Here is a 144,179-nt window from a genome sequence, read left to right on the forward strand (position 1 = left end):
AAATTAGTTTCACCTCAAGGATACTCTGAAAGGGTTTCAAAGACTACTTGGGTCTAAGGACCATACTTCAAGAATTGCTGCTTTAAATGACTAAGAAGGCCTCTCCAGCTTTAACCATTCTGTGATTCTGAAAGATTCTGTGATTCTGAAAGAACAATCATTTCTCTAGAGGAAAAAGGTCAAAATAGCTAATTATATACAAATCTTTTATTCATGCTTGTAGGTGCATAATAATTGGAATATTTTAAATAAGCAAAGGATAGAAAGGAACTCTGTGAGACTATATAAATCCCAAAGAAAGAGAGGTAATCTGTGTTTGTGGAGAGTTTCCTTGTTGGGAGTTTCCCACATTGCTGAAACACACACACACACACACACACACACACACACACACACACACGTGCACACATGATAACAATGACTTATGCCTTGAATTTCTAGAGCACTTGAAGGTTTACAAGTGCTTTCTTTCCATCAACTTTGCCAGATAGGCTTTAGAAGTATTTAGCCCATTTTGCATATAAGGAGACAAGGGGTTGAGAGAGGTTCAGACCTGCTTAAGACCATGTAGCTACTAGTCAGGATTCAAACTCAGTTCTTTCCTGACCCCCAATCCAGAGGTCACTGTATGACTCCACACTGCTAAGAATAGCTCTAGGGAAATATTATGGAATCCCTTGTCCCAGTGAGCTCTACTGGCCTTGACCTCAAGACATTCTACTTTCAGGCCTAAAATTTTATAATTTTCCAAAATAAATATCAGGATAGACATAAAATAATTTAGTTTGGACCAAAGAGTTTTAAAAGAGAATAATATACTGATGACAGAGAGGAATTTTGATCTAGTAGAAAAATGATTGGGCAGTAGAAATTAAAATTAGAAGCAAATTTCCTCTTGCTTAGGATTCTGGCCCTGCTATTTAATACCTATGTGACCTTCAGTAAATCACTTCAGTTGCTTCATCTATAAATTTAGGAGATTGAGCTAGATGACCTCTGAAGACTTTTCTAAATCTAAAACATATGATTCTATAATTGTTAATAATCACGCCTCCACCTGTTGACTTCCGTTTTTCACCATTGATTAAAAGAAAAGAAGCCTGTGATATTCTCATCAATAATTTAATACTCTATTGACAAGCATGGAAACTGTTCTTTGTTGCTGATGTGTGGGAATTTGACTATTATATTTTGGAGTGAGTTAAATATAAATTTCTATCAGTCAATGTCTCATGAATTCTGTTGAGTTTTACTTTGCCCTCTGTTTTCAATAAATCTGGGAAATTTTCTTGTCTGATTTCTGAAAATAGGGTTCCCAAACTCTTTGTCTCTTCATATTTTTGCAAGGAGACTAAATAGTTATTAAATTGTCTCATCAAGCTGTTTTACCTTAATTTACAGAGATTTTGAATCTTGAAATTGTGCTGTTCAAAAATTTTGCTTAGGTATATGTTGCAACTCCCTCCCCTTGCCCTTTAAGCAAATCCCCCAATTCAGTTTTGTCTTCCATCTGGACCATTCTCTTCCTCAGGGAATCTACCCATTTTATTAAAATTTTCTCATCAAATGTTCATAACTCTTGAGTCTTAAGTTCTTTTAAACAAATCTTCCTTTGGTGATTTTAATTCTTCTAAATCTTCTTTTATTTCTCTTATTGTGCATATTAACCACTGTCAAGATTTTTTCCGCCTAGATCTAATTTCACTTTTAGGGTGCATTGTTGTTGTCTTCTTTGTTTCTTCTTGTGGATGTTTGCTTTTTTCCTCCAGCCCGTAAAATAAATTTATTTTATTGGGACTTTTTATGGGTTATTTTTTTGGTTGTTATTGCTGTCGTTTGCTTGCTGATTTCTTTAGTAATTCTTTTCCTTTTCATTTAAGGTGATTTTCCACCTGATGATCTTTTGCCTCTCTTTTCATTATTTTTGCTTATTGTTCTTTTACTCTATATGGTGCATGTGTTGCTATGTTGAGGTGATCAAGGGAGATTAGACTCACAAATGCATCTTGGCAGAATTCCATTCTGCTTTGAAACCTTGGGACTTTCAATGGAATATTCCTTCCTCAGTTTGATTATTTCTGTGCTAGTTGTCAACAAGTTGAATGCTGTGAGAGAAATGATATGTATTCCTCATTTTCCTAGGAAGGCACAGGGTAAGCATGGTAAATATCATCAAATATTTGAAGTATTAACATGAACAGAGATTAAACTTTTCCTCTTTGGACTCAGAAAAAATAATTAGAATCAATGTATAAGGGACAAGGTATCATGCTCCCACAATCTAAGATAACCTTTGACATTTTACATCAGCAAAGAATATGGTAATAGCAAGTTACACTGTTTCAACAAGCTTGCAAAACCTTAAAAGGACAAACCAATGAGAAGGGCCCTAATCTTTTAATAGACCCCAAAGTTCTAGAGGGAAGAACCGGTTTTAACCAGCCTTAAGTAGGACAAAGGGCATGGGCTTCTGGAAAAGTACATGCTTAGTTAGCTGATGTAATATTAACTGACACGCCCCGAATAGAATTAGAGCCTCATTAACTGATCGTGGGAGGGACAAGGGGAAACATGGGATGGGCAGACCAGGAAGATTGTAACCTGGAAAGGAACAGACCAATCTGGGCCTGGAAGGGAGGGGTCGTGGTGTTCTCATAGTATAAAACTTTTTCTTGCTTTCGTATTCAGCTCACTCTTTTCTGGGAGGTGTGCCCAGTTCTTACAAGAACCATAATAAATGATTCTTCACTCACTCTGAGTTTAGTTTTGTTTTTGACTAGGAGGCTTGATTTCTCAGAATCATACAACTGAGGGGCAATTGGCTGCAGCAGCTCGCTAGGGCTTAAGCCTCAACTCTGCTCTGAGGGTCTCTAAGGCCTCATTTCTAATAAATGGGGATTTTTTAAGAGAGATTTAATACAAGGAATAACTTCCTAAGAATTAGAGGTGTCTGAAAGTAGAATAGTTTGCCTCAGGAGAGAAAATTTTTCATTAATGGAGGCCTTCAAAGTAGAGGCTTAATGACTGACTGTTTAGTTATCCAGGCATACTGAAGAGGGGATTTCTTCTTAGTTATGCGTATCACTGGATGATTGCTAAGGAAAGTTCTTTCTAATTCTGAGTTTCTGTAACCTTATGAGCAATGATAAACCTGAGTTATATATTAAGACAATATCTGCTTCTCTGATTGGCTAGGTGATCTCACTCTCTTCCCCAGGCACAATGGAAAGATGTTTGATTCTTTTCAAATAAAAAAGAGGAAGATAAGGAATTTGTGAGTTATCTGCAAACATGGAACAGTTTTAAAAAATCAAGTAAAAAATATCAAAAGCTTGAGCTTTTTAGAAGAGTTGGTACAGAGGAAAAATTATCAGTGGTTAGGTCCTTCCAAAAAGGAATTTTTCAGGAAATCTTATCTTCCTGAAGTGTAAAAATGATGGTAGACTCCAAATACATCAATGAAATCAAGAATCTTGGAGCTTTTGTAAATATAACATCAGGCTTTAACATCATATCCTGAATATCTCCATACCTCACAATCGATAAACATATTTATTCCTAAAAATATACCCCTCCTCAAACTAAAAGGGGAAAAAAAAACTTCTTCATATTGACTTTCCCAGGTATTTTTCTCCACAATCTATGAAAAGTTATTGTGTTCCCTTCCTGCCATCCCCTATAAAAAAAGATTTAAAGAGAAGCCTGCATTTTTGAACACCATGTCCAAATTCTTAAGGATGTAGTTCTTTCTCAAGAGCAGGACATGTTTTTTTGGGGGGAGCAAATCAAGAAAGGTTAATTCTTCATTTTCTCTCACAACCGCTTCCCTCTTTGGGAACCCTGGAATTCCATTTATAGTGTCTGAGAATGTTATGTGTGTGTGTGTGTGTGTGTGAGTAGTAGGAAAAGCAGGCCAAAGGGGTTAGCAAACTCAGGGACAATTGCTTCTAGACTGATTTCAGATATGGCTTTGTTCATGTAATCTAACACTACAGTTTATTTCCAAGGACAAGATGAAACTGCAAGACTACTCCATTTCAGCTGAAAAACAAATGCTTGCCTCATGAAATGCTTATGATTTCTTTTAAAAAAAAAATTCATGTGTGACTAACCTTGGCTGATCGAATGATTTGGACTCCTAGAAAAACAAACAAACAAATCTTTTGGGTATAGCTGGGTAGCGTAATAGATAGAGGTTTTCACTTGAAGTCAGAAAGTCCTAAGTTTAGGGGCAGCTAGTTGGCACAGTAGATAGAGCACTGGCCCTAGAGTCAAGAGGACTTGAGTTCAAATCCAGCCACAGACACATAACATTTATTAGCTGTGCGACCCTGGGCAAGTCACTTAACCCCATTGCCTAGCAAAAAAAAGAAAAGAAAAAAAGAAAGTCCTAAGTTCAAACCTTGCCTCAGATACTTGCCTGCTATGTGACCCAAGGCAAATCTCTTTGCCTCCATCTGCCCCAGTTTCCTCATCTGCAAAATGGAAATAATAACATCTAATTCCTAGGATTGTTATGAAGATAAAATTTTATATACATATTTAGGCAATTGGGGTTAGTGACTTGCCCAGGGTCACACAGCTGGTGTCAAGTGTTTGGTCTGAGACTAGATTTGAACTCAGGTCCTCCTGACTTCAGGGCTGGTACTCTATCCACTGCACCACCTAGCTGCCCCTAAAATGTGATATTTTTAAAAGGATTTTGTCAACCCTAAAGTGCTATATATAAATGCTCACTCATAATTTAATTACAATCTCACAATCAATTCTTTTTAATACATGTTATTAATTACACTTTTAGAGTATGTCATCTTTTTAAACTTAATCTATACAAACATTTAAATTCTAAATGCCTTCTTTGTAGTGGATAAAATTGAAATTTAACTACTTTAAAGTTTAGCTCTGGAATAAGCAATGCATATTTTATGTGGATATCAACAAATCTCTTATGAACAGATCAGTGCCTTTCTGTGTTCTCCCATCTCTTTGGTGTGAGTAGTCCCTTCACCAGTGCAAATAACAACCTTCTGTGATCATTTTCTTCTTGATGGATGGTCTTCATGAGTAGCTTTGGCTGAATAAGTCAACCCCTAGTTACTTCTGAGCTGTTGATCAAGACAAACAATTAGACTTTGAGCGCTATGCACCTGGAAATAGCCACTGAATGGGGTGGTGGTAATGGTGGTGGCCTACAGAGGGACAGGAGTGTGAGCACACGCCCAAACACACACACACACACACACACACACACACACAGAGTTAACCCAGGCTACAGAGCCATAAGCAAGGCTCCTCAACAAGTGTCCCCTTGGTCTAGCCAGGGATCAATGTCTTAAGCGCCCACCATCACTTTGGATCTTAACCCAAGGTTTTGGATAAGTTCTCTCTCTATTTGTGATGTTGATAAAAGTGCTAAATAGCACAGAGCTGGGGCACTTCACTCAACTCCACTGGAGACCTCCTTCCAAGAACAAAGAGTATGGTGCCTGGTACGTTTTTGTTGTTTTTTAGTTGTGTCTGACTCTTTGTGACTGCGTTCGCGGTTTCCTCAGCAAAGACAGTGCAGTAGTTTGTCACTTTCTTCTCCAGCTCCTTTTACAGATAAGGCACTGAGGTAAAGAGGGCAAAATGACTTCGCCATGCTCAGGCAGTTAGTAACCATCTGAGACTGGATTTGAAATCAGGTCAGGCTTGGTGTTGTACCCATTGTTCTACCTAGCTGCCCCTGCCTGGCACATAGCAGGCACTTCACAAATGTTTATTGGATTGGATTGGATCTCATGCCCCTTCTGTGAAAATGAGGAGTTTGGAGTGAGATACAAAGGCTGGTTTGTTCTCCAAGAGCAACTCAACAATACTTTATGCCTGACTAGTATTGTTCGATTTTACAAAGTTGCTTTAAAATTTTTAATCTGGGTTAATTGTTTTCAGCAGGGGGCAGACAACCTCCAACAATGAAAAGCAGCAAGAAAAAACAAAGGTTAACAGAGAAAACAAGAGCAAGGTTCAGGTAATTAGCCATTAAAGAACAATGAAAAATTACCACTAGGAAAGTATATAGGTAAAACTAGAGACATTTAAAATGCAAGCTCTGTTGACAAGAAATGGAAAGTTAAATACTTGGTCCATGCAGTGTGGGAGCACAAAAACAATATGAGAGACTCCTTTATCATCAGGGTGCTTAAAATGCTGAGGAGATACAATGAAAATATGTGAAGTATCCAGATGCCTACATAGGACAGTATGCGGTCAGTGACAAAGGCAAACAGATCTTCCAGAGCTGGAATCTTCCCTTGGACACTTTCTAGTTGTGTGACCCTGGGCAAGGCACCTCACCTCAATCTGCCTCAGTTTTTTCATTTGTAAAATGGGGATAATAATAGCACCTATATCATACAATTGTTATTAAGATCAAATGAAGTAATATTTCTAGAGTGCTTTGCAAACCTTCAAGTGCTATATCAATACCCACTTATATTATTATTTAACATTAACAATAAGAGCTGACATTTAGAGACCTCTTCAAAGCTTCCAGAGAGATTCATATACCTAGTGAGACTCAGTAAGGCAGGTATTATAGGTGTCATTACCCTCATTCACAAATGAGGAAACTGAGGCTTAGAGAGAGGTTGAATGGCTTCCTCCAGGTCACTTAACTAAGAGTAAGAAGTGGCAGGGCAGTTAGGTGCCATAGTGGATACAGCACCCACTCTGGAGTCAGGAGGACTTGAGTTCAAATCTGGCCTCAGATACTTCATATTTACTAGCTGTGTGACCCTGGACAAGTCACTTAACCCTGATAGCATCATCAAAAAAAAAATCAATGAAAAGAAGTGAGATTCTGGTCTTCCTGACCTCAAATCTAGGACTCTATCCACTCTGAGCTATTCTTCTTTTTGAGTTAGTTTCTCCAAATGTGCAAACTCATCATTAGGAGCAAGTAAAGTACTTCTGAAATCTGAATTTACTTTTAAAGTCTAATCATCTCCCATCTTATACCCATTATACCTGGAGTTCTATTCATGACTCTTTCTGGGCTTCTCCATACTGCTGTCCAGGACCATCAACCTCACCTCCCTTCCAAGGGAAACCTGAAGTCTGCCCTTGAATCCCCTAGCCCTGATGATATGTTTTTGCCTCATCTTGCTGGGCCCCAAGCCTCCTCAATACTTCTCCTCGGTCTGGTTAACATGGAGAACAACCTCCCAGCCCACTGTTTCCCAGCACTCCTTTATGGGCTGCCCCATTCCCCCCCCCCATTAGAATGTAAGCCCCTTGAAGGCTTGTGTTTGTGTCCTCTGTCCTTAGCGCACAATCAATTCTTGTTCAGCCTTGTTCTCATTCTCAGACAGGACCAATGACATCACCAACAGAACATCTTGACTTTTGCATCAGTTGGATCTGAGTGAGGCACAGAGTCTTCAGTCTCACTCTCTCCTCTAGCATCATCAGAGTCCAGTGGCAAGACGAAGGTCAAGATGACTAGTGATGGCCCAATCATAGCAACTTCAAAGCTCTTATTGATTGTGGCTCCTAGCTCCTTCTAACAGCTAAGTATGACAGTGATTGGAGCAAAGAACTTGGAAGTCAAAAAGACCTGGATTCAAATTCAGCCTCAGACACTTACCAGCTGTGTGACCCTGCTCAAGTTACTTGACCCTGTTTGCCTCAGGTTCTTCATTTGTAAAATGGGGATAATAATAGCAACTATTTCCCTGGGTGGTTGTGAGCATCAAATGAATTAATGTATGTAATGTATGTATGACCAGGGTCACACAGATTGGAAATACCTGAGGCTGGATTTTTACTCAGGTCTTCCTCACTCCAGGTCCAAAGTTCTATCTGCTTCAGATCTTTGAGATCCCTCACTTTCCTAAATCTTTAAAACCTTCTGTGAGCCTAAGACCACAACCCTGTAGTTGAAAGGAGTTGCCACTAGAGGATAATCTTTTCTTTTGGTATCACATGGGGTCCATTTAATCAACACATATTACATTGCATCCATGTGCAACATACTGAGCAAACAGCAGCAGTTTCGGCTTCTTCATATAAATGGAATATAGAAAAATCACAAAGACATCTACGAAAATTGTTTTATTAATAACAAGAAACATATAATAAGATAATATGATGTGGATCAATTAAAAAATAAACAATAACCTGTGTGTTTCAATGGGCTTCCTATCACTTCCATACATTGTCTTTCAATTATTCTCACACTAAAGCATGTATTGGTGTATTCTCAGGTCAAACACTGGACAACTAACTAGCTTTCATTTTTCCTCTCACATGAAGATCTTCTGGAATCCTATTATCCTGGAACATGCTTCTAGATGTGGCCCTGCTAGGTTTTTTTTGTTTGTTTGTGTTTTGTTTTTTGCAGGTCAAACTTTCCCTTCCAGCTTGTGGTTTGACATGTTAGAGGCAGTGTTCCTTTCCTAAAAAAAAATTGTAAATACTCTGATAAGAAAGAAAATAGGAAAATTGGCAATTCTAGCAATTTTAAATTAATTTATTTTGAATTACCATAGGAGAAAAAATATTATTTTATGGATCCAAATAGCTAATGATGAAGTTCTGGACAAAATATAAGACCAACTTAAACTTCAAATGTACAATGCAAAGAACTTAGTCACATAACTGGATATGGACTGAAGACTGAACTCATAGAAGAAGCATACATTGCCTTTTGTTTGGGCTCAACTTCTCTTGTCCACTCAAAAATACAGACTTCTGAAAAGGACTTCTTTGCCTTCCATTGGCTGGCTAAGACCCCTAGATTGGTCATGATTCCAAGTAGGGTACTTTTTTGACTGATTTTGTACTTTAAAGGAGTCAAGTCTTTCTTCCTTTTGAACAATTTGAAATGTCAATCATCATAAACCTATCACTTAAACTTCACACACTTTTTTTAGATTAACCACTGATTTAAAGCAACCAATTGACTTATGCACTTGGGGGTGTTGTGCTCCATGACCTTGAGCAATATAGTAATTTTTCAAATAAATTTTCAAATAAATGCAGTGAGATTCACAATGAAGGTACTCTTTAATTTGAATTTATATCTTATGACTTACCCTGGGATCTCTTTACAAATGTTATTGGAGGTATTACAATTACATTACATTTTTTGAAAGTGCGACACAGAGAATTAAAATGAGAGAGAGCAAGGGATAACACAGTAACTTTTACAATATTTTGGAAAGGCTTTTTGAAAGAGTGGGAAACGATGCTAAAACTCCTTGAGAGTTTGTGTTCTTATACTTTACTATCATGGCTCCAAGTAGTAAAAACTAGAATAAAGCTTTCTGGAAAAATTTTTCCTTTGAAACTATAAGTAAACATGCACATGTTCAAACCACATGAAATGGTCCCATTTCAATGGCTTTTATAAAACAACATTATTGAAAATTAGAACAGGACGTTTAGTAAATATTTACATAATAGTTTTAGTGAAATAGTTTGAAGAAAACTTGTTTAACATTACTATACATATACATGAATAATATTACATTGTTACAACAATACTGAGAGGACAAATCTTGGCATTGGCGTGATTTAATGTATCTACTTTCTCCACCTGAGCCTCTATGGTCACAATTAACACCGTGAAGGAATTGTTTCTCAGCATACCACTCATGTTTTTTAGGAAGAAAAAAATCCTAAAGGCACCCACTTCTACTGGGACTTATTTTTCTAACAAGTAAGGGCTGGGTTAGTTTGTAGACTCTGTTGCTTTGCAAACAACCATTGGTGTTTTGACATAGTCATTCTTCTTTCACCCGTGAATGTCAACCAGAAAACAATCCTTATGGTTATCATTTGCATGCAGTATTCAAGACAGGTTCATGACAAGCAGAGAAGCCAGTTTTTTTTTTCTGTTAAGTCTCCCACCCAATAAGGACTCAAAGTCTAAAGATAGCTCAGTACAAACTTAGAACCTTTTTGGAATCTTTTTGGAGCCTCTTAAGGAAGAGCTCATTGACTGACACAAATTCCAGCTTAAAGATTAAAGCTATATCATAACAAACAGTGACATGGTTACAAGAGGGAAAAAAGAAGGGGGACTCAGAAGGGAGTTTGCATTTTCTAGAAATTCCAGAAAAAGATTTTCCAGGGCAGGAAAAGTGCATGCTTGTATTTTAGCTTTCCAGACCCAAAATGGATTTCCTATTTTCCAGCAATAATGTATACATGGATAGAGTGTACCTCAGCTTAGAGCGATAGCTAAGCAGGTGGTAGGAATGGACTTGAATCCCTTCTGAATTTAGTCTGATCTCCAAATTCACTCCAGACTTTTATAATATCCCTTCTGTTTCCAGCGTAGTGATTTCTAAAAAGCCTCCTTTCTGTTTTACATAGCTTTAGGGGGAAACCATGTTCGGTTTTGGAACATTGGTTCAGGAACAATCTCATTAGCCCATTCCTATAGGTATTGGGTGATCTGAGGAAGTCATCTAATCCAATCAAATACAATGGGCATTTATTGTCTGCTATGGGCAAGGTGTTGTGGCCAGGGTCATGAAGAGAAAAAAAAATCTCTGACCTGGTCAACTTTCTACTGTGGAACATGTTCTTTGCAGACATACTGGGTGTGAAAGGGGTAGTATAACTTGTACATTTCATCTGTATAGATGAATACAAACATGAAAATTGGATGGAGGAGAGAGCAGTAACAACTAGGGAGGGGGGAAATCAGGGAAAGTGTCTAATGAAAGGTGACACATAAGCAGAGATCCAAGAATTCTAATGGAAAGGGGTGAGGAGGGAGCACTTTCCAAGCAGTCCACAGACTCTCATGATTGGAAGCATCCTCAGGGCCATTTATGGCTGAACAAGAATCACTTTGTTTGAGAGGCAGTGCAGTATAATGGAAAAGACTCCAGAGCAGGAATCAGGGAGAACTGAGTTCAAATCCCACTTCAAATCTTTACCAGCAATGTGACCTTGGCCAAATCATTCTCTCTGTGCCTCAGCTTCCTTATCTGTTAAATGAGTGCTGGACTTGATGGCTTCCAAAGTCCCTTCCACTTATGATCTCTCCATAACTCACCCCAACCGAATAGTCATTAGTTTAAGACCACTAGAAAAGGTCTGGAGTCAGAGCGCCTGTGTTTGAGAACTGACTCTGATACTCTGATTCTGTGGCTCAGTTTTCTCATTCTTAAAACAGAGGGTTTGGAGTCAATGACCTCTGACATACTTTCCAGTTCTAGATCTATGATCATATGGCCTCCAGAGAGATTATTCCCACTAGCCCCTGAGATAGAATACTTATTCCACATTGTGAGAGTTCCAATTATTAATCGGTTTTGCCAGACTTATCAATATTTAATTTATCTCTATGTGGTTTCTGCCTATTGCTCCTACTTGGAAAAGGAACCCCATAAGCACCATGAACGGAATAGATGGTCAGCAATCATCTAAAAACTAAATCTTTTCACCATCACAGAGCTAGGACACCATAGACAACTCATTTGACTCCCTTCTTCTATGAAGAGCTGTTTCCGGGAGATAAGAATTATGCCTGAAGCTGTGTATGAATTATCTGACTTAAACAGAAATCAAAATCATTTAAGAAAAGTCACTGACAGAAGTCAGGAGGAACCGAGCATTTGGTTCTTAGACCCTGGACAGCTCCTTAGCTTCCATTGCCCTCTTCCTCCCTTTTCCTGTAAGCTTTATTTAACAGCTGTATTTCTTCCTGATAGCCATCTCTCTCCAGATGTTGCTTTTGACTGTTTTGCCTGTGTGCCTCCACGGTGTCTGGAATGGATATATTGATGTCGCTGTCAGGATTGTTTGTGGGGATGAAGAGGGAGTAAGAAGCGGTCTCTCCCAAATCACAGGAAACGAACCGATTTTCTTTGCGGGAATAGCGTAGGGAAGGAGATCTGACTTGTGTCGAGGACTGACTGATGTTGCTGATGATGGACACGGTGTCCATGGCTTCCTCGTTGTCACAGATTTCCAACACTTCCAAGTGGATCTTGACGCTGGTGTCTGGGAAAGTGGTGGGCGAATCCTCCGGGTTTGGCTCGTGGCCCACGCTCTTCGATCGATAGACTTCGATTTTCTTGGCTGCCGGGGTAATTTTCTGCCCTTCTGCACTCACCTCATAGGTGGAGAGAGACAAAGTCTTCCCGGTTGGGGCGTGGAGAGACACAGTCCCTTGAAATGCACACAGAGGGATAGCGAGAGCACCCCCAGATCGCTGGAAAGAAACAAAAGGGATCGTTATTAATAGCTAAAGCTCACATAGCACTTCATGGTTTTCAAACAATTTACAAATCTTATCTCATTTGATCCTCACACTGACCCTGTGACCTGGGTGCTATTATTATCCCATTTCACAGATGAAGAAACTGAACCTAAAGTTTATGACTTGCCCAGCATCACATAACTACTAAGTGTCTAAGGCAGGATTTGAACTTAGGTCTTTCTTACTAATTAGAAGCTTATTTCTGGGGTACTCAGACTCACTTTAGAAGTACAAGGTTTTTGTTTTTGTTTTTCCTTTTGGAAAAGAACATGTCTTTATTTTCTAGCTTGGTTTCTGAGGACCATCTGATGACTATTGGAGGCAAATTCTGTCATTTGAGTTCCTAGCACGATTACTCATGGTCCAAAGGTTGTGCTCAGAATCAATCTTTCACTGCAAGGAAAGGGAACAATGCTGTACATTTAGGGACAGGAGCTGCTGTACTGATGAGAGAGTCCACAGATGTTTCCAAGGTTAGCAAAGTTTGGCCCTAAAAGCCAGTGCCCCCAGTAAGGTATTGGAGGAGTTTTCAATTAATACAGCCATTATGGAAAGCAATTTGGAATCATGCCAATAAAGTGGCTAAAATATCTATACCATGATTTAGAGATTTAACTGCTTATTAAATACCCCAAAGAGGTCATGGATAAAAAGAAAGTCCACATATGCATCAAAATATTTATAGTAGCACTTTTTGTAGAATCAAAAACCTAGCAGCAAAGTAAATGCCCATTGATTGGTACATGAATTCAATTAAAATAGTACTGTGCTGTAAGAAATGAATATGATGAACAGAGAAGTGTAGCAAGACTGACATGAGCTGATAAAAAATAAATAGGGCCAAGAAGACTATACATGATGATTACAACAATGTAAATGGGGGGAAACCTTCCACCACACAACAATTGAAAATGAATGTAAATGACAGAGAACATGCTTGGTCCCAAAGAAATGATCCTTTACAGAGGAAAAGTGTCCATGGGTGTGGAACATTGTACCTTCTGTCATATTTTTTTCAGTGTATTGACTAATTTTGCTGATTTTTTCCCTATTTTTCTTTTCCTTTAAAAAATCTTTATTGTATAGATGGGCTCTCCAGGTGAATGGAGGGATAACAATACAGGGGAAAATTTAGGCGATGTGAAAATTAAAGATAAAAAATAAAAATATGTTTTGAAAAAGCCAATACCAGGTCACAAACCGGCTTATTTATGCAAGTTGTCACCTTATTATTCTATTAAAATGCTATACAGGTGAGGGAAATGGGATTTAAGTGTTATTGAAATTCACCTTTTTCCCTCTGCTTAATATGCCCAGGAGGTTTACAGTCACAAAACTCTGACTCAGACATGGCACAAAAGATGCTTGAACTCTATGTTTTAGCATGAGAATCAAATGTCATTAAAGCAGCGCCCTTACCTTTCCACCAAGAAATCACTGCTGTTAAATGGAACCCAAAAATAGAGAACTCCCCCACAGCAGTGGGAAAAAAAACTGACATGAAAGTTTGAGCTTTTTGTATGGTAATTTAAATCACAGGTGTATTTTTCTAGAACTCAATTCACCCCTTAAGCAATGATGAGCCAATCTGTTAAGAGGAAGTATTTTAAAAGGCCTTTGTTTTCCATTGTGTTTATTCATTTAACTGAAGTTTTCTTTTTTATCAGGCTGCTTGCTAGCTTGAATTTTGATCCCAGAAAATCATATTCCTCATATAGAGATGGAAAAATCACTCCTCTGCTCAGAAGTGTTCAGTACCTACCTACTGTCCACTAAATAAAGTCAGACTCCTTATCGCCTGGTATTCAGCGCCTTCTATGAGTGGTGCTACTCTACCTTTTAAAATTTATCTCATAGTCTTTAATCAATGGATCATCCACAAACATTTTTTAAGGGTTTACCAAGTGCAAGGCACTGTGCTTCATCTGGGGGACGTAAAGGCAGAAGCAGAAATGTCTCTGCTTTCAAAAAAGTAACATTCTATTGGGGTAAACTTGTACTTATATTGGTGGTTGTCCTTCATTCTCTAACAGGACCAAAATGACATCACTGTATTGGGGTTAAGGTACAGTGTGCCCAACTGTGGCTGATCAGACCAACAAGAGCTTAGAATGCTCTACCACAGGTCGGGCACATTTGGGGCAGATTCTCTAAATTTGTGCATCTCCCATTTCTTTGGAACTACTTCAATTCTGCTTTGCTCATAGAGCACAGCACTTTCTCTGATGAGGGTATGCCATGCTGAGCAGTCCTGTGCCAGCATCTCTCACATCAGGTAATCAGTTCCAAAGTAGTTAAAAAGACACCTTGAGAGTGTCCTTGTATCACTTCTGACCACCATGTGAGCTCTTGCTCTGTGTGAGTTCTCCATAAAATAGTCTTTTAGGTGTTTGTCATTTGAACGCGGCAAGCCCATTGGAGTTACAATCTCTGCAGTAGAGTTAAATGCTTGCCAGTTTAGTTCAAGAAAGGACCTCACTGTCTGGTACCTTATACGACCAGGTGATCTTCAAAATCTTCTTAAGACAATTCAAATAGAAGTGATTTCCTGGCATAGTGTGGTATACTGCCCAGGTTTCACAGGCATAAAACAATGAAGTCAGCTCAATGGCTCTGTAGAATAATAGGGCAGGCAGGTGGTACAGCAGTGGATAGAGCCATGGGGCTGGAGTCAGGAAGGCCTGAGTTCAAATCTGACCTCAGATACTTACTAGGTGTGACCCTGGGCAAGTCACTTCATCCTGTTTGCCTCAATTTCCTCATCTGCAAAAAGAGCTGGAGAAGGAAATGGCCAACCACTCCAGTATCTTTGCCAAGAAAACCCCAAATGGGGTCACAGGGAGTCAGACGTGACAGAAAATCAACTCAACAAGATGGAAACAAAGTGATTTTGCTGGGAGGGCACTAGCTGCTGGAAGCATCAGGGAAGGCTTCGTATAAGAGGTCGCTTTTGAGCTAAGAGTTAGAGACTAGGGATTCTAAGAGGCCTAGAGTGAATTTTAGGTGTGGGGGACAGAGAGGGTAAAGGCAGAGACAGGAAATAGAGTGCCAGCTCCAGCAGACTGGTCTCCATTCCCATACTGTGTTCTGCGCCTTCCTGACAATCTTTCCTCATGTTGTTCTGTATGCTTGAAGTTGGCTCCCTCTCTCTTTTTGTGTGTTGAATTCCTAGCCATCCTTTGTAACCCCACTCAACTAATCGCAGACAGTTATTAAGCACCTACTATATGTCAGTGATAGTTCTAAGTCCTGGATGGTAATAGCTGACATTTCTATTGCTCTAGGGTTTACAAAATATTTTTACACATCTCATTTTCATCTCATGACAGTTCCATGGATAGGTGTTGTAAACATACTTATCCTTATTTTAAAGATGAGGAAACTGAGGCTAAAGCAGTTAAACAATTTGCCCATGGTCACAAAGTTTGTAAGTCCTGGAGGTGAGGTTCAAACCTGGGCCTCCTTGACTCCAAGTAAAGCAGTCCGTCTGCTGTACCATAACAGTACAAATGCTACCTCTTCCAGGCAGCTTTTTCAGACCTCTCATTTTGATACCTTGGAACTCATCCTTTTCTTTGCATATCGCTAATTCACTTGTCATGTAACATTTTTATTAAAGTTATTTCTATATATAAGCTCCATGAGGGCAGGGACTGTGTGTTATCTAAACTTTGCCTCTCCCTCTGTGCAGCAGCATGGTGCCTCTGTGTACAGCAAAGGTATCTTCAATGCTCCTTCTGAGTTGAACTAAACATTACCATAAGATCACTAGATTTAGAAGGAAAAGATGAAAGGAGTGGACACTTTTTGTCAAACTGGGTTGTCTTCACCTACTAGAATATAAATTCCTTGAGGGCAAGAACTGTCTTTTTACATTTGTATTCCTGTTGCTTAGCATACTACCTGGAACGTAGTAAGTGCTTAATGAATATCTTATTTTGTTAATTAATTTATTCACAGTGAAGGATCCTTTGAGAATCCTTTGGGCACTCTTTCCAGTCTAGGATACAACAACAGTCCATTCTCAGTCATTTCTATTAACAAAAGATTAATTAATAACTTAATTTATTAATAAATATATTAAGAAAAGATGATTTCAACATTGACAAACAATTAAAAACATTTTCATTTAGTTTTAGAATATATGCCTGTATTTAAAAATATGTAAGTAGATATTGATAATATTCTGGGAATTCGCTACAAATAAAGTAATGGTTTCAAACTGTGAAGATTTGATTTTGGAGGTCCTGGGATTGTGCTCCATTATTCTATTCAATCCATTCCTGTTAGATTCCTTCCAGGATCTCACTCCTGCAATGGAAGAGGACATTTGAGTTTGAGGATTTTAACTCTATCTGACCTGAATAAAAAAAAAAGCTGGAATGTCAACAAAGTAAGTTATTAAGATTTGCCAGGCACTGGGGATTGTAGAATATTGGACTGAATTTTGGGCTTGATGTATAGAAGTTCTTAATTCTAGTCCTACTTCCAACATTACTGCTGTATGACTATGGACCAGCTACTTAATCTACCTGTATATCAGCTTCACCATTTCTAAAATGAGGATAATAGCATATTTGCAAAGATTTGTTGTAAGGTTCAAAGGCAGCTAAGAGCACTGGACTGAAGTTAGAAGACTTGAATTCAAATCCTGCCTCAGACATTTAGTTGTGTGAACCTGGTCAAAGTCACTTAACCTCTGTCTCAGTTTCCTCAACTGTAAAATGAGGATAATAATAGCATTTGCCCCTCAGGGTTGTTGTGAGTATCAAATGAAACAATATATGTAAAGCATTTTGTGAATCTTAAAGGACTATGTAAATACTAGCTATTATTAATGTATGTGAAGCCCTTTGCTTCAAAATATTGTAAAATGTCATTCATTATGTATACATACTGGCAACCCCATATTCCAAAGGCCATCTCTGCTGGGATCCACTTACAGATTGTCAGGTTTAAACTGAGAAAAGAATTGGATATCTAGCTTGTAGTCTTGGATGTCTACTTCATTTTTATAATAATTTGATAGCATAAATTGAAAGTAATCCTTAGGTACTTAAATTATGGATGTAGGTGCTGTTACAACAAATGAGGTGAATTCCATCTCAAATAAAGGCACAAAATCTAAATTATAAAACATAACGTTCATAAATCATTCAGAGTCAAAGGTTAAATTTATGAGAGAGATTCGGCTGTTTCAATGAAAACCTTCAAAGACAATAAATCTTGGAGTCAGGAGAACCTGAGTTCAAATCCAGCCTCAGACACTTAACACTCACTAGCTGTGTGACTCTGGGTAAGTCACTTCACCCAAACTGCCTCACAAAAAAAGACAGTAACTAAATGGTATGGTTGAGTAGGTTGGGAAGATGGGGTGGGGAGGGTTTAAAAAAAAAAAAGCTCCAATATGAGAGTAAGGGAAATACACAAAACCAGAAATTATTCTGTCAATGCCAGCATAAAAACCTGGGTATAAATGACATCCTTTTGCAATCCGTCCATTTTCACCTGAGCACTTATAAATAATTTAGAACTAACCAAAGGCTGTAGGTGCCCAAGTTGTCAGCATTTGAAACTCCGCCTTTTCACTGTGTCTTCATTTTTTCTGTAACTAAGACATTAAAATCTCATGAAGATGAAGGGATGGCTATTAAACTCCCTTATTCTCTGGGTGGTACAGTGGATAGTGCACTGGGCTTGAAATCAGGAAAATTCATCTTCATGAGTTCAAATCCAGCCTCAGACACTTACTAGGTGTGTGACCCTGGGAAGTCACTTAACCCTGTTTGCCTCAGTTCCTAATCTGTAAAATGAGCTGGAGAAGGAAATAGCAAACACTAGAGGATCTTTGCTAAGAAAACCCCAAATGAAGTTATGAAGAGTCAGACAAAAATCAACAACAACATTCATTAGATTTTAGTAGCTACAATATAAGATATGGTATGCTTATTCAAATTCAATGGGAATTTTATATTTTGGTACAGTGGAAAATATATTGGATTTGAAGGACCTGGGTTCAAATCCTGGCTACCATGAAGGGAAACAAGTAACCCTTTGTGTCTCAGTATTTTCCTTTTTAACATGATAATAACAACCATTATTATTATAATCATAATGATAACATTAATATCTAGCATTTATATAGCACTTTAAACTTTGCATATAAGATTTCATTTGATCTTCACCACAAACCTGTAGGTAGGTAGGTGCTATTTTTATTCTCATTTTAGAAGTGAAGGAATGGAGGCAAAATTAAGACATTGAATTAGATGATGTCAAAAGTTCCTTCCACTTTTAAACCAATGATCCTATTACCTTATTCCTCAATAAGCATGAAATAATGTCAATTACTATAGTACTCAATATCCCATGACAGTTTTGATGTGTGATGAATAATTGTAGGTCCAGAAAATACAAGATTTTGTTCATATCCTATCACTGACAGCCAATTTTAAAGCCTTTAGCAAATACTGCCCAAAAGGATGCTAATATATTCTTTCTACACAGAAATGACTTAATGTCTGCTTTGTCTGAGAAGGGAAAGGAATCCATAAACTTCACAAATATTTAACTTATTGAGAAGAAGTGCTATAGGAAGCCCATTATTTCCGAGACTGTAGAAAACTGGTACAGACTCACTGACCTCGGACCTATTGCAGAGTATTTGCCCCTAAACACAAGCTCCTTAGTGTACTATAGGGTGGAGTTATGTGTGAAATCTGTTTTGTTTCTTTGCTGATATGGTGCGTTTATACAAGGTCAAAAATTGTGTCACTCTTAGAACTGAAGCCAGGAAAAGCATGCATATTCTCAATGGATTTAGAATTGGGATGGACCCAAGAGATCATTTTAGCTGAACTCTTTTATCTTATGGATGAGGAAAAATAGGCACTAAGCAGCTAAGTGACTTGGTTAAGGCTGTACAACTACTTAGTGAGAGATATAGCCTCCAAATTAAGTCTTTTGTATTCCAGCCTTCTTTCAATATGCCCTATGCCTTTTGAAAAGAGATTTGCATTAGCCAGGATTCAAACTTGAGTCTCCTGTGTGGGAGGTAAGTTATCACTACTGAAAAACCAATGACACTAGCTACTGACAACATGGTGGTATAAATAAGAGTAACTATTATGAGAAGTTTATGGGCCCCAGACAGAATAGTGTAGACACTTAAGAATTTAGATCAAGTGAAATTCCTGATAATTTCCTGGCAGGAAGTTCAGCATTCAGTCCAATAAATCACACCACCCATGATACTAAGATCCTCTCTGGGGTGAAGTAAAGACAGTAAAAGAGAACATAGATACTTATGGGAGCAGTTTTGTTAAAGAAACTTAAGCAATTCCACCTCCTCCCAGTTGATAGAGACTTATCCTGGAAGCAAGGGACACCTGGGTTCAAGATTTATTTCTGCAATATAATGGTTATGTGACCTGGGTGAAAGATTTGATCTCTAAATGCTTTAGTCAACTCTGTAAGACTGTAAGTTGCAGAAAAGGTACTGGCCAGCATTGGTAGACAAAGTTATATGATCTTGGAGTTCCCTATGCCAATAAAATCAAGGTCCAATTCCTATCCTTATCTCCATCAAAAAGTAGGAATCACTGAACAGTCAATTCTCACATTTTTCTTTTCTTTTCTTTTCTTTTCTTTTCTTTTCTTTTCTTTTCTTTTCTTTTCTTTTCTTTTCTTTTCTTTTCTTTTCTTTTCTTTTCTTTTCTTTCCTTTTCTTTTCTTTTCTTTTCTTTTTTTTTTTTTTGGTCTAGGCAATAAGGTTAAGTGACTTGGCCACGGTCACACAGCTAGTAAATGCTATGTGTTTGAGGCCAAATTTAAACCAAAGTCCTTCTGAATCTAAGGTGATGCTCTATCCACTGCACCACCTAGCTGCTTCAGTTCTCACATTTTTCATGAGATTAAGCTATGTCAATTCTTTGTCAGATTCCATACAATGGAGATGATACTGGATATTCTCCAATCAAAAACTAGATATTACCTAATCTAAATATTTGGGAGCTTCTAGAAGGATAACAGAAGGAATGTTTGTATCTTAATTCAACTTTTCTTCATTATCTCAATAAAGCAGGAAATGTTCCAGATAAAAGAGAACAAAAATAATTTTTAAAAGAAGGGAAGGAAAAAGAATTCTCACAAAGAAAATGCAACACAAAAACAGCAGGGATATGGGGTTGAGTACTACCTATGATGTATGCTGGCTAGGTGACCCTGAGAAGCCACTGAATCTCTCAGGGCCTCAAGCAAATCTGTAAGATTCTACAAAACCAAACCAAAACAAAAGTATTTGCCATCTGAATCAGTGGAGGGTATTTCTGAGATCACCAAGTGAAGTTGTGTGGAGGGTGTAAAGAAGAGGGGCCAGCACAGAACCATGTGGGACAATAATAGCATCTACCTCCAGGGGTTGCTGTAAGCATCAAATGAGCTAATGATTGTAAGATGCTTAGCACAGTGTATGGTACATAGTAAGCTCTATACAAATGTAAGCCATGATGATGATGATCTTGATGAAGATCCAGCAAATGAGACAGAGAATGAGTGATCAGATAGGTAGAGGGAGAACAAGGAAAGAGAAAAGAATATTAAGGAGGAAAGTGATTAATAGTGTCAAAGGCTTCTGAGAGATCAAGGAGAATGAAGATTGAGAAAAGGTCATTGGGTTTAACAACTATGAAATCATTAGTAACTCTGGAGAGAGTTGTTTCAGTGGAATGATAAGCTCAGAAGCAAGATTGTAAAGGATCACAAAGAGAGAGGGAAAAGAAAGTGGAGGCACCTGTTGTAGATGATCTTTTCAAGGTCTTTTTGCTTTGCCACAAAGGGCAAAGTAAAAGAAAGTGAATTGAATTCTTCAGATGATGGTGGAGGATAAGGAGGTACTACTTCTGTAATTACAACTAAACTCCAAAGAATTAATAAACAGAAGAATCACTAATGTGGTTGAGAAACTTAATATAAAATTTAGTGGAAGAAATAGGGATCACATTTAGAACTCTTCTAAAAAGACAAATAAGAGATTCAAGAGTTTAAAATAAAAGGTGGAATATTTTAATAAAACAGTAGAAACTGAAGGGGATGTCAGAAGCAGAATACAAAAATGAAGCGATTCAAAAAGAAATGTTAGAGCAAAGTCAACTGGCAGCAAGATTGGCAGAATGCTGAAGGTCTTTAAAAAAAAACAGTTGACCTTGGAAGCAGAACTGTGTAGGCTAATGCTAACTAGACTGGCTTTCCAGAAGACCATGGTGAAGCCAAGAGTCTGAATAACATATTTTATGAAATAGTATTTCCTGTAGCAAAAAATCAGCATGGCTTAAGTAGAGAGAACTGGCCTTGGAATTGGGAATATGTAGGTCTAAGTCCCAGTTCTGATATATACTAGGTATGTGACCCTGGGCAAGTCACTTAATCACCCACTTCTCTATGCAACACTCAAAGATTATGAATTGTAGAGAAGGTGCCCAACTTGCACTGATTGAAGAAGTTTCCTCATTTGGGAATTACTTTATCCAAATTAAAATCACAGGTCCAGTCCCTAACTCTGTACCTCCCTAGAAATAATGGAAATAGAGGACAAATGACAGAATGATAGAACCCACAAAATTCCATCAGAGAGAAAACCCAACTTCATTAACTCAGGAATGAAGTTACCAAGCTTTGTGCTTGGGACTGTGTATGAATGATGAGAAAATGAAAGAAAAGATTGGAATACGACATGGGGGGGGAAAAGGAAAATGATTTGTACCCAAGGATTACTTGTTCTACAGAGTGAGCTTAATCCTCAAGGAAAAATAAAATAGATTTATAAACAGAGTCAATGACTTTTAATCTTTCTTCTTGACAAAACCATAATGAGTAATTTGAAATTAAAATTTAATAGAAAAAGTAACCTTATAAAGGCAAACATGTCCATATAGTATGTTAATGCCAGATGCTGAGATAAGTGATTGTTTATATGTTGCAAACAAGTGACAATACTATTGTCCCTAAGAGTCTTGTATTGTATAATAGTTACTGGAACAATAAAAGAAGAACAATGATAAGCATGGAAAGAAAATGATTTATCATTCCTTGAAATAAAAGCACCATGGGGGAAGGTCATTCAAATTAACAATGTGGAGGAATAAGGCCAACTGAGGAACATATGAACCATACTCTTATATGGATCTGAGCAATGTTGGTGTTTAAAAAAAAATACATCAGACTAGAATCAAAATAATTGGAGCTACATGAGGCAAGGGAATCAAAAAGAATGTTTGTTTTTGAGAATGGAGCAAGAATTTGATTGCTTCCAGCAAAACAAAGGACAAATAACAAATAATCATACTACCAGCAGCAGGGCCAAGGCTGGGGGAGGATAGTAAGGTATAACTTCCATATGAGAGAAAATAGACTGGAAGCACATTGTTTCAAGCTATAGGTATATAGGGTTTCATTTCTAAAAATTAAAAAATAATTAGGTACCATAATAGGCTTTAATGAGGGGAAGGCATATTTAACAAATAGAATGTTGAATGTTAATGGACTAAACCTGCCCATGAAAAAGAATAGAAATATGTAATGGATAAGAAGAGAATCTCAAGAATTTCTGAGTACAAGAAACATGCAGACTTAAAATTAAAGGCTAGAGAAAGTTTATTATGCTCTATTGTACCCCTAAGAGTAGAAGTGGTAATGTCATTTTTAGACTAAGCAATGGTAAAAAAAAAATAGATATTTACATTGGAAATAATGAAAAAAATGCTAAAATTTAACATGCTAGTTGTATGAATTTTTTTGTAGTCATGACAGAGAAAAGTCAAGAATATCAATTTTCCTTTCTTAGTTATCAAAGTGGTTCAACAAGGCATTGGTGGGATGAGGGCTGATGAAGCATTAAATACCAAAAAGATTTTGACCAGGGTTGGAAAAGTCCCAACTAATGTTGGCAAAAGCCTTATCATAAATTTTCTACATCAGCTGGTGGGCCAGACATGTGGGCTGGAGACACAGATGGTCTTGCCATACTGTGTACTGGGTACTGTTTATCTAGATCAAATCTTGCAATATAATTCATTCAAACTAATACACAGACAATACTGTCAATTCAAGTGACCCCACATTGCATTTCTAGGTCACTGCTTCAGACTGAAGCACCTATTTTTAGGTTGAATTCAAGCAAAAAGAAATCCACTGCTCTGTCCATCCCCCTGACACTCTAGGTAAATAGAAGTTTTCTTAACCACCTAACCAGCAGCCAATTCAATTTCTTCTCTTACACTAAGACAGCATGAAATTATTTGAATAGGCTAGAATGATTTAGTGCAGAAATGTCATGGTTAGTGAATTATATAATCATAGCTTGTGGTTACAAAATACAGTATCCTGGCGCACACTGAAGTAAGCAATGGAAATATTATTACCTCCATTATGCAGATGAAAAAAAGAAGGATTAAAGAAGTTAAGTGACTTGACTAATAAGTGGTAAGACTGGGATTGAATTAAAGTCTGTAGACTCTAAGACCAGTAGATAGGATTTAGAGTTGGAGGAAATCTTTTAGGGTATCTAGTACAACTCTCTCTTTTTACAGATGAAGAAAGTAAGGCCCATAAAGGGCTCACATGGGTAGTTAGTTGCAGATCTGCAATTCCAATTCCTCACCTTTGACTGCCAACCTCAGAGCTCTTTCCACCATTTTGCATCATGCAATCTTCTTAGGTGAAAGCTCTGCTATGATTAATTCAGCTTCTGGCCCACCTTACAGGACTGACAGTGGGAGCACAACCCCTTCAAAAGCCAGTATTGTCTCCTGGTAATTGATCATTAAATACCACAGTCATTAATCGGGAGGAAAGTGGGATTGGAGGAAATGAACAAGAATCAGTGATTGGACAGCCTTTCATCCTCAGATACAGAGACATGTCTAGGACTATCTACTAACAGAGAGCCTGAATGCTCCTACTTTAATCTATGGTGATGTCTCCCATCATTACCTCTCAGGGGAAAGGGTGTTACAGCTGGAGCTAAGGCAGAGGTGGTAGAAAGAATCGGTTACAGGAAAAAGTAGCCATGAGGGTTGCACCTTATCAATCAATCATTTAGTCACTAAGTGGGCATTAATCAAGTGCTTACTAGATGCCAGGCTAAGGATACAATAAAAAAGCAAAAATAGTCAGCCGACAGATGATTAATGGAAAGTTTCTATGTTTCACTTGCCATGTCAAGATAAAGTCAAGAAGGTAGCCACCAGAACAAGGAAAATACACCTGTTATGGTGGCCGTATGGCCCATAGTGTCTCAGGATGAATAAATATAGATGAGGGAGAGGAAGTTACAATATCTATCATTGGAAGGATTATCTATATAACTGTAATCACAGACAGAGTATATGAGCAGCTAGGTCTAAGTGGATAGAATACAGGACTTCGGGATAAGAAGACCTGAATTCAAATCCTTCTTCTGACACAAGCTGAGTGACCTCAGGCAATTTATTTAACAAATTTGTGCCTCAATTTCCTCATCTGCAAAATGGTGATAATAATAGCACATAGTAAAGTACTTTGCAAACCTTAAAGCACTACATAAATATGAGCTATTATCATTATCTTCATTGTTATTTTAATACTGTGATCCTTATATCTAAAATTTTGGAAAGTATCTAAAATGATTATGTTAATGTTATTTCTTGGGAATGAAGTTTACAATAATAATAGTTAGCATTTATTTAGTGTTTTGTGGTTTATAGAGCATTTTATAAATATTTTCTTATTTGATCTTCACAACAACCCTGGAAGTTAGGTATTATTTTTAATCTCCATTTTCCAGATGAGGAAACTAAGGCAGACAGAGGTTAAGTGACTTGCCCAGCATCAGTTACTAAGTGTCTGAATCAGGATTTGAACTCAGGTCTTCTTGACTCCTGAGTGTTCTATCTTCAGCTCTGCCTTGCTTCCTCAGGTTTATAATAATAATATTCCATCTGGACACTTAGCTCTTTGTGAACAGGAACCACATCTTCTGTCATAACTTTGGCTTATGTTTGCTTATTGCTTCAAGGTGTTACAAATTGCTTTGCATGTATTGCCTCATTTGACATGGGTTATGAGAAAAGAGAAAGGGAGATTCATTTGTCTTCACCGTTGAGCAATATGTCATATTTTCCCCATTGTTTTGTGAATCTTGGAATGCATTCTCTGTTGGTACTATATTATTTATACCTTGAGGGACAATATTTCTTACACCAAAAGCTGTCATGTGGATGCATCTTCTTTGTATTAACATGTTTTATAATGTCTTATGCTTGTAAAAGGTAGGATAAAAACTTCAGTTTATTTTATTTTTTCACAACAAAAGGAGAACCACTATCACATCTCTATTCTTTGAGCTGAATGAAAATGCAACTTTATTTTTTAAATGCTTTAATCCATCCTAATGTTTTATCCAAATGTCATGAGATGATTAGAGCCCTAAATTCCTACACGGGTAATGAAGGCAGAAAGTTTTTCAAGCCCGATTCTTATGTGACACAGCCTGATGAAAACTGATCAAGCCTCAGCAGGAATCCTTATTATCAAACGGAGCTTTCAGCCTCCAGATGAGATTTTGAAATTAATATGTCATTGAATTGAAATGATTTTTTTTTCATCTTTAAGGTGACTGGTATTCTCATGTTTTCTACTGACACTTTTCTTTTTTAGCTCAGAGATGATGATTTATATATTTTCTCTCTCTAGGCTTAATGTGTATACACAAAAACTTCAGTGGGAATTTGGAGTCTAAATGTGTGATGTTGGGTTTACTGGGAATCTTCTAACATTGTCTGATCTAACAGAAAGCCTCATCTTTAGTCATGGTATCACCAACAACACTGAATGATATATGCTGAGACATAAAAGCTTGACTACATTACTACTTTGCCCAAGTAGCTTCAGGTACTCACTACTTCCTTCAAGATAAAACATAGACTTCTTGGGTCAGCATTTACAATATGGCTATAGCTGACCTTTTCAGGCCTACTTCATATTAGCTTCCTCACAATCCTATGTTCCAGCCAAAATGGTTGTGTTGCTGTTTTCCTACCTTCTCCTACCTTTGTGCCTTTTACGTGGGTCACCTCCTATACTGAGAATACACTCACTTCTCCATTTCATTTCCTTTGAGGCTCAGCTTGGGTGCCACTTTATAAAAAAAAAAAAAACTTTCCGGAGCCTTTTAATTCTTGGTGTTCTCTCAGACTCCAATAACCTTGTAAATACTTATGTATGTGAGATTTTTTTCCTTCCAGTTAAATGTGAACTCCTTGAGGGAAGAGAATGTCTTCTATTTTTTGCCTTTCTATCTCCAGTGCTCAGCACAGTGCCTCACATAGAGTAACTGTTAAATATTCATTGGATTTAATTGTTCTTCCCAATTTTAGTCGATAGCACTATCAGCCTGCCAGCTACCTAGGGTCATGACCTTTGAGTTATCCTGGGTTCTTTGCTCTCCTTCATCCACCATATTTAGTCAGTTGCCAATCATTCCATTCTATTTCCACAACATCTCTCTAATTTTTCTTTTTCCATCGACTCAAAAGGCCATCACTATAGTTCAGGTCCTTATTACTTCTTACCTGGCAATGGCCTTCTAACTTATCACCTTGCCTCTAATCTCTCTGCTTTGCCATACCCTTATACTGTGGCCAAGGTGACATTTCCAAAGCCCAGATCCTAAAGGATTACTCTCTTGTTCCAGAATCTCCAGTGACTCCCTATTTCCTCTAGGATAAAATACAAATGTCTCCATTTGACATTGACAGCCTTTTACTGCCTAGCTCTAACATACCTTTCAGGTTTAGCAATATGATTGTTACTAGAAGCAGCTAGGTGGCACAGTAGAAGGAGTGCTGGATGGAGAGCCAGGAAGACCGGTGGAGGAATCCCTCCTTAGATATTCAGTAGCCATGTGACTGGGGGCAAGTCACTTGCCTTCTCTCCATCTCAGTTTCCTCACTTGTGAAAATGGAAATAATTATAGGATCTACATCACAGGGCCTCTGCGAGGATCAAATGCATTAACATATACAAAGCACTTTTCAATCTTCAAAGAACTTTATGAATGCTATTATTATTATTATTATTATTATTATTATTATTATTATTATTATTATTAACTCCTTCTTGCTATTTCTGACACAGCATTCCCTCTTTCTCTCTGGGCCTGTTCACAGATTGTGCCTCATTTCTGGCATTTCTGGCCCTCTCTCTTCACCTCTACCTCTTGGAATCCCTAGTTTCCTTCAGAACAGTCTGAGAACCATCTTCTATGTAAGACCTCTCCTGATTTTTCTAACTGCTAGTGTTCCCTCACCGATGCCCCAAATCACTTTGTATTTAGTTTATTTTAAAACAACTTTTTTATATGCATGTGGTCTTCTAACCTCCCCCTCCCCCAACGTGGGATTCCTGAGGGCAAGGACTATTTTGCTGTTCTCTCTAGCACTTAGCCTCAGTGCCTGGAACATGAGAAGAACTTAATAAGTAGCTGTTGATCAATTTTCAGACAATGAACAACTACAAAAGAATACTATCTTAAAAGGAAGTAGAGTTCCTGGGCTAAGTGTATTTGCAAAAGGAGATGAACACTCATCAGCAATGAATTGATCCAGAGAATCAGAGTTGTGTCCCCTCCCCCTGCAATGGAATGATTGGAGTTTATTCCTGTAGGTTTGGTAAGATAGCAGACCAACTGATGACCAAGAGATTTCCACTCACTGTCCAACCTCAGAAAGCATGCAGAATGATTTTGGTGAGTCAGTTGCACTTCAAACAAAACTTGAAAGCTCATGGTGACATGCCATTTGGAACTGTCAAAAGAAAAATGCCCTTACCATTTGTTCTAAAGACCAACAATTCACCTTGGACACAGCTCCTTCCTTGATAAAGATCTAAGTGGGCATATTCTGCTACAAGGCAATAGATATTACATCTATCTCCTTAATGAACTTGCCAGAGCCAACTGCAGGTGAGAGATGATCCCAGAACTCATTAAACAACAGTGCCAACTAATCATTATTGATGGCATGAGATTGAATTTATGATCTGTATAAATATGGAAAACCTCAGTAACCACTCCCCTTAGTACAATGAAAATGTCAGGAAGGGAAAGCACAGAAAGATGCTACAATGACAAGAATGAAAATGAATTATAAATTAATATTTATAAATTAAGTTTTAAATGACTTGGACACGATTTTTCCTTTGAGGTTGGATATCTTTACAGAAGGATCATTATTTGTTTCTACCTTCCTAAATGTAAATCATATTCACTATTTATCATCATGATTCTTGACAAGTACTTATTGAATCATCTACAATGTGATAGGAACTCCTTAGAGCCTTCTTTAAAACTGTGCACATGTTTAAAGAGCAAACAGTACGTGAAAGAGCAAGCACCAGGGGGAGCAAATACAGACGATGAGGACTTGCAGTGCTGAACTTGGACCCAGGAAGACCCAAGTTTGAATCATGCCTCAGATACTGTATGAGAGTGGTATCAGAGGGGAAATCACTCACTCTCTAAATTTCCTCATCTGTAAACTGGGGATAATTATATCTATAGCATCTACCTCCTGGGATAGAATGCTGAAATGGGACATTTTTTTTTTTACTGTGAAAGTGCTAAAGAAATAGCCATTATCATCATCCTCACCTTCATCATTATGCAATGTATTAATTAACAAGCTTTTATCACAGTCTCCTTGAGTCCCTGCCCCTCAAGGAGATTATACTCGACAGGAGGAAAAACAGTATAGAAATGAATGTACAGGTGGTAAATACATGGCAGTTTTGAGATGGAAGCATTAGGAGCTAGACAGATGGGAATCAAGAAAGGCATATGCAGTGGGAAACCAGGATTAGATCCCAGGAATGGGCGTCCACCTGTGCAAAAGAACAGACATGACAAGGGTTAGGCCATAAGATCAAATATCTAGGGCTGTAAAGGACCTCAAAAGGTATTTGGTGCAACTCAGTTATTTTTTGGGTGAGGAAACCTGAGGCCTGCAGAAGCTGATTTACTCAGAGTCAAAAAGGTATTAAGCATGAGAGGTAGGATTGGAACCCAGGTCCTCTGTCTCCAGATTCAGTGCTCTTTCCCTTGTGCCCTAAAAGAAGTCTAGACTGATAGCACAAGGCAGATAGGTGGCTCAGTGGATAGAGTACTTGGCCTGGAGTCAGGAAGACTTAGGTTCCAATCCAGCCTCAGACACTTACTAGTGGCATGACCCTGAGCAAGTCATTTAACCTCTGTTTGACTCAGTTCCATCAACTACAAAATTAGAATGATAGCAGCACCTCCCTCCCAGAGTTGTTGTGAATGTAAAATGAGGCAATATTTGTAAGGTATTTCTCAAATCTTACAGTGCAGTATAAGTGCCAGCTATTTCTCTTCCTCCTCCTTCTTTTCCTCTCTTCTTCTTTTCCTTCTTTTTCTTTTCCTCATCATCTTTGGCCTTGGCCTCTTCATCCTCCTCCTCCTCCTTCTTTCTTCTTCTTCTTCCTCTTCTTCCTCTTCTCCTCCTCCTCCTCCTCCTCCTTCTTCTTCTTCCTCTTCCTCTTCTTCCTCTTCTTCTTCCTCTTCTTCTTCTTCTTCTTCCTCTTCTTCCTCTTCTTCCTCTTCCTCCTCCTCCTCCTCCTCCTCCTCCTCCTCCTCCTTCTTCTTCTTCTTCTTCTTCTTCTTCTTCTTCTTCTTCTTCCTCTTCTTCTTCTTCTTCTTCTTCTTCTTCTTCTTCTTTCCTCTTCTTCCTCTTCCTCCTCCTCCTCCTCCTCCTCCTCCTCCTCCTCCTCCTCCTCCTCCTCCTCCTCCTCCTCCTCCTCCTCCTCCTCCTTCTTCTTCTTCTTCTTCTTCTTCTTCTTCTTCTTCTTCTTCTTCTTCTTCTTCTTCTTCTTCTTCTTCTTCTTCTTCTTCTTCCCAGCCACATTGTACACTGAATGGCTCTCTCTGCTCTACCACTGTTATGATGCTTCACTTTCCTTTGATGATGCATTTTACTTGATTTTACCTGTATGGCACCAACCATGAACTGGTATAAAAGAAGTCACTTAGTAGATCCATGGCCCAGAAAAGAAGAGACCTGGCTTCTGGTGCCTTTGAAATCTTGGAAGAAGCAGAAGAAAGTCTCAGTGCTTTGGGAAGGTTGCCCAAGTTGTGGCAGACTTTTGGCAGTTCTTGGCTGGTGGGAATACTGACAGTGGCAAGACACCAAATGCATGAATCCATATTTTCAAAGCTGTTTCTATAAAAATGTTCAGGGAGAAGGCAAAGAATGGGAGTGGCTCTAGGCTCTGCCTCCCTAAAGACTGAGAAGATTGAATTCTAGCACCTACCACAGAACTCTTTAAGCAACAGGTGCTGAATGGATGCTGGCTGAATTTGAACAAAGACTATTTTTTTTAATTGAGGCAGCTGGGTGGTGGGTGATGGAGTGCCTGGAGTCAGGAATACCTGAGTTCAAATCTAACCTTAGACATTCACTAGCCATGTGATTCTCAACTATAAATGGGGATAAAAATTATACCTTCCTTCCAGGGTGGTTGTAAGGATCAAATGAAGTAATAATTGTAAAGACTCTATACTCTGTGTGAACCTTATATAAATGCACAGTGTTGAAGCTGAGAGACTGAATGATCAAGGAGTAGGATTGCCATCTTAAGGGTAAAAGAGGGGTGGAAGAACTGGCAAATGTTCTTGAGTTTCCCCCAGAAGTTAAAGGGCAGAGATAGAAGAGAGAACATGGCAAGGAGTTTGCCTGGGCTCCAATGATGCCCCTTTTTCTTGGATACTCGGGAGATACAAGAAAGAATGTTCTGGAGACAGAGCCAGCTGACGCAGTTCAGATGTTACCAAGGCTTTTGTGCACACAGAATGGTGTCTGGGAGACAGAAGTGGTCTCAGTGACAGAAGACCTGGCTCTAGTCCCAAGCTCAGCACTGTCTGTGAGGCTATGAGCAAGTTCTTGATGTTTCTATAGCAGTTTCCTCATCTGTGAAATAGGGCAAATAACACCTTCATCACCTACCTCTGGGGAATTCGGGAGAGAAGTTTTGTAGACTTAAAATGTTAAAAGTGGGAGCAGCTAGGTGGTGCAGTGGGTAGAGCACCGGCTCTGGATTCAAGAGGATCTGAGGCCAGATATGGCACTTAAATAGCTATGTGACCCTGGGCAAGTCACTTAACCCCATTGCCTAGCCAAAAAAAAAATGTTAAAAGTGCTGTATAGAGTATTGTTGTTGTTGTTATCATAGACCTTAGATATCAAGTCATTTGGGGAACTAGAGGGTAAAAGGAAGGAGATCACAGGAATAAGAAGAAGCAAGGGTTTAGCAGTTCTAGTTCCAATACTAATCCTTAAATCATAATTATCCTATGTAGTAATCCCTTTTAAAAAAAGGTTTATTGATTTTTTTTTTACCAACAAGTCATTTCTAGTTACCTCCTATTCAATGGACTTTCCATTCTAATCAAGAAAAGTCGTTAAGCACAGTCACCCAATCCAGAGAGAATATATCTGATAGCATATGCAACAGTGTATATCCACAACCCCTCCCTCATCTCTCCTTGGTTTGTTCTTTTTCTAGTTTTTTTTTAGTTGTATGCCCAATTCATTAATCTCCTCTTTTTCTAGTTTATTTATGTAAGCATTTAGAGATATAAAACTTCCCCTAAGAACTGCTTTTGCTGCATCCCACAGGTTTTGGTATGTTGTCTCATTGTTGTCATTCTCTTGAATGAAATTATTGATTGTTTCTATGATTTGTTATTTGACCCAATCATTTTTTAAGATTAGATTATTGAGTTTCCAATTATTTTTTAGTCTATCTTTCCATGGCCCTTTATTACAAATAATTTTTATTGCATCATGATCTGAAAAGGATTCATTTAATATTTCTGCCTTTCTGCATTGGATTGTGAGGTTTTTATGCTCTAGTACATGGTCAATTTTTGTGTATGTGCCATGTACTGATGAGAAAAAAGTATATTCCTTTCTATCCCCATTCAGTTTTCTCCAGAGGTCTATCATACCTAACTTTTCTAATGTTCTATTCACCTCCTTAACTTCTTTCTTGTTTATTTTGTGGTTAGACTTATCTAGTGTGAGAGGGGAGGTTCAGGTCCCCCAGTATAGTTTTGCTGTCTATTTCTTCCTGTAACTCCCTGAACTTCTCCTGTAAGAATTTGGATGCTATACCATTTGGTGCATATATATTTAGTAATGATATTACTTCATTGTCTATGGTGCCTTTTAGCAGGATGTAGTTTCCTTCCTTATCTCTTTTGATTAGATCTATTTTTGCTTTTGCTTTGTCTGAGATCAGGATTGCTACCCTGCTTTTTTACTTCAGCTGAGCATAATATATTCTGCTCCAGCCTTTTACCTTTACCCTGTATGTGTCACTCTTTTTCAAATGTGTTTCCTGTAAACAACATATTGTAGGATTATGGTTTTTAATCCATTCTGCAATCCGTTTCCGTTTTATGGGAGAGTTCATCCCATTCACATTCACAGTTATGATTACTATCTGTTTCTTTTTCTCCATCCTTTTTTTCCCCATTTATGCTTTTCTTTCTCCTTTTTCCTTTCCCCCTTCACTAGTGTTTTGCTTTTGACCACCGCCTCCTTCAGTCCCTTCCCCCTTTTATTATCCCTTTCCCTTTTCTTCCCCTTTAGTCTTACTGCTGCTTCCCTCCCTTCTTTCCCCCTCCCTTTTCTTTCCCCTTTTCCCTCCTACTGCCTATAGGGCAAGTTAGATTTCTATACCTAACTGATTATATTATGCCCTTCTTGAGCCAAATCTGATGAGAGTAAGGTTCAAACAATGCTCCCCCCCTTTCCCTCTGCTGTAATAGGATTTTGTGTCTTTTCCTGTAATGTAATTTACCCTTGTCTGCCTCCTCCTTTCTCAGTACATTTTCTAAGATCAGATTGATCCACTTATTTGGATCCATTTAACCCACTTGATTAGATTTTTTTTTATCATTACATCAAAGTCAACTAATATCCACCCTCTTTATGTATACTCCTTTAACAAGGTGTAATAACAATACAGTTCTCAAGGGTTGCAAGTCTCATATTCCCTTGTAGGGGTTTAAACAGCCCCCCCCTTATTAACAACATATTGTATCCTTCTGTCCCATTTACCTTTTTAAGTCCTTCTTGAGTCCTGTACTTGAAGATCAAATTTTTTGTTGAGCTCTGGTCTTTTTATCAGGAAAGTTTGGAAGTCTCCTATTTCGTTGAATATCCACTCTCCCTTGAAAAATGATGCTCATTTTTGCTGGGTAATTGATCCTTGGCTGCATTCCAAGCTCCTTTGCCTTATGGAATATCATGTTCCATGCCCTGCGGTCTTTTAATGTAGAAGCTGCAAGGTCCTGTGTAATCCTGACTGTGGTTCCATGATATTTAAATTCTTTCTGGCTGCTTGCAGCACCTTCTCTTTCATCTGGTAATTTTGGAATTTTGCTATTATATTTCTTGGCATTGTCAATTTGGGATCTCTTTCAGGTGGTGATCGGTGGATTCTTTCTATGGTTATTTTCCCTTCTGGTTCTAGGACTTCTGGGCAGTTTTCCTTTATGATTTCCTGAAAGATACTGTCCAGGCTCTTTTTTTCATCATGATTTTCAGGTAGTCCAATAATTTTTAAATTGTCTCTCCTGAGTCGATTTTCCAGGTCGGTTGTTTTACTGATGAGGTATTTTACATTTTCATCTATTTTTTCATTTTTTTGTTTCTGTTTGACTGATTCTTGCTCTCTCATAGAGACATTAGTTTCCATTTGTCCAATTCTAGTTTTTAACAGATTGTTTTCTTCTGTTAGTTTTTGTACTTCCTTCTTCAACTGGCCAATTGTGTTTTTTAGGGACTTGTTTCTTCAGTACTCTTCTGTTAGTTTTTGTCTTCCTTCTTCAATTGGCCAATTGTGTTTTTTAGGGACTTGTTTTCTTCAGTGTATTTTTTTTCCAATTGGACAATTGTATTTTTGAAGGACTCTTTTACCTCTCTCATTTGACTATTAAAATCCTTCTTGAGCTCTTCTAAGAAGGCTTTTTGGGCTTCAGACCAGTTCATATTCCCTTTTGTTGTTGCAGATGTGGGTTTGTTGACAATGTTGTCCTCTTCAGAATTTCTGTCTTGATCTTCACTCTTCTCATAATATGAATCTATGGTACGTTTCTTTTTACTCATGGTGTTTCTTTATTCCCTGGCCTTTAAAGAGATTGAGCTCTCCTGCTGGGGAACAGAGGGTACTGACCCAAGCTTCTTGTGTTGGGAGCCTAGGTCTTGGTCACTGGCTTTGTGTTCTGGGGCCTCTTATGCTGGGAATTGGAGGCTGTAGGTTTCTGGCAGCTTACCTTGTGTTGGGCTGGAATCAGCAAGGCTGGAACTTTCAGGCAATTCTAGGTTGCCTGCTTTTCCTTTCCTTTAGCTTTCTTCAGCTCCTTTTAGATGGCTGCTGCAGGATGTTTATCTGCCTGGGGCCCCCTGCAGTGTTGTCTCCCTCGTTTCTGCTAATGCACTGGGAGATTCCTTTGTGGTGGATTGCTCAGACTCCTGGTGGTTTTCTGAGCTGGTCTCCACCGGTTCCCGCTCTCACTGAGGCACTTGGAGGTCCAGGTGTTGGTGTTTGCCTGCTCTACCACCCGGGCTTCAAGATTTCTTCACAATTGGAGGCTTCAGGGCTCCTACAGCTCACCTGGTGTTGGGTTGGAATCAGCAAGGTCGGGGCTTTAGGAAGCTTTTAGGTTGTTTTCTTCACCTCCTTTCAGATGAATGCCACAGGGTACTTATCCTCCTGGGGCCCCTTGTTTTTGCTGAGGCACTGGGAGACCCATTTGCTGGGCTACTGCACTGCTGCTCCTTGTCTTTCTTCTAGTTCAGGTGTTCCAGTTTTTTTTTTCTGGGCTGATATTTCCTGGGTTTGCAGAGGTTGATAGGGGAGAGTGAGAGCGACTACCTTTTCACTCTGCCATCTTTGCTCCCGGACCTCATCTCTCTTTGGAAAGGAAGAAGTTGCACCCCATTATTTCTTTGCCAAAACTAGGCTGAATCTACACAGAGTGCAGCTTCCTAATAGTTCTTTTGGTTTCCATTATTGCTGTAATTATTCAAGCAATCAGCAAGAATTTATGAAGAGTTTGCTAATCCTAAGCACTGTGCTAGAGCCTGAAGACATAAAGGCAAAGAACGAGGTAATGCATGCTCTCAAGAAGTTTGCAATCTAATGAGGGAGCCAAGTAAGCATGAACCATATACAGAATAAATATGAGGATTGTATATGTAAATATATATATATATATATGCACACATACATATATGTATATATGTAGGTATATATATGGATATATTGTGTATATGTGAGTATATTTGTATGTGTGTGTGTGTGTGTGTGTGTGTGTGTGTGTGTGTGTGTGTGTATCCATTAAATACAGGGTAGTTTGGAAGGAGGACTCTGGCAGTCATGGAAATCAGGAAAGGCTTCAAGTACAAAGTGGTTTTGGAAGAAAGAGAGAGATTGTATGAGATGGGGGTGAGCCTGGAGTATGTTTCAGGCATGGAGGAAAACCAATAAAAAGGCTCAATGATGGGTGTGAGGAACAGAGAGAGGGCCAAGTTAGGAGACTTAAGATGGCTAGAGGAGGGGCAATAATGTGCTATGAGGCAGTAGAGGTGGGCGGGGGCCAGGCATTTAAATGCCAAACAAGGGAGCTTATACTTGCCCCAAGAGGCAATCGGAGAGGCGTTGACGTTGTTTTGAATGGAGACTTTGATTAGGTCAAATCCTTGCTTAGAGAAAATAATTTTGGTAGCAATATGGAAGATAGATGGGAATGATGAGAGACTTGAGGCAGGGAAAGCAATTGTAATGCCATTATGATAATCTAGCTGAGAGCATGTAGTCATGTAATTAGAGAAAAAGACTTAAATGCAAGAGATACTGGGGAGGTGGAATCTTGAGGTTGAACAACTGATTGGATGTGTGGGCTGAGGGAGAGGGAGGAGTGGAGATAACTGAGCTTAAAGGCCCGGAGATGAAAAGGATGAGGTGGTGCCCTTGACAGAAATGAGGAATTTTGAAGAGTGCTGGACTTCTGGGGAAAGATGATGAGTTCTGGTTTGGACAAGCTGAATTTGAGATGCCTCTGGGGCATCCAGTGTGAAATGTTCATTAGTTGGTGAAGCTCACAATAGTAAGTCAGCCTTCTTGGCTGCCTGTCTGTCACTTCCTCCCTCCTTCCCTCCTCTGTGTGTGTGTGTGAGGGGGGGGGGGCATGGTGGAAAGAAAGTAGGCTTCAAAGTCAAGAAGATCCAAGTTTATGTCCTGCCTCTGACACATAATAATAGTTGGACAACCCTAGGCAATGACTTAACCTCTTAATGCTCTAAAACTCCACGAGACTAGAAATCCCAAGGAAGAGACTGACCAGCATTGGTAGAGGGAATTTCTGCATCTGGGAATTCCCTACATCAATTAAATCACAAGCTCACTCCCCAGTCCATAACACATTTATGCATGCATGTATAGATGTACATTCTCTTGTTTCTGTTGTTTTTTTTTACTTCAAATTTATGCAAGTCTTCTTATATTTCTCTGAGTCTCTCATGTGCATTGTTTCTTAAAGGAAAATAAGCTTCCATTACATCAATATACTACAGTTTACTTAAGCGCTTCCCTAATGAAGACACCCACATAACTTTTATTATTTTTTTTCTACCACAGAGTGCCATATATACATTCACATGTACATATTCACACTTACACATATGTAGCATGCTGGTATGTACTTATACAAGTACACATATATATGCATCCATGCATACATATAGGATCTGTCTTTGACCTCCATGTGACATTTTTCAATAAGAAAAGTAATGTAAGCCAAGTCCAGAACAACTACCACCCACTATCCCATCTGGGAAAAGGAAATCTGGATTAAATTTACAAAGGAGTCTGGGAGAACATTCTTGCTTGCCAGTCATTCAGATTTGCAAACTTTGTGTCATCTCCACTTTTTCTCTCTGGCTTGACCCTTTCTGCTCACAGCTAATCAGGTGCCAGGTCTTACCTATTGGATGCCCACACCTTTGCTCACCTTTTTTCTGTATGCTCACGTAGCTTGTGGTCTAATTCAAGCTCTCAGCAGCTCTTGACTAGATTAATGCAATAGCCTTCTCACTGGACTCCTGACTTCTGCTATCTCCCTCCCTCCCTCCAAAAAGCTCTTAGAATAATTTCCCAAAAGCACAAGTGTGACTGTGTTACTCTGCTGTATAGCCTTCAGAAACTCCCTCCAGCTTCAAGGATGTCTCCAGTGCCTTTGGGGAAGCCACAACTTCAATTCTCTACAGACTTTAGTATTCCATGACTCATAGCCAAATAGCATTATCAGAAGAAAGTCAAAGTTAAAAAGATAAGCCTTAGTTATAAGGAAAACCCTGCAGTCTGGGACCTGCTTATTGTACATTTTCAATGTCTATCTTATATATGTATGTAGGCATAGATACATATATGTATATACACAGATACAAATACATCTCAATACATCTCCAACAGCATATAGGAATGTGTACCTCACAAACACAGGGTCTATACATACATACATGCATATGTACACATACACATGAATATATGTATACACATGCATATATGTTTGTGCACATATACACACATTAATATATTATGTGTATGTGCATATATATGTATATATATATATACATATACATATATATGGATTAGTTCAATAGTTCCATCCAACTGTACACCTACATTATGGTTCACTGCCCGCCCCACCCCCAATAGTTAAGTGAAACCCTTCAGGGATTTTAGATTTCATTTGGGTGGCTCTACAATAGCCTAGGGTTTGATGTTACTAATCCAATGTCATCCTTTAAATAAGAGCATCTAAAGGACCTTAGCATCTCATCTAGACTCATTACACATTAGTTCCCTTCACAAATTACATTCCAGTCAAAATGGCCTGTGCATTGTTCCTTTCTGCCTCTCACGAAAGCGAGTTTACACAGACTGAGCCTCATGCCTTGAGTATGCTCCTTTTCTCCTCCGCCTCTTAGAATTCCTAGCTTCCTACTTCATGTGCTACCCCACAATGGAAGGCTTTCCTGATGTCCCCTAATTCTTAGTGCTGCCTCCCTTCTCTTCAAATTATTAAAAATGATATGCATCTATTTATATATTGTATTTTCACAGATGAATGCCAGCCCCTTGACAGATAGGAATCATTTTATTTCTTTTAGCTTCACTTTATCGTTTACATTTTATCAATGTATCTCCTGTTCATGTTCAGTCATTTTTCAGTCATGTCCTACTCTTTCTAAACCCATTTGGAGTTTTCTTGGCAAAGATACTGGAGTGGCTTGCCAATTCATTCTACAACTCATTTTACAGATGAGGAAACTGAGGCAAACAGAGTTAAGTGACCTGCCCAAGGTCATATAGCTATCAAGTATCTGAGGCCAAATCTGCATTCAGGAAGATGAGTCTTACTATCTGTGTGGCCTTGGGCAAATCAGCCCTCTGGACCTCAGTTTCCTTATCTCAACCCAGAGGTAACTGTTCATCCATTTAAGAAAATCTATAACAAAATGCCAAATCATAATCTCCAAACCACCTGTAAAGATTGTGACATTCCTAGATCTTAGCTCTTAATTTCTTTTTCTTTCCTCCTATTATATGGCAAAGAGACAGGATGCTGAAAAGAAAATGGTATTTTCCAAAACTGATTTAGGAGGCAGCCGCCAACATCTTCCCATCCCACACAGTAAATGCTATAGCAACCCTTAAAAGCATCATTACAAAGACTTTTTTTTTCTTTTAAAGTAGCTAAAAACTCTATTGAGGATACTGAATCTTAGAAAAGGAGCTTCCCAAGACAGTATTAGGCATTGAGTATCGCCCTTCAGAATTCACTAGGGAAATGAATCACTTGGCTGCCGAAGAAATGAGTGCTGCAAAAAAGCAAATTTGTCTTCTTCTGTGAGAGACACAAATGCACATTGGGAATATCAATAGATTAATATACAAGGTAGACCCGAGTGCTTAAACGAGACTTGAAAGGTAAGGTACCTGATGGGGAGCCTTTCTTACCAGAGCTCCTCTCAGGTTGGCCTCAGAGCTCTTCTGAAGATTCCTTCAAATTCAGCTTCCATCTAGGTTTGTGAGACTTAGCTGCCCAACACACAGTGGGGAGGGCCATTGTGCAGGGAAAGTGTACTGAGTTTAGGATTACAGGACCCAACTCTGAAACCTGGCTCAGGGTATAATGATACCCTGGGTAACCTTGTGGAAGTCATTTAAACCCATAATCTTATGAGCCTGTGATATAAGTACATCAATCAATCAGCATTTATTCACTTCCTACTATGTGACAGGCATATGCTAAGCACTGGGGTAACATGGGGAGGGGCTGGGACTCTAATTTTATTGGACATCCATAGTTAATATGCAAACAGACATAATAAACATGTGTGTTTATGCATTTATTCTTACTTTGTTTCTTTATCTTTTCCTATCGCCCTCTTTCTTCCCCTCTTCCTTCCCTTACCTTCCCCCCCCCCCGTCTCTCTCTCTCTCACCTATTATTTCATCTTTGTAAGAAAACCTCGTATCGCAGTTTTGTTAACTGTTCTACAATTTCAACTCTCCTGAGGTCATATGGGAAACTGAGGCTATTTGCTTTGGCTCAGATCCCACACCTCTGAAGTTGGTATAAATGTAAGGTACCAGACTTCAGGTCCTCCAGACTAGGAGTTGTCTCTCTTTGCACTGTTCCAAGATGCCTCTCATTCAGATATTCAGATGAAAAGATCAGATAAGAAATTGACAGGTAATTTCACTGGTATAGGGGCCTCCCAGATAAGGAAACTCCCTAAGTCGTGGAGAGTTGCCTACAACCCTGAGATGTTCAGTGCCTTTTCTAGGATCGTGCAGCCATTATGTGTCAGGGGTAGAATTGAGCTCAGGAAATCTTGGCCCAAACCAGGCCAAAAGGCTTTCTGATGTGTATTGTCAGGAGTTTATGGATCTATGAGATCCCAGGTCCTTTCGAGGATTTACATTTTTAATTAGAGAACTGACCACATTAGGGTCAATGCTAGAAAGAGGTTGTTAGGGACTCATCAGAGAAGCTACTGAGCAGATGGATAAACATTGTAACCATCGTCATCCCTTCCTGTTTTATGAGGGTAGGAATGATGTTGTGATTCAACCCTGGGCCTGACACCCTTCAGACTTGGTCAGTTTTCCAGGGAACCAGATTCAGTTATCTGAAGCAGTCCCAGTGATCTTGTCTTTGTCCACAGGGATCTTTCTCCTCTTCAACCCCCCTAATCCCTGATTTCATATTTGAGGCACTGAGCCTTCTCTATCTGTAAGGCCCCGGAGCCAGGTTTGGCTTACTGTATCCAGGAACCTTCCTCACTCAAGCTCTAATTACATGTCTCCCCCACCTCCACCCCTTTAGTCGCTCCAAATGTCTCTGAATACCCTGTCCTAGGATCCATTACAATGTCTTTCATTGCTTTCCATCTATGCCCTCTTTTCAGATACTCTAGACCATACTATTATGTCTTCTGGAGTTCATGAATAAAGAAAAAAAAAAGAGTATACTCAATGCAGAAATAATAGAATATGTTAAACTAGTGAGTAAAATAAATAAAACAATAATAAAAATAATAAATCAACCTAGCTCCAAACTAGTTGACTTAAAAAAAATAGCTTAACTCAGCTTAAATGCAATGACCAATTTTGGTTTGGGAGAATAGTTGGCAGAACATACTGTCCTCCTCTTAATAGACAGATAGGGAACTAAAGTTGAGGTGGGATGTATATCCTCTCAGATGCACATGTTTTTGTTTCATTTTACCTTTTCCTCTTGCGTTCAGGAGGAGGATTTAGTGTGAATAGTGAGATATAGGGATTTTTCTGTGGTATAAGAATCAAAAAGCATCATTTTACCTGTGGAGGAAAGCTGACATATTTGATAATGTATACTAAGTTTCCCCAGACTTGGCAGACTTACTGGTTCCCTGTCGCACATTGTGGGTGCTTAGTAAATGCTAGCTGACTAAATAACTGTTGATCAAAAGTGGCATGCCACTGTGTCTGCTATGCCTAGACAAAGATGGTATCTTCCCTTCCACTTTGGTATTCTCCCACATGTGCTCCTCCATTCTTTCCATCCCAGGTTCACTCCTGTTTAATTGAGAATCTTTCCCATGTCATGTTTCTACCTATGAGCACTATGTAACCCTCTCTTAGCTAACAAAATATGTAACTAGACATCACAAAATAGTGGAAAGAGCAAAAGATTTGGAGTCTGAGGATTTAGTTTGAAATCCAAACTCTGATGTGAATTTTTAGCTGTGTGGCTTTGGGCAAGTCACGATCCCCTGGGCCTCAGTTTACTCATTCATCTTAAGAGTATTTTTAAGCACCCATTTGTCCAGGCACTCTGCTTGGCACTGCTATTAGAAAGGCAAAGCTGAAAGAATCCCTATTTTTAAGCTTGCATTCTGTGGAAATTAGGGAATGAAATCTACTTAATGACCACAATAAGTTTGTATTCAATTTCCCTGACCTAGGTCTTATTCTATCCTTTCCTGTCTCTGATCTTTCTTTTTAGAAAATTGGGACTCATCTGCACTTCTCTGTTTTTTTGAAACTTGGCCTCTTCTTTGCAGCTATCTTAGGGGCTGGGACTTTAGAAAGAGATGTAGAAATAAAAGCATTATAGGAAGGGAAAGTGGGTGGACTTATCTTTCATAATTCTAATCCCAAAAGGAGGAAAACAGAAAAAAGTTTCTACCCAGATGACTTTCATTGCATTTGTAACCGTTGGCTTGTCTTATTTCTCAAATTTATAAGATGAGAACAAGGAACACATCTTTTAATACTCCATATAATAGTCTAGTGAAGATTTCACAAGGCTCTCTGTGCAGGAGGCAGAGAGGAAAATATTGTCAAAACACTTAGACGCAGAGGGATTAAATAACTCAAAGTAATATAGCAAATCAAAAATATAACCCTCAGGGCTCCCTATTCTCAGGCTGGGCTGTGTTCAGGACATAAAAATGAACGTTCCATGTTTTTTTTCAGCAGACAGTAGAGAGTCATACTGATAGACCAGACTGACCTTGACTGTGGCTTGAAGGCTTATGCAGCACATTTTAGCAAGATGAGGCTTTTGGGGGCAGATCAAAGGACTTTCCGAAAGGCTGAAAAGCACTGTGTATCCCCTGTCGCAGCCCCCACCCCATTTTGCACCCCTGTGGGAGGCAACTGAATTGGAGTTGAAGGAGCTCCCTGGCATTTCCAATGATCTACCCATCTCTGTTGGCAAAGTGTTAGAACAGATGGGCTTAGAAAGTTTCCCTTGATTTGGCTGCTTTCAAATCATTATCCAGCTTGAGCAAAGAAGTAATATTGATAGGCATACTCCAACCCTTGACCTAGATTTTTACCTGGAAATTCAAAATGATGTCCTTTAGAAAATATGCAGTATAAAACATGATCAAAGTGGTTTTTTTCCCCCCAGAGATACTTTGTTTCCTGTCTTAGAAACAGGGGACACCATGTTTTGTGTTTGGGGATTGTTGGGGCCAGGTCTTAGAGGCAGGATGATATAGATGCCTGAGGATTGTCATTTGAGTCAAGAAGATGGAATTTCAAGTCATGTCTCTGGGCTCATGGGCAAGTTATTTACCCTCACTGTGCCCCCTCCCATGTTATGGTATCTAATATTATAGTTCCTAATGTTAAAATTATAGTTCCCTACATTAGTATAGTTACAGGTCTGAGCCCCCAAGTCCCGTTACAGTAAAAAAAAATGAGAAATGAATGCTCTCTGGTTCTGCTTTCATGTGTGACCTTGGGCTCTGGAAAGCTATGCCATCAGATTATAAGCATAGATAGGTCCTACCAAGTGGTACAGACTTCAAGTATATACCTGCCAATGGCTTGTAAATCAGAAGGCAGTATGGGTTAGTGCTGGGTTTGGAACCAGAGGACCTTGAGTTCAGATCTGAGCTCTCCCACTTGGTATCTATGTGAGCTTGGCCAATGAACGAATGAATGAAAAAACACTCATCAAACACTTACTGTGCTCAGGACTGGGTATACAGATAGAAAAGAAGACAGTCTCTGTTTTCAAAGAGCTCACATTCTAATGGGGGGATACAACAAAGATGAGGTTTCAGCAGGAAATCAGCTGGAAAGGCCTAGTGGTCCTGAGGATACAACAGAAAAGCGTGTGGTAGAATAGAATAGCATAGGAATTTTTAAAGGCCATTTCCACTGATAAAAGAAATACATCTGCTGAACCATTTCATGGTGTCAACAACTTTCCTTCCCAAGTCTTTAGCATCTGTGGCTACTGAGGAAGTGAGAGCTGCAGAGCCTGCATAGGCAGTTGTCTCGTGATATCTCCATTTCAATCATCCAATATCTCTAAAATGAGTTAGACTTAAAGACTTTTAAAGTCACAGGAGAAAGAACCCTGGCTCAGGAATCAGAGGAAATGGGTTTAAAGTCCATATCTGACTTGGCCAAGTTGTTTAACCTTCCTGGGTCTCAGTTTCTAAATTGTAAAATGAGGTTGAACTAGCACCTCTGGTCTCTTTCAGTGCTATGCTAATGACTGCGTGATCCTACACAGTTAGAAGACCAGTCTAGTAAAGTTTGGAAAGATTTAGCACCAGATCATCCAGAAGGCATAATTTAGGTAAAGGGACTTTTTACTCTGGATGTTCAATTAAATCAAAGAATACTTGGGATTAAGAACCAGACTTTTATCTTAAAGAAAGGCCAGTGGGTGATTTTAGTACATTTGTGTCTTTAATAGTTCCATATCTTAGTATTACATCCTGTAAACACTGCGTTTCAGAAAACTGATTCTATTTTAAAAGGGTTTTCTTTTATTTTGAAGAAACTTTATTCTATATCATCATCATCTCACTGTAGGGCTTTTTTGTCCATATTAAATCTGAATGAGTCCCCATCTAGAATGTCCTCCAGCCATTTTGTCTAGTTGAAGCTAGGACACTATTTTCAACAGAGGACTTGATGTGCCAAGACATTAATTTTTAATATGCTGAAAGACTCCTAATGCTGGAAGTTACCATGAAATAAATCACATTATTCTCATAATTCACGTACCATCATGGCAGTCAGGATAAAGAAAGATTTTAAAAAGATTAATTATGCAGTAATTGCTTGTGCATTCAATTAAATCACTCAATGTTCCCGATTATAAAAGCAAACAATGAAACCCTGCCTTCATTAGCCACACCTCTGCTTGGCAACCTTTGGTTGCTGAGAGTGACTTCTGCCACAATCCCCATCTGGTTGGTTGTAAAGATTTTTACATACCCAGTCTTCAATTCTCCTAAAATGATTCATCTTCCCCATTATATGTTTCTACGAAGTTTCCTAGAACATAGCTCTTGTACCTTTATAGGTAACATTAAATTATTTGGGGACTAGATAAAGCCAAAGAGAATAGAGTGGCACAATTGAGATTCAACCCGGAGGAGAATAAACCTTTGCAGCTATATATCATAGAAATCTATAAGATGAAACAATATTTATATAAAGAAATAAATCTCTCATAAGTTTTGCTTTCAGGATAAAACTTAAATTTCATCCAGCAACATATGTTCACTCAGTAAGCACTTTTTTTCTTAGTGCCTACTGTGTAGAAGGCACTGAGATAGTTATTGGGTATGGGGCACAGCAAATGGAAAGAGAAGATGCAAAAATGAGTAAGACACAGCTCCTATCCTCATGGAATTCATAGTTCATAGAAGAGCTGAAATGCATACAAATGACTGTAAAGAAGGTAGAATTAGAAAGTGTTGCAAGAAAGATTCATTTGGGGGCAGCCAGGTGGCGCAGTGGATAGAGTACCAGCCCTGACAACAGGAGGACCTGAGTTAAAATCCTGCCTCAGACCAAACACTTGACACTTACTAGCTGTGTGACCCTGGGCAAGTCACTTAACCCCAATTGCCTAACCAAAAAAAAAGATTCATTCTAAGTATATACAATGTCACTGGAGGGAAATAAACATTTACATAGAGCCTACTATATTCTGGCAATTATTCTAAGCACTTTCTGAGCAGAACATGGGAGGAGTTTGTTTAGAGGGTGGTCAATAGTCTAACTCATCTGGATTGTGAAGAACATGAAGAATATGTGTGAAATTGGGCTAGAAGCGTGGGATGATGCCTGCTTGTGGAGAGCCTTATGTGAATACATTTTAGACTTTGCCCTGGGAGCCAAAGATAAGGAGGGATTATGGTAAACAGGAAGGCATCTGGAGGAGGGTGATAGGCATGGTGAAGGGCCTGAAGATTGAGTGAAAGAACCAAAGGAGCGTTCAGACTAGAAGAGTGAAGCCTGGAGGGTGAGAAAGATGGAAACTGCTTTCACATATCTGCAAGGCTGTCATGTGGAAGAACATTTAGACTTGTTTTGCATGGCCCCAGAAGGTTAAATGGGAGTAAAATGCGGAAGTTAGAGAAGAAAATTATTTCGGTTTGAAGCAAGTAAAACATGCATGACAATTAGAGCTAACAAAAGCAAAATAAGCTAAAAATTCAGAGATGGTGGCTTTTTTGTTAGACGATTTTAAGTAAGGGCTGGATAGCCATGTGTACATGGTATAGGGGGAATTAGGGTTGACATACTAGATTGTTGGATGATATGGCCTATAAAGTCCCTTACAGCGGAATGAGACACGGTCAGAATTACACAGAAGGAAAATCAATCTGGGAGCAAGACAGAGGGTAGATTGGTGGAGGTAGAGATTGGTTGTAGGAAGACAATGTAGAAAGTTGTGTCAATAGTCCATGTACCAAGGATATTAGCAGTAAACACAGAAAGGAAGGGGTAGATGTGAGAGATGTTGTAGAGACAGAATAAAAAAGGACCTTTGCAACTGATTTCATTCAGATAAGGGGCAGGAAAGAGTATGAAAGCTACTATTCAGATTGTAAACATGCCAGGCTGGGGTGGCTGTTGTTGTTGTTGCTGTTTTTTGGTGCCACTGACAGAATAAAAAGTTTGAAAGACAGACAAGTTTTTAAGGAAGATAAGTTTTGTTTGGTACTTTTAGAGTTTGAGACATTGGTGGGACATCCATGTGGAGATATGCAGTGTGTGGTGAGAAACATAATCTAGAGACCAGGAAAGAGCCCAGGGCTTCAGATGAAAGTCTAGGAATTATCTGGACAGAAACTTGATCAGAAAAATGGGATGAATGAGATTGCCAGAAGAACGAGGACAGAGAACAATTCAGGCAAGAAGCACTCAATAAGCACCTGGTACGTTTCAGAAATTGTTCTGCCGATACAAAGAAAAGAAACAAAAACCACAGCTCCTGCTCCCAAGGAGCTCACAGCCTAGTGGGGCAGAGAGCATGTAAATAACTAGGTATGTACAAGATCTATACCGAGAAGATGGAAGGCACTAGCAGTGTGTGTGTGGTGGGGGAGGAAGACCAGGAAAAGCTTTCTGCCGAAGGTGAAATGTCAAGCGAGTCTTCAAAGAAGCCAGAGAAGCCAGGAGGTAGAAGTGAGGAGACAAGAGGATTCTAGGCTTGGAGCGTGGCCAGTTCAAAGGCGCAGGTAGGAACTGGGCTTTGTGCTTCAGGAACATCACATCATGTGGTACACGGAAGGGAGGAAAGTGTAAGAAGACTAGAAAAGTAGGAAGGGGCAGATTATGGTGGGCTTTTATTGATTCTATAAGTAATAGGGAGCTCACTGGAACTTCCTGAGTAAAAGATATCAAAATCACCCATGCTTTAGAAAAAAAAAATCACCACGGCAGCTAAGGAGAGGATTGATTTGACTGGGGAGAGATTTGAGGTAGCAAGACTTTGGCAGTATTCCCAATGAGCCACTAAGGAGGTGGCTGTGTTAGTGGGGAGAAAGGAATATATAGGAGAGATGCTGTCTATTTGGCAATGGATTGGATATAGACAGTGAATGAGAGTGAGAAGTTGGAGATGATAATGAGGTTGTGAGCCTAAATGACTGGGAGGATGGCATTTCTCTTGATAGTGATAGGAAAACTCAGAAGAGGGGATGATTTTTCAAGAAGAAAACCATGAGGACTACCAGTAAAGGAGAAAAAGAAGAAGAAGAAGTTAAAGAAATAGGACTGAGTAAAGGATATTGGATTTGGCAATTGGAGGTCAGTAGTGACCTTTGAGAAAGTAATCTACTGTCTACCAGATGCTCAAATATAGATAATGGATATATATGAAATATGTATATAATAGAAATATTTATTATGTAGATACACACACACATATATACACACACATGCATACACACACATCTGTCTGCCTATCTATAATTTATTTGCTGTTTGTTATAGTAATGAAATTTGTTTTTGGGGGAAAGAAAGAAAGCACATGAATCACAACAGTAGTGGCATAAGGACACTGGAAAATGTTTGAAGAAATCCCTACAGTTCTTCAAAGTTCCTTACCATTTTAGTCGTTTGAGATCATTGTTAAATGAAACATATGTATAAACAGAAAACATAATAGCTGATACGTATATAACCCTTTGTGGTTGATAACATACTTTACACATATTTTATAATTTAAGTATCATTAAAAACAAGCCTGTGAAGTAGCTATTATAGCTATTTTCATCCCTGTCTGACAGATGAGGAAAATGAGGTTCAGAGAAATTAAATGACTTGGCTATGGTTATAAAGCTTGGGTCAAAGATGAGATGTGAGCAGATTTCTGATGCCAAGTTTTACATTCTATTACTACACTATATTTCTCTCAAAAACTGCAAGCTGATGACAACAGGAGGTAAAGATTTAGGTGTTGAAGATTAGAAAGGACTAAATTTGAATTTGGCAGACAGGAGATAAATGATGAACACGGACTGGCTGACAAAAAAAATCATTTATTAAGCACTTTCCACTGTGATAACTACAAAAGGAGGTAGTCCTTAGCTTCAAAGAACTCACATTCTAAATGGAAGACCATATGAATTAAACTAATGACTTGGGAAAGAGTATTTTCATCTTGGAAGTCACAGCCATGGGGAATGAAATAATGGGGCAGTTAATTGACACAGCAAATATCTTCACCAAGCTAGATACCTGGGCAGTTAGCTCCAATGTATGCAGAAGGAGAATAGAAGAAAAACTTGTAGAAGAAAAAAACACTAGTAGGCAAACTTTGAGAAAGGAGATAGCAACAAAATCCATGGTCTCTCCACAAATGAACTACATATGGGTAACAAGCAAAGTGAACTAGAAATCCTTAGATCATAGATTTGGTGCTGGAGGGAACCTTAGAGGATAAGGAAACTGAGGCCCATAGAGGGGGAAGTATCTTGCCCATGGTCACAAAACTAACCAGTGTCTGAGATAGCATTTGAACTCAGGTCTTTCAGACCCTAAGTCCAATGCTTTATCCATGTTGACACCTATGTGCTTCTCAAACCTGAGTGCAAAAAGGAAAATTTAACCTTAGAGGCATGACTGACAATTGGTGGAAAATGTCTCCCATAGAATATAACTCTGGCAGTTTACATTTGGAAATATACAAATAAAGAGTGTGTGTGTGTATGTGTGTGTGTGTGTGTGTGCGCAAGATATAGTATATGCATATAATATATGCTTAATATATTTTATATTTGTACATGTGCAGTGTATAATAAGATATAATAACCATTTGAAGAAATCTGAGAACTAGGTAGACAAAGCATACTGGAGACCATGTACATGGAAACAATGGAGGCAGATACAGAAGCTGGTAATATTGCTTTGAGCCACCTTATACAACAGAAGGATACAAAAAGAAAAGAAGAGTTTAGGAAACTGATCAGAAGTCTGGCACCAAGGCATAATGTTATAGTGATTAGCAGTGCAATTATCTAAGAATAGGAGCTAATAATTTTGGACATGTCTTAATTATTCCATCTTTCAGAAAATAGAGGAGTCAACTAGAGAGGAATTCTCATCCTTTGATTTTAACCAACAAAATGAAACTGGCTACTGAAGTGGATGTGATGAAACCTTTGGGGGGAAATGATCACTCTATCTTGGGAGAGGAAAATTGGGCATTGTTTGATTTTTGGAAGAGTGCATTTGAAAGGATTCAAAGAAAAGACAACTAGGATCCCATAACCTAAAATTAAGCAAGGAAAAGTCAGCCTGGATAGGATGGGAAGCTCTCTAGAATAAAAAAAAAAATCTGAAAGCACAAAGAGAAATAATTTGGATGAAGAGAAAAATGGGAGTTGTCAAAAGATTAATAGGGATGCATAAGGTATCAACCAATTCAGATGTTATATAGATATGTAAAGAGAATAGAAAAGGGGGTAAGAAAAGTTGAATATAACAATGGTTTGGTACTACAAAAATAGTGTCAGAAGCACTACAAAGGGATGAGCTGAGTCTGGAGGCAAAAGCTAAGACCAACCAAAAAGATTAATTTTTAACTATATTGCAGGATAGAGCAGCATCAAAGAAAGGAGAGGGCCTCTCTCTGGGGTACATGGACTGATGATGATGGCTAATGGAAGACTGATGTGTTCAATTCTTAGTTTCCTCTGCCATAGAGAATAATCTTTGGAAAAGAAAAAAAAGAAATTGAAAATGACCTGTAAAGAATTGTTTCTGGAAGATAAGGAGAACATCTGACCATTTTTGATGAGTTGAAGTCATGAGACCCAGATTAAAAAACATCCTTGGATTACCAAACATAGCGGAGACTTAGAATGGAACATTTGCCTTAGAGCTGGATAGATGCTCTGGCCCCAGGGAGAAGGGCAACCCCCTTCATCTTCCTCCTCATTCCCATAACTTTGCCATGTGATGTGACATGAGGGAAGGTTTCTGGGAAAGAATGTGATTGCTGAGTAACTGCAAGTGATCTTCGAAATATGTGGAGGTCTCAATTACTTGATCATGAAGGAGAAACATGTCAGTTTTCATAAAAAAGGATGAATAAGTCTGTAAACTACATGCCAATGATGTTGATTTTGGGCAAACATTCTAATGTATTTTTATTTATTTTTTATTTATTTTTGGCTAGGCAATGGGGTTAAGTGACTTGCCCAGGGTCACACAGATAGTAAGTGTTATGTGTCTGAGGCCAGATTTGAACTCAGGTCCTCCTGACTCTAGGGCCAGTGCTCTATTCACTGTGCCATCTAGCTGCCTACTCAGTGTCTTTTTAAAGAGATGGTTAGTAAACATTTGCTATTACAAAAAAGGTAGTAGACACAGAGTGCTTGTATATAGCTTCATCAAGAACAGTATGGGCCAAACTACCCTCATTTCCCCTTTTGACAGTGTTATTAGAATACTAGAAAAGGTGCAGTTCTGTAGATAGTTTACATAGATTTTGGCACAGCCTCTTGTGAAATTTTCGTTTGGAAAAATGGAGATATGTGGGGCAAATAATAGCACAATTCAATGGATTTGGAAGTGGTTAAATGATGGAAAGAAGTCTCTAGCACAGTGTTCCTGGGCCTGTGCTTGTCTCTGAGCTGTGCAACATTTTTCTCAATGACTTGACTAAAGGCAACGATGCCATGCTTATCAAATCTACAAAAGATACAAAGCTTGGGGGAGCAGCGAATACATTAAGTGACAATCAGAAACCCTAAAGATCTTGATAGGTAACAACATGGAGCTGAGTCTACGAAGACGACACATAATAGAGATAAGTGTCAAGTGTTTTGCTTAGGTTCAACAAATGAAGCTCACAAGTGCAAAAATGGGGTGATGCAGTTGGAAAGTAATTTTTTTCTTAAATAAGATGGTAGTTTTAATGGATTTCAAGATCAATATAAGTCACCACTAAGATATGGCAGTCTGTAAAGTTAATGCCACCCTGGGCTACATCATAGAAGTTATAATTTCCAGGAGTAATGAGGTGATCATATAGTTATATGTGACCTCAATCTCAGTCAGACATCTATTGTATTCACTTCTGGACACCACATTTTAGGAAAGGTATAAATAAATTTGAGAGTTTCCAGAGGCAGATGACCAAATATTTCACAGAATTAGAAAACTAAAGGACCTTAGAATTTTAGAGTTGGAAGGGTTCTCAGGGCCATGTAGTTGGTTGAAGAAGTCTCTACAACATATTGAACAAGTGGACATTAGCCTCTGTTTAATAATGAGGAACCTACTACCTCCTGAGACTGACCATTCTACCTATAGAGAACTCTAATTGAGAGAAAGCTTTCTCTAACATCAAGTTGATATTTTCTTCTTTTCAACTTCTAGTCACTGCTTCTGGTTCTGCCTCTTGGGTCAAACAGAAAAAAAGTCTAAACTTTCTTCTAGATGACAGCCTTTCAAATAAGTAAAGTCAGCTAACACGTCCACTGAGTCTTTTGTTCTTCAGGTTAAATGTCCCAGTTGACTCATTTGACATGAATTCAAGACTCCTCGCTTTCCCAATACTCTTTTGGATTCTCTTTGACTTATTAATGTCCTTCCTAAACAATGACACCCAGAGGGGACCATGATACTCCAGAAGTGATGTGACCAGAGCAGAGCCCACAGGGGGCTAGCACTTCTTTCTTCTTGGAAGCTCCATATCTCAATGCAGCCCCAAAGCAAAGATATTTCCTTTTTGATTTCCACATCACAGCATTGTCTCTTATTGTGTGTTCAGTGCCATAAAAGGCCAGATATTTTTCAGAAAAAAACTTATTTTGCCAACTTTCCTCACCTGGTACTCATGTAGATGAGCCCTAAAGCCTATTGAAGTACTTTGCATTTATTCTGGTTGAATTTCCTCTTACTAGATTCAGAGCAATGGTCCAGATTGTCAAGATTTTTCATTTCATCCTATTTCAATTAATTACAGTGTTAATCACTCGTCAAGCCAAGACTTATATGAGCATCAGTTGAAAGTGCTTAAGATATGGCATCTAGAGAGAACGGGAAGAATGTGGAAGCTGGTTTTAAATATTCGTGCCAGGTGGCAGCAAGATGAAACCTGTGTTATTTGGCCTCAGATGGCAGAATTAGGAACAATGGGTGGAAAAGACAAGGAGGCAAATTTGGGCTTGATGTTGAGAAAAATGGTGACAATTCCAGGCTGCATGTTGGTAAACGTTTAACAACTGGCTTTTGAGAAAATGTACTTTTGAGAAAAATTAAGCTTTAACCTCAATCTATATTACTAGAATTTTCTTTATCACTTCATTAAGTATAGACAATCAACAAAGCAATAAATCAAACCCTGATTTGTAGCGTTGCTGATTTCCGTGATGAAAATTTAACAGTTCTTATGAATCAGAATAAGTCAACCCTAGCACCTTTTTTACATGTATCCTAAAGAATAGATTGCCCATAGGTTGGGTAAGTTGTCCTTAATATATTTTTACTGATTGAGTAGTTGATGATGTTGAAAAATCCAAAGAAGGAGCAAAAATTGATACTATGAGTGATGGAGGGGGCCAATTTTCTGATTGAAAAAAATTCTGTGATGAATGACAGGAATGATCCTTTTGGAAGGTCATTGCAGACTCATGCTGAGCCCGCTATCTCTCATCTCTTGCTCACACATACTATTGGGAGTTAACAGGGAATAATTGGGAGGTGTGATTTGTTGTTTCATTTATTTGCTTTTCAGATGATCTGTGGGGGGGGATGGGAGTAAGCACACATGTGGGGATATATAAATTGGAGATGATCAATTGAACTGGAAAATCTCAGAAAGGTAGAACTGCATTTAGCTGGTAACCAGGGCAGTGATACTAACAAAAACATGGCTTCTGTCCTTTGTAATAGACCTCAGAGAAATCTGTCAGGTTCTTTTGCCTTTGGTGTATTATGCCTTTGGTTATTGTTTGGAACAATGATTGTCTTAAGACTCCTGTCATAACACACATCCTTCATTCAATTGTCTGAAAATATTTTGCACAAAATACATTGTGTGGGGAAGGAACATGTTGTAGATGCTTATTGTGATATGAAGTTGACAACTCCTGCAGACTAACCCCAGGTATAAAAGTAATGATTCAGGGTCCATTTGCAAAACAGTAGGGAAGATGCACAGTAAGTTATAATGCTTGAAATTGGACTTGGGAGTGAATAGGATTTGAGGAAAAATACACAACCACCAGAAAGCACACGTAATCACAAAACATATCTAGAGAGATTTCCCTGATTTCACAAAATCTCCTCATGCTCAAAAAAGGCCATGCTAAAGAAGGGGGAAGAATGCTAAATTGTCTTGTATTATAGTGATTGACTATCTTTTAACATAATCCAAATAATAAGACTTTCACAAAATATCAAAATTGTGCTAGAATCAGCCACACACCTCCTTCCTTCCTTCCTTCCTTCCTTCCTTCCTTCCTTCCTTCCTTCCTTCCTTCCTTCCTTCCTTCCTTCCTTCCTTCCTTCCTTCTTTCCTTCCTTCCTTCCCATTCATTTTCTCATCTGCAAAATGAAAAGGTTGGACGAATTAGCTTCCAAGAGATCTTCTAGCTCTAGACCAGAAGTTCTTAACTTGGGGTCATGAATCCCTATAGATTTGTTTTTGAACTTGGATGAGAAAAAAGTTACATCTATATTTTAATGTAATTGGCTTCCTTTGTAATCCTATGCATTTTATTTTATGTATTTAAACTATGTATTTTACTGATCTCTCTTTTTTTTTTGGTTTTTATGTTCCCTGTATTTCTCCCTATATACTTCTTTCTTTTCCTCCTAGAGAGTTATCCTGTATAACAAATGATAAAAAAGAGGGAAAAATGACATTTCAGCAAAGCTAACCAATGCATTGAAAAAAAAAAATGAAAACACTTTAAAGCAATTCCATGGCTAAAAGCATGCAGTAGGAAAGAATGATTTTTCTCTGAAGTCTCAACATCCATGGGTGTTTTCTTCCCTGTTACATCTTGTCTTTATGGGAGAGACCATTTTTTTTCTGCTTTGCCCCGATCTCCCATGGGGTTTAGCACAATTCTGGGTATTCAATAAGTAACTACTTATGGAGTTGATATAGTTGTTAGGGCACGGATAACCTGGGCTCTGTCTCATGCTAATGTTCCAATGTTCTTAATATGTTCTCCAACATCTTCCCACTCTCATGATGGATGGTGACTATTATAGTCCCCAGGATCCAGAGTAGATTATGGAGCAGAGAGCCATTGTTTTAGTCATTAGGGGTGATAGAGAGATCATTGGCTTTGAAACTGGAGTTCAATGATTGAACCCAAAGTGTCATCATTAATGTCTTAATGTCAACTTGGAGTCTCTAGTGATGTCCAAAGGAATCTATTCTTGGCTCATCCACTGTAGATTTTTATCAATGATTTGGATGAGGGAAAAGATGGAATGCTTGTCAGATCTGCAGATGATATAAAGTGGGATGATCTATCTAACATATTGGTTGGCAGGGTTAGAACTGAAAAGGATATTAGAATGATGGAATGGATCTAATAAGATACAGTGTAATGGTGGTTATTTTAAAATTCTATACTTACGTTTAAGGAATCAAATTCCCAGATATAAAGTGGGAGAGCTATGGCTAGGAAACAGCTTATGTGACCAAAAATTTGGAGTTTTAGTGGACCATCGACTCAAAATAAGTCAACAATGTGATGACAATCAGCAAAATTATTATTATCCTTAACTTGTGATGTATTTCCCAATTTCCCTAGCTATTCATTCTCATTCTTTTCTTAAATTATTCACTTTTATTCACTCCCCATCGCTGTTACTTTCCAAATTAAAACACATTTCCCTGGCTACCACTTCCCTATATGTGTTATCTCCCCTAAAAGAATCTATGCCACTTACGGGCAGGGATTGCTTTCTAGATGCTAAAGTAGAATGCAGAGCCTGGAGTCAGGAAGACCAGAGTTCAAATCTGACTTCAGATATTTAGTATATGTGTGACCTTGAGCAAGTCACTTAATCTCTGTCTGCCTCCAATTCTTCAATTGTATAATGGGCCTAAGGATAGCACCCACCACTCAGGATTGTTGTATACAATGAGATAGTATCTGAACACATAGTAAGTGCTTAATAAATGCTTGTTACCTTTGCCCCTTACTTTTACATCTCCCTCCACATTTAGCATAGTGCTTTGCCACAGTAGGCATTAAATAAATGCTTTTCCATTAATTTTTACTAATCTATTTGCATATTGTAACCTCCCCACTAAGTATAAAAGTGAATAGAGTGCTGGCCCTGGAGTCAGGAAGACCTGAGTTCAAATTTGACTTCAGCCACTTATTAGACATATGATTCTGGCCAAATTACTTAACTTTTGTCTGCCTCAGTTCTATGAACTATAAAATGGGAATAATCATAGAACATATTTCACAAGGTTGTTGTGAGGTTGATGAAATAATATCTGAAAGATGCCTGGCATATAGCAGGGACTTAACAAATATTTGTTCTCTCTTCTCTAAGTAGATTGCAAGCTTCTAGAGGGCAAGGATACATTTTAGTTTTGTTTTTTTATCCCTTCAATATGCATACAGTAGGTACTTAATAAATATTTGTTGAGCTTGTATGAGATTTATAGGAATAATTCTTTCATTCATTCAACATTTACTAAACACTGGTGGTTCACAAGGTGCTAGAAGAAGTGGAAAGATAAACAATCTTGTGCAGATACTACAAAGAACAGTATGAGGGCCAAACTTCTTAGTTTACCTCCAGAAAACCTGCACAGTGATAAAGAACATGCTGAGAATAACGCAGGAGTTTCCTCTTTGTTTCCATTGATTCTCACAATCTGGCTTCCGGGGCTATTTTTTTTTTTAAGAATAAAGGAGCATATTTTTTTTTCTGCAAGTTGTGTTGATGTGACAAGCATACAGTTTCTAAGAAATGAAACTATAAGCATGGCAGAGTTCCAGATAATTTTGCAAACCTATTTTACATAAGGACATCTTAGCTCCAACTGGCCAATTCTGACAAGCCCTTTATACCTAATCTATGTGGTTGATAGTCTAAAATCTTTTATTAGCTAATTAGACTTTGATACTTGGCAAAATGCCAAGAGTTCCTCCAGGCAGGTGCTCTCTACCCAACTCAGGTGGTAACCTCTTTGTTTCACTAGCAGCTCTGCTGAAAAACTTATTGACTGGTGCTCAGTCTTTTGCGGCTGAGTCTCTCTACATGACTCTTCACTCAGTCATAGATGGCAGATACATGGTCTATCCCTAGGTCCCACACCTGAAGCCCTTCCACCTTGGTATGAGCATGTTTTCAGTTCATTCAGTGTTGAAGAACCCAGGGTCATCCTCATGCCATGATGAACGATCAGAAGGAGATAATTCTAGCTCTTTAAACCAGCTTTGTGTTTTGATAAAAGCATCCTGGCCTGGGGGAATAGAAAGATGAAAGGGAATATGGAAAATACAAATCCAGTCTTGGCCGGTGACTCCATGTTTCATGTTGTGTAGGTCATAAAAATTCCAGGACTGCTTTCCCTTATCTACAAAGCAAGCCGTATAAACAGCTAACAATTGCTAAATAATTCATTTAGATTGGGGTGATATAGTGGTGAGAACATGAACTCTGAGTCAGAAAATCCAGGTTGAATCCTGCTAGGCACATGCAGAGTTTGGGATCATTTCTCCATCCCTGAAAGGAAATGAAGGAGACTTCCCCCTGACAGGAGAAGCTCCTACTTGCAGGAAGAATTAGAAGCATTGTAAATGGAATAAACAAAGGTTGATATGAAGTGACTAGTCCTTACATTTTAATTTGGGATGGAGGCAGGAGATGGGGTTCAGGTCAGGAAATAGGAGGTGGTAGTGTGGGAGGAAGGATAAGATAAAAGAGAAAGAAGAACAAGGGATCCTGGATCCTGAAGTAGCCAGTGTGAAAAAGAATGGCCTAGCTCCAGGTCATCTCTAGGCCAGAAAACACCTGAGAGGTAGCTCTGTCTGCAGAGCTATGAAACGTGAGGCTGCAAAACTCCCCAGTGTCACTGAACCAGATGAAAATGTCATTTGGAAATGTTCTAACAAAATGAATAAAAATGCAACAAAACATAGATAAGGCTAATTTTTCATTCTCTAAGTCAATAAACAGCCTTCAGGAATAAGTTTTTATTTGAGTTTGACACCAATGGTCTAAAGCATTTATGAAGAACCTTTACTAATTTGGATCCACTATGGATCTGAGAAACACTGATCCCAAATCAGGGAATCAGAGTGGAAACAAACTTTGGGTCATCTAATCCAACATATTCCTGAATGGTCACCCTTCACAACATCCCCAACAAGTATTTATTCAATTCAATTCAATTGAGCTGCCATTTTATACAGCTTCTGCTTTGATTAATGTCCAGTGCTATTGAACTCTTTTCCTATCCATGTACTATTATTTTAAAACCTGGAACTCAGGATGGTGACAAGAACTATCTCCAGGTGATTTCAATTTGCTAGAACTTGCATCCTTTATAAGAATTACTTTCTTATACATTATAAACAAAGCCATAAATTTATTGGAATGAAACAGTGAGTACCACTTTAAACAGGTAAGATACTCTGAGGAAGGATCTCTCTCTCTGTATGTGTATATACATATATATATATATATATATCATATATACACACATATGTGTATATACACAATATACGTGTGCATTTACACACACATATATGTATATGTATAATTGAGGATGAACACATTTGTATACACACACTGTTCTACTCCTCAATTTTATTTATTTAGATAAATACATATATAACATTTGTGTATATACACACATATCTATTCATATACATACACATGTCTATATCTGTATATCTATATGTATATACACACACAGGCACACACACATTCATATATATATGTATATATACATAAATATATACATGTCATTCAGGAATAAAAATGAGTGTTTAGATACTAAGCTAAGTAGTTTGAATGCTAGGCATATCTGAAGACTTTGAAGAATACCTATAAAAAGCAAGCACTGATATTATTAATGCTAAGACTAACATTAATGCCACTAAAGCGTGGGTCTCACAAGACTCTGGAACCTCAGGCTTAGTGTGGGATAATCATAATTATGTAAACATATGGTCTAGTGAATTCTCTTTTAATAGATCAGGCAACAAATGATCGAATATGAAAGCACACAATTGGGAGAAAAAGCACGCAATCACAGAGAAAAACAAACAACAGATATTCTTAGCACCCACACAAAAGAGGATGGTTTTTTAAACATACACACACACACACACACACACACACACACACCAGTGGCAAAAGTAGCACTCTGTAACCTCTCATTCTCTGAACTGAGGAAGGGATATGCTGAGTAAGGAATACCAACTTCATCTTCCAGTGACCAGATATGCCTTGCTAGCGCATTCTCCTGCAATTTTCTCAATATGATCTCAGCAATCCCATTCCACTTCACCTCCACCGCCTTTTCTCTCCACAGCTGACATCCACTGAGGCTCTGCTTTAAATTCTGTCCTTTGTTGCTTTTCAACTGAGCTGCTGATTTCATGTGCTAGAGCTGTCATTGGTTGCTGTCGCTACCTCTTCTTTGGGGGAAGGACATCTTCGTGACTCTTTTGTGAGATTGCCTGGGACCAACATACCTCAACAGTTAATCAATGCATATTCTGCTGTTTTGTTCAAAAGGACTTTTAGGTCCCTTTTCACCATCACCTCCATACAAGAATTTTTTTTTCCAGAACCTAGCTAAAGCTTTTTTCTATTCATAGCCATTCACAAGTCAGAATGAGCAAATTCCTCTCATCTCTTTCCTGCCCCAGAAGGCAGTCTGTTTGCTTCACATGGTCAAGAATTTCTGCTGAGTCTTTATGGGGCTGAGCATGGACACATGCACCAATTTTAATTTTTCCTTGCAATTTCCATGTCATCAGGTAACTTCAGGAATCAGACCATGTAAACCGCAGTAAAGGTTCAATAACCTTTAGATAGTGTAGTGGATAGAGTGCTAGGCCTGAAGTCAGAAAGACTCATTTTTGGTAATTCAAATATGGTCTCAGACACTTTCTTGCTATGTGACCCTGGGGAAGTCACTTAACCCTGTTTATATCAGTTTTCTCATCTGTAAAATGAGCTGGACAAGGAAATAGCAAACCACTCATTCCAGTATCTCTGCCAAGAAAACTCCAAATAAAAATGACTTAACCTAAATGAGACAGGCTACTAAGTACATCCAGGATGAAGGGCTAGCTAGTGGCTTTTGCTCTGCATTCTTATCATTGCAGCAACAAATCTCTGCCCTGCTTACATTAGGACTGACTGAGTCACACATCAAACTTGATAGCTATAGATGCGAGCAACTGCTAAGACAGATCTGCAAACTATTCACAGTTTTGTCACTCATTAGGAACTTATTTTCAAAACAATTTCCAAATCATAAAGGTTACCAGTAAGATGAACAAGATATTGATGTTTTCTAAAGTGAAACTATTAAGCCACATAAATGTAATTTAATTAAGAAAAAACAAGCTATGAGACAACGACATGGATATAGAAAAGCAAGAAGCAATTTGAAAGAAACTTTTTCCCAGAAGAATGCTGCCCAAAGCTTTAGAATATTTACTTTGTAGGAAAGATGTGCATTTCTTGTAATATTAAACATTTTATTATGATTCCTTTGGCTCAGGTAATGACAGTTCCTATCAAGAATGACAAATGCACCAGCATATTTGCTAGTTTGGAACATAAAATGTGGGAAAATATCAAGGTACATTCTGTGCTTAGAAAGGTTTTTACTAAAGTATTTAATCATAGACAGATACTATGGATGTTGCTGTTTGCATAGGCTGAAGCCTACCTCATTTTAGAAATGTTCTAAATGATTACTCACATCTTTTGCCTGGGTGAAAAATCACAGATATATGTATTTACCTCATGTACCATCAGAACATTACTTTTAAATATAGGACCTATATAACGGCTCCCATTTTACAGAAGGTAAACAATTAATTTGCCTTGGAATTCTACCATTAGTACAAGCTTCTAGACTCCCAAGAAAATTTATCCCAAGTAAACTTTGCATATTTTCTTATCTTTACTGGGTTATTTAACTTGCCTTTCAGACCCCTCTTATCCTTTTTCGTGCTATCATTTTCAGTCCAAAGATATTGTTTTTGACAGAGAAGATACAACGAGCTCTACTTTCCATCTGTTAGCCCACCCTATCCTTTCTTTGCTCTGAAATGACCCTTTTGATTATTCTAAACTTTGTCTACATGTCTCAGATAATTCCGAGCTTTATTAACTCCTGAAACTATTCTAGAATCAGGTCACACTTTTGTTTTCAGGCTCTATTAACTGCTTTTTTCTACCTCTGACAACTGTGGAGTTGTTGCAAAAGAGGTGCTCCAATTTGAACTGTCCTATGCCTTTCAGTGAAGTGAACCAAAGTCTTTGTTTAGTCTGGGATTCATGGTGTCCATCCAAATGAACTATAACCAAGGGAACTGATAAGGTTGCTTACTCAAATGTGGATTAAAGACTGCCTGAAGTATATAAGCAAGCATTTAATACTGTTATTAAAAACAAGGTTTCAAATCAATCACGCCACAAGCAAATCATTTCTTTAGGAAGAAAATGATCAGGAACAAGGAGGGGCTAATACCTCCATATTCCCACTCTTATTGAATTTGGTTCTGGTGGCCACCCTTTAAGAAAGACATTGACAAGCTGAAGAGTGAAAACTGGATGACAACCAGGAAGGTGAACAGTCTCGACTGAGTCCTTGAGTCCTACCATGAGAAGGACCTGGGAATGTTCAGACTGAAGAAGAGAAGACTTGGGGTGGGATATGATAATAGTGTTCAAGTCTTTCAAGGACTAGCACGTGGAAGAAGAATTAGTTTTCCTGTTTGCCCTCAGTCAGTCAAACCAGGAGCAACAAACAGAAGAAGAAGTAGAAAAATAACATTAGTCTTCCTATCAGGAAAAAGACCTCCTCACAGTTAGATCTGTCCCAAAGTGGAAGGGGTTGCCTTGAGAACCAGTAGGTTCCCCCTCCTTGGAGGTCTCTAAGAAGAGCTAGAGGACACTTATCTAGTATGTTTCACTGCAGATTCCTTTTGGGTACAGGTTGGAATACATGAGAGCTGAGGTCCCTCCTAACATACCAGTTCTGGAATTCTTGCATAAGATACTCATCTCCTGCCTTTGGGCATTTCCACAACTCTTCTCCATCCCTGAAATACTCTCACTCCTCATCTGTACTTCATGGCTTCCTTCAAATCTCAGCTAGAATCCCCCCTTTTGCAAGAGACCTTTCCTGGTCTCCTTTTAGTTCTATCCCTCTGCGGCTATCTTCAATTTATTGTGCGTGTATCTTTTTGGTACATAGCTATTTGTATGCCATCTCCCCTGTTAGTCTGTAAGCTCCAGGAATTCAAGCATTATTTCTTTGCCTTTATTTGTATGATGAGAGCTTAGCACAGCACTTTGCACCTAGTAGGTGCTTAACAGATTCTTGATGACTTGACTTGACTTTTTTGATCTCTATGAACTACTGGAGGGCTTCTTACAGCCTAATGATTCTTTCTGGTTCTTGCTCTGCCAGTCAGCTCATTTTTCAGTGTTCATTAGCCCTGTCTGTACTCCAGCCTCCCCTCCCCCCAGATTTCTCCAAGATACAGGGAAAGGGAAAGGAGGAAAAATTCTAAAATCAGAACCAATTCTGCTATTTCAGCTATAGTTAAATATGTTTGGTAAGAGAAATTAACCAATACAATATATGAGAAAGCTCTTGATACTGCCCATTAGAGTTCCGATATTTTAGAGAAAGTAGACCTTTTTTTTCCTCAGCTGTACTGACTCCTGATACCTTTAAATTTAAAGAATCCCTGTTCCTTTAAAGATAGCACTAGGCCTAGCCATTCCAGATCTTAAATTGTATTATAAAGCAGAAATCATCAAAACTGGTCGGTACTGCCTAAGAAATAGAGTGATGGATCAGTGGAATAGGTTAAGGATGCAAGATATGGTAGTCAATGGCTATAGTAATTTATTATTTGATAAACCCAAAGACCCCAGCTTCTGGGATAAGTACCCACTCTTTGACAAAAACTGCTGGGGAAACTGGAAAAGAGTATGGCAGAAACTAGGCATTGATCAAAATCTCACACCATACACCAAAATAAAGTCAAAATGGGTTCATGATTTAGATGTAAAGGCTGATATTATAAGCAAACTGGGAGAGCAAGGAATAGTTTACCTATCCGATCTATGGAGAACAGAAAAAATTCATGACCAAACAGGAGATAGAGAACATTATGAAAATGGATAACTTTGATTACATTAAAGTAAAAAGTTTTTGCACAAAAAAATCCAATTTAAGATTAGAAGGAAGGTAGAAAATTGGGAAATAATTTTTACAACCAGTCTCTCTAAGGGCCTCATTTCTAAAACATATAGAGAATTAAGTCAAATTTATAAGAATACAAGTCATTCTCCAATTGATAAATGGTCAAAGGATATGAACAGGCAGTTCTCAGATGGAGAAATTAAAGCCATCTACAGTCATATGAAAAAGTGCTCTAAATCACTACTGATTAGAGAAATGCAAATCAAAACAACTCTGAGGTACCACATCACACCTATCAGATCGGCCAAGATGACAAAACAAGAAAATTATAAATGTTGGAGAAGACATGGGAAAATTGGAACACTAATGCATTGTTGGTGGAGTTGTGAAATGATCCAATCATTTTGGAGAGCAATTTGGAACTACACCCAAAGGGCTATAAAAATGCGCACACCCTTTGACCCAGCAATAGCACTTGTAGGGCTATATCCCAAAGAGATCATACAAATGGGAAAAGGACCAACATGTACAAAAATATTCATAGCAGCTCTTTTTGTGGTGGCAAAGAATTGGAAACTGAGAGGATGCCCATCAACTGGGGAATGGCTGAGCAAGTTGTGGTATATGAATGCAATGGAATACTATTGTGCTATAATAAATTATAAACAGGCTGACTTCAGAAAAACCTGGAAAGACTTGTATGGTCTGATGCTGAGTGAATTGAGCAGAACCAAGAGAACATTGTACACAGTAACAGCCTCATTGTGTGATGACTAATATTGATAAACTTAACCCTTCCCAGCAATAAAAGGATCTAAGACATCTCCAAAGGCCCTCATGATGGAAAATGCTATCCACATCAAAAGAAAGAACTATGGAATTTGAATGCAGATGGAAGCATACTATTTGCTTTTTTTCCCTGTTCTGTTGAGTTTTGTTTCCTCTTTCTGGTGGTTCCTCTTATGGGTTCTAATTCTTACTTACAACATCACTAATGTGAAACTATGTTTAATAGAAATGTGTATGTATAACCTATATCAGATTGTGTGACATCTTGGGGAGGGTGGTGGGTAGGAAGGGGGAGAAAAATTTTAAACTCAAAAGAAAATGGAAGTGATTGTTGCTAAATCAAAATAAATTAATAAAAAAAATAAAGATACCACTAAGAATAGTCCTATGATAGATGCTTTAGGCAATATCTAGGTAAAAGAGTTGCTCTCATGATATTTGGTTTAAATGACAATTTTCTTAGTTTTTGTTTTTGACCCTTAACCAGAGGATCTTAAAAAAAACTATTTTAACTACTAACCCCACTCAAAGGTAGGTTTGAATTCTCAAAACATAGTGGCCTGGCATAACTGAAAACAGAAAGCTGAGGATATACTTTTTTAAAAAATGAAACTATATGGTGAAGTGGGGCAAGTGGGATGTAATCACTAAAATGGAAATTTGGATGGGATGATGGGTTCAACCAATTCTTACCAAATGTGTCTCTGAGATTTCACATAATTAAAAGTGGGCATGACTCATCTCATCAGCAGCAGAACTGACTCAGAGGAAGAGAGATCATATGTTTAGGACTGCTCACCATCATGACCATTTGATGGATTTGGCAGACTCTCATGTAAAGGCTGAGTCAAACCAAATTTGCTGAATTTTCATTATCTGTTCAGTTCAATTAAATGCACAAAATGGGGCTTTCAACTCAATGAGCACCTACTCTACGTAGAGCACTGGTCTACCATCTGTACAACAAAACACACTATCCAATATGCCAATGGATATGTTATCTCATTGATTTAAGTATTCTCTCCTCTGATGTACATTGCAATTCAAAGCTGCCTGCTAATCCTATTTGACTCTTGTCCATGTCTCCCCATAAGTTTGACACAAGACTCTACCTAATGTTCTCAGGGACTTCCTCACTTTCTCTTGACATTGAGAACATAAAAGAAGAGAACATAGACTATTCGTTTGTTGTCATTCACTCTTGCCATGTGTCTAGCTCGTTATCTTTTCTGCTCATACATTTTGATGGCATCTTTTACTGTATTTCTCCCTCATAACTCCTTGTTTGTAACATGTTGCAGCCTACATTTCTCTCTTTTCAGTTCTTCAGCAATTGCTGTGTCCTATGATGCAGAGCCATATACCACCACCAGTAAAATATTGATATTAAATTCCTTTTTTAGGAAGAGTCTTTGGGTTTTTAAAAGAACTTTGGAAATATCCCAAAGGCAATCCAACTGTCCTCCTCCTCCTGTTCAAGTTGTCCATTTGCAGTGTGTGTCCAAGAATGGCACATACTTACTGTGCAATAATAGCATATGCAGTGGGACAAACTGCAGAATTCATCCATCAGTTATATGGATAAACTCTATTGTTTACCATTTTGTATATTATGGAGCACATGACAATCATTCTTCATCTATTTGAATTTTTCTGTGTGGATGGGTGAGGCCATTTTTTGATTGTTTACTGATCTCCTTTGGGAAATATAATGTTTCAGGGCTTGAAGCCAGCACAGCACCATCTGGAGGTCACAGGACCTCCCCATTTACAAGGAACTCATCTTTGACTTGGGCTTCTTGCTGGATTTCCTCAGAGACACCTTAGAAAAACATATTACCTGATTTATACAGGACTTGATAGTAATGATTGTATGAGCTTCATTAAAAAAAAAGATCTCTTTTGTAACTTTCAAGATACCTTCTAAAACTCTAGTACACTTATCAAGAGGGAAATTGTTGACACAGAATGTTATATATTGCAGAATTTCATCCTACAGAATCAATTTTTAAAAATGGCTAACAAACAATGAATACAGTGCAGAATTATATTCCCTCTGTATTTTAGTTATTTGTATGTTAGTAAAAACAATATAGTCAGTGTGGAATATCATTTCAGAGCAAGGATTATTCTGAATCAAATTTAATATAGGTAGGAAAGAAGACATATAGGTTGCTAGCTGCTGAGATTTTTCATTTACCTTTTTTATTTTTTGAGTAACAAGGACTGAGATTTTTTTCCCAGTCCATGGGTATAACTCCCTCCTTCAAATACCTTGGCAAGTGATCTCTCCAGTGTTTCACAATTGTTTTATCTCTGACATGAGCTTCCTCTGTGTCCACTAGCTCTACCCCAGCTGCTTTTGACAGCTTTGTTTTCTTTGGTGGCACTTCTTGCTCATCTGTAAACACACCTGGGACTTCACTCTTGGAATCCCAATGAGGAGGCAGCGCAACTGTCTGTGTTAGTGATTTACAATTTGTTTTTACAGTTTTTGTAGATGTTTTCAACTCTCATCTGTTTGTTGTCCTCCTTCCACTTTCATCCTTAAACACCCTTTGAATGGCTTTGTCTATTTGGATTTCTCACTAAGCTTTCTTTTAAGTTTTACTCTCCACTGTTTCTGTTTCATGAAATGTTTCTGCTCCTAGTCGTTCCACCATCCTTTCCCATAATATTTTATCAATGATTTATATGCTTAACCAACATTATATTTGTCTGTCATATCTTTCTGCTTGCAAAATAAGTTAATTACTTGCTCAATAATGTGCTTTTAAAAATTCCTTTTGTTTTATTATAGCAACTGATTTATATTAGTTAAACTTGCACATTCCATTACTTTAGGATATTAAGATACAAAGTATAATTCCAGAAAAATAATTACAGGAAAAGGACTTGGTTTGCTATCATTTTAGGACTTCAGATTAGCAAATTCAATGCTCCCACACTAGATTATAAGCTTTTAGAAGGACGATTGAAAGATTTCCCCCCAGACCTAGCATAGCACTTTGCTCATGCTAAACAATAAAGTTTTGTTGAATTGGATGAATGAATGATTCAAGAGACCCTTTTCCTCTTCAGTTATGGTATGATGCTATGAGACAGTGGTAGACACAATGGCCTCATTCCCAGCTGAATGAATACTTTGAACTGTAAGATGAAGTTTGCCTAATATTAAGATAAATGCATTTTTGCTTTTTAATTGCCTCTTGTAAAGCATTGAAACATAGCACATATTGAAGAGAAAAGCAGATAATCATATAGAATAATCTTTTAAAGAGATAAATGTTTGTGTGTGATTTGGTGGTCACTCTTGAAACCTCTTAAAAATGATCAATTACAGCTTGAACTAATTCTTGTGCTTTTCCCAGACTTTGAGCAGAATGGTACCTTCTAATTTAACTGAATCCTATCTTTGGCTCAAATTCCTCCTAGGACGGAGATTTCAGGATAGCTTGGATCAAAGTATTGCCATATTGCTTTTTGATATTAGCAGCTCCTTTGCCCTACATAGAGACATGGGCTCTTAAAACTAAAGTGTGACATGCAGTCAAACTCAACATTACAATACAACCACAGGAAATTATATTCTACGTGATACAATAGCATATACTATATAGAATTCAAATTTAGTTATTTACTGCTGTTGAACAGAGACAGAGGAGGTCACATGACCATGCTGTTGGGGTCACTAAAAATTGAAATTATCTAATCTCAGCCAAGTCCTCTCTGCCCCTTTTATTTTTCCCAAATTAATTCTCTATCAGATCTTCCACAACTCTTCTAAACCATCTTTCCTCTCTCCCAACTTCTCCCTCTTAGCAAAGGATCTCACCTCAAACTTGACTAAGAAAATGGAGGGCATTCACCATGAGCTTACTCTTCTTTCTTATTTTACATCAATTCTGTTTGTTCCCTTGAGTATGTGCTCCTTTTCTCTCTCCTCTCATTTTATCCTCTTCCTATTCACTCCTCCTACCATTCCTTTTCCCCTCTCTGGAAGAAAGGTATGTTTTCACATCACTTCTACAGGGCCAAGTTACCAGCGGTCTCTTAATTTCCATATCTGATTGCTTTTTCTCAATTCTTATCCTTCTTAAGCTTTCTGCAGCATTTGACACTGTTAACCATCATCTGGATTAGTTCTCTTGCCTCTCCTCCTACCTGTCTAGCTTTTCTTTCTCAGTCTCTTTTGCTGAATCATGCCCTCTAACTGCAACTGTGCCCCAAAGTTATGCCCTAGTCCCTTTTCTATTCTCTATGTGCCCTCTATTGTTGATTTAATAATTTCCCATAGGTTCTGTTAGGGTCTCTAAGAAGATGACTTCCAGAGCTACTTTCTCTCTTGAGCTCCAGTCCCATATCATCAAGTGCCTTTAAGACATTTCTCATTGGATGTCTCATAGACACTTGAAATTAACATGCCCAAATTAGAACTCATGATCACTCTCCCCAATTCACTCTTCTTTTTAAACTTAGTTTTGCTTTCTTTTGTGTATTTATTGACTAATTGGTGTCCTCTTTTCTTTCTTCCTTTCTCTCCTCTCCTTCCTTTCCTTCCACCCTCTTTCTTTCCCTCCCTCTTTTTCTTCTCTCTCCTCTCTCCCTCCCTCTGTCTCTCTGTCTCTGTCTATCTGTCTCTGTCTGTCTGTCTGTCTCTCTCCCCCTTTCTGCTTCCCTCCTCCCACCTCTATCTGTCTCTGTTTCTTTCTTTGTCTGTCTGTCCGTCTCCATCTCTCACCCCATTTCTACCATGATCCATTGGCTCACATTCCATCTTCTTTTCTATTTCCCACCACAAACTGAAGCCTTTTAGTGTAATAAATTAGTGTAGGAAAGCAAAATACAATCACCACATATGAAGATATATTTCTCATCCTCCAACTTTTGTCTACAACTTCTCTGTCAAGAGATAGGAGGCCCGCTTCGTCAACACTCCTTGAAGTCATGATTACCATTGCCATCAGAATTCTGACCTCTTTCGAAGTTATCTTCATTTACATTGAAGTGATCACCCTACTAATTTGATCATGCCTGCTCAATTTTACTCTCTAGCAGCACATATATACGTACCCAAGTTTCTCTGAATCCTTCCTATTACTTATTTCTCATGATGCAATATTGTTTTCATAGAATGACAGAATTTGTTTAGCCACTTTCTACCACTTCCCAATTTTAGATTCTTTGTTATAGGAAAAGTCCAGCCTGCCTCTCCAGACTTAGCAAACATCATTCCCTTCTACATACTCTGCCCTGATCCGTCAAATTGGATACGTTTTCCAACTTGCTACTGCTCACTCAAAACATTCTGTGTTTCACTTTAGTGATTCTGCACACGTTGTTACTAATGCCTGAAATGCAGTACCTCATTACCTCTAAGTCTTAGAATGTCTACTAGGTCCCTTCAACGTTCATCTTAATTCTTACGTCCTGATGAGGCCTTTCTTGACTCCCCCCCCCCCCAGCAGGCTCTAGTGCTAGCAGATATTACTTTGCATTTACCATGTCTTTTTATATTGACTTATATGCCTGTACATTTTTTTCCTTCAAAAGATAGCAAGCTCCTTGAGGGCAGATACTGTTTCATGTTGATATTTTATTCTTACTTCCTGGAACACGGCATATACTTCATAAACTTTTTTTGGTTGATACTGTATAATTTTTTTCCAACAAATGACAAAGTAAAGGAATAACTTTATCAGGGTTATGGAATTTAGAAAGAATTATTTGGGGAAAATTTCGAAATTTGAGGAGGCTAAAGGTTACTTGTGACTTGTTTATTTAGGTAAGGCAATTGGAGTTAATTGACTTGCCCAGGATCAACAGCTAGTAAGTGTCAAGTGTTTAAGGTCAAATGTGAACTCAGATCCTCCTGACTTCAGGGCAGGTGCTCAATTCACTGCATCATCTAGCTGTCCCTATTTGTAACTTCTTGAGAAAATGATGTAGGGATGTGTTTTTGCTACCATGCTTTTTTTCCTTGTAAAATTTCTCCATAGAGATAGTTATCTACTAAAATCCACTTAGAAACAAACAAAAAATTCTACTGTCTTGAATTACCTTCTCATAAATGTTAGTAATTTCACTATTCCAAATGTCACACACACACACACACACACACACACACACGCACACACACACACACACACACACCACTTAAATATATAAACCAATCATTATTTTCATTGAATCTTTCACCACGTTGTCAAAAATTCTCAAAACTTTAGCCTAAATGGTGACAAAACTCAGAGGTATAGAGGTTTAAATTTGAGCCTACATCCATAAAGCCCCAAATTTTTAAAATCATAACTCCACTCATTCATTTATTTGTTTTTTGGTTTTTTTAAGTTAGGCAATGGGGTTAAGTGACTTGCCCAGGGTCACACAGCTAGTAAGTGTTATGTATCTGAGGCCAGATTTGAACTTAGGTCCTCCTGAATCCAGGGCTGGTGCTCTATCCATTGTGCCGCCTAGCTGCCCCCATTCATTTATTTAATAAACATTTTAGTGTCTACTCTATGTGGAAATTATGCTAAGTTCTGGGACTGCAAAGGTAAAACTGGAACAATCCATGTTTTGCCATATACTACTGATACTCACCATCTCTAAGGTGCGGCTTTTTGGTTTTGTCAGTCATCTTATGGAATTGAAGATTACATTTATTCCAAAAGAAGGAGACTGATCTTTATTTTTTTAAAAAACTGTGGAGGAAAAGAGCATTTCATTTTTATTCTATTATGGGATCAAATCTACTCTCTGCTACTCATTATTACCTGTGTGACCTTCTGCTAGTCACTTTGTTTCTTGTGGCCTCAGTTTGTCATCTGCAAAGTGAGTTTAGCTCTTGGACTAGATGTTCTTTCCAGATCTAAATCCCACGATCGTAAGTATAACAGAATATATACCCAAAGAAGTTTTGTTTTTGAAGACTCTCCCTTGATTTAAATGATGGTGCCATTACTGAAAACATTTCTGGGATTCCTCTTCTGCAACAGAGTTTAGAGACAAGTGACAGGATACGTGAAGAAGAAGCCTCAGAGAATCCTCTCTTATTGTTAGGAATCTTTTCTTAAATGCACTGCTCTTCCTTCAGCTGAGCTATGCTTGCATCCTCTGCCTCTCCCTTCCCCCTTTCCTTTTTCCTCTTTCTCTAGGAAGGGGATAGGTTGGCAATGTCTCTCTGTCCTAAGGAGAAGAAGAGAAGAGACCTTTGGACCAAATAGCCTGTGAGTCAGGATCAGGCTTTAAGTACAAAGAACAATTAGAAACATAAGAATAGCCTTCTAAGATGCCATTGAAAGGGCCTTGTGTTTGGAAGTTGGAAGTCAGTAACAAAGCAGCCTGGGGGCCTGGGAAGAACATTAGATCTTGCAAACAGACAGATCACAGTTCATGGGCCTACTTTTGCTGTATGACCTTAGACTTTTTCCTAAGTCTCCATTTTCTCATCTGTAAAATAAGGACAGCAATGAAATGATAGGAATAATATCCATCCCGACAATGTAGGATGGACTAGCTCTTCTGAAAGTTCTACCCCACTTCGGTTAGCCTAGTTGGTTCTGTAGATGGAGCTCATCATCAAGGAGTTGGGAATCTCTGTTTTTGAATCCTGCATGAGACGCTTATTAATGTGTGTCTCTCAACAAATCTCTTAACTTTATTTACTCGGTTTGCTTATCTGCATCAATGATACTTATAATATCCTCACAGGCTTCTGAGGGTCAAAATAGAGAATCTGAGCAAAGTACTCTGCAGACTTTAAATAACTCTATAAACAGCAACTCTCTGGATTAATATTTAATCAGTAGAAAGCTGTGAAAGACCTTAATGAAGAAACAAGGTCCAGAGAAGACAAGTCTTTAAGTGAATTTCAATAAACACTTATCAAGTTTTATCCTGTGTGCCAGGCACTGTGCTCAGTTCTGGGGATGCAAAGAAAAGCAAAACCATGGTCACTGCCCTCAAAGAATTCACATTCTAATGGGGAGTGCAACAAACAAAGAGCTATATGTGTGCAACATGCTGCTGCTCTTTGTCCTTTGTTCTCAAAGAGGACCATGATGTCATGGAGGTGATGCCATGACATGCGGGTGAATTGGATGAAATGGAGGGAGGGAGGGCTGTGCAAAGTTACCAGCCTCACTTTTCTTCTGAAGCTATCTGGGTCCAGTGGCCAGATATGGATCAGGACAACTGGAGATGGCCCAGGATGCAGTAGGGGACCTTGGCTTTTTCAAGCTAAGGTCTTTAACAGGACTGAGTTTGACTGAGGCAGTGCCCATCCAGTGATTAAGGCTTAATAAAAATCAGGCAAATAATGGCCTCTTTTAAAAAAATAGGTCTTGGAGGGGAAGACCTTCAGGGTTTCTGACCTAAATAGAAACAATTGTTATTTACATTCATTCTGAACCAATCAGGGCCCAAACATCACCTCCCTACTGTCATAGTCCTCTTTGAGAAGGAAGAACAAACAGTAACCTCTGTGAGTAGAGAAGGAGCTGTCCACTAGGGACCAAACTTCCAGTTGGGAATCATATTTTCCTTCCTTCCTTCCTTCCTTCCTTCCTTCCTTCCTTCCTTCCTTCCTTCCTTCCTTCCTTCCTTCCTTCCTTCCTTCCTTCCTTCTTTCCTTCCTTCCTTCCTTTCTTTCTTTCTTTCTTTCTTTCTTTCTTTCTTTCTTTCTTTCTTTCTTTCTTTCTTTCTTTCTTTCTTTCTTTCTTTCTTCCTTTCTTTCTTTTCTTTCTTCACTCTCTACATAGGTTATCACACTCTTTTCTGCTGGTGTTCTGCCTAAAGGGATTGTAAATTTTAATCTTTGAAACTTTTTTCATTTTTTTTGTTTTGTTTTTCTCTTAAAAACCAGCCTTAACCCCAAATTACTCTGATGCCAGACCAAGCCCTACTTGGACACTATGTGTAAGATAGATACAGGATAAATGGGAGGAAAGGCTCTAGAGGGAGAGAAGGATGGAGAAAGGTCCATTGAAATTTGACCTGAGTCTTGAAAGAAGCCAGCAGGCAGAAGTGAAGAGGGAGAATATTATGGGCATGAGGGACACCCAGTGAAAAAATGCTCCACCTAATAATGTTATGCAGCTTATAAAAAAGGGGAAACAAGGCTTAAAACCAGGTTCTCTGACTTCCAAATCCAAATCTCTTTCCACAGACTTTCAGAAAGTATTATTTATTGTGATTGAAAATATTTAGAGCATTATGTCCCAAACTTTTTTCTCTGGAGGCTGAAGGGTCTACGTAACATGGATAATAGTTATTGAAATAGTTAAATATGGGAGAAAAGATCAATGCCAGTTCCTTTTACATCCACATAATATGTATTTTATGTACATGTCCATAATATGTGCGTGTGTGTGTGTAGTACGTTGCATTTTTCTTCTGATACCACCACTATTCTGATGTAGGCTCTCATCACCTCATGAGTGGGCTATTTCAATAGCTTGTTAGTTGTCCTCTCTACCTCAAGTCCCTCCAGTTCACCCTCCATTAAGCTGTCAAATTGAGCTTCCCAAAGGTGAGATCTGACCATCTTATCCCCCTATTCAGTAAACTGAATTGAATCTCTATTAACTCCAAAATTGGGGTATAAATATAACCAATGTAAAATCTTCTTTGAAGCTTTTCAAATCCTGGTCCCTTTCCATCTTCCTAGTCCTCTAACATCTCACATCCTTCTTCCCCTTGCTACCGCATGTTCATCAATTCTGTGATATTGGCTTCTTTGCTGCTCCTCACAGGAGAAAATGCATCTCCAGACTCTGGGCATTTTCTCTGGCTATCCTCCATGCCTCTTATGCTTTCTCATCTCCTTCCCTTGTTTTTTTTTCTGGATTCATTTCTACTTCAGCTAAAATTCCACCTTCTACAAGATGCTTTTTTGGATTCCTCTTAATGTTAGAGCCTTCCTTCTGCGATTATGTTTGATTTATCCTGTACACATTATTGTTTGTATCTAGTTGTTTGCATGTTCTCATCCCAATTAGACTGTGAGCTCCTTAAGGGCAGGGAATGGTTTTTTTTGGCCTTTCTTTTTTAGCTCTAAAGCGTAGCACTGTGCCTGACACATAGTAGGTGCTTAATAAATGATTCTTGCCTTGACATGACCTGCATGAGAATATTCTCTTATTGCAAAATTTTCCTTTTCTAACTTTTCTTGGTATGATTGTCCCTAGCCTAGACTAGAATCTACAGGTTCTGCCAATATATTTCAAGTGCTAAAGTGTTTTGTTGCCAAATTAGTTTGAGAAGTGCTGATTTTGGACTTCATGGCTGATAATGATGTCTCAGAAAGTGTTTAAGAAATATAGCTCTGACAGTCTATGATTATGGATTCTGTGGTTTACATTTTGTTATTCTGCAGTAGGATAGAAGAAAAGGCTTGGAAAGCCCTAGGCTTACAAACCCCAGAACAAATTATTTCAATTATAGAAATAAGATGCAATCCTCTAAAATCTATCCCTAAGAAAGAAATAACAAACTGACATTACATTTTTAAGAAAATAATCATGAATCAATCTGGGACATGGGATCTCCAACCTATTAAATTATACATTAATTCATTGACTCATTCATTAAATAATAGATAATAGTCTGCATTTATAAAGTGCTTTAAGGTTTGCAAGACGTTCTACAAATATTATCTTATTCAATCTTCACAACAACAATGGAAGATAGATTCTATTATTACCCCCATTTTGTGGGGAGAAAATCTAGACAAACAGAAATTAAAATGGTTTGCTCAGAGTCACACAGCTTGTAAATGTCTGACTGAATTTGAACTCAGATCCTGACTCTATGTGCAATCTCACCTAGCTGCCCCTTTCGCATTTAATTAAACATCAAAACCCAGTGTTCAGAGCACTTTGTTAAGTGCTGGTGTACATGCAAAGTGTATGTACGCTGTGACCCCTGTCCTTATGAAGCTAATAGCTGGCTGAAATAATAAGACACCAATTTTGGCAGTTATAGTACACAGAATTACATGATAAGTGAAGAAGAGACAAAAGAATTGAGATAAGTGATGTAGGGAATGAGAAGGGAGTTGAAAGAGGTAAATAAAGTAGGAGGATTATTGACCTGGAAGGCTTTTGCCTATGTTCCCCATAATATAGCGACTCCAGCTTCACAGGGAGACATGTTACTGAAAGGTACAGACCATACAAGAAACCACCACTGTTTGATACAACAAAAGCCCTTAGAGCACAAAATACAGCCTCAAAGCCTCTCTACAAATGAGAGATCTCTCATACATGTCATATCTTAACAACTGCAATCACTGATCCTTTGGTTATTAACATCAAATAAGGCATAAAACAGACCAAAGATGTTCACTTGTGCCTTGAAGAGGGATGAAGTGAAATCTTATAGATGATTAAGCTCTCCTGGTGATCCCATTTTGGGGTGGTAAGCCCCTGAATCTTGTAGAGCCTCCTTCACGATAAATCAGAGATCAGCCTAACAATTTGTATGGGAAAATTTAAATGGATTAAAAATGGCTGCTGCCAACCATGATTGCAGAAGACCAAAGAAGAGTGAACCATGGTGCCCATGTGTTGACAGAGAGGTGAAGGACTCAATATATAGAAAGGAATATAACGTTTTTGGACATGGCCTATGTGGAAACTTGTTTTGCTTGGCTATGCATACTTGTAACGAAGGTTTTGTTTTTGTTTTGTTTTGCTTCTCAACAGTGATGGGGAGGAGATAGGAGAACAAAGAAATAAATGTTTGCCAATTTGAAAAATAAAATTTAAGTTTTCTAGATTACCATATGTACACTTGGAGAGCAAGTTTATTGTATTATTACAAGAGCACATATATAAGAAGTTCAGATAGACAATCAGTTGGGTCCAGAATTGAATAGAAGAGAACACGACTGAAAAGCATTTAGGAAATTATTAGTGCTTTTAATGACTTCAAGCTTCTATCTGAAACAAAAGCCCATCTTTTAAACATCAATATTCTTCCAGAAATTCCATGCGACTTAGTGAATGTTATGGAATGCCACAACCTCTAAAAGATTAAAGTTGCTGATCACAGTGTGATCGAAGGGGATGGAAAGGCACATATTCAGCATAAGTGGACTCTACCATATCACCAGAAGTAACACTTGACCACAGAGATTTATAACTGGAAAATGAGTTGGCCTCTTCATATGCTGAGAATGAGGGATCATTGATGGAAAGCCTGCGTGTTGTACCTATACCACCACAATATGAGGACATCTAGATATGGAAGGCTTTAGGAATGAAATCATTGGATCACAGACTTAGAGATCTAAGGGATCATAGAGGTCATTGGGTTCAGTCCCCTAATTTTATAAATGAGGACTCTAAGGCCCAGAGAAATTAGATGACCCAGAGTCATATAGCTAGCAAGTTTCTGAGGTGGGATTTTACTGCGTAGGTTTTCTTGACTCCATGTTCACCCCCTCTGTCCACTCCTCCAAGCCAGACCAGAGTCCCACAGCATGAGAAAGTGCCCATAGGTTATCATCTACACCACTTGACAGAGAAACAACCTTGATGAACTCCCAGCCCTATTGAAGTGTTCAAGTTTAAATATTGTCTTAGTGTAAAATCAATGAACACATCATGGATTTCTTAGAAGTAGCCCCAACTACATCAGCCAAACAAATTGAGTACTTTAAAGGAAGTAGAGTCATATTTGTTCATTCTTGATCTGGGGGTGATTATAAAAACAAAGATATTCTGAGCCGGGCATTACATTCTTAATTTAGATGAAGTTACAGAGCCATAATGTGAATGGTTCTACAGTAGTCAGGACACAACAGCCCTTCTCAACAACTTTACCTCTTAATTGAAGGAAATTTTAAAAAATAACCAAAGGGCGTAAAAATTTATTTGTTGATAGCTCCATCCATAAGTCCCATGCCTGCCTGGGTGGAAAAAGACCCTCTCCCTGGCCACCACCTCCCCTGTTTGTTATTTCCCCAGTAGAACTGTAAACCCCTCAAGGGCAGGGACTGTTCCATTTTTGTCTTTGTATCACCAGTACCTAGCACATAGTTGGTACTTAATAAATATACAATTGGCTGACTGAGTACTGGAATATAGCAAGTGATTAATAATTGCTGATTGATCACTCAAAATAAGTCCATAGCTTTTAAGTTCATTTATTTAGACATATCACATTCTCTCCTCTCCTTTCTCCTTTTATGGAACAGAAAAGCCACCACACACTGGGTTACCAGGAATGGTTTGCAAACCATAGCCTGTCCTTTTAAAGAGGGATCCAGAATGATCTTCCCCTAATACCAGGGTGAGCAGAAGAATTCAGTTGGTGGTGGTGTGTCAGGGGGCCAGACACTCCCATGCAGATCAAAGAAGGTAGAAAATAACTTCTTTAATAAAGAACATTTTCACTTTTTTTTTGCCTCAGTGGAGGCACTGCTGGCAATTATTGTTATAATTATCACTTCTTACAATGCTATTTTAGATTCACTAATTAAATAAAAAAGTTGCACAGATGAGTAATTAAAAACATTTTTTAAATACAAAGCTGCTTTTGTTTACATTAATTCCTTTAGTCCAAACTCAACTCTTCCAAAAAGGTTTTCTTAGCCAATTCAACTCTATACTGTTCACTCTTGTATCTCTTCCCTTAGCACTTATCTTATGTATAGGATTTATGCCATCTATCTGATGTTTGCTTATTTTTTAATATTTGTTCTCTAGCAGTTTCATGCTTATGTATATTGTCTTAACAACTTTAAGTGATGTGAAAGATGATTTTCAGATCTCTCTATCCAGTCCCAGTCTTTCCCCTAAGCTACACTTCTTGCTCAACAATTGCCTATTGAATATTTTAATTGGATGTCACAGAGACATTTTTCATTCAACATATGTAAAACCGAACTCTGTCTTCCCTCCTAAATTCTTTCTTCTCCCAAACTTGCCTATTTCTTTCAAAGGCAACCATAATCCTTTCAGTGGCTCAATCCTGGCATTATCCTGGACTCTCCATTCTCCCTCAACCCATTTCTCTTATCAATTGCCAAAGACTGCTGTTTCTTCCTTGACAACATTTCCAACATCCAAACCCTTTTCTCCACACATACAACTATCATCGAAGTTCCGGTCTCCATCAACTATCTCCTAGGGGATTACTGCAACAGAATCCCAACTGATCTCTCTGACTTTTGCCCATCTTACACACTGCTGCAAAATAAGTTTTCTTAAGCACAGATATTCCATATGATTCCCCTAACGAAACAACTGTGGTGATTTCCTGTTGTCTCTAAGATAAACCGTAAACTTCTCTAATTTTTAAATCCCTTCACAACCTGATCCCAATCCATCTTTTCAAAAGGGTCATTATGTACCCTCTCACACTTAGCTGGCCTTCTCTATGTTCCTCATTTAGTACCTTTATATCTCTTACATTTGCAATGACTGTCTCAGATGCCTGGAAAGCACTCCATTTTTGCCTCTGCTTTATAGAGTCTCTCTCTTCCTTTAATATGCATCTAAGGCAGCATCTGCATGATGCCACTCATGATTCTCCCTCCCCCCAACTGCCAGTTCCCTCCCTCCAAAACTGCTTTATTAACTTTATAGTTATGTGGTATATTCTTTATGTGTATTGCTGTCTCTTCCACAAGAGTGTAAGTTGGAATTGTTTCATTCTCTATATGTGTATCCCTACTACCTAGGATAGTGCCTGGTACACAGTAGATGATTGAGAAATACTTGTTGTTAATGGTGTTTGCTGTTTGTTGATTGGTTGATTGTTTCTTTGACATTAAAGAAGCATAAGATCATGGGTTTAGAGCTAGAAGAGAACTTTAAAGTCATCCAGTCCAATTAACCCCTTAATCATGATGAGGAAATTGAGGTACTAATAGGTTAAGTGACTTGCCCAAGGTCATATTCCTAGTAATTTCTTTGAATTTTTTTCTTTCATTTGGAAATACCAAGTGCTGGAGAATGTCTAAGGATGTTTGGTTCAACCTATCACTTTATGTACTCCCAGGAGTCAATCAAAATACTATGAGAAGTCATGGCCTGTCTGTCAAAGGCCATTTCCAGACCAAATAATAATTTCTGAGGAGTGGAGGTTATTTTTTTAGAAAAAAAAATTCTTGGAGCAAATACTATAACTCAAAAGAAATGGAAGTACCATTAGAGACCTCTTCTTTGTCATCCAGCAGCAGCACACATCCACACTCCCATCCACCCTCCCCACACACATACCCACACCTACCCCATCCCCTACACAGTACATCTTAGCATACTCCATAGCCAGTAAGGTAATTACTTTTTTCATTTTTCAAATTAATGTACATCAGCAATGTTGGATCACTTATTTTCTGTCCCAAACTATATTATAATGCATAAATTTATCATTAATAGTCTAGATGACATATTGACCACTAGGCTTTTTAGAGATGCATTTTCTGACCCTCACTTCTTCAGACAATTTAGGAAAAGTACCTCTGGGTTTCCTCAGTATCAAAATTGGTTGCTGAGCTTCAGGCAATGCTGTCTGAAAGATGGTGGAGAACTGTTCAGAGGATATAGGACTGAAGGAGAACAAATATCCTGATTTTCCAAAATGGGAAAGAAATAGAGTTTGTAAACTAGAGATTAATGAGCTTTTCACTGTCAGGCAAAATTCTAAAACATATTATTATCAAGAGGGCAAGTGAATATCTTGAAAAAAATGATGTCAAAGACAGCATGGTTTCATCAAGAATATGTCATGCTACACAAACCTTATTTCCTTTTTTTAACAGGGTAATAGGATCTGTAGAGCAGAGGAGTGTCAAATGAAATTTACCTAGATTTTAGCCAATCATTTGAGAGCACCCAGAAGAGGAAATTCAAGACGGTTAAAGACTTCTAGATTGTGCTACGTGAGAATTGGTTGAAATAAATGGGGGTGTTTACCCTAAAAAAAGACTTAGACAGGACATAATGACTTTATTTAAGTCAGCTGGTCTGTTAGGTGGGTGAGAAATTGAATTTATTCTTCTTGGACCTAGAAGGAAAAACTCAGAGAAATAGGTGGAAGTCACAAAAGAGGCAAATTTAGGGCTTGATGTAAAGGGATGAGGAAACTTCCTAAAATGAGAGGTATTTAAAACTAGATTGGGTTGCCATGGGAGCTCATTAGAGTTCTTCAAGTGAAACTAGATGATGAATTCTTATACAAAATGTAAAAGAAATTCTTGTTTATAGATGGTCTGAGTTTAATGACTTCTGCAGTTCTGGATTTCAAAGAGAAGTAGAAATTATCAAATTTCTATAGGTATACAATGTAGAAGCACCACCTATAGCCACTGAAATACATGCCATCCAATGATCACTAATAGATATCGTTTTTGTTTTCATGCAATTTTTGTCTAATAAATTCATTGAATGTAGGAGAGCAAGAGCTTGCTGGATTCGGTTAATAAATTTAGAGCTGGAAGAGACCTTGGCGGTCACTAATTCCAATTCTCTTATTTTACAAATGATGAAATGGAGGCACAGCGGAATTATGTGACTTGTCTGGTCTCACTCAGCTACTAAGTTTTTGAGGCAGGATTTTAACTCAGATGTTCCTAAATCCGGGTCCAGCCTTTATCCACTAAACCACCTCTCTAATCTCAAAAGTTCTTTTTCTTAAGATTGTGAGAAGACACAAGCTTCCTTTCATAATATTGATGCTAACATGGAGACAGTCCTTAGTGAACAAAATGAATTTGGCTGTCAGAACAAGGCTTCAAATCCAAGCTATTCCTTGGTGTTTTTTGAAAGTGAGCAATTCGACAAGTGGATTGTGCTTCATTACAGTAAGTGATGCAAGGGCTACCCAGTCACACTCAGAAACCTAATTAGTTGAGGAAGAAATCCCTAGGGTATTAATGTCTACGTCTTTAATTACTTTGAGGATAAACATGGATATTACAGGTTAAGTGTGAAGTATAATTCCAATCTATCTATCTAAATGGGGCATGAAAGTCAGGTAGTGAAGTACAGATTTTGAGTCACTTGAAAGACCCTTCAAGTAATGTCTCCTCTCTGGGCAGTATGTAGAGAATCAGCCTTTCCAGGTGCATTGTTGTAGAAAATTCCAATGACGCATACAGCCCATTGTTGACAATTTAGCAATTTGTTCCCTGTTGCAAGATGTTGGATGTTATAGTGGAAAGATACTGACTCTGGAGCCAGAGGATGTGGGTTAAAATCCAGTCTCTGGTAGTACTTTGTGTGACCTTGGAAAAGCCACTGTACCTCCCTCAATTTACTCATCTTTAAAGTGAGAGACTGGGATTATTTGGTTCATGAGATTCCTTCCAGCTCTTTAGCTATTATCTATCATCTTCCAAATGACTATTGAACTGATATTCTTCCACTGCAATTCTAACTTTATCATCCAGAGGTGATTTGGTGCCTTCAGGAAAAAATGCAAACTCCCCTGGTTGGCATCCAAAGCCCTTCACAATATGATTCCAAGTGATCTTTCTAGACTTACCTCATATTTCCCTTCTCTCCTGTATTCTATATTCCAGAAGAATTGGCCTGTGTGCTGTTCTTCATATGTGACATTTCACCTCTTACCCTCTTGCTTTTATACAGGCTGCCCCTCATTCGTGGTATTCCTCATCACCTTTGCTCTTTGAAATCCCTCATAGGGGGATTTCCATCATAGTTCAACTTCAGTGTCACTTCCCATCTGACTCTCCCCAGTTGCTAATGTCCCACCTCCACCAAAATCACTTAATGTGTGTAGTTGTTTATCTCTATCTATGTCATATCCTCTTGATAGACTGTGAAGTACCTTGAGAGCAGAGAACATTCCATTTCCCCTTAATATTTCATCATCTTCTTGTATTCCATGGCATAGGCACTCAATCAATGCTTATTGAATTGAATCGAGCATAACAATATAAAGTGATAAATGGACTTTTTCATTTTGGCCACTTAAAAACCAAGTTAAAATAGTTGTTATTATTCCAGTTCAAGAAACTGCAGCATCTTTGGTCTAAATTACTTTTAATACAGTATCAGCTTTTTATTTAAGGGGATTGGGTGTTGTTTTCTTTTTTTTTTTTGCATTAGGGGGATATACGCCTGAATTGTTTATTCCTTTGCCCAGTGGTTCACTTGCCTCAGTTTTATAAGACTCAGTCTAAAAAGAACTAATTTCACCATATTCTTTAAAATAATGTACATCTCCTACAGGGTCTGACTTACCAAAATCTAATTCTTATCTCCACATCCCCCTATGATAATTTTTTTAGAGGAAAGAAACTCAGATTAGATGAAAAAAATGCCTATCATTGAATACCACTAGCAAGTAATTTTTGTAAGCCTTTGGCCTGAGAAATACTCCATGGACAGCTTATTAAAATATCACAAAATAATAAAAATGCCACTTACCTGAGGCTCAGCTGGTACAACTTGCAGAGGACCTGAAATTTTAGTTAAAGGTCACTTTAAAATTAGTTCCTGCTGAATGTCCCCACCCCTCATATTATTGAGTTTATGAGGCAAAATCCAAGTACAATCCTTTCTTCTGGCTGGGTCACATGCTCTAGGAAGGCTGTTGCCATCAGCTGCCTATCTTTATGCCCAAGGTATAGCAAGGAAGTTGCCTATTTCTAAGATTTAGATTCTATAGGAAGATGAGTGTCTTTCTGAGTGGGACCAAGCAGCATAGTTCTAATGTCTTTTTTTTTCAGAACCACCCATTTGTACTTTGGAAAGAAAATTAAGTTGATGAGCTAATTGGGCATATGGGAGCTCAAGAGTAGAAAATTCTAGAAGAAAGTACCAGTGTCTCTTTATCTGGAGGACTGTGTTCAGCTCTGAGTGCCGTATTTTGGGGAGGACACTGATCAGATGAAGAGTAGCCAAAGGAAGGCAATGAGGATAATGGAGGGCCTTGAGTTCTTGTTATAAGAGGAATGGTTTAGGAGAGGAGAAGCCATAGGGGGAATTTGGATAACTATCTTCAAGTATTTGAAGAGCTGTCTTGTAGAACTGAAATGAGGATGGCACTGCTTAGCCCCAAAGGGCAGATTCATAAATTTATATTGTATCAGATATGTATATAGAATCACAGATTTATATTTGAAAAGGGCAATGATTATCTAGTCTACCACCATTTTACAAATGAGGAAAATCTAGCCTGAAGAGGTGAATTGCCCAAGGTCACTGAGCTTATATTGCTAGCCTTTGAATCCTGGTACTTGGACCCAAATCCGGAGTTCCTTCTACCATATCACAGTGCCAATGGACAGAAGTTGCAGAGGCAAGTTTAGCCTTGACTAAAGGAAAAGCTTACTCCCAAGTAGAGGTGTCCTGAGGTAGAAGGAGCTACCTGCAAATGTGGTGGCTTCTGCCCTTCCTTAGAGGTCTTGTAGTAAAGGGACTGAATGACTGGTGGTGGGTGTTGTAGAGGACATTCCTTTTAGGTGAATGCTGGACTAAATGGCCTCTAACATCCCTTCAATATCTGAGATGCTCTGTGGTTACTTTGGAATAATTCTCCCATTCACCAAGTTATCTCATATATCCAGTTCTCTTTCTTCATGAACAGCAGTACCAAGGACTTTTTGGAATTCACCACCACAAACCATAAAGCCACTGTAATCACCCTCCCCTTAATCTTGGTGACCAAAGAGCTTCAGGGCCATGGCAACAGCTTGCTGAGTTCGCACTTCAGAAACTTGGCAAAGGGCCACCTCAGACCTTAACCACTTCTGAGAGGAGACCAAATCCATTGAAATGCCAATACACCAGAGGGAGCCTAATGAATAGCCAGTGACTTTCAGGAGATGCAACGCTAATGTCAAAACACAACCTTATAAACATATTCTACTACCATTTTTATTGGCTCCTTAAACTCTTTTTTTTTAGTAGTAAAGATTTTATTCTCAAATCTTAGGAGTTACATTACTTTTACTATTCTACCTTAATTTCCCCTATCTCCCTACTTGACATAACTCCCTAACCATATCAGTAGAATAGAACAGAAATTGATCAACATGCAAGCTCATGAAATCTTAACCACAAACCTTTTGAAAGGACAGTTGCAGAGGAAGGGGAGAGAATTAGCTGTTTTTGAAGAAAGAGCTAGAAAATGAACACAATTACTGCAACGGCTGCCACATTACAACAAGCCCTACAGGTGTCATTGAATGAGCCTGCCAATTACTTTGCTGGGATTTTTTTGTGAGAGGCAGGGAGAAGGAAGAGATAAGAGTGAAGGAAACACTCCATGGAAGGGCATGAACATAAAATTCTTCTTAAGTCACTATTTCCTTTATGTAAAAAAAAAGTCAATTTTTTTTATTCTTCAACACCTTTGAGTGAAATACATCCCTTAAAAATTAAATTATAAGGAAGAAAGCTAAAATCTCTTTGGTCAGACAAAACTGCCTAATTATATTGGAATACCAATACTATTTTTTTTGGGGGGGAGGGGAGTGCATAACACTAATCTTAAGATAACAAAGGGTTTTATAAAATAAGGGAAGGTCAGATCAATCAATATATTATTTAAGATTTTAAAAAATAATCACATTTTTAAATCTAACAAATTTCTATAAATATGTACCTTCCTGTCACCTGAAAATTAATAACATACTTTCTCTGGATTTCTGTTACTTTCCTTTAAAACTATACTTTCTGGCCAAAAAAAAGTCACTTTCAGAACACTCTGCCTATCACAGGACAAAAAACAAGCAAGCAGGCTGACACACTGAATAGGGTAACTTTCAGAGGGACTTAGATATCCTTTGAGGACATCCTTGCAGGAGATCAGGATTTTTCGAGAGTTTACTCTCTAAGACATCTGCTCAGTTTAAGCATTTTTTTATATTTAAAAAGATTTGTGTGTGCACATTCCTCTCTGCTCATAAATTTCATACAGCAAAATTTTGATGTGAAAATATGCCGTAGCTACATTGCGGTTTTCTGGGGCCACTAATTTATTATCATGACTCAAAAAGAAAAAAGAGAGCCATTAGTCATGCTATTTTTGGATAATTTATTTCCTAAATGTTTAATCTAAGCAAACAAGAAAAATAGAACAACTAATCGTTTCACTTTACATAGAATATTCTGTTTCTCAAAAAACATTTTTGTGTACATCGGTCATCTTCCTAAGTTGTCTCATTTTGGACGCTATTATTGATTAATAATTTTTAGATGGACAGAATTTAAAAAACCTTTTTGAAAATTGTTGGAGTAGAAAGAATCCTGGAGGGGCAGTTAAAAGACATGCGTTATTATTCTGATTGTGTCATTTATTTCCTAGATGAGTTCGGACATTTTACTTCGCCGCTTTGGACTGTATTGCCTTGCATTGGTTTAGATTAGGGGTAGGGAACCTGCAGTCTGGAGGCCACCTGTGGCTTTCTAGGTCCTTGAGTGTAGCCTTTTGATTGAGTCCAAGTTTTACAGAAAAAACCTTTTATTGAGGGGATTTGTTCTGTGATGTTTAGATTCAGTCAAAAGGCCACACTTGAGGACCTATAGGACTACATGTAGCCTCGAGGCGGCAGGTTCCCCACCTCTTGTTTACATGATAAGTTTTAATGATCCTGATAATCATAAGATTCTGCAATTCTAAATTACAGGGGAATAACGGTAAGCTTGTAAGAGTTTTTACCCTTTGAGGCACCACATCTTTTTTTTTGTAAGTAGTAATTAGGAATAAGGGTTTTTTTCTTCTTTTAATTTTTCATTGTGAAAATTTACTTTTCAATTATTCAGTTTAAACATTGATACATTTTGGGAAAGTTAGAGCTATGTATCTGGAGCCTCCAATGATTTCACAACACAAAGGTGTCTTTTGCAGGATATTTTCTTTTTTATCTGGGTTTATTATTTAACTTCTTTTCTTAAAAAGGAATGCTAGTATGACTACAGAGCAAGATTTAGGAAGGACCTAAGAGATTATCTCACCCAATTTACTCACTTTACAGGTAAGGAAACTGAGAACCAGGTAGCCAGGTGAAATAACTTGTCCAAAGTCACACAAATAGTGTCTGGAGCAGAATTTCAACACAGGTCATTCAACTTTAGAGCCAGTGTTCTTTTCACTGTACCATAGGTGTCATTGTCTTCTTCCTGCTCTAATGATCTCATATTTACGTATTGTAAAATGCATGTTTCTTAAAAGCAAGGGATCATATATAGTATGATACAGAGAAAATAACACTGACTCTTTTCTCTTCTGGCTGCTCTCCATATTTATCTACCATGCTTCAGAAACTTCTTCATCTTGGAAGATCCCTCCCACCCTTGAATATGCGCCTCAAAGTGTCCTCCAGCCCCCTTCAATTCTCCTTCTGATTGGGTGATTCTCCTCAGAGCCTCCGTTTAAGGAGGACACTCAAGCCAGTTTTACCTTCTTTTCTCAACAGGCTGCACACTAGACTTCTCTGCCATTCTCTCTTTCCTCGGTACTTCGATTTCCTCCCTCCTTTCATCTCTTTTTCATTTATTGTCTCCCTCCATTAAAATGTAAGCTCCTTGCAGGCAGGAACAATTTTTCTTTTTGCTTGTATTTGCATTTCAAATACTTAGCAGAGTGTGTGGCACATAGTAAGCACATAATAAATGTTTGTTGGCTGAATGACTCTGGGGTCAGAAGACATGTTCACTTTCTGTCTCTTATACTTGCTATCTATGTAACTTTGGATAAGTCACTTAGCCTCCTTGGCTGCCAGGGTCCTTATCTGTAAAATAAAGGGTCTAGATCCTTTTTATTCCTAGCTCCAAGATACAAGTAAATATTTGTTTTCATCTTTGTATCTCCATAGCTTGCTAAAGTATCCTATATATAGTAGGTGCTCAGTACATGCTTATTAAGTTCAATAGGGCTTTACTTCATCAAATTTCACTTTGGTAATCAAATATATTACTTCCAGCAGAAGATAATCAGGGAATAACATTACAAATGCCCAAGACTAAGTGAGAATATAATTTGTTGTTTTAAAATTTTAATTATAGAATATGACTAAAATTACAATGTAGGTAAAAACTAATTCTCATTAGCAAAACAACAATATGAAAAATAATGGACAACAGATTATAATAATCTAATAGCTTGAAAGAAAATGCATTCTCACATCATCTCACAGACAATGAATTATTCTCTGAAACAATTAGACTTTAAGGGCCTTTGTATTGTAATTTAAATTAAAGAAAAAGAACCCCTGAATTGAATAACCTGATTAAACATAAATAGACATGCATCAACAAATTTGGATAAAATTCAAATAATTCTTCAAGAACAAAAAAAAAACAAGGAAAAGCAATAGTGTGGGGGAAGGAAAACTCAGATTTGAATAATGAATGAATGAATGAATGAGAAGATTAACAGGTACAACTTCAACATGAAAAAAAGATAGTGCTATTAGAAACTTTATATGATGGCTCCCACTTTTAATTTCATGGGAAACATTCTACTTTACCTGACGAGGAGTCCTTTCAGATTTACTTCTGCACCATTCCCAGTCCGAAAGTTCTGGTTTGTGACTCTCCTCATGGGAAAGCCTTCTTTCTGACCCTTCCGAAAAGGAAGATTTTTCAAAGTTTCTCGCATCTTCTGTTACAAATACTCCTGTTTTGTCAGTCAGCACCTGCTCAACGCTCTTGTCAGAGTCCTGCTTTGTCTCAGTGCTAACTGTGTTTGTGCTTTTGTTGATATCTGGCATCATGGAGCTGTCCTGAGAAGCTGCGGTGCTGAATTCTACTTTTATGGCATGGATGAAGTTGCTGGCATCTTTCTTCTTGTCTCTTAGGGTTTCACACTCATAGTCCATCAAATTATGATATGATATAGAGTTTTCATCCTCATCTTCATCATAATGATTGTCTTGGGCTATCTTATAAATGCCATAACTGTGTTGGAATGATAAGTTGAATTCAAAGCCTTTCCTTTTAGCTAAGGAGAAATAGGGGGAAAATGAATATAATTCATATAGACAATGGTTCATTAATGACATAGTCATGTGCATTTTAATTTGCATTATTTGAAGTTATAATTGTGTAATATATGATCATTAGTACTAGCCCAACAGAAATAGGTAGTACAAATTCAAATAATGTGACCGCTTCACATGACTCATTATTTGCACTCATTATAAATTAAAGTACCTTATTAACTTACCTTCTAATCAGTTACAAAAAGTTGCTGTCATCCACAAGTATAAAGGAAACTAATCCGTGAACATATAAAGTAACTAAAATTTAAATGTAAGTTTTGCTGTTGTTAAGTCACGTCTGACTCTTTGTGACCTCATTTAGGGTTTTCTTGGCAAAGATACTGAAGTAGTTTGCCATTTCCTTCTCCAGTTCATTTTACAGATGAGGAAACTGAGGCATATACAGTTAAGTGACTTGCCCAGGGTCACAGTTAATAAGTGTCTGAGGCTCTTTGAACCCAGCTCTTCCTGATTCCAGGACCAGAACTCTATCTGCTCTGCCATCTAGCTGACTAAGTTTTAGTATCAGTATAAAGGGTGTTCTAAAAGCCTTAAGCTACTAAAGCTTAAAACTTCACAAAGACTCTGTATGGAACAGTCTGTATTTCAGTTTACCAACTACCATATATCTTTTTTCATTTTGCTGGTCTACACCCATGATTTCATTTGGTCCTGGGAATTTCAGTAATGAACTGACTCTCCCAAAACAGATCAACAACAGTTCTGCAATTTGGTCTTACAGAATTTCTTCCAACATTGAGAGGGTAAGTGAATTGGTTATGGTCATACAACCAGGATATGTCAGAGACAGGATTTGAACCTTGGACTTTTTCCTTCCAAGGCCAGCTTCCTACCCACTGCGCTACCTTCACAGTGCATCTCTGATGCTGCCAAATCTGGAAAGGAATGGGAAAATTTTATAGGGAGCCAATACTTAACACATCCATATCTGAAAGCCTGAGGATTACTTTTAATCTTTGACAAGACTAATTTCATTACTGCATGAACATACTGTAGCCACATTTGAAGTCCTTCAGGATTTAAATCAGATGAATTATCACAAGCTTTCATACCTTTGTTCTGTGGACATAGTGAAAAGAAGCTGGGAAATGCACTGTCACTATGGGAGTGCAGATGGGGTGAAAGTGAAAGAGATCAACTGCCTTTGGTTCCAGTCAAACAACACGTTCATTATGATCCTTATGCTTCAACTCTCCTTTCCTTCCTCTATTATTTCCTTTTACTTCCTTCCATTTTATTTTAGTAACAACTATTAAATGCCCACTGTGTGCACTGCACATTCCTAGCTATTCAGGAAAATGTAGAGCTCAATGAGACAGTATGATTGATTCGTAGGAAAGAGTACTAGACTTGAAATGAGAAGAGATCTGGGTTCAAAACACTTATTACTTATGTGACCATGGAATGTGCTCAGTTTTTTTCATCTATAAAATGTAACATTTACCTCATAAGATTTTGGAATCTGGAAGGTCTGAGTTTGAATTTTGCTTCAAAGACTTACTTGGCTGTGTGACCCTGGGCAAGTCACTCAACCTCTCTCAGCCTCAGTTTCCTCATTTGCAAAATGGAGATAATAATAGCACCTACCTTTCTGGGTTGTTACAAGGATCAAATTATATATTTGTAAAGTGCTTTGCAAATCTTAAAGTGTGGGAGGTGTCAAATGAGATAGTTTGTATATTTTGCAACCTATAAAGTGCTATGTAAATATCAGTTGTTATTCTGTGAGATATCACCCCCACCATGGAGGAATTTATATTCTGGCAGTATGAAGTCATACCATTGTGCCCGAGTTAAACATAACCTCAGTGAAGTTCTCAGTTTTCTTCTCTGAAAACACCATGGTATTTCTGCACAAAATTCTGCTCTGAAGGTTGCATGTTTTATTGTTAGACATTTAGCCATTTCTCAATGGAAAGAAGGAATTTATGAAAACTTTTAAAGTGTATACGACAATGGAACAGCCAAAATATGATTCATTTTCCTGTATACCACTGTGCCTTCCATAAACTCAATTCGATTACTGAAATGCTCCCCAAAGTCAAGATTTATATAAGCTAGTCCTGCCATCTAACAAAATGGAATTTATGAGCATCATTCATTATGGCTTGATGCCAGGACATAAATTTTAAAATATTCAGAGGGTATGGAAAAAGGGGACCAACTCTATTAACAACTTATGAAAATATCTTGGGATATTTAGATTATTTACTTTCAGCTGATGCAGTGGTTATTGAATTATACTACCTTATTTATTAGTTAAAAGGAACATAATTTAAAGTATACTATCTTAGTCCAGCAATTAGTGGCTCACTGTTGGAATCTAGGAATATATTGAATAGGTCAGAAGAAACTACATTTTGATAACTATGGATTGGCATGTACTTCAACCAGGGTTTGTTTTGTGTATCATTTTGTGGTTTCTATTACACATACAAGATCCTTTAAGGGATATGTCCATTGGGAATACACCTTCATTCTCGTGATATATAGGAAGCAGTCTGAAGGAGATGATGAGAATAATGGGTAAAAATTATAGAGTCTTGCAGGGAAATAGAGAGAGATATAGATATTTTTACTAGGTCTGTAATAGTTCAAGTAGAGAAAATATATTATCTTAGTATAGTATTATAATTTAATATAATATATTATATAAAACTATTACTATAATAAATATATTTATATAATAAAGAATTAATTATGTAATGATTGATATGTTAATTCAAATTTAGCTTAGTGCTCTTTAAAAGTGTATCCCACCTGTAGCTTAAACTTATCATGTTCATAATCCAGCCTTCTTCCCTTCTCATCTCTTTTCATGTCACCACACAAATATAGACCCCCCCCTTCACAGCCTAAATGGACTATTCAAATAACTTAACATATTTTTTCCCCTGCCTTTTCTCTGTCTACTCTTCAAATCATGCCAAATACCTGCTAGAATAGTCATCATATATACAATCATGTTGCCTCTCTGCTATCAAGGCTTTCTATTGCCTACTAAATAATATTCAAGCTCCTCTACCTTCCATTTAAAGCCCTCCTCAATCTACCACCAGCATGCCTCTCTAATCTTATCTGATATTATTTCTGTCCAAATTGGCCTATCTGTAGCCCCATAAATGTGTCCTGTACTCTTCCGTCTCTATATTTTAACTTATACCATTGCTGTACCTGGAATATACTCCTTCATCCTCTTCACCATTTGAATTCTTACCTATCCTCTAAAGCTGAACTCAAATACCAGTTCCTTCAAGAAGCCCACATTGATATCCCCAGATAACAGTGACCTTCTTGCTCAGACCTCATGTGGTCTTCTTTCAAACTTCTTTATGTAACTTTTGTAATATTGTATATTATAACTACATGGGTTGTCAATATTCACATTCCACACTGTAAGTTACATGAGGACAGATACTATGTTCTGTTGAAACTTTGCATTTTCCTTAGTCCTGCAAAAAGAATGCTGCATAAGTTAAGTGTTTAAGGAATGTTTGCCAAATGTTGAAGGAATTTAGTGCAATAGGGCATTAACTAAGTAAATCTCTTTAATATGAATGTATTATAATGATAACTACTATTGACAATAATTATACAGCTAACACAAGGAGGATGTTCTAATTAAAGATGCTGAGGAGAATACTTTGGAAAGGAATCTGTAAGGAGAATCATGACAGCATTGCCATTGCGAAAAACTCTGGGCTGAAGATTAAATTATCCTTATTGCAATATTATTTTACTTTATCAAGCTACTAATCCACAAGCATTCATTAAGCATCTAATATATGCTAGTTATTATGCTGTGGATACAAAGACAAATATCAGCTAATATTAAAAACTCTATTTAGATGAGGTCTATCCCAGACCTATTTTATATCAAATTCCTTCCTAATAGAAGCAATAGAAACAGCCTTAGTCTTATTTAGCATCAGGAAAGACTTACAAATGAATCCTGTTTTTTCTACTTATGAGGCTCCAATTCCTTGCATGTCAAAAGGGGATTAATAGCTGCACTACTTCCCTCATAAGGTTGCAGAGAGGAAAATATCTTGTAAAACCATGTAAATGTGAGTTATTGTTCTTAATGTTCTATTGTGATGCTTTGATTTTGCTTGAAAGAATAAACAACAAAGTCAGTTATGCATTGCCTTCAGAACAGCCATCACTATAAAGAGCAAAAGAAAGTCAATCCAGCGCATGTTATTGGACATGCTTCACCATGTGTCAATCACTTATCTCTATAAATGTATAAAACACATTTTCCTGCAGAAAAGATGTAACTTGAACAAAATGTTTACTTGACAAAATGCTCTCAGTTGGTAAAGAATACTAAAAGGTCGTGGACAAGTAAGAGGAACCAAAAAAAAAAAAAAGCAGAGCCATCTTGTAGAAAATAGCTAATTTAAACTTAGACTGTAGAAAATAAACCAACAGGGGAGTTTTTTTTTTAAAGATATAGCTATAGGTATAGGAAATGACAAAAACTGCTTTAAAAACCTGGAATCCACAGGGTGACCAAATAATTATTACAACATAAAATTTATAAATCTTAAAAATAAAGAAAATAAATTTATTTCTTAATAATCTGATTTTTATTCTCTGCTTTTATTAGGTATCAGACCTTAGAATTCATCAGTGCAGGGAGTGCCTGGGGAGAAACCACCCCTTCTAAAGATGATAAACAACTTCTCTGAAATGTATGGAGTTAGAAAGTTGTCTGAGGGCAATGAAGAGTTAATTGACTTGCCTGAGGCCACACAGGGTCAATTGCATGTACTTGAATCCAGTTCTTCCTAATTTTGAAGCTAGGTTTCTAGCCATTAATTCATGAACCTCTCAGCATAACCTACTATCTGGATTATATTTACTTTTTTTTCTTGAAGCAACTTACTGGCATTTCTCTGGGTATTTCAATTCTTTAAAAAATGTTACAACAATTTATGTATAACATGAATGCATGTGATATATAATTTAGATATAATGTTTGCATAATTTATATAATAGAAATTTATGTATAACACGTATAGCCAGATAGGGCTAAGAGTATAGGACTCAGGCTTGTCTCTATGTTTCTTTCATTCCTGCTCCATTTTTCATGTTACTGGAACTTAGAGCTCTAAGTAAAGACTTCAATTTTTTTTCTGTGCTCCTTTCAAAATATTTGAAGTTTCTTGCAGGGTTTTAAAATGAAATCCAAATGTCTACAAAATAATGAAAGTATATCCTCATGGTAAGCTTTTTAGGGACAGTTTTGTTAGAGAAACATGATTTTGGTATTTGAAGTAATTTTTGCTTAACCTTGATCTTTCTCCTCTGAGGCTTTGGTAAAAAAAATACAGCTTGTGGTTGGAAATAGGGTAGAGAGATGATCTCTGCTAATTATTTTCTAACTGCCTGAAATTCATTTTCCAATTTCAGTTCCAATATTTAGCATTCAATGAAAACTGAGATGCAAAGTCATGTTTGCATATTCACAGTCATCTAATAGGCTCAGTTCTGTTTGGAAAAAAAATACCCACTGTTTTGCCTGTGTAATTAACTAGTGCAAGATAAATCCAAAGGAAATGATGTTTTACTTATTAAAGTAGAAAGGTCTTGGAAATAGAACTGTTGATCCCTCCTTCCAAAGGATGGCAGTATAATAAGGAATCTGCCATTTGGTCCACCAGAGCCAGCCATTATTATATGCAGACATTGCCAAGGGCCAGGTTTCAAAATTCTGGTTTTCTGTCACCTCAGCAACAAGCATATTTATGGCAACCCTTCCACCAACATAAATATTACACATTTTGGCCAGAATATCAGGAATAATTTTTTGGCACTATGGAGAGTCATGAAAGGATCGCTGCATTGTCAACCTAGTGTAAATCAATTCACTGTAGTCTCTTACCCTCACTATAGGCCTGTCTTCTGAATCTCTTATATATGAGGGGTAGGAGACAGTATTCCAAGCCAGAATAAATTCATCCCAGTGACAGTGCATGGCTTATATGAAAGTGTCAGAACTTTGAAGTTACAAAGACAATAAGAGTAAGAATTTTTTTTTTCTGTATGTGTACCAAGTAAATATTTTCTTCCATTCTTCAAAGCCTATATGCTTTCCTGGGCTTCTTTCCACCATTGCAGACAGCACCCTTATCCCTGTTTAAATGGCATCCATCAAGAACTGCTCTGACAAATAAACTCCCCCCCAAAAAAAATAAAGGAAACAACTGGTGGGCCTGGTGGTAAGCCTCGATATGATTAGTTAGGAGCCTGGTTCTTAGACAGAGAGGCTCCCAGTCAGGCCCTGGCACCAGATTCAATTCAATACAATTTCCCCTCCTGGACTGGACCTGTGATATTACTGATATAAGTAACTCTAGATGAGAACATGCCATCTCCCAATACAGATTGGGATTCCCTGCACTTGCGAGTTGTAGATTGGAGGCTAATTCATAGTTTTAGATTATAAGGGTCTTAGAGGTTAAGTGACTTGGCTGGGGGTCACACAATAAGGATCAGAGGTAGGACACGAAGCCAGGTCTTCCTAAGTGTGAGGCTAGCCCTCCAGGTACTAGGGCATGAAGTCAAATCACGTATGCCCCAGGTCATATCCAAACAATGTTTGTAAAACTGCTCTGGCTATTAAGATAGGAAATGTCTCAAGATGATTTGAGGCTAGTTTAGCCTCTAATTAGCTGCAGTGCAGGGTGGTATAAGTGACTGACTGCTGGCCTTGGAGTCAGGAAGCTCCAGGTCAAAAGTCTACGTCGTCTGCTTAGTAATTGTGTGATTCCCAAACAATCTGCTTTACTTCTGTGAGTATGTTTCTTCATCTGTAAAATGACTATTCTAACCTCCTCAAGTTGTTGTGAGGATCAGATGAGATAATGCACATGAAGCACCCTGAAAAACCAAAGAGAGGTGTATGTACGACTCAAAGTTATAATTTGGAGCAGAACACCACCTTTCTTTTGATCTTCTGGGACCCTCCCCCATCCTTCATCCTCCCCATATCTAGTCAATTGTCTGATTCTAGCTCCTCAGCCTCTTTCCCATCTATTCCCTCTCTCTGATCATGTGGCCACCACCCTTGTTCAGACCCTCACCACCTTAAACCCTTTCGCAACAATCCAGTCTCCTAGCTTCTAGTCCATACAGTCTCCCATCTATTCCCTCTGCCAATGCGCATGTCTGAGCAAGTTACTCTCTTCTTACATTGAACACTTCAATGGTTCCCTCACTTCAGGATTTCCTCAAGTAAAATACAAAGTCCTCAGTTTGACATGTCAAGTCCTTGAGTGTCTTGCTGCTGCCTTCACAGATGTATTTAATATAACTGCCTTTCACATACTCTACATTCTATTCAAACTGGCCTACTTGCTCTGCCTGTACCTGTAATTCCGTCTCCCATCTCCAGCCCTTGCTAAAGATCATCTGTTATAGCAGAACACACTTTTCCCTCTCCTACTCACCTCAGGTGCTATGTTTTCTTGAGATCCCCTCAGCTGGGAAGTGCTCTTTCTTACATTGACTTAACCATTCACATATTATTTTTCTCTTTGTGGCTAGTACAAAACCTTACAAATGGAGGGAATTCACTGTTTCTCAAATTGAGAGCTGTTGGTGGTTGTGGGGAGATAATTCTAGATTTGTGATTTCATTGATACAGATGGAAATTCCACTGTGGACGAAAATTCCCTTGGCTGATGCAATTCAGAAATTCATCTCTGAGAATCTTTGAGAATTTCTGGAGATACTGAGAATTTCACTGACTTACCTATAGTCACACAGCTAGTATGTATCAGCGGCAGGACTTCCTGACCGCAAAGTTCCAACCACTACACTAAGAAGCGTCTCTATCTACAAAGCCTCTATCTACTATATCTACCTTTCTCTAGCCAAAGGGATCATAGGATCACAGGCCTAGATCTGGATACGCACTCAGAGGCTTGCTAGTCCTATTCACTCATTTTACAGGTAAGAAAATTGAGGCCCAGGGAGATTAAGTGATTTGTCCAAGGTCACACAGATAGTATTAGAGAATAACATATATAGTATATGTATTAGTGATAATATAGTTTAATAATAACATAACATATAATAATAGTACTAATAGTAATTTAATAATAATTTTAAATAATAAAGTAATATTGTAATAGTAATAAGGAGGGATTGGAGATGACTACATTATAGCTTATGTCTATAGCATAACAATGATTTGAAAAATGAAAAATTCAAAGAGGGTTTTTTGTTGTTGTTGTTCATACAACTACAAATATTTAATTTGAAAACAATAAAACCTGTTTTCAAGTAATGTTAAAACACCCCCAGAGGAACCTAAGTGCAGTGGAAAATTTTGTTTCTTTTTGGCATCATCAAAACAGAGGCTCCTTTTCCATCTGTTTTAACAACTTGTTAAAATAATAACCAATATGTTCTATACCTGAATGGAGGTAACTGAGTCCCCAAAAATTATAACTATGGTGGCCAAACAGGAAGATTTTTCTTCTGAATACAACTTTCCAGCATTATTGTCCCCTTACACTAGGCATCAGTGGAGAATTCTTACTGGTTTTTTTTCTTTTCTTGGATCTTGGCCATTTCTATCCTGCTGTTCTCAAAACCTTTCCAGAAAGAGGCCCGAGCTTTTCTTTTTCTTTTAAATTAGCTTTTCCTTTTGCTTTTTTACTCCTATGCCTACGCCCCAAGCCAGGGAGAGAACAAAAGCCTTCGAACCTTTTGTTTTAATTGGCTGTTCACTTAGACGACCAAACAATAACTCGAGACTAGAATTGTCTCTCTTCTCACTTCTGCTTCTACATAAGAATTTTATATGCAAACTTAGTGGTTTGATTATTCTCTCCTCCCCCGCCAATACGGGATAAGCTCGTCTAGTGGTTAAAGCAATGAGAAGTCAAAAGCTTCAGGGCCCTGTAAAGGGCTTGTTACATTGAATACGAATGAATCTCGGGGCTCTCTGTGTCTTATCTCAAAAACTAAAGTAGGAAAGTACTCTTGGGACTAGCTTTAAAGCTGTTTTAACTCTCAAGTGCTCTGAGAGCCTTGGATAACAAGTCCCTTCATTTCTTCCCGTTCCATATTTGATATTCAAGATAGGATCCCCTTCCTGGTCGTCATAACTACCTCGAGTAATGGGAGTGTAAGATCCAGCCAGGGGTCAAGAAAGTTATCTGGAGAGGTACCAAGAATTAGGAGGCTCTGTGTGTACTGACAGGCTTGGATGAAAAAAAAAAAGCGCCTGTCATGTCTCATTGCTCTGTGTCGTGTATTCCAACACGGAATTCCGTTTCTGATCCTTCCATAGTCAGGGGTCAAAGTAAGGAGGCCCGGGCTGGGGCTGCTGGTCTGTTAACTGTCTTTCTCGCTTCTTCTCTTTCTCGTCATTTATTCCTGCATCCCTTCCTTGATCTCTGCCCCACCAGTCCCTGCCCCGCCGTGAACCCACTCCCTCAGGTCGGCCGCCTTACTTTTGGTCTCAGAAGCCACAGCATACGCGTTCCTCGGACAGTTAATGATGCAGCCACAGGGCAGGTGGGTCCAGCGCTCGGACAGGACGAACGCTGGGGTCACGGTGGCCGCCAGGGTCGTCAGCAGAAAGCTGAAGAGTTCGAAGGGAAGGCTCTGGAACTCCGGGGTGTGCCGTGCTACCATGTGGATCTGCAAGGACACCGGGCTTCAGAGTGCAAGGGCTCACAGTCTTGTGCCCTCCATCCCTCCAGGGAGGCCTCCCTTGCCTCCCTCCTCGGCCTCCAGCCTTGGTCTCCTTGGCCTCCAGCCCTGGCCTCCTTGGCCCCCAGCCTAGGCCTCCTGGCCTGGCTGCCCTCCCAGCCACCCTGACTCCTGCCCTCCCTCCCTGCCCAACACTCTGCTTTCCTGCCTTCTCGCGGTGCACAGCTCCTCGTCCTCCCGCCCTCCCGCCCGTCTGCCCTTCCGCTCGCCTGCCATGCTCCCGGGCGCCCTAGTGCCAGGGCGGGAGAGAGACTGAGAAAGACCCTAGCTCTACAGGAGTAGCCTCGGCTATTCACTCCCTCATGGAGGAGCAAAGGAAAGAAGGCAGGCAGGAAGCAGTGGGTGAGGCAGCCAGGAAGGGTTGTTGCGCCCATCCGCGCAGTGTAACCCAGCCTGATAACGGTTTTTCCCCGCCATGCCCAGCCCAGCCTGGCCAGACCCTGAACTCCTCTAGCTCGGTGCCTGGGAAGGATGGTGCAGCTTAGTGGGTGCTGGAGCCGCTAGGCTTGGGCTGGGTTAGCGGCTCCTCTGAACCAGCTTGGGCCGGCCACGGGCTAGGCTGCTCTTGGTTCCCAACCCTCCGCGGGCTCCACCTTCCTCACTACAGGAGAACATCACCGCACAGGATAGCCGCCTTGTCCTCCTGGTTCTTGGCAAGAGACAAACGAAAGCAACCCCTGGTCGCCCTTTCTGCCTTCACTCTCTGTTCCTATCTGCCCGTTTCTTTTCACTCCACCGGCCCCAGGGCGTTGTTCCCGCTGGGAAGGGCTTCGGCAAGGAGCGAATGGGGATTGGGGATGAGTACAGGATAGTGCTGGGAGCCAGAATCGGGATGGGAACTGAGGTGAGGATGGGAATGAGGCTGAGATGGGATACGGTTGAGGAAAGTGGATGGGGATGGGACTCGGAATGAGGGAGGGGCTGGAGTTGGGATGAGTTGGAGATAGAGATGGAGATGGGGACTGGGATGGCTCTAGGTCTGGGCCTGGGACCTCGAATTGAGGGTAGGGCTGGGGATCGATATTGGGGTAGGATCAGTGATAGAGATGAGGTTGGGACAGAGATGTTGGGAGGGGGCAAGTGATGACTGAAAGGACAATTACCTTTCCCTCCCTGACACCCTTGCAGAATCCCCACAGCTACCTCGGGAGAGGGCGAAGAGTACCTCTAACCCTTGGGTGGAAACTCGGATAAGTTTATTTGGAAAATGTTAAAACACACGTGCACACAAGACAACCCCTACTAAATTGGTGCATTCCCACAGAGGCTTCCGGGGCAGTTGTCCGCTGCTTAGGGAGCGACTCTGAGAGTTAAAGGGGTCTCTTGTGGACACCCTGGTGGCACTCGAGTAAGCCTTTAGTGGCCCGCCACGGGCACGCACCCACACCGACTTGCACACCGATCCATCCATCCATCCACCTATCCATCCATTGTTACTAGCATCATGCTTTCCTGCCTTTTCTCTGTTTTTCCCCCCTTTTTGTTTTTTGGTTACCATCATTGGAAGCCAAAGGACGACCTTGGTCAGAGCCAGAATCAAGGAGAATCGCTTCTGGGCTATGCTCACGCTGAAGCTTCGACTGCCGCGCTGCACGCTCCGGGTCTCCCTCCCGGGCCCCCTGAAATCTCTCGTCCCTGCCTCAGCCCCTGTCCTGGGCCCCCGTCCTGCCGGCGGACCCAGCCCGAGGGCAGCCTCTGAGCTCAAGGTGCTCTCTGGTCCCCTGTAGAATTGCACTGTTGGGGTCCGGGGATCCTCGGGGGTCGTGGGGAGGGCACTGCCCCGAGACGGAGGGGTGCACGGCGTGAAGCCTCCTCCGCGAGAGATTTCCTGGTAATTAACTCGAATTCCAGGCAGCTGGTCTGAGCACAGCAGCTGGTAAGTGAGCGGGACGGAGAATCCAGCCAGAACACAGAAGCTAATCGAATAGACTACAAAGAGCAGTAGGGAACTGTTATGGTCCCCCAGGCACCCCCAAGGCGTGCGTTCGAAGGCACCCCAGCCCCAGAGGGGGTTAGTGCAGATAAGCAGGCTAGCCACCCAGATGGTGAAAAGGACGACAAGCAGAGCGCGGGGCTGGCTGGCCGCTCCGGCTCCCGGGCTCACCACACTTCTGTGGAGCGTGTAAAAGTTGTAGCAAACTATAACGGACGCCTTGAGATTGCTGGAGATACCCTGGAACAGGTAGAGGAAGGCCGACGTGGCGCACAGCGCTTGGGAGTCCCGGGACTGTCTTTTGGCCACTGCAGGAACAGGAAGATGGTCATGGGCAGAACACTGATCAGGTCATCCACTGACCAAGAAGCCACCATCATCGATAACACGGTTTTGTTGGGCATTTTTAGCAGGCAAACTAAGGAATAAATGCTTCCCACTAGCGCTGTGATGGTCATCACAAACGTTAAGCAGAGGAAGAAAACAGTTAAAGGTCTTGGTCGATTGGGAGTCGGGTCCTTAATGGGGCTTTCCATCCCTGAACTTGTCCCATTCATGGAAAAGTTATTGGGGATCAGAGACATTGTCCCGGGGAGACACTTAGTTGTCCTTATCAGTGACTCTGCAGTTTTCTCCAGACAAAGCATGACTAGGAATTCCCAAATGTAGCTTTTCTGGGCTACCCCCAAGTTTCTTTTCTGTCTTTCTAGATGCTCTCTGCTCAGTCCTTCAGGACACGTCAGGCACGTGTCCAGTAGGTTTGCCAACTCACATTGAAAAAATCGGGGTCCATTTAAGTGAATAGTAATAGAAAACTTCTCCACCCTCCATTAAAAACAAAACAAGACAAAAACCAAACTCCAAGATCCCCAGCCCACAAGTTTCAGGCAGGAAAGCAATTCTTCTCGAATCCTTTATTATTCCTTTGCATACGGCCAGACATTTTCATTGGTTTCTCAGACTACTCAAAACTCCAGTGACTTTTGAGAGTAGTTAAAGGAGAGCCTTGCTGGCGAGCTGGGTCGGAAAGGAAGGCAGATCCTCAGGTACGGTTCAACCCTGCTAGCTCAGCGAGAGAAAGAGCACAGAATGAAAGGCTCTGTCTTTGAACCAAGCTGCTGCTGCAGGAGGGAGGAGTCAGCTCCGAGCAGGAGAGAGGCAGGAACACCAAGGAGGGGGAGGGGGAAGGGAATGGATGCTTGTGCTCATGGATCGACCTGTTTCTCAGCCTGATTCCAAGCAAGAAATAGTCCTCATGAAGCCACACCCTTCAGCGCCGAAACGTAAAACCCCAGGCAAACACTTGCCCAAGCTAGGTGTCACCCTTCTGAGTTCAGAACTCCTCCGCCAGCTAAGATGCTGCTTTCAATATGATCTGCAGTTCTGTTTGAGAATGGAGGGTAGCGTAAAGCCTACAGATTCCTCTTGGGAAAGAAAAAAGAAGATGGAAAAAAGATTTCAATCTTCTTGTTAGGATGAAAAATAATGGTTATTTCCATTTGTATCACGCGCAAAAAATTTCCTAGAAGTAAAGAAATAGTGTGCCATAGTGGATAGAGGGCGGCCTCAGAATGAGGAAGACGGCCTCAAATCCTCTCTGTCTGGCACATGCTGACTCTTATCCTGGGGTAGTCTTATAAACTTCTGAGTGCCTGCAGACAACTCTCTAGACCAGAAATTGCAGAACAGTTAGTTTACCTATCCACATTGGTACAAGGAGTTTCCTCCCCGGGAGTTTGGCACACCAAAGCTCTCACAGAAATCACGGCTCTCTATCCACTTCAACCCCCTCCCCCCTTCTCCCGCCCCTCCCCACCAACTCCCAAATACAACAAAGAAATGTATTCTTGTATATCGATAGAATCGCAGGTCCAGTCCCCCAATCCAAACAAGTCATTGGAATATTCACCATAATTAACTTCACAAGGTACAATACAGAAGCTACGTATAGAAGCCGGAATCGTTCCTGGGTTGTAGTTTTTGTTTTCTGTGAACAGTGCCACTTAAACATTTGTTACCTCAAGCAGTTTCATCGTTTACTGGAAAATAATTACAGGCAGGGTTTGGTGGCACATGTCTGTAATTCTAGTTTCGGGGGAGGCTGAGGCTGCTGGGTCACTTGAGCTCCAGAATTCTGAGGGGCAGTGGTCTATGGTGATTGGGCCACTGCCCTGTCAGGCATCAATAGGATGATCCTCTGGAGGGGAGTGGGCACCAAGTTGCTTAAGGAGGGGAAAACTGGCCCAGATCAGAAACAGGGAAGATCAGAACTCTTGTGTGGAACAGAGTAGCCCCTGACCTCCCAGCCTGGGTGAGATAAGCAGACCTAATCTTAAAATAAATGTATAAGCAAAAAAGGAAAGAAATAAGGAAAGAAAAGAGAGGGGGGGAAAAAAGAGAAACCGATGAGAAAACATGCCTTAGTGGAAGGCATGATGGACCAGCACTTAGGAAGCCTTGGCTCTGGGTCTAAGCTGTATATGAATTCCTTTGGAGGAGTCACTTTTCTGGGCTTCAGTTTCGCTCTTCTGGAAAGTGGGAGGATGAGGTGGCCTCAAAGGTCCTTTGACTTTCTCTGATGCTATGACAGACTGGAGGACTAGAGCCAGGACAAGGTAGTTTTGTGCCTCTGGAAAGGTTTGAACATTTTGGTCCTCTTGTCTTGAAGTGAGGGAGGATGATGACTGTATATGGGTATCTTACTTCACTGTTAATATGTGCTCCTTTTCATATTAAACCTATGTGCTGTGGAAAGTGGAATTTTTGGCCAGAGAAATATATGCATTTTATATCCTGCCTCATATACTTCCTAGCTTTAGGACTCTGGGCAAGTCACTTAACCTCTATGTGCCTCAGTTTTCTCACCTGTAATAGGGTAGCATAAGCATCAAAGGAGGTAACATGAAAATAATGTTGCAAACCTTAAGGCATTAAGGTACTATGTAAATGCTAGCCATTGTATTTGTAGAATCAAAAGATTTAGAGTGACTGGAATCTTAGAGTTCATCTATCCTGACCTGCACATTTTCTGGATAAAGATGATGAGAAACAGAGGAGTTTAAACCACATAGCTAAGTAATGAGACTGCTGGCTCTCCCAGTCCAGTAGTATGACTCAGTACAACATTTACCGTCATGATGACTCCATCTCTGGACACAGACACATCTGAACATGGTCTACAGAAGCCACTATTTAGAATCAGATTGCTGCTCCTGCTTCTGGTCATTCAAATTTTGAAGGTTTGTGCTGAAGCCTTTCAAGCTGGGGAGAGAGAGAGAAGCTTGAAACTGACTAAAAGCATAGGTTTAGTAATAGGACTCAGAGTATCATATTGACTTCATTAGTGACTGAAATTGCATTTTTCAAGCCCAGTCAAGAAGTATTTATTAATCACTTACTATGTGTCAGGCACTGTGCTATGTTGGGGATACAAATGAAAGCAAAAACACAGTCCCTGCCCTCAAAAAACTCACTTTTTAGTGGAGGAGACAATTTGTAAACAACTTGGTAGATACTAGATGCAGAGGGAGAATGTTAGGCACTCTGAGAAGAAAAAGAGTTTGTACTTCAGAGACTGAGAAAGGATTGAGATTTGAGCTGCATCTTGAAGTCAGGGAAGTGAAGGCTTGGAGGTGAGGGTGCAGAGCATTCCAGTCATGAGAAAACAGTAAGTGCAAAGACATTAAAATAGGAGATGAAGTGTTGTGTTGGACGAATTGTGACAAGGACAGTATTGCTGGGACCCAGATCCATGGAAACAGGAAGGGGAAGTTGGACCGTTGCTAGTGGTCACGTCCTATGGCTATGGTCAGCATTTGTCATCCATTTCTCTTGTCATCATGCTCTATGGACATCCAATTTCCCTCCAAAATGGCTTTGAGAGCAGGCGCATCACCAGCTGTATTTAAACTCTGGCCTTCTAGACTGAGAGCAAATTATCCCAAGGCATTGTGGCAATACAGAGAGGGTTAGGGGAATTTCTGCTACCTAACCAGTCAATTTCACTACATTGTAGAATTATCCAGCCTCACAATCTCTAATGTGATAGTCAAGTCCCAACTTATTTTGGTCAGTATCAGAAAATTGCTCAATTTCATTTGACCTCCTCTTACTTCTTTATTTTTTCCTGATTCCCAAAGTAGGTCTGTGCTGTAAACCACTTCAATAGGGGCAATTTGACTTCTGGCCTTCGATTTTCAGCCACATCTGTCAAACAGTTGTGATTCAATGACTATTCACTGTTACTAATAATGGCTGACATTATATTATCTCAATAGAGCCCCATTCTCACTGATTTTCCATCCATTAATTCTGGCTTTTCTGTTAGATGGAAAGCTGAAGAGGCATTTAAAGGCAGTACTTCCAGAGTCACCAGGGTGTTGCAGAAAGTATAAACACTCTTCCAAACACATGAGAACTGAGTTACTAACATTACTTCTTTCACTTATTGATTTTTATTTAAAGCTAAATGTTATTACCCAGCCCACTCACCCCAAAACACCAGCCCACATTTTATCCAATTTTTACCCCCTGGTAAATGTCTTGAGGGATGATCATGATGTCAACAATGACAACAACGATGATAAAATGTGTGAATCATATTGGATTGTCAAATTTTCAAATGTCATAAAGCTGGGAAGGATAGCTAATATACCATCGCATTAGAATAGTATCATAGATTCAGGGTTAGAAACAACCTCAGAGAACATCTTATTTAACCTTCTCATTTTTTAAACAAGGAAACTCAGGCCAAGAGAAGGTAATTGTTCTTACAATTCCTGACTCCAAGGCTAGCCATCTAGTCTCTACACTGTGCTACTTTGGATTTCCATGTTAAATGAGAAATAGCACATCCAAAGTCCTGTGACAGACGGGCTGTGACAGATACAGGATTTGAATCCACATCCTTTGAATCCAAATCCCATGCTTTTTCCTTTGTATCATACTTATCTCTAATTGTGATTCACCAAGAACTCAACAGATTAGAACAGTGAAATTAAGCCAATTAGACATGATTAATAGAGATTAATTTAAATCTTAATTAATTGAGATTTAATAGAGATTAATTTTAGCTTAGGCTAAAAAAATCAATTTCACTCATATGGAATAAGGAAGATGAGGCAGATTTCAGCTCAGTATAAGGAAAAACTCCTGTTCTCCAAAAATGCATTGGGCTACTCCTCATTAAGTAGTGAATTGTCCATCACTTGTAGGTTTTCAAGTAGAGTTGGGCTGTATACTCACTTCTCTGGGTTACTGAAGATGGGTTTCTTAGTCTTGGTATTGACACTGGGTTAGATGCCTCTGAGGCTACTTCCAAGTCTGCAACAATATGAGTTTATCACAATTTCATGCTGTTCTCACACTTGTGCCTGAATTAACACTTTTCTTTCACCATATAGTAAAGTGCTGACATTGAAGATGCCAAGGTCATCCACCAGTTGTCTTGACTTTTGTCTTGCCACTGGACTTTGATGACTCTGGAAGAGAGAGCAAGGTTGACAATTTTGTTCAATTCTGCCTCATTTAAATCCAATTCACACAGGAGTCACAATATCAACCTGTGATGCTACTGGTCCTCTTCAAAAACAAAGGACAAATGACAACAACAATAACAACAATATTGTGATGTATTTTTGGGTGAAATTCTCTTCCAACTTCACTTTTTTTAGGTAAAATTACTAAAATGTTTTTTGAAATCCGTTGTCTCACCAGTCAAAGAGCTATAGAATTACTTCGAAAGGATATTATTAAAATTTATATCCCTTGACCATTGATCAATTGGGTAATGACTCCTATTCTTCTAGATTTGACAAAGTTCTTTACACTTGGACCTGATATTCCTGATGTCATACATTGTGGGTTGGATTTACATATTTTATTTTGATTATTAGCCCTTAGGGCAAGGTTGCTGGTACGGACTTTGGGTGCGCTATTTGTCAGGTAACACGGAAATCTAAAGTAGCACAGTATAGTGACTAGATGGCTAGCCTTGGAGTCAGGAAGACTTGGGTCCAAGGTATTGCTCTAATAAATTCTCTGTGTGACCACGGGAAAGTCAGTTAATCATTTAATACTCTAGCTACCTCTTCCTAAGCCTTTAAGTTATAGGCAACTTTGCCATTCTTAATTGATGAAGGAAGTTTCTGCATCAGAGGTTCTCTACATCAATGACATATGTATATATGTACAATTTGAAGTATTTATCCATATATATGTGTGTGTGTGTTTGTGTGTACACACATATACATATATATGTATAACAGCATATGTATATGCTTTCTTATGGTATAATTTGACCTATGGCCTCGGCAATAGATCATGTTTTCAGCCAGATATTATCTATCCCATGACTAGGACTCAATGGTAAGATATAACATAATATATTTGTAACATAATGTAATAAGATATAAGATAAGAATAATATCCAAACTTTATATATCATTTAAAGTCCTATATAAATGTCCTATATGCATATATATGGGGGGAGAATGAGAGAGAGAAACAGGGAAAGAACTGTCCTCTATGGTACTTCCGTAAATAATCATCGTCTTAAAACTGCATTGTAATTATTCATACTTTTACCTTAAAATAAGAAGGCAAATGTGAAATTTTGAATTTACAAAACAGATTCCTTCAGTAATGATCATTCACTTTACATAAAAGCTCTGTTTTATGCAAGGATTATTCGTAAGACAACTTCAAAAGGCAAACTCTCACTTAAAATGTGATCCAACTTACAGAAATTCAATCTACAATTTGCAAATTTCTTTTACAGGAACATTACTTTTTGGCTAAGAGGTGGTGTCCAGAAGAGGCCCAGTTACTTGAAACAGCAAACAGACCATTTTTCTTACAACATCTCTATGAACAAAAAAAAAATCACCCAAACTCTGAAATAATTGGAGTAACATTTAGGGCTCTGAAAAAAAAGGATTTCCAGGAAGTATCATCACAACTTCAAAGAGCTCATTCACCTTTTTGGAATGACCACCTCACAGTGGCCCTCATTTACTCTACTCACCTTGTGTAAGACTTGGTGTCTTTATTTTAACTCTGGATACTATTACCCAGTGACTAGGGAAGGCAACATTGGCCTTAATGTCAATAAGAATTCTGTTTGTATCAGACACATATAAACCTAGATTGATATCTCTTGGACTATTGACACTTTAAGTTACTTTGACAGTTCAAAGCATAAACCCCCTGTCAGTTATAGCACCCCAAAGTCTCAAACAATAAGCAGTGAGCTACAGAACAGTATTTTTTCCTTTCATTTTAAATGAAGTCATCCTTAACATAGTTATTTCTGAAAATCATTGGAGACAATTCATTTTTCCAAACTTTCATATCATGTCTAAAAATTATCAAAGACAAATGAAATGTTTTCCGAAGCAAAGTGAGACTTTGGCCTTGTGAAGCAAACACATGATCAAACAAAAAAGTGTTTAGCCTTGACTAACTTTAATGCTTGAAAGCTCAGTGATTCACTGACGTATCAATGAGTCACTGGTGCCAACACTCTCCCTACTAAAAACAATTTGCAATCCCACCATGCTCTGGTAAACAGTCTTCATGAGTTGCTGGGGCCAAAAATAATTTATTACCCAATGGACAAATCTCTAGGGATAAACCTTACTTAATTTAATTAGGCTCAACTTAGAAAGATATACAGTCCTTTGTTAGGACTGAACATTTAAAAAATGTTTTATTGATATGCTTTCCTTTTAAAAACACCACAGTCACTTTCTGATGATTCCTTCTTTTCAATGAAATGCTACCTTACCTCCTCCATTAGAATATATACTCTTGAGAGCAGGGATTATTGAGTATGCAGTATCTTAGAGTAGACATTATTTTCCTTCCATTTCTTTATATCTTAGCCCTTAGCACAGAGCCCAACACCTGGTAAACATTTTAAAAGTGCTTATTGCTTGTCTGACTGATTGATAGATAAGAATAGTCAAACAAAACAAATCAACACATTGCTCAGGTCTGAAGATGTATGCTTCATTCCACACTTACTTTGGAGTATCTCTTTACCAAGAAGTGGGAGGTAATCTTGGCCATCAAGTCCTTCAAAGTGGAGACTGTTCACGGTGCTGATTGTAGTTCTGAAGTCTTATTTTGATCATCATGTAAATTTTGAACCTGGTTTTGTTTGCTTCATTCTGCACCAGTTCATGAAAATCTCAAATTTCTCTGAATTCTTCTTATTCATCTTTCCTTTTGGCTTAGTTTTATTGACTCTACACTTTCCTCATTTGTAAAATGGGAGATAATAATAACCCTTTCTTCATAGGGTTATTATGCAGACTAACTGAGATAATGTAGATAACACATTTTGTAAAGCTGAAAGTGCCATATAAATGAGAGCTGTTGTGACTGGAAGTTTTGTCATTTTGTTAGAGATGATGGATTGGATGGAGCTTCTGCTTGACTGCATAACCTTTAGTTCTTCTAACCACAATGAGTCAGTAGAGTAAGACCTCAACATTCTAAGGACATGCTTTGTGTACTGGAGCTAGCTTAAGCATTGAAAGACAAATGGTAAATTTTCAGTGTGACCATTTATACTGCAGAAATCAGCAAATGCTACAATCTGGGCTGGGTTTACTATTTTGTAAATTGTTATGCTTAAAGAAGTAATGGAGAATATGTTGATAAGGCAGATTAAACTTAAAAATTTATCTTGTGTCCATTTTGGGGGAGAATTAGTTAAATATTAAGCAGTGCACCTCAGCTTGTATCATACCCCCCCACCCACCCCCCACATACGCACACCCCCATACAGATACATACATGGAGGCAAAAATGTACCATGAGGCTAGTTGTCATTCACATATGGTTTCTCTCCAATACTTCCAGCTGTTTGTTGTTGTGTACAGACAATATAGCTGATTGACATTTTAAGATGTCAATATGGTGCCAAAACAATTATTTAATAAAAGTTTGTCAAATGCTATTGGAAGACCACTGGATTTAGAATTAGGAGACCTGGACTTGAATTCCAGTACCACTATTTGATATAAGTGTGACCTTAGGCAAATAATGCAGTGTGTCTGGACCTCAGTTTCTTCTTTTTTTTGTATATTCACAAAATAAAGGGGTTGGATTAGATGATCTTTAGGGTTTCTTCTAACTCTTAAACTATGATTTTAAACCCGGTCAATCATTTATTCAATATTTTGTATACAGGTATCAAATTGTTGTTTCAACTGATTTTTTTCTCGTGAAATTCACTTGTTTTTCCCCATAGAATTAACTCAATGTTTTGGCACTTCAGTGACACAGTCTATTTAGATTAAATCCTTTCCTTCAAGAAGGGGAGGGGACACATGGAGAGAAATAGCTAGAAAAGCTGCTAAGAACATAAGTTCTGTCCCTGAAACCAAAGAATTCTACAAAGTCTTGTGTTTATCATTCTCTGGCCTGTCCATAACTATAGGCATTAAAAGGGTTTTTTTTGGGGGGGTTGTTTATCCTGGATTCATACATCTTTAAAAGGCTATAGCTCCCTTTGACTCATGAGGATAAAACAGTGCATCCCCTAACTAGCTCAGGCCTCTTGAATATAGCTTTTATAGCCTTCCATTCTGGGCAATATTAGTTACTCCCTGACATGTGCTGTCATCCTTCCTAGGACTAGAGCCAACAAATGAGAACCAGATTTATGAGGGATGAAGAGGGATCAAAGGAGATAATATAGGTAATACGCTTCACAAATTTTAAAGTGCTCTACAGATCTTCTTGTTCTTCTTCTTTTTGTTCTTCTTTATAATTAAGCACATTTTCCTCCATTATTTTTAACTTTCCAGATTGGTTTGTATTTCATCCACAAATTCCATACTTAAGTTAGATGAGTGTAGGACCTAACCTACTGCCATGGAATCACAGATGAGAATAGCAAATAGAGTCATAGCCCAAGTTCTCTTCATTCCTTTCCCTCCTTTTTCATAGGCTCTGGAGATAGCAGTAAGTTTGAGGATTACACCTGATCAACTGAGAAATTTTGTATCACTTTGAATTCTGATGTCTACGAAATTTGTATTGAATTTGTTAAAAATCCTTGTACATTCAGGATGTCCTACTCTACGAAAATTTGCTTTAAAATGTTAAAGAGTATTTTGGTAGACACAAAATTCAATCAGTCAATGATATTTATTAAGCAGGTACTATGTGCCAGTCACTGTGTTAAGTACTGGGGGGGGCAGCTAGGTGGCACAGTGGATAGAGCACTGGCCCTGAAGTCAGGAGGACCTGAGTTCAAATCTGGCCTCAGACCTAACACTTGACACTTACTAGTTGTGTGACCCTGGGCAAGTCACTTAACCCCAACTGCCTAAAAAAAAAGCATTGGGGATACAAAAAGAGGCAAATCTACTAAAATTTCCTACTAGGGAACTCCTTTTCATAATGTGCTATACTGATGATTTGAGGATAAAGGATAAGAACTGGACCTGGGATTTCTGGGACTCTGAGGTGAGGAAGCACCTCCTCCCTATTTGAGTCAGCATTTGTTCTGCAATTTATAGTCTCTGAGAGCTGCTTAGAGCACAGAAAGATTAAGCGACTTGTCCAGAGTCACACAGTCTGTGTGGCAGAGGCAGGTCTCTGAACCCAGGTTGTCCTGGCTCTAAGGTAAGCTTTCTATCCATTATACCATGATGCCTTGTTTTTTTGAGTTCTGTTGATAATTTAAAGATGTTGGGGGTAAGGGACTCTTTGAATAGAGCTCCTCCTCTGCTCCTTTCCCTCTAGTGCCTCTTGCTCAGTCACTTAGATATTGAGGTGATGCACTGATCAAAGTAATTTTAGTGGAATGTCTGGATACATAGATGCATACATATGTACGTATGCATGCATATGTTTATATATGTATATATCTATGTATATGTATGTGTGTATATGTGTATGTATATATGTATGTGTGTGTAGATAGATAGATAGATAGATAGATAGATAGAGCATACATACCTGGTCAGTTCAGGTATTGTTTTAACTGGCTTTTGTTGCAAAGTATGTAAACAATTTTATTTGTATATTGACAATCTGGTGATGTCCATATGTAGAGTTGTCTTCTGGGTTACTGAAAAAGAGTGCTCTGGCCAGGAAGTTATCTTGGCAAAACTCTGTTAGTCTCCACCCTGCTTCATTTTGTACTCCAAGGCCAAACTTCCTGTTATTCCAATTATCTTTTAATTTCTTGCATTAGCATTCCAATCCCTTATGATGAGCATGACTTCTTTTTTTGGTGTTATTTCTAGAAGATGCAGGTCTTCATAGAACTGATCAACTTTGTCCTCTTCACCATCAGTAGTTGGAACATAGACTTGTATTAATGTGATGTTGACTGGTTTGCCTTGGATTCAAATAGATATCATAATTCAGTTATTTTTGAGATTATATCCAAGTAAGTACTGTATTTCTCACTCTTTTATTAACTATGAAAGCTACCTTATTTCTTCTAAGGAATACTTGCCCACAGTAGTGTATTTATTGATAATCTAAATTAAATTCACTCATTCCTGTCCACTAAAGTTCACTGACACCCCAGATTTGGTTTAATCTTTCCATCTCCTGCTTGACTACATGTAGCTTACCTTAGTTCATAGACCTTACACTACAGGTTCCTATGCAATATTGTTCTTTGCAACATCAGACTTTCCTTTCATCACCAGATACATCTGTAGCTGAGCTTCCTTTTCATTTCGGTCCAGATGCTTTAATAGTACTGGAGATACTTGTAGTTGTCTCTGCTCTTCCCCAGCAATGTATTGGGCACCTTCTGACTTGAGAGGCTCATCTTCCAATGTCATCTCTTTCATCATTTCAGTATTGTCCATGGGTTTTCTTGGCAAAGATAATGGAGTGTTTTGCCATTTCCTTCTCCAATGGGTCACATTTTATTAGAACTCTCTACTATGACCTATCTGTCTTAGGTAATCCTTCATGGCATAGCTTGTTTCATTGAGCTACACAAGCCCCTCTGCCCTGATAAGGCAGTGATCTGAGGGTAATTGCTGATGTGTATTAGTGGACATTTATATAACAAGAGCTCTCTGCACACATGAAATCACAGATCCAGGCCAATGAAAGAAAAAAATCTGCCTTCTAGCGTAACCTTTAGTGGCCGTCCAGATGCCTTTACACAAAGTCATTGTTGGTGGCTGTTTAGGCTCAATTATTCTGTTAGTTTTTATATACTATCTACTTAATTTATTTTTTAAAAAAAATTCTCAAGCAAATTGCACTGTAGCTTTGAATAAGTTCGAGGTAGCTAAGTGACCCAGTGTATAGTGCTCTGGGCCTGGTGTCAGAAAGACTGAAGTTCATATCTGGCCTTAGACACTCACTAGTTGTTTGACCCTATGCAAATCACTTAACCTCTGTTTGCCTTAATCACCTGGAGAAAGAAATGGTAAACCACTCCAATATTTTTGCCAAGAAAACCCTATATGGCGTGACTTAACCAATGAACAACAACATTCAATGGGTAGCACCCTGGGGTAAAGTAGAACTCCTTGGACTTCAGAACTACTTGCTAGATTCCAAGAACATATAAAAAGGCACCCTGAAACTATCCTAGCCCATAGCTAACTGGGTTGAGTCAACATTTTTGTACATAATGGACACATGACAAATAGAAAAAAAGAAAAGGTCAGTTAGTGAGCCAAAGAGCATTTATTAAATGTTTACTATGCGCCAAGCACTGTGCTAAGGGTTGAGAATAAAAAAATACAAACAACAAGAAAGACAACTCCTGCCCTTCAGAAGCTTACATTCTAAGGGGGAAGACACATAAAAGGAATCTGAAAGGCATGGTGAGGTAGTGAGGGAATGAAGGTAAGAAGCACAGGGACACGGTAGAGGAAGTCTACCATGAGTATAGAGTATACCAGAAGAGTATAATTGGGTGAGAAATGAAGGTGTAATAGCTACACATGAAGCACAGCACAGATAAGTTGGAGAGTATCCAGAAAGGACCATTAAGACCAGTGGCAATACTTGGATTTATGCTATAAGCAGATAAGTTGAAAGAAGTAGGGGTGGGCATGGTGGAAAGTGTTAGACTTTGGAGGCAGCAAAATTTGATATAGATCCCATATCAGACACGTACTAGCTGCATGACCCTGGACAGATTATCTAACTTCTCTGAACCTCAGATTCCTCATCAGAAAAAGCAGGGATAATAATAGCATCTATCACACAGGGATGCTGTGAAGACTAAATGAGGTAATTTTGCACAGCACTTTGTGAACCTTAAAGTTCTATATAAATGCAAGTGAAGATTATTATCATATTTAGCCTTGAGAGGAGAAAACTGAGGAAGCATAGAGAGCTACCTTCAATTATTTGAAGGACTCTTATGTAGATCACAGATTATACTCTTTCAGTTTTTCCCCAGAAGGCAGAACTAGCTACAAAGGGTGAAAGTTGAAAAGAGGGAAAGCTTCTTAACAATGAGCACTGTCTCTGAGAAGAGCAGGCTGCTCTTGGCAACAGGAGGATCTCTCTCTTTGGAAATCTTTAACCAAAGACTGAATGATCCCTTCTCAGGCAATTGGAAGATGGGAGTCTTGTTCATGTATGGGTTGGACCAAATAGGCATTGAGAACCCTTGCATTTTTGAAGATCGATGATTCTAGGTGCAGTTCTAGAAAATCAATGTGTCAAGCTGATATCATGACTAAAAAGGTACATTTGAATTAAGTCTGAAACATGCTTGCACTTGGAATTTATTACTCCACATTAGATTGTAAGCCCAATGGGAGCTGAGGGCACATCAGATATTGTTTAGATCAGCAAGCACATAAGCCATTATAAGCTTGGACTGGCAATGAACGAACATCAGTTAGGAAAAGAGTGAATTAATTTAGATGAGAAGAAACAGAATCTTTAAACTTTAGCCAATGCAAAGCAGGATTTGCTCCCTATAGAAAAGTAGAACAAGATAGAAATGACATTCCATGGAGTGTTCTCCTTTGCAGGATAAAAAGAATGGAGCTAAAATCAGACTTAATTCAAATGTATTTTTCATACTGTTCAAAGTACAGGAGGAAAGACTCATTGAATATATCTAATAGCAATGCCTGGAGTAAATTTCCTCCTTAGCAACTCTCTCTCTTGGAATTTCTAGCTTCATTCAAGACCTTAGTTCAAGCACCATATCCAATACTAGGCCTTTCCTTATCCCTCTAGACAGTGTTTTTTTTCTCTCTCATTTGACAGGAAAACTTGGAGGCAGCTAGATGGTGCAGTGACTGGAGCACTGGGCCTGGAGTCAGGAAGACCTGCATCCAAATCTGAATTCAGATATTACCTAGCTGTGTGATCCTAGGTAAGTTATTCTGTCTGCCTCAGTTTCTTCAACTGTAAAATATGGATAAGGGAACCTGTATTGTGAGGTTGTAGTAAGAATCAAATGAAATAATATTTGTGAAAAAACTTAACTGGACTTTCTGACCTATACTAGGTGCAATAGAAATGCTTATTCCCTTCCTGAAATCATTTTGAAATCACTCTGTTTACACTTTGCATTTTCTTAATTTTGTACATTTGTGTCTCTTCAGTGATAGGACCTGTTTTTTTTTTTAATCTTTGTATCTCCTACAGAGTGTCTGAGACCTTGAAAATCACAAATTCCTGGAAGCATCACATGCCCCAGAGAACACCTGAGTTCCCCCCAGACCTAACACACTAACTCACACATAGTAGGCACTTAATAAATACTTATTGAATTGAACTTAACTCCATAGGAAATTCAGGTATGGGTTGGACAGGATAACCTTCAGGTCCCTTACAACTTGGAAATTCTGTGAGTCTATGAGTGGTGGCTGATTTAGCTGAACAGCATAAGGACAGGCTTGGACAAAGTATTACCACTCTGTCCTTTTAGCATCTTAGTTTCCTAACTGTCCACAGATTCTTTTTTTTTTTAATACTTTGACCAAGAATTCACCTTTCTTTGTTATGTCTCCTTAGGTATCAATATTTCACAGCAGATGTGTGTGGGTAAATGTTTAAAAATTGACTTTGTGAAAAAACATACCTATGATACAAATTTTCAGTTTAGTCGACATTATTGTCATTTTTCTCTGTCACTTTCTTCCATCTTGAGAATCAACATAATAATAAGTCAGGTCCAGATTTGCATTGTTTTCTGATTTCCAATGTATAAACGTTCCCACTGAAAATTTAATGCTTGGCTCTCCTGAGCTGGTCAGGTTGACTCTAGCATACTCCTACCACACAGTCACTTGAGCATCTGATCTCAGCCTTGCTCTTAGTTTATGTCTGCCATTTTCCTGGTGAGCTGGTGGTGATTATCCCATCTGCCAAGAGGTTTCCATAGTGATTGTTGTGTGTTGCCTTTGCCTTGGGTGGCACATGACAGTATTGTCTGAAAGCTCTAAAACAGATGCTTACAACTTCAAGGCCAGTATTTCTGCCATAATTAATTTCCTACACTGGGGGCTCCAGAGACTGCTGAGCCGTAACAGCAGGTGGCTCAGGCTTCTAATTAGCTACCTTACAGACTGTATGAAACACTGAAAATTACAATGCCTGAAAGCATCCCAATACCCTCTTTGGAGTATGTGTCTAGTAAGGAGTGGAACCTCTGGGGCAAAGGGTCTGCGTGTTTTAGTGACTTTATTTGCATAATTCCAAATTGCTTTCAAAATGGTTATATTGAATTGTAGTTCTATCAACAGTATTAGTGTGCCTATGCTGCTACAACCCTATCCAACAACAAAACTATCTCCACATTTTATCATCTTTACCAGTTTGATGGGTGTGGGGTGAAACCTCAGGGTTGTTGTCATTTGTGTTTCTTTTATTATTAATGGTTTGAAGCATTTTTTCATATGATTATAACAGTTTGACCTTTTTAGGATTATTTGTTCATACTATTTGGACACATCTTTTGGGAAGCACACACATATATGCTGTCTCTAGATCTTGGATACAAACCCTTAATCTGAGAATTTTGATAGAAAGATTTCTTCCCACTCAACTACTTCCTTTTTCATCCTAGATCTGCAGAAGCTTTTTAATTTTATGTAATCAAAATTATCTATTTTGTATCCCTGATTTAGTAAAGAATTCATCTCTTACTCATTGCTGTAAAAGTTATAGCCTCTTCTCTCCTAATTTTTAGTTAATTAAAATTCTTGTCCTACTCCTTTTTAATTTCTTTTTTGTTAGTTTCCCCCATTATTTTTGCCTTTTTCTAAAAAAAAATTAAGTGATCTGATCTTTAATTTTTTTTTATGTCATAAATCTATTATGAATTTGTTGTCAAATATAGTGCAAGATATTGGTCTAAGTCTAATTTCTGCTGGATAGCTTTCCAGTTTTCTTAGTGTTTTTTTTTGTTTGTTTGTTTTATTGAGCAGGGAGTTCTTTCATCAATTCAATTACCATTTATTAAGTACTTACTATTTGCAATGCACTGTGCTAAGCCCTAGAGATACAAATTAGAAAAAAGACAGTCTTTGCCCTGAAATAGGTTGCAATCTAATAATATGCAAAAGGAACATTAAAAGGGGAAGGAGATAGGAGATCGTGACCACCAGGACATACTGGCATATGACATTCAGTGGAGTAAAAGCCAAAAAAAGCCTAAGATGGAAAATGAAGAGTTATCTGGAAAGTTCTGAGACTTCTATAAAAGAAGTCTTTGGGAAAAATTTATTTCCCTACCCTCCAATTACAGGCAAGAAACAACTGAGAAAGCTGAGAAGGTGTTGAGTATGAAGATCTGAGTCAATCTTCATGGTTTCAGGTGATAAGCTTATCCTGGGTGTGGTATGGTGTCCCAAGAAGAGACACTGATGGAAAATGGAGAGTCAAAATTATAAAATATTATCAGATGAGATAAAATTTATAAAATGCTTAGCATAGTGTCTGACACATAATAATATGTTATAAATAATATTATTATTGCTTAAATAATTTAGATTTTTAGGGTTTTAGAAGACTGAGTTATTGTGTTTCATCTTTTTTGATTCTTCCCTGTATAATCTGTTCTTTGATCCATTTTTTTAAAGCTGATATATAATATAATATAATTAATATAATATGATGTCTGAAAGTGCTATTCCCCCTTCATTTCTGCTTTTTCCATTATTTCCCTTGACATTCTAGAACTTGTTTATTCTCTATGGATTTTCAAAATTATTTTTATTGAATTTTATAAATAATCTTTGGTGGTTTGATTGGTATAGAATTAAAACAATAAATTAATTTTGGTAATATTGTCATTTTTATTTTATTGGCCTAGTCATGAGCACTGAATGCATGTCTTCGGAATACAATTTTCCTTAAGTATTGCTTTGTATTCTAGAAATTTGTGTATGTTCTTTAATCATGATCATCTTTCACACAATTGTTGATTGTTTCTATGATTTGTTCTCTGAAGGGAAGGGGAAGGGGGAAGGGAATAAGCATCTATATAGTCTCTACTGTGTGCCACACACTGATCCACTTATTTTTCAGTATTTCTTTAAATCTCCATTTGAGTATATGATTTTTGTTTATGCTTTTGAACAGATTACTATTTTTATTACATTATGATCGGTAAAGATATGTTTACAATTTTGGCTTATAACTTAAACAAAAACAAAAGAAAACAAAACCATTTACTTGCAGAGTCTCTGAACCTTAATACAAGGTCACCTTTTTCTTTGGGGGGGTAAAAGTTATATGTGATACAGAGAAATACATTTATCTTTCCGTGGTATCTTTTGGTAGATGTAATATGTCTTTTAGCTCTAGGTTTTTTCCCCATCATTTTATTTCAATTCTATACATTCCTTTTCATAATTTTTCTGCTAGATTTAAATGAGAGAGAGAGAGAGAGAGAGAGAGAGAGAGAGAGAGAGAGAGAGAGAGAGAGAGATTCCTGATATAATTGTGTTATTGTATCTTCTTGTTATACAATTAATTTTTCATTTATTAATTTAGATGCTGTGGCATTTGGAACATGTAGATTTAATATTGATATTGATTTGTTCTCTATGATACCTTTCTGTATAATGTAATTTCTTTGTTAATCTCAATGATTTTTTTTTGCTTTCTTTTATAGCATGACTGCAACTCTTGCTTTTCTTTAGATTATCTGATGCATATTAAATTTTGCTCCATCCTCTCATTTTTATTAGGTGTATGCCTTTGCTTTTTAAATGTGTTCCTTTTAAGCAAAATAATGGGCGTTCTTAAAATTTAACATGTTCCTCTTTCTTTTTATTGGATCATGTAGCCCATTCACATTTAAAGTTAGGAGTAGGTTTATATGTTTCTGCAATTTGGTTCTACTAGACCTTTTCCTGAATTAGAATTTTTTTTCCTTCTCTTTTTCTAAGACACTATTTTGTCTCTTCAGCTATTTCTTTTCTTAATCTTTGTTGAGGCAACGCTATCCTGACAGGCTCTTTTCTCACCATCATACCTTCCCCTCCCCTTTGTCACCTTTTCCCTTAGTTTTGGACTTTTACTTACCTTATTGAGTCCCCCTTTTCTCTTCTCTTTATTGATTATCTAATTCTTCCCTCTTTGCTTCCATCTCAGGCAAATGGTTAATTAAAATTCTTCTCCTACTCCCTTTTATATTTTTGTTAGATTTCTCCATTATTTTTGCCTTTTTCTAAAAAGGATTTATTTACCTTCTCTTCAATAATTTCCCTCCCTTTCTTACTATTCTAAATCTTTATTGTTGGATTCATGGTCATCATAATTATTTGTTTCTTTTTAAGTTTCTTTGTTTCTTGTGGAATTAAAACTTATAAACTATCTATTTTTAATTCCATTTTATAAACAGTTGCTATTTTATTGCCTTTGAAATCTTGCCCCTCTCACATTTTTTTTCTATTGTGTCTTACTTTTAAAAATACTAATTCCTGCAGATAATAGAAATAGAAGCACTGCCAAATGGTAGAGATTTTCCTGTGTCCTGTATTGTGTGGTTCAAATCTACTTCCTTCCCTCTTCGTGGTCATTTTGTTTCTCATTCATCATGAAGTAGTCTTTTTGGGTCCATACTCTCTAATCTTTTGGATATCAGTTCCCTCAAGAATTCTAATTCCATTTCTTCTGAAACAAAGTAATACCCATAAAGGCACAATCATCTCTCAGAGGTAGTGATTTCTCTGACCATCAAATCCCTATACCCATTGTAGTCTCTAGAGATGGGATAATTAATTCCATTACTTTTTTCTTATTTTGCCAGTTGTAATTATTTTAAAAGATTTCCTTAGATTTGACATATTTTAATAATGAGTATGTACATCTTCAACTATAATTACATTTTATGCATTTCTTTTCATATTTTTATCACCTTTCTTTTGTTGATTTAACTGAAAAATGTATATCCACAAATTAAAAATAGTTAAATATTCATTATAAATTTCCCTTTTCCATTTATACAATCCCTTTATCTGACCTTTTTGATATTTTTTGGGTTAAATTAAACTTCACCCGATCCTAGTTCTACTACTTTTGCTGTTTAAAAATATTCATATTTGAATGAGATATTTTAGGCCAATCTCTATCTAAATTTAAGTTTATCTATGGATTTTTTATAATTAATTGCATTTGATTGATATTTTTCATTAACTTTACTTCCCACATCTACTCTGTAACCATTTTCTTTCAATAAGAGAATTGAAATAATTCATATTTAATGTAAGAAGACATTAATTTTGATTTATTTTCTGGCATTTTCTCCCACTTTTCTTGGTGTTGTCTGGAGGGAAAGAGAAAAATCTTATTCTATAATTATTTCTGTTACTAAAACTGTTTAATGAATCAAACTGAATTTGCCTTATGATCTCCCAACTCTTAATGATTGACCTTCCTTTTGTTAAAGACAAGAGTTTTTCTTCTGAGATTTAATTCTATTCAACAACAAATATATGTGTATACATATACATAATGTGCATACATAAATACATATATATGTAGCTATCATCTATCTATATCTATCATCCATCCTCTCTCTCTCTCTCTCTCTCTCTCTCTCACTCTCACATACACACACAGAGCAACACTTTCAGATCTGAGATACTGAAGTTTTCATCAGATTTTAGCCTTTGAAGTTACTCTGCAATATTTGGGGGATATCTGTCAAACTAACACATCTGCTATTTTTTTCAGGCACTACTTAATAAAACCAATAAAACACACCTGTCCCACTTGATCATATCCTCAGCAAAAGATTATTAGTCTACTGACAACATAGCTATTAACCATGCTGCAACTCCTCCAGTTTACTGAAAAGGTAGCATATTTCAGTCATTTGATGGTAGGTTCTTGGAATTGGGTTTTCTGTCTATAGTTCTAGTTCCTCATATTTATATATATTCAATATCTAAAGCATTTCTGTCTTAGTAGCAGATTCCCTTTATCATGTCACATCAATAGCTTTGTGTAGATTTTCCTTTAAGAAAAATCACAAAAGAGACACATATGTATTCTTTTGCCTCCAGGAGAATGTAAGCTCCCTAAGGAAAGGAAGTGCTTTCTTTTTGTCTCGGTAGCACAGTACCTGCCACATAGTAGAACTTATGAAATGCTTGCTTACCTGAGCAGGATTGAATAAATGGTATAAAGGGAGCACCAGGGCTAGACTTTTTGATTCTACTGAAATATTTGAGAAGACTTCTCCTTGCTGTTAGTAGCATGGAATGGGAGTCTGGCACATAGCCGAACCAACTAAAATTGTTTCTATACACGTGGAAGACACTAGGGATCTACTTCTCAGAGAATTATAACAGGATGTAAGGTAAGTGCCTTGGAGAGACAGACTTTCAAGAATGCATAGACATTCTGTAACTGGTTGTGGTTGCTACCACACAGGGAATAGGAATTTCTTTGGTTGGCTGTGGAGTTGTTAAAAAACAAACAAGCAAACAAATAAACAACTATCAACTTCAGCCCTCTGATCTTTGCATTAGCACGTTTGCTAGCCAGGAAAGGGAATGGAGCCTTTGATTTGAATGAGTCTAAGTGTCTCCTTGCATCCTGCCTTTCTAGAGTTCAGGTTTGCAGCCAACACAGCACAGATGCCTTGAGGTACAAAGAGCCTCTCTTGGCCTTCCCTTATTCTTCAGTTCAGGTTTCAATGTCAGGGTGGCAGTGATGCCCTGAGGAGCAGGTAGCAAATTTTGGGAATGACCTCAGGGAACCCAGTCTAAGGGTAGCTGAGGTGCAGGATGGTTTACCTGTCATGCCACATCTGGACATGAACTATGTAGGAACTGAGCTAAGTTTTTAGCCCAATCTCCATCACTTTTCCTCCCCTATGAAGGACAAAGGTGGCATAGTGGGATTATGCTTCTCAAGTGCTGGGGTCAGTGTTTACTATTTATTCTTGCTTTATTGTTAAAAAGGGCTGTTTGGTGGTACAATGAATAGAGTGCTGGGCTTGGAATCAGAAAGACTCATTTTCATGAGTCCAAATCCAGCTTCAGACACTTACTATCTGTGTGACCCTGGACAAGTCACTTAATCCTGTTTGCCTCAGTTCCTTATCTGTAAAATGAGCTGGAGAAGGAAATATGACCACTCCACTATCTTTGCTAAGAAAATTCCAAATCATGAAGAGTCAGACATGACTGAAAAACACTTGAACAACAGGTGGTTAAATGGAACTGGGGTGCTAGTCACTGGCTGCCCTAAAATTAGGAAGACACAGCTGTGGGAGGCTTGAGCTGATGGCAGTAGAGAAACCTATTCATTGAATTTGTTGCCTCACTCAAGGTGAGACTCAAAGTCTCCCACTGCATTGTGAGCCCTCTCTAGTCATCCTGATCATTATCAGGCCACAGGACTGAGATGGCTCAGAGGAGAAAGTGAGGCACAGTCCTTCCTCACCCAAATCAAAGTCAATTGCAAGTCATGTCATCATCTCCCTTATGTTATGGTCCTGTTCAAGAATGAAGGACAGGCCATAAACAGAAAAATCCCACCCACTACCCCTCAAGGTACCCTCAAACTCTGAGAGGAGATATAGCTTGCCTACCCCTGAGAGAATAGTGTCTTAGTGTACATGCTACATTGAATGCTAAGAAGCCTTTTGGACATTTTGAACTCACAAGGTCACAGGCTCCATTCCCTACACCAGTCAATGAGTTCCTTGAATCATACTAAGGCAAAGATAGTGGAGTGGTTTGTATTTCCTTCTCCCGGAGGCTAAAGCTGACAGGCCTTTTAGAACAACTCCATAGCCAAATAAAGAGCTTCTTATTCAACATGTGGTAGGAGCCATAGCCAGGTGCAGAATGACTATGCATGCTCCATAGTCTGTCTCTTCAAGACATTTCCTTTACACATTATCACAATTTTTCTGGAAGAAGCTCCGTAGCACCTTTCAGGCAGAGAGACAACATGACAAGTGGTCTGGGCATAGGCTGGAGTCCCAATACAAGTGGAGAGAGCATGGGATTCTGAGGATGTGACAGTGAATCTATTTGTTGCCTGTTTGATCCTAGGTAAATAATTTCTCCCCTCTGAGTCTCTTTCCTTATCTATAAAATGAGGGGGATGATAATGTCAAAAGTTCCTTCAAGTGTAAATCTTTTGATATTAATTGCAAAAGAAACACAAATTGCTGTGAAATAAGTGAAACTTAGTGAATGAAAGCTGCTTTGAAAAAGCACTTTAAGCAGCTTAGGGTCCTGGCCCAAAGGATACAGAATCAAAAGTGCGACCATCCCTGCTCTAGAGGGGCTTCCAGTCTAATAGGAGGACACAACACATGAGGGGGAGAGCTGGTCAGGGAGGCTTTCATCTGGGAAGTTGGAGGATTGTGAGGAGAGTCATTAGGTAATCAGTCATCATGCCTTTGGGTATAGCAAAATGATGATAATTTTTATTTGATTATCAAATACTAGGCCAGACTGAGGTGGCTCCTCTCTGAAGGTTCTTCCTTGCAATCTACCTCTGATCTTACTGGAGGGTTTATCCAGAAGTCAGGACCACATCCCTTCCTCTTCCAATGGGTCTGCATTACCAGGTTGGGCCTCATTGAAATTCACAATTTGATGATTACTTTTCTCTACTACTTATGTGGTGTTTTTCACATGAGTTTAAAAGCTTGGAAAAATGCCCTCCATTTTCCTCCAATTGTCTTTCATTCCTCTGGGACCATCTGAGAAGGCTTATTCAAATTACTCTGGATTATTTCCCTCATTACCTTAGTCAGAGAATGACCCAGGAAGGCCAAGCGTTCTCTAGCAATGCCACTGTCCAAGGAAGAAAAATGTCTAGTAGGACTGTGAATATCTGTTGAATTAACACAACTATAGAGTAAATAGTAGGCTGCTCTCCCAGCCTTGATAGTATGACTTCCAGAGCAGTCCCTTGGGACCCTTTAGCTTCAGGACTTTAGAGTACTTCTTTGAGGGTCTAAGAGAAGAAACTCATTCTAAAGCAATGAACTGATTTTCTGAAATCCGAGGACAGGTGTGTTTCCTGAGCTATTCTGTTAGTCTGACCTTGGAACTGAGATTTCATTTGAGAACAATGGCAGAGACAGCAGTGCCAGGGCTTAGTGGGACTCATGGGAAAGGTCTCAAACTACTGATGTCTTTTTGCAATTAATTAAATTGATTATTGTAGGACTGGGCATCAGTGAATTAAGAAAACTAGATAAGCCATTTCTACCCTTGAAATAAGAAAGTTTGACACAAATCTCAAGATGTGAAGCGTGCAATTTGCATCTAAACATAAGAGAGTCACAGAATTGTGTGACTCATCATTCTTACCTTCTTCCTTGAAAATCACAAATGTATTAGCTGAAGTTTATGGTTTAGAGAGCTATCACAAGTCAAATGATGAGCTGAGTACAAAACCTTTTCCATTATTAATAACAACTGTCCTAGGACTAAGTTGTCCCTGGTTCATTCTTACAGGTTGACTTTTGCAAAGATTTTTTCTATTAGTATTTGAATAATACTTTAGTTATTTCATTGGGATTGTGGGTATATTTCTGTTAAAAAATAATCTTGCTTTAACATTGGAAGTTGCTGTCTGTATTTACCCTGAAGGGAACCAGAGTTCTCAGTCCCTGTCATCATGAATAAAAGATGGAAACATGTGATAACTTTTTAAAAGCAAACAGCATTATCGACACAACTTTGCCACTGTTCTGGTGACAATGTTACTAAACCAGATGTGCCCTTCAAACATAATGACAAGGACTTAGAAAAAATGAAATGATCACAAGCCTCACTTTTTCTTTTAGGCATGACAATTTGATTCCTTACCTTCAGCTTTTTTTTTTTGTCTGAGCAGAGCTGAGATATACTTTAAATTAAGCCAAATGCTCAGAGTGCTGGATCTGGAGTTAGGAATACCTGGGTTCAAGTCTTGCCTGCAGCAATGGGACTATGAACTATTAATACCTTTGCTCTCTTAGTGTCTCAGTTTCACTTTCAGTAAAATGGGATTAACAATATTATTATACCTACTTTACAGGGCTCTTGTTTATTTCTCATCAACCTGAACTTTGAAATTCTCTACCATAACCACCTCTTGCTGCTAGAAGCTCACTCCAACCCTGGAATTCATCCCTTGAAAGTGCCCTCCATCTCCTCGGTCACTCCCTCTGACTGGAGGGCTCCTCCCAGAATCTCCATTTAAGGGAGGCCGTGTCTTCATTTCTTAGCTGCTGATTTCTGGACCTCCCTATCATTTCCCTACTTGGTTTCTTTATTTCCCCACCTCCCTTTTCAGCTTCCTTTTATATGCTTTTAAGATAGAAGTCCCTTGAAGGCAGGGACTACTTTGGTTTGTTTGTTTTTGTATTCCCAGACCTAATACAGCACCTGGCACACAGTAATTGACTGATTGACTAAGTCATGAGCCTTCTGAGAGGGGACACATAAAGTGGTTTTCTTGTCAGTTATTATCAAATTACGCATTGCTCTTTTTGCATCGTGCTACAGAATGTCTGCCCTCCTACTTTGTGCTGACCCAATGCCTTCTTCAGAATTGTTTTTCTGGTACTTACCTTTTTTTTTTTTTTGGTTAAGCAATTGAGGTTAAGTGCCCAGGGTCACACAGCTAGTAAGTATCAGGTGTCTGAAGTCACATTTGAACTCGGGTCCTCCTGACTCAAGAGCCAGTGCTCTATTCACCGCACCACTTAGCTGCCCCTTTGTACTTGCCTTTAAAATTTTCAGTAACCATTTACAGGCAGTGAGGTTTGAGGAAGGAGGATATTCATAGTGATCCATATTCATATAGCAATTTCATGTCTGCAAAGCGCTTCCCGTACATTAGCTAATTTAAGCCTACCGACAATATCGTGAGATTGGTACTAGAGACGTTATCTCCCTCACTTTGCAGATGAGGAAATGAAGGCTCACCAAAACAAAAATGACTTATGTACAGGCCCAAGCAATATTTGAACCAAGGTTTTCTTCATTCTGTATTCAGGTACAGTGGAGTCAGAGGAGCTGGGTTCAAATTCCAATTGTATCACTTATTGCCTTGTGATCTTGGGCAAGTCATTGCCTCTGAGTTTCAGTTTCTACTATTTGAAATGAAGGGCTTGGGTAAGATGGTCTTAAAGGTCTTTTTCAGCTCTAAATCCAGGATCCAAGATACCATGCTGATGTTCTCAATTGACTTGTTGAATATGTCTTTATGTCTCTCCTCTGGAACCCTTTCCCCACATTGAATTGTCACTAATCACTTAATCTTGCTGCTTTTTTCCTCCCCACATTAAAGACAGAACATTGCCAAATGCAGTGCTCCTTCTCTGTACCTCATTGACTCTATCAGGGACTGAGGTAAAATACTGGCTGTAGCAGCAGGAAGTCCCTACAGTGGAAGCTGTGAGAGGTAATTATGTAAAGGCACCCTCTGGGCACCTCTGAGTGCCTCCTTCTTCTGACATTTCCTATAATCTCCTCTGGCTTCCATCTAGGTTAGACTGAGCTCCACTGAGCATCACAGGGTCATTTGTTTGGGACTGGGAAGGAATTAGACTGGAGGCTTGTTTTATGAAAGGGGAAACTGAGACCCAGGGAGATTAGATCCAAGTTCAGACAGCTAGCACAGTAAGGAGGAGTTAGGGTTCTATCTGTGTTTCTAAACCCAGTGTTCCTTCTGCCACATCAGATACAGCAGACCTGCCCTAGACACATTATATCTTTGTGGCTTCTCCTTTTCTACCCACATGATCTATTTTACCAATTTATCTTCTTGGAGTCTTTTCCTGCACCTGCCAGGTGCACTTTATGTCTCCTCTCATACTATGTAAGTCCTGGTCAAGGCTCCCATGTTTCCCTGCTGTCCTTCCTCATATATCTGTTGAAGCTGAGGACTACATGCTCTGATCTTTTATGCCCCATTCCTTCCCTATCACTAATTCAGTGCTCACCAAAAGGTGGGAGCTCAATAGATTCTTGTGACTGAATGATTACTTGTCTAATGATTTTGATATTGTGAAAGAGAGAGCAAAACCAGACAGAAAGAGAACAAGATAAAGAATATTAAGATAGTTTATGCTTAACAAAAATTATTTTATGTTATCTATGATGACCTTCAATAATTCCTTTTCATAAGCAATTCCAATCTGCCCTTCCATCTTATTGATGGAGAACTTAAATTTTATGGTTGATAATTCCTAAGTCAAACTTTTCCATCTTAATACAGGGAGGCTATTGATTCTTTCCTCCTTACCCTGAAGTGGTAATGGGGAAGTGTTTTACTCCCCTTCATTTCCTTAGATAGTTTCAAGAAACTCCTATAGATGATTTGATTGGATGGGGAGAGAGTGAGATTTTCTACTGAGCCTCTAGATTCATGTGCTGATGAAGAAGAGAGACATACTCACTACCTGGGCATTGGGGAAGAGAAGATATAAACTGAGATGCTATGAAAAGCCAACATAGAATTGGGCAAAAAATGTATGGAGAGGTGTTGCTGCAGTGGATAGAGTGCCAGGCCTGGAGTCAGAAAGATCTGTTCAAATCTAGGCTCAGACACTTACTAGCTGAGTAGCCCTGGTTAGATCATTTAGCCCAGTTTGTCTCAGTTTCCTCATCTGTAAAGTTAGGTAAAGAAGGAAATGGCAAACCAATCCAGTATCTTTGCCAAGGAAACCCCAAATAGCGTCACGAAGAGTCAGACATGACTGAAATGATACAACAGCAAGAATCCTTGAATGCCCTTGGAACTGCATGTGAGGTCATGTGTGTGTATGTGTGTGTGCATGTGTGTGTGTGTGTATACATATACATATGTGTGTATATGTGTATACACCCACTGTCTTCAAGAGGCTCTTTATTTGTTCTTAGATAATTTAATTACAATAAGAGTGCACTGGAACATAGCAGTGCCCTACTCAGCACCTTTTAGCCCAAGTAATTAGACTTTCAAAAGAGTTGGTTAACTGAGTGAGTTCAACATACATTTTCAGGGGGAGCTCTGTGGTGCAGTGGACAGAGTACCAGCCCTGGATTCAGGAGGACCTGAGTTCAAATCCAGCCTTAGACCAAACACTTGATGCTTACTAGCTGTGTGACCCTGGGCTAGTCACTTAACCCCAATTGCCGAAAAAACAGAACAAAACAAAACAAAACAAGATTCAGGGGCAGCTAGGTAGTGCAGTGTATAGAGCACCAGCCCTGGAATCAGGAGGACCTGAGTTCAAATCTGGCCTCAGACACATAACACTTACTAGCTGTGTGACCCTAGGCAAGTCACTTAACTCCATTGCCTAGCCCCCCCCAAAAAAAAACAACAAAAAACCCCCATACATTTTCATTGAGTTATCCTTTCAGAAAAACCAAAAATGAAACAGTTTATTCTTTTAAAAATAAACTCAATAACATTAATGAACACTCTCTTTGAAGAACCTATGGATAGTGAATGGACAATTTAAGAATCTAAATAAACATCTGGGTATAATTTGGCACTGCTCTTAGTAACTATAATTGTTTTTTATATTAAAGCTTTTTTTTTCTTTTTTCTTTTTCTCTTTTTTGTAGTCTCTAATGCTTATTTGTTTTAGTTTTCAACATTCATTTCCACAAGATTTTGAGTTCCAAATTTTCTGCCCTTCTAACCCTTCCCCCACCTCAAGATGGCATGTATTCTGAACACCCCTTCCCCTAATCTTCCCTCCCTTCTATCATCCTTGTTCTTTATACCCTTCCCTTTCTATTTTCCTGTAGGGCAGGATAGATTTCTGTATCCCATTGCCTATAAATCTTATTTCCCAGTTGCATGTAAAAACAATTTTTAACATTTGTTTTTAAAGCTTTGGGTTTCAAATTCTCTCCCTTCCTCCCTCTCCACCCACCCTCATTGAGAAGGCAAGACACTGGATACAGATTATACATGTGTAGTCGTGCAAAACATATCCATAGTAGTCACATTGTGAAAAACTAAGCATATTTCCCTTCATCCTATCCTTCCCTTTATTTATTCTATTCTCTCTTTTAACCCTGTCCCTCCTCAGAAGTGTTTGCTTTTGATTACTCCCTCCCCTAATCTGCCCTCTCTTATGTCATCCACACCCTCTTTTATCCCCTTCCCTCCCTATTTTCCTGTAGGGTAAGAGATTTCCATACCCAATTGAGTGTGTATGTTATTCCTTCCTTAAGCCAATCCAATGAGAATAAGATTCACTCATTCTCTCTCACCTTTCCCCACTTCCCATCCACTGTAAAAGCTTTTTCTTGTCTGTTTTATGTGAGGTAATTTACCCCATTCTGCCTCTCCCTTTCTCCTCCCAGTATAATCCTCTCTCACCCCTTAATCTTATTTTTTAGATATCTCCGATTCATCTTCAACTCACCCTGTGCCCTCTATCTATCTATCTATCTATCTATCTATCTATCTATCTATCTATCTATCTATACATCCATGCATGTATTTTTTTTCCCTCTAACTACTCTAATACTGACAAAGGTCTCATGAGTTACAAATATCATCTTTCCATCTAGGTATGTAAGCAGTTCGACTTTAATAAGTCCCTTAAGATTTCTCTTTTGTGAGTAACCCTAATTGTTAACCACTACTTCTTAACCAAGGGTCAGTTCTAATCTGAATGTAGAACATCCCTGCAGGAACTTTTCAACTCAGATCCAGGGCTTTCCCAGCACAATTTCTATAGTTCCAGTGTCCCACTGTCTTTGTTTCTGTGAAGCCAACAGCTGTAACTCCTCATCGAGACGAATTTACTCACTTTTTACTCAGCCAATGTTAATCATCCTCTTCCTCCTTAAATTTCAAATCCATTACTATCTCAGCTAGCATAGGGAACTTCATTGGAGTAAGACATGGATTATTGCATACCCTCTACTACTGAAGCAAAACAGAAGGAATTATGACTGTCTAGTCTCTTGCTTCTAGTTTTCTGGTTCCCCCCCCATAGTAAAGAAACAGAAAATTTAGTATTATTTACTTACCAACTAATCATAACTGCTAATCACTATTTCTTAACCCTTTTTAAATTCAAGTTTGAGCTGAGTATTTGTAACTCAATCTGAATTGCTCGACTATGAACTGGGGTACATTCATAGCCACATGAATTTTATATATTTTGTAATTCCAAGTTATAAAATGGTTGCTTTAGTAATAATAGCTAGCATTTATACAGAGTTCTGAAGTTTGTAAACTACTTTACAGCTATCTCCTTTTATCCTTCCAACAACCCCATCAGGTAGATGACATTTTTATCCAAATTTTAAAAATGAGAAAATATTAGCAAACGGAGGCTAAGTGATTTGCCCAGGGTCACATAACTTGTAAGTGTCTCATGAGAGATTTGAACTAAGTTTTAATGACTCCAGACTCAACACTATCCACTGAGTCATATAGTTTCTTTTGTCCTTTAATAGATGCTTCCTCAATAGAGTTGGTCTCTAGGAAAATCTGACCGTCCAAAACTTATCCAAATAAATGCTTGTTGGGTTTAATAAGAAAACTACCAAAAACAAATATTATTAAGTGGTTATTTAAAATCTACAGTAGTTATACTGCCACTGTACTCACAATAAACTTTCAAAATTATGGAAAAAATAATATGTCCTTAGATGACCCTTTGTCACATGTTATATTACCATAGAAATAAAACTTTGATGAACTGTGATGAATATCAATGAGAGGTTGGAGGAATTGAATTGTTCAGTTAAGTTCTAACAGAAATGCTCTTTTTACTTTCAATACTTATATTTTAAATCTCTAAAACAATATTAATATTATATACTGCTCTATTAAGCTCAACGTTGTGAAAATGACCCAGTCTTTTTTTGATAATCAAAACTCTTCCAGTTCCTCTGGGTTAACAGTCTTCTCATTAAGGGCCATGCTACATGTTGAAAGCTTGGAAGAAGAGGTGTATTTGAGGTAAATATAAGTCTATATATGCTGTAATCTCTGGTACAGAATATCTTAGAAGATGACTGAAAAAAACTGAATCTACCATACAAGACTAATTACTCATCACACATAATTTCTTTTAGTACTTTTGTTTTTTACAAGATTGTTGTGAGGATCCAACGAGCTCATAGGATCATAGATTTAGAACTAGCAGGGACCTTAAAAGGCCATCTCACTGATACCCTCATTTTGCAAATGAAAAAACTGAGACTAAGTGACACGTCCAATATCAAAGGCAGTTGGTGTCCAGGCATTTAAGCCCCCCAGTCCTCTGCCTCCAAATCCAGTGCTCTTTCTGGCATGGCATGAAATGTCCCTCTCAATATATGTTAACATACTCGAAGTGTTTCATTAACCTTAAAATGCAGGGTAAATTCATCTATAAAGATGATGATGAAATGCTTGTAAAAGTAGAATTCATTTTTTAAAAAGTAAGCAAAGAGAAAAGGTCAATTTATGCATCTAGTTTATGCATATTGCAGGTAATTGAGGTTTTATTGTGCATAAGTGTTAGGCTGCATATGTTGAAGGGCTTCTTAAATCTCAGTTACATGTGGGGACTTACCCTCACTTCAGCAAGAAGAAATGTTCATATGTGAAAGCAATTGGCCGTCATCTCACTTGTCATAGGGTGTAACTCAAGGGCTTATCCCATGACCTCAGCTTTTAATATTAACCCTGATCTTAATTGTCTTGTTTTATCCATCTTTGTCCCCCCGGTGATGTGTCTGTCTCTGGAGCTTAATTGTTGATTGATTGATCTCTGCCTTTATGATCAGTGCTCAAGAATGACCCTAAACTAACTTGATCCACTTTCCTTTTCACTTTTTGGGCTTCTTTTTGGCACTTTCAGAGCAGTATTTCTCACAGTGTTTTGACTTAATTCCTGTAATAGACCTGTGTAGTAACCCACAGTATTATTGACTTAGAGCTGAAGCTCTTTCCTTGCTGAGGGCAGGATCATCACTGGGATCCAGTTTGGTTCTTTGCATATCAATAACACACAAGTTATATACCTCTCACTTGTAACTGACTCTTAGGTCTCTCTAGTAGCTGCCTACAGAACTACCCTACCCACAAGTGCTCCAAAGGGGAGGCTGGGACTGACTACATTGAAGATTAAATTGACAGAAAAAGGATTGTGATACTTCAAAGGATTCATGGTCTCATTGGTACGGCTGCTCTCTACAACAATACAGATGTTAACCAACCCACACTTCCTCTTTCTATGGCGTCAATTTTTATGTCTTTCCATATGCCTTCCATAGAAGATAAACACAATGCCCTGGAGGCCTGGAGGATTCTTTATTTTTTTAATGAAGAAAAAAAGCCTCACTCATTCTACCTGATTTGTTTTCCCTCACTCTTACAATATAGTCAGTCTACTTCTTTATTTGGTAATAAATTTCCTGAGAATTCTTTTTAATGCCACTTTTTTTTAATAAAATACTATATTCTGCTAAAAATTTCTGTATTTTAATTCCCATTGGTCTCATAGAAGGATTCTTCTCAGTTTGTGGTGATTAACGATACTTAACTCATATAGCATCACCTGGATAATGTTGGAATTTAAAAGATAGACTTGTAATATCAAACATTTTAGGGTCATGGAAAACACTACATTGCCCAAGTGTAGTCCAGCATAACAGCCTATTCCTCTTCACTTCTGGGTTTGGGTAATTGTACAGCTACAGTGCCTACTGAAGACATACACATTGGTAGATTAACTCAATGAGTTGCCTGGCCAAGTACCTGTTATGGTTTAGGTACCATGTATTTCCTACCCACTTGTTTTTTCCTACATGGATTGTCAGGCTGATTTCTTCTGAGGGAACTGTAGGTCTCTTAATGAGGTCATAAGGTGCTCAAGTACTAAGATAGATGTCAGTAAGAACATTTTGAGAACACTGTAGAGACAAGGAATCCTCTGTGAACATTGTTCATCATTCTCAATGTCACTGGCAAACAACTTTATTGGACTAAACATGTGCTAAAAATAAATTTGGCTTACTATCCAGAACACAGTTCTATAATTCTGGTGCTAAAATATTACTTGGGTCATATATCTTAGGATAAACTCATATATTTTCAAACTAACATTATTTTGAATGGAGACATTGATCTATAGTCTTAAAAATGGTAAATTGAAACCCTAAATAAATCCTATAAGACTTTACTAAAGCATGAATCATTTTTCTATGTACCATGAATCTTTGGACTAAAATTTAATTATTATTTAGAGGATAAGTTAAATGTAATTTTTTTCTCATGGAGAGTACAATTCTCTTACTGTAAGGTTATATTTATATTATATCAAACATCTGGATGAAATCAAAGTTTCCAGGTTTCACTCAGATGTTACAACATGCTAGCTTCAATTGACCATCCTAAGGTTAAAGTGTATGACAGAAAAATAATTGTTATGAACCATCCTCTTAGGATATCAGCTCACTGACTGACTTCAAACAGGCAGGAAGTGTGGTGTAGTGGAAAAAGCATCAAACCAGGCATGAGCAGAGATCTAAGTTTGAATTCCGTCTCTGATACTTATTAACTATGCAACCTAGGCTAATCTATCTGAGCCCTTTCTTCAACAATGAAATGGGGATAATAATGGTACTTAATAGCTACCTCAGAAGGCCATTGTGAGGAAAACATTTTGAAAATCTTGAAATGTTATGTGTTATTGTTCAGTCACTTCAGTCAGGTCTGACTCTTCATGCCTCCATTTAGGTTTTCTTGGCAGAGATATTCGAGTGATTTGCCATTTCCTTCTCCAGCTCTTTTTACAGATAAGGAAACTAAGACAAACAGGGTTAAGTGACTTGCCCAGGGTCACAGAGCTAGCAAGTCTCTGAGGCCAGATTTGAACTCAGGAAGATGAGTTTTCTTGACTACAGACCTGGCCCTCTATCCATTGTACCAAAAAGATTCCATCTATCTATCTATGTATCCATCTACCTCTGTATATACTATCTGTGTATCAATCTCTATAGATGTATTTATATCTCTACCTAGAGATATATAGATATGTCTAGATACCTATCAAATAGCCATTGAATTTTGAGATTTCTAATAGAAATATCTAATTGATATGTCTATATATCTATGTACCTATAGATATATAGATTTCTATAGGAAAAGGTAAAGATATACAGATAACATTTCTGTATAGAAAATTTCTGTATATCATACATACATTTCTATGTAGTATGTAACATTTCTATATAATATATATGTAACATTTCCATATGTGTGTGTACGTGTATATGCATTTATATAACATTCTTGTCCTTTACCTGTAAGTGTGGCAGACCTATATACCTTATGAAGGTAGCTCCATGCCTGAGAAGTTTGTTACCTACCACAATTACTATAAAGGACAAGAATTTGGACCAGAAGAATCCCGGTGCACGGTGATGCCTCCCAGTTCAACCTCCCTAGCCTTTGGTTCTTCTTTCCCCTCTCCTGTTCATTTGATTGGCAGGATCCAAAGGGTGCTGCTGGGGCTAAGGAAGCCATATTGCCAAGCTGAGCTCAACAGTCCTTTGAGGTTTGGCAGAAGGCAGACCCTGAAGTGTCTTGAGGGTCCACAAGTTAATGATCTGGAATTTATGGACTTGAACCAGAGAGGAGAGAAAGAGGATTTGAGGTAAAAGAATAGAAAACTTCATCTTGGTAAATCTGCCTGCTTGTCAATCCTTTGGTTCAGCATGGTAGCTCAGAGTTATGACTAATGAACTGAGCCTGCTCTTGTCAAGGAGAAGCTTTTTTTCTATCACACTGGCTGTTCTGGGCTGGATCTGCATCAGGCCAGTCCTCTGGCAGTTTAGGTTTAGTACGGGAACAAAATAGGGCACTCGCGCATCACTCAGTGTTTAGTGAAATGGTATTTACTAACCCAGAAAGATACTAAGAAGGAGAGACATTGGGAGCTCCTTGAGTTTTTCAGCTTGGTGAAGCTCCCATCATGATTCCCCAGCTCCACATCTGAGAACTTCTGTAACTCCTTCTGTCTGCTTTGGACTCAGATAATACAGAAATGACATCAACTGTGGAAATCCTTAGACCTCTGAGCCAACCAAGGCTCCAGGAATGTTTCAATACCTTTTAAGGAAAAACTAACCTAACTTCATGGGGTCGACATATTGCTCATATCACAGCACCCTGGATGACATGTCCAGCAGGTTCTATGAATGAATGAAAACACATTCATTAAGCACTTCCAATGTGCCAAGTCCGGGTCTAAGCCCCAGCGAAACAAATATGTAATTAGGAGTGACAACACGTAAAGTAATTTAGCTTCAGAGCAGATGGAAAAGGGTGAGAAATCTTAAGAATTCAGTGGCAGGACACATAGAAAGACAGAAGGATCTCTATTAGAGTATATTTGAAGATCAGATGGTAATGAGGGAGATCATAGAAGGAGCAGAAGCAGGGCCAATGGTCCCTCATCTCACTGGAGGGATTAGAATGCGTGACTTGCATCTCAGCAAAGTATAGTGAATAATCATGGAGCTCTTGCCATTCTTATCAGTCCTGAGGGCTTGTGGGATTGTCAGGTGCTTCAGAGAAGAGGTGAAAGGAAAGAAATGGGAAACATCATACCTTTGGACCCCATGGGGTCTGGGTAATATGGGAGTGAGAGAAGGATGTGAAGGCAATGTAATGGGAGGGGGAGACTCTGGGGGTAGGTAATACTGCCCAGCAACCCTGAAGGGTCTGGACAATATGAAGAAGAGATAAAACAGGGGGCAGCTAGGTGGCACAATGGATAGAGCACGAGCCCTGAAGTCAGGAGGACCTGAGTTCAAATCTGGCCTCAGACCAAACACTTGACACTTACTAGCTGTGTGATCCTAGGCAAGTCACTTAACCCCAACTGCCTGAAAGTTAAAAACAAAAAAGAAGAGATAAAACCCAGAGGGTGATAATGGAGAGAATGTCTCCAGTTACACACTCAGTAGAAAAGCACAACAGCAGCTATAAAAGCAGGAGAGCAACATCCAGGAGAGACCAGTGCCCAGTAAGGAGTTGTGCTAATGGGAGTGACATGTTAGTACCAGGGGATATAGATGACATCACAGCATTAAAAGCATGACTTAGCCCTTCATGAATGTATGTGCCCTGAACACACACATTTCTTATTTCTACTCTGTGAGTGTTCTGCACACAGAAGGACCTGGAATGTTCCTCTATGTGCATATTCCCCATTAGATGTGGCCTCTAAACCCATACTCTACTCTCATGGATTCCTTATGTGATCAGCTTCCTCCCCAGTGAGGGATTTCTATGCATTTACTTCTTCCATTGCTGCTACTAATAAGGGAGTCTTGCCCTGATTTATGGTGGTGGCAGGGAATGTTCTATGGCTCCTTTCCTTAGCATACTATTTTAATCACAGGATCATAGATTTAGAGTGGGAAGGAACCTTAGAATCCATCCCATCCAACCCTCACATTTTACAGATGAGGAAACTCAGGCCCATAGAGGTGAAGGGATTTGCTCAAAGTCCCACAAATAGCACTTACAAAGGCAAGATTTGAACCACAATCTCCTGGCTCCAGATTCAGTCTTCTTCCCACCATCATTGTCATTCACTGACTTTGCTTTCACAGTTCCCTGTCAGCTCCCTTCCTGATTCTCCTGACTTCTCAATCTTATCACCAGCTTTCTCACTCTGGAGATACCTATACCTCTGTAGTTTTTTCCCTAATCCCTGACTGGTGAATCTCTTGCCAAGGCCACTATTTCATGAGGTTCTCAGATGACCCATACTCATCTTTCTCCCAGTTTTGTATTGGTAAAAAGAGTATCTTCACTAGGAAGCTCCCTGTTCTATTTCAATCTCAAATTGAGTAAAATAAAAAAAAGGTTACTAAGCAAGTTTGATAGTCTGGACTTTTTGGAATTTTCCTTCTTCTTTACCAGTCTTGCCTCCTCCTACATCATCATGCTCCTCCCCTTCTTTCTAGGTCTCTTTCATACATTGTCTTTTTTGATTACAGAATAGTTGATTTATGGTAGGGCATGTCTTTTTAAATTTGCATTTCCAGCACTTTGAACAATGCACATAAGCACATAGTAAGAGCTTAATAAATTGTGTGTGTATGTATGTATGTATGTATGTATGTATGTATATACGTATATATGTGTCTGTCTATCTCTATGAAGTAAACGTGTCTTCTGGCTGATCAGTAAAAGTAATCACAGTAGAGAAGAGATTGTGAACTATAGTTTTGCTTAGATGCCATTCCACAGAGTACTTTGAACTTGGGTTAGCTTTTCTAGGGGTCATATATATAAGATGGGAGTGCCTTAGGTACTAAAACTAGAAAAATAAAATTGTTACTAACAGTACTTTTAAAAAATGGAAACTTTTACTGAGCTGTAACAATGCAATTAAAATTACATAGCTGAACACATTGAAAAGTCATTCATGCAAGAACCTATCATAATGTTTAATCACAATTTATTGCAGTAATAGTGTTTTCCAAACATAGGAACATTCTCAAATGGAGCTATAAAATGATACTGGAGGTATCTAACCTTGACTAGTTCTCTTATCGAAAGATTGACTTTTCAGTGTCGGAATTATCTAAACTTTCTGGTTTTGCTCTTATTTTTTTAAGAATGCCAACCATAATTTATTAATTTATATTTGTATTTGTTTTATTTTTGACTTTGTTTTTGTACCAAAATTATTTTCCCTTGAAATTGCCTCTTATCTCCACCCCAATTAAGCCCTTCTTTGTAACAAAGAAAAATAGCATTGCCATATGATGGAGTATACCACATTCCATACCCATAGTCTCCACATCTCTATGGAGGGGAGGCAGGTGTATTTCCTTGTATGTCACCCTTGACCAATATAGTTTGTTATATGTTATCAGAGTGTTTTTTAAAGATTACATTACTGTTGTCATTTTTTATGTTTGTTCTCCTATTTCTTATATCTCTCCTATCTCTTCTATGTCTGTAACACTTCATGTATTTTTTTTTGTATTTCTCTGAATTCTTAATATTTGTCATCTCTTATATGACTGAAAAATTTGAGGTCATTTTTGCCACATTAGTGTCCTTTTTATATGTATGAAGATATTTCTATTGAGTAACTTATTATGAGTAGCCAGAGAATCGATGGATTACATATCTAAAAGGGATCTGAAAGATTCTCTAGAATCCTCAGCCCTTCAGAACTCTGAGTGACTTTCCAGGCTTGTCTCTTAAGTACTGCTCCCTAAAGAAAAATTTCCTCATTCTCTCACTTCTTAGTGCTTCCTGCCTCTTCAAATGACATTGCACTTACATATCTGTATAAATATATATTTTTAAAAAATTATTTTTAGTTTTCAACATTCACTTCTACAAGATTTTGAGTTACAAATTTTCTCCACATCTCTCCCCTCTTCCCACCCCAAGATGGTGTGCATTCTGAATACCTCTTCCCCCAATCTGCCCTCCCTTCTATCACTGCCCCCCTTCTCCACTTCCCCTTGTATTTTCCTGCAGGGCAGGATAGATTTCTATACTCCATTGCCTGTATATCTTATTTCCCAGGTGCATGTAAAAACAATATTTAACATTTGTTTTTAAAGCTTTGGGTTCCAAATTCTCTTCCTTCCTCCCTCCCCACCCACCCTCATTGAGAAGGCAAGCAACTCTCAATACAGGTTTGTATACATATATTTTAATAGAATGTAAGCTTTTTTGAGGGCAACAGCTCTCCCTCCCTCCCTCCCTCCCTCCCTCCCTCTCTCTCTCTCTCTCTCTCTCTCTCTCTCTCTCTCTCTCTCTCTCTCTCTCTGTCTCTCTCTCTGTCGTGTGTGTGTGTGTGTGTGTGTGTGTGTGTGTGTGTGTGTGTGTGTGTGTGTGAACAGTGCCTTGCATATAGAAGGCTTGTAATAAGTGCTGGTTAAATTTACTCCAACCCTTTCATTTTAAGAATGGGGATGTTTGGCATCAAAGAACCTGGATTCAAATCCCATTTTTGACACTCATTCTCAGAGTCATCTGCATGAATCACTTTATCACTTTGGGATTCAGTTTCCTTATCTTTCAACTGAAGAAGTTGGACCAGATGACCTTCTAAGGTCTCTCCCAGATCTAAATCTCTGTTCCTCTGCATCCAGAGAAGGTTACCCAAGGTCACATGATAGATTAGAATCTGGAAGTTCTCCTTCCTCTTAGCTCATTGATCTCTCTGTCACATCCTGCTAACTCTTCTGAGTTGCTGTTTCTGCAATATGATGGATTTCTGAGGATTTTTTGTTTCTCACTCAGTTCCCCTGCAGACCAGGTGCTCACGTGAGGAAACTAAGCAGCCAGGATTGGGCCTTGGTTGCCATGGAGCAATTTTGCTTCTCTGAGAATCTACTTGGTCAAAAAGGAGATCAGATCCAGGATTTTGTGCTTGGGGATATGATGCTCTGACAAGATATTGGGCAGAAAATTGGGGATGATCAGATTGGAATATTAATTAATGTCTCTACCATCTGTTGGGCAAGAGAATGGAGATCATAGAATCACATACATATTAACTCAAAAGGACCTTGGAAACCATCTAGTCCGTCTCTCAAACCAAGGCACAGAAAGATTAAGGGACTTTTCCTGGTTCACACAAATAGTGACATAACCAAGATTAGAAGCCAACTCTCCTGACTCCCAATCCATCCAGTCTTCTTTCCACTATCTCCTCCTACCTTCTAGCAGCTTAGCTGCTTAATAATTTTTTGTTAAAAACTCAACATTGAGCACCACTACAGACTGTTAAATTTGCTTAGTAACTTTTTTGGGGGGAACTCAACCTGAGATTTGCAACAGTATGGGGAGCTTCCCAGTGGAGACACTCTCTTTACCAACACAGAGCAAACCCTACGCTGCAACTCATGGTCTTGAAGAATTGTCTGGTGGCACTAGGATGTCAAGGGACATGCCCAGGGCCACACAGGAAACTTAAGGTAGAAGTGGGACTTAAATCCCCATTCTCCTGACACACAGGCCAACTGTCTGTATAGTACATCAGAGGTGTCAAACTCATAGGCAACGGGCATCTCCCAAACCCAAAATGTAATTGGTAAATGCTTAACAAGAAATAAAAACAAATGCTTGATAAATGTGCAGTCATTCATTCATTCTTCATTCATTCTACTGGATAGTTAGGCTCTTTGCTGCAATTACGAATGGGTAACAGTAGGTTAAAGCAAGAATTTCTTATTTTTTCTAAGGAAAACCAGCACCAAGTTTTTTTTCCTCTGGGCAGTTGGAGTAGTGCTGACTCCTAGCAAGATGGAAGACTTCACTACTTCACTCCTAGCTATTGATGGTGTATAGAGTATTCAGGGAGGACTAGTGCCTCTGATGTGAGGGCTTGCTGAGCTCTTTTCAGAGCTGCCCATCCACCTTTGTTGTCCACCTTTCACCCACCTCTCATCTCTGGCCGTGAGAAATTGCAGCATGCAGAGTGGCCACACCCCAGCCAAACCGTCTCAGCAGATAGCTCAACCAGTGTGAGGGTAAGCAATATGCCTGACACCTGTTGGTGGGTCAAGCATATGAAGACTTTCCCTGGTGGAGTGGCAAATGAGAACAATTGATTCCGAAGGTCATGAAGGCAGCTGAAGCAGGGCTGTGGAGCACTTAGAGCTTGGTCAGACATCTAAGACACCAAGGTGATCAACATCAGCTGCATCCTGGGTCATCACCAATAGTTCTGAATTTTATCTTTCCACTGCATTCCAAAGACTCTGGAAGAGACAGTGAGGCTGATGACTTTGTACAACTGCCACACTTAAATCCAATTCACTTGCAAGTCATTACTCTGTGATGTCACTGGTCCTCTTTGAAAATGAAGGCCGAACAACAATCAGCTAGTGTTGCTCCGTGAGTCACATCCTAAGTCATTCCATTTGGTGAAAAGCAGCTGCCACTGCCTGGAGAGAGCAGATGTACCAGGAGTCATCCCCCCATCTATGGAGGGAAAGATGCTTTTCATCAGACCCCACATTCTAAGCATGGATTTAACTCCATTTATGCAATTCAACAAGTATTTTGGAGGGACACCACAAATTGTCCTCTCTGATATAATGTAATCTCTTTGAGGGCAGGGCTTGTTTTAGTTTTTATTCATAGCCTCATCACCCCTCACAATTGTATCACATCATAGGCACACAACAAATGTTTGTTGCTTGTCAGCTTTTTTTATTTTTTGAGACTTGATCTCCTCATCACACACAGGCCAGAAGTGGGAAGGCTGTTTGATCTTGCTGCTGTTTGGTACAGAAACTTTGACTTACTCTGTTTCTAACCTGAGCCAGTTCATCTCTCCTTAGGCAATCTGGTGGCCTTCTGCTTCTGGGAGCTCACCATATTGATGCCAGACAATGCAGATCGCCTATAGCCCTATTGAAGCTCAGAACTCTTCAACTCAAGTACTCCACCAGCCTCAGCCTCCTGAGTAGCAGGGATTATAAGTGTGTGCTTTCACTTTCAGCAGATTGCCTACTATGTTCAAGAAACCATGCTAGGCACTAGGGGGACAATGATGAAAACAAAATTAGGCCAATAAAACCCCTCTGCCCTTCAGAATTTGCATTCTATTTGGGGATACAATGGTGGAAAAAGATGAGCAAAAATATTTTTTGAGAACGGAGAGAGTACTTACAACCAGCATTATCAAGCAAGGCTTCCTTTCAAAGATGACACCTGAGCTGAGCTTTAGGAAGTTAGGGATTCTTAGAGACAGAGGTGAGGATGGAGGGCATTCCACATACAAAAACATGAGAGCCAGATATGGAATGCCAAGTCTGGGAAACATTGCTAAATTCACCTAAAAAGGGAAAATAAAAAGGGCAAAGGCCTTCAGAGTAATATGCCTTGCTCTTTAGCCACCCTCCTTAAATCAGATTATTGGGAAGCCATTCTATGGGAGTGTGAAACATGTTTACCTGATGGGGCGCATGGTCAAAAAATCACATGGCTCATCTACTTTCCTTTCCCCCACCTGTGTAGCCAAATGGTGAAGGACCTATACTAGTATTTCCTCAAGTGTTTTTTTAGACCAGGAAATGGGACTAACGAGAATGCATGTGGTACACCCCAGAGATGCTTCTAGGGTTTTCTACTTGTTCTCCATTCAAAAAGCGTGTTCATTTCTGCATGTTATAAAGTCAGGGGAATGAGGAAAAAAGAGGTGCAAAGAGGAGAAGCGTAGGTTGAGGAGGAAAAGCGAGAGAAGCAGAGGAGGAGAAAGCGTTTGTGTTGGTACTTGTCAGAGGGATAGCTAATTTATATCATCAAAGATATAAATGATTTTCAATTATGCACTGTGCACATGTTGCAGCTTCCAAATCAGCTTCTGTTTAATGAGAATGTTTGCCATGCAAATAGCATCATTTTTATTAATACAGCACAGATACATTGCACCTACAGTCCTAAGTATCTCAACCCTTTTCCTCTCTCAGCAGAATGGCTTCTCAGAGAGGACTGGGAACAGTTTGTTTGGTCCACTAAAGGTAAAAAGAGTGACATGTTCTAAGCCATGCTTGAACAATCAGTCGCTCACCTTGAACTCATGCTGAAAAATAGAGACATCTACAGGGTAGGCTTATGAGAACAGTGTCACCCCTGGCAGAGCAAGCCAAGCTTGGGTGATATAGAAACATGCTCCCCTTTGAGCCACCCTCAGCACGTTCTGCCTTCTGAACCCCATTTGCCAATAGGAAAAACATTGAGATCAAGGAGTTCTTTGTGGGAGAGAAAATGACCCAGCAGCAACTGAGAACTGCCCCTGTGTGAGATGAAAGGGATGTTAAGTCACAGGGTTGTGCACCTGTCTGCTGTGACTGCTCTGCGAGTAATTGATGTTGAAGGGAATGATGGCCATGCTGTGACATATGGCCTAAGCAGCTGACAGAGAAATATTGAACTCTGCCAACTCCCCACAAACGAAAGAGCTGAAGAGAGTTGGAGGCCTGACTTTTTCTACTTTAGCTTTGATTAAGAGGGAACAAAAGATTTCTTCAGAAACCCCAGCAATGCCTCGGTAATCTGCTAACACACTTTTTGTCATTGTGAATGTAGAAGAAGGCAATGTAAAGCACTGGCAAACAGGTGGTAATACGGACTTTGCTCTTCCTTTTGGGGAGTCAGATGGATGAAACATTTAAAACCTTAAAGCCTTGGTATGATGGTAGTTTGTCAACGTGGGAAACCTCAAGGCTGTACATATGTTGTTAAACATGTTACTTCATGGTCTTTGCCTTTAATAAGAGAGATGAGTTTTCTGGCTTACAAATGCTCTAGAGAAATCTCATTGCTCATCGATATGGGCATGTTAAATTACTATGTGGTCAGCAATACTCAATAAATAAGTTGAATAATCATGAAAATGATCACCCTGAAGGAGGTATGACCCTGTCACTCCCTATTCAATAAATGTCAGTAGCTCCCTATTACCTCCACAGTCATTTATAAAAATTTCTGTTTAGCTTTTAAAGCCTGTCATAGCCTGGACTTTTCTTCCCTTTCTAGTCTTCTTAAAACCCACTTCCACTTTTGCACTCCAGTGCCTCTCTGGCTTCCTTACTGTTTCTCCCTGAAAATATACTCCATCTCCCAAATTCATGCATCTTCACTGGCTATCACGATATCTGGCTTTCTCTCCCTCTTTCTCTCAGCCTCCTGGCTGTCTTGGCTTCCTTCTCAGTAAGATGCCAGAGATATTGTCCTTTCTGCATAGCAGATAAAGAAGAAAAGCTTAGAACACCATTCCAGCTTGCTGATATACTTTGGAAAGTACATTTTTGTCATCTTTTAGTGGGCCCTAGGTGCTACTAAAAACTAGTATTTACATAGTGCTTTAAGATTTGCAAAGCACTTTAAAACAGTAGCTCATTTTATGCTCACAACAACCTTAAGAGAAAAGTGCTATTATTATATCCATTTTACAGATTAGAAAACTGAGGCACAAAGAGGTTAAGTGAATTTTCCAGGGTTACACAAGTAGCAAGCAGATGAGGCAGGATTTGGGTTCAGGTCTTCCTGATTCTGTGTCCCTTACTCTCCCCACTGCACAACCTAGCTACCTCATAAATATATGACAATATACATGATGAGATGGACCTATCAGAAGTGATGATGCTCATCAGGGACATTAATGGCATATGAAAAACTTGTGAAAGAGAGAGACCAGTAAGTAATGAAGAGGGAGAGTCTCTGAAAAAAGAAACAATCATGTTCCAAAATCAAAGCATCTCTGAGTTGGAAGTAACTTCAGGTTCTGTTAAGCCCAACCTACACCTGCATACAAGCATTCTCTCTCTAGCATCCTATCAAGTAGCCATCCAACCTTCACTTTAACACTTGTGTTGAGAGAGAAGCCTCTCACTGCTGAGGTAGCCAATACACTGAAATAATTCTATGCCTTTTCATCCCTTTCCATTTCAAAGGCAGATTTCAATTGAACGTTGTAATTGATTACTTGGTAAATTTTTTTTAAAAAATTCTTGTTATGCTCTCCTCTGCTCTTTTTCCTGTTTTTTTTCCTTTTTGAGCCAGTGATGAGTTCTTAATATGACATGACTACCCTAAACTAATTGCTTATTTTATATATGGCATAATATCTGTGATGAATGAAGCTAGCATTCAAAGTCAGCATCAATTTTAGCATTGTCTTATCCATGGTTGAAGTATCATTTACTATCTCAATAATGCATACTTACATTGATTCCCTAAATATTTTCAGGGAAGAGATAAAAATGCTCCTTTCAATATAGAGCAGCAAACAATAAAAGAGTACATAACAATGTTGAGTGAATCACGGTTTTTAAAGGAAAAATATATCCTGATATCACAAATAGAAGAGGAATTGGGGCTGTCTCTAAGTTTACCAAAATATCAAAAGTCACCAGTTTGAAGCAATGAGGCTTTGAGATCTACACTGCTACGTAACATGAAGTAGTATCTTGTTAAGTAATAGGGAAGCATAATGGACAGAACACTAAACATAGGGTCAAAGTCTGGGAATCCTGTGGGAACTACTGCCCAGGGCTGCTAGCAGGAAAGAGTCTTGTGAAAATGCAACGTCAATATGATTTGCTTATTATCACTGTTACTATGGTACTGGCCTCTGCCATGAATACAGCAAGACAAATTGAGCATGCTGATCTTCTTTCAAATATTAGCAATAACACCAAAAACCAAATCTTTCTCTGTGGTCCAAAAGCCAGAAATTTCAGATTTTCTATGCAAATACTATGTAGCCTGAGACCCTTCAGACAGTGGCCCATGGAATCAATGCCCAAGTTATAGGCATGCTTTGGGCCAGCATCTCTTTAAAATTACTTCTTTAAAGGCTCCATCTGAGTCCTCATTTTACCAAACCAAATCAGATGATACATTAGGTAAAAGCAAGTAAACACAAGCACTAGGTAACTTGAAACCTTCCCATGCCCTTATAGGTAGGATACATGCTCTTTAAGATTTTAAAAATAGTTTTATTGATGTACTTTGTTTTTACGTTACATTTACAGATTACTCTTGATTCAAAAGGTCTCTTGGAACAAGGTAAAGTGGTTAAGAAAAACTAATGATACAATGACTTCATCTGAAAGTGCAAGCAATGTTTCACATAGGTAGTACTTCTTTTCACTTATCTATTTAAAAAAGTAGAAATGTATTTTCTTTTCCTCTCAATCTCAAACTGTTGATAAAAAACAAA

At 38.6% G+C, this 144,179-nt stretch overlaps 1 protein-coding gene across 1 annotated transcript; it reads right to left on the reverse strand.

The window, feature by feature from the left end:
• Nucleotides 1-8,611: 8,611 nt before the first annotated feature.
• On the reverse strand, nucleotides 8,612-99,742 carry GPR149 (G protein-coupled receptor 149). Its single transcript, XM_078147223.1, is given in 6 exon segments — nucleotides 8,612-12,214; nucleotides 86,857-87,329; nucleotides 94,580-94,582; nucleotides 96,864-97,053; nucleotides 98,621-99,345; nucleotides 99,348-99,742. Coding segments are annotated over 6 exon segments (2,322 nt in total). The 5' UTR covers nucleotides 99,706-99,742; the 3' UTR covers nucleotides 8,612-11,641.
• Nucleotides 99,743-144,179: the final 44,437 nt, after the last annotated feature.

Source organism: Phascolarctos cinereus, unplaced genomic scaffold (assembly GCF_003287225.1).
Source record: "Phascolarctos cinereus isolate Bilbo 61053 unplaced genomic scaffold, phaCin_HiC Scaffold_7;HRSCAF=346, whole genome shotgun sequence".
Classification (NCBI taxonomy): domain Eukaryota; kingdom Metazoa; phylum Chordata; class Mammalia; order Diprotodontia; family Phascolarctidae; genus Phascolarctos; species Phascolarctos cinereus.